General features: G+C 44.5%; 3 protein-coding genes across 4 annotated transcripts; 1 reads left to right on the top strand and 2 right to left on the bottom strand.

The window, feature by feature from the left end:
- Positions 1-25287: 25287 nt before the first annotated feature.
- Positions 25288-76064, top strand: XDH (xanthine dehydrogenase). The gene is made up of 37 exons (XM_054195113.1): positions 25288-25544; positions 32370-32427; positions 34874-34970; positions 36193-36301; positions 37399-37525; positions 38336-38397; positions 40659-40727; positions 41542-41610; positions 42054-42140; positions 43448-43589; positions 44373-44465; positions 45232-45383; positions 46338-46431; positions 47269-47378; positions 50709-50893; positions 51419-51593; positions 52045-52134; positions 52782-52951; positions 55473-55596; positions 56017-56136; positions 57701-57797; positions 59762-59886; positions 60613-60746; positions 62203-62290; positions 62922-63008; positions 64444-64635; positions 65126-65271; positions 65842-65923; positions 66521-66616; positions 67334-67462; positions 68471-68545; positions 69401-69453; positions 70605-70719; positions 71379-71444; positions 73196-73384; positions 74660-74827; positions 75802-76064. Exons 1-37 carry the CDS (start codon positions 25491-25493, stop codon positions 75850-75852), a joined length of 4080 nt encoding a protein of 1359 aa, XP_054051088.1. The 5' UTR covers positions 25288-25490; the 3' UTR covers positions 75853-76064.
- A 3128-nt stretch (positions 76065-79192) lies between these two features.
- On the bottom strand, positions 79193-83349 carry LOC128906949 (carbohydrate sulfotransferase 8-like). 2 transcript variants are annotated; one of them, XR_008465376.1, is made up of 3 exons: positions 82894-83349; positions 80062-81385; positions 79193-79692 (listed from the first exon to the last, which is right to left on the bottom strand). XR_008465376.1 is itself a non-coding variant. In XM_054195115.1 (2 exons), the coding sequence occupies exons 1-2, from the start codon at positions 82991-82993 to the stop codon at positions 80577-80579; spliced, it is 909 nt and encodes a 302-aa protein (XP_054051090.1). In that variant the 5' UTR covers positions 82994-83349; the 3' UTR covers positions 79875-80576. The 2 variants fall into 2 exon arrangements, 1 of the variants encoding a protein (XP_054051090.1); XM_054195115.1 differs by lacking the exon at positions 79193-79692 and having other exon boundaries at positions 79875-81385.
- A 25097-nt stretch (positions 83350-108446) lies between these two features.
- On the bottom strand, positions 108447-138909 carry EHD3 (EH domain containing 3). Its single transcript, XM_054195637.1, has 6 exons — positions 138263-138909; positions 131136-131312; positions 126001-126098; positions 113110-113522; positions 111929-112093; positions 108447-110397 (listed from the first exon to the last, which is right to left on the bottom strand). Exons 1-6 carry the CDS (start codon positions 138487-138489, stop codon positions 109870-109872), a joined length of 1608 nt encoding a protein of 535 aa, XP_054051612.1. The 5' UTR covers positions 138490-138909; the 3' UTR covers positions 108447-109869.
- Positions 138910-142391: the final 3482 nt, after the last annotated feature.

The raw sequence follows: 142391 nt of genomic DNA, 5'->3' as shown, positions 1-142391 counted from the left end.
ATGGGCACAGATATATGCAGAACTCTTTCCTGTCACCTCATGGTAAGCAGTGTCTCATCTTTTTGCTTCCGTTAGGAAAAGCTGCCAATGTGACATATTAAGCTGTTGCAGCTTTGCAGAAATATGGGCAGAGGAAATTTGAGCCTGAAATGTTTGCCTATTATAAGGAAGACCTGTGAGTATGTTGATGATATTGAATCTTTAGAGTATAGATGCTAAAGGGCGAGTTGCCTTCAAATGGTTAGTATTTTTCTGTCCACTCTTGAACAAGAACTAGTTATGAGCTTAATGACTTAATTTTCCTTACGTGTTTGTAACATACATGCTTTTATGGACAATTTGATATTAAATACATAGTTCATATTAGTGAGAGGCTTCGAAATGAAATGCACGCTCTAAGAGAGAACAAAGAGTTCTGATTTTGACTGTTATTGATTAAAATAAATGTCCTCTCACTTTCTTGGTTAGTTAGAAAATATCAAGGCTATTTCCTAAATGAATATGAAATATATAAGGCTTGTTGAGAAAGGCAGCTAAGTGAAAGAAGGGAATTTAATCTGTCAAGATCCCCTCACATGTTAATTAAACAGTCTGTATGTGTATAAGGAAAATATTCACAATAGTTCAGATGTGATGAGGGAAAGGTGTTTTGAGAATTTAACCTCGGTGCAAATACATTATACTTTTTTTCCTTTAATTTCTTCACCTGTATCTTTTGTAAGTATTTGTCTCTATATTGTCTTTTTTGTATGTTATAAATATATCTGTTTGCAGTTTACATTAACCTGATTTGAATCTCAAGGTGGCTGTCTGGTGGCAGAACATTTCCTTATCCCAGAGTACGGTAAAGCTATAAATTAGGTACTGAGGCCTAAGCATTAACAAACACCTTCTGTCCCCAAAGAGGCTGTGTGAGCTGGCTTGTGAGCTGCTGTCCTCGGGATCAGAGAAGATGCCTGAATTCCATGAAACTCTGAAATTTTCATGAGTTTGATGTGCAGAAATTTCTGTCTTACTCAAATGGGCCTATCCAGTGATGTTATTTGATAACTAGGAAAAAAATAGACAGATTATGATTTTTTTTGACAAGAATGTTTCTGACACGTGAGCTTTGTAGCATCATTGTTGAGTGCAGCCACACTGAAGAAAGTAACATTGGATACTCTCCAATCTGAACCATATCTGACAATCAGACATATACATTGCTTAACTTCTTGGTAGTGTTTTTAGGACTGGAGAATAATACATTAATAAACACTGTCACTGTCTGTATCTCTGATTCATAAAGAGTGTTTAAAGATTACCCCAAGGCTGGACAGGACACAGTCATTTTCCATTTTATAGCTCATTCTGCTATTACAGTCTAGAGAACAAACTCCTAAGAGTAAAAGGTTTCAAAAGTAGTAGGTCTGGGAAACTCTGACATTACTTACTCTGGACTTTACAGGCTTTTTAAGGAGACTTTTTTTGTGTGGTGGCAGTTGAGGAGACATCTGTGATGCAGCGCCATTGCCCTTAATTCATCCAGCTCCCAGTACAGTGTGTATCGCAGGCCTGTAAAAACAATTCAGAAACACCAGGTGGAGAACACGACAAGGCAAAGCAGGGAAGACAAGAGACGCACATCATTATTAAAATGGGCAAATATAACAACATAACAGCTCCTAGGGCTGTGACGTATAGGCAGTGTCTGCCAAATGTGGCATGGGCCAGGAGCTAAACCTCAGAAATGAAGTAACATTGAGGAGGAGGAAGACAGGAGGCAAAAACCATTTCATTTGTATTGACTGGAAGATGAGGGAATGAGGCTTCTGTGGTTAATGACTAGATGCAGACTCAGGTTTTGTACTTCAGCTTGCCACAGACCTCTTGAGTGACCTTGGGAATATAATTTAATTTGTAATACCTCATTTCCACACTCTTTGTCTGTTTTACCTACTTAGATTTCAGGCATCTAGGGCTGGGGCTATGTACTTACAGAATGGAGAAGCTTACGGCTTTATTGGAACTTACTGATGCCACCGTGATATGAATAATGCGTTGCAATGATGCACTGTTCTAATGACAGTTTACATAGGTTCCCTTCCTTCTGCAGGGAAGGGTTAATAACCTCTGTGTCAGTGGTGGCTCTTTTCGATTGCCATACTTTGCCTAAAGCTGCTCACCCAGTCTATGACAGCAGTGCGGTGTCCGTCCAGCAGCTTGTCGGGTCAGATGGGTGCTTCCCAATTTAACCGAGCTGTCAGGGGGAGAGGAGCAAATAACTTGCTGGAAGCATGTGTGTTTAAATGCGAGGCACAGCAATGCGATTCTTCACAGGGGAAAACAGAGGGCTGATAAATTTCTGCTGTAGGAGATGTTTTTGATCATGACTCCCATCAGAATTCAGTGCCTCTTGGGGACTTAGGGGGTAGTTGGGGTTTAATGTCTGCCCTTTCCCTGCCTCCCCATCCAGCGTGCACGGCGACTCTCTTCCCAAGTCTTAGCAGGAACGTTTATTTCCTTCAATCCAAGGCGAAGGTAAGAAAGAATCAGAGATCCCTTTGCTGATCCTTTGACAGGCTGAGTAACAAGGACAGTGCAGCATAACGAAGCAAACTGCTAGAATCACAGACAAAATACTCATGTTGATAATAAAAAAAACCCCAAATCAGAAGAGAATTACAGGGGAAGGGGAAGCTAAATAAGGCCTTTTACCTTCAGCTGTACTCTGGGGCCCTGCCGCGGGTGGGCGGTGTTAGTAACTAAGTGCACCTGTATATAGTTAATAAAAACGGAGGAAAGTAAGAGGGCTGGTTGGGGGTTTCTGTGGTGCTTCAGCGTTGTGGCGGGAAAAGCTGTGGCCCCGCTGAGGGAGAGAGGGGCTGGCTGGGGGGAACCGCCAAGTTACCAGAGCTGCGATGGCCCCCGCTGGCGGCCTGATAGCCCTGAGCTGGGGCTGTGCTCCGGAGTTTGCCTTCTGGCAACCTCTGAAGCTCCTGGGCTGCCTGAGCGCTGCGGGCCACCGTACAGCCTGGGCGTGCGCCGGGCAGTCTCCTCCTGCTGGCGGGTGAGCGAAATGGCCGCCTGCTCCTGGCTGCCTGGAGTCTCCTCCCTACTGTGGGGAAGCTTTTGATGCCTGAGTGTGTCTGTGCACGATTGGGATTTTGCCTGTCCTTTCTCATTTAAAAACAAGCAGAATGGTGCAGTATGTTTTGGGTGGTGCAGCAGTAGATCAGTCCTGACTCCTGCCTTGGCCTAGCTCCCTGTGTTTGGGGTGCAGGTAGGCCACTCTGCTGCACTCTGGGCAACATGCCTCCTCTACATGCAAGGCTGTAATCTGTGGCTGCCTGTGCTGGGAGGAGAGTGAGGGTGACATCCCTCCAGTCAAGGTGTGTGTCACCTGGAGCTCTGCAGCCCTCCAGAGCTGCCTGTGAGCATGGTGCCAGAGGAACCAGTCCAGTGATTCCTACTGGCTCTCTCCCTGTGTGAGCTACCTCCCTGATGCTGGGATGAGGTGTGTCCATGGGCTCCTCCTTGGGAGTCCTCCTAGCTTGGGCTTCTGCTAGTGGTTAGGGGCTGGCCCTGTCAGTGGGGTCTGTGTGTTCCCCCTGCCTGGAGCAGCCCCCTGTAAGGACCTCCTTACGTCCCTGCCTTTTGGAGGCATGGGGCAGAGGGCTGTGAGATGGGATGTGCCCTCCCGGTACTCAGGGTGCAGGTCCTGATGGATTTCTGTCCTGCTGGCAGCCTGCTTGGTGCAGCCTCACCATAAGTGGTGGTCAGGTTCAAGTGCTCAAGTCTATGCAGAGAGGGATGAGGCGGATGAGGGGAGACAAATGTGTTCTGTGACTCCAAGGCTGGCTGCTGCCCCACTGTCCCTCAGAAAGCAGGCCTGGGCTGCTGCGCTTGTGGCTTGAGCCCTGTGTAAGCAGGAGCAAAGCCCCTTCCTCTGCATCTGGTCATGCTGCATCACGCTCCCTGGATGCCTGGAGTACCTACCACAGTTAGAAATTTGGCATCCCTGGCTTTGGTCAAGTCTGCAGGCCCCCTACTGCCTGGTGGGCAAGCAACTCTGTAGCAGCTGCTAGTGAGTGCAGGAAGTTTGAAAGAACAGACATGCTGGACCACAAAGATACTGACCTAGTCTAGCATATCAGGAGAAATTTGGTACTGCAAGTTGAGTGTTGCTGTCTGCAAAAGGCACTTCTGATTTCATTGACTTAATCTGCCTGTGGTGTAACTTTTCCTTTCTTATTCAGCATATGCTTTTTACTGGTATCAAAGGACAGTTAGAAGGTAGGTGCCTTATTTAGGACCTGAGTATAATAGGCTATTAGTTTTCCTTTGAGGAACAGAACAACTGCAGTTGTATTATCTGAATAGCAAAGTTTCCCTGAAAGATAAAAGCCCAGTGTGCAACCTATAAAGATAATTATTAAAGTTTTTCTTGATTTCTGTGGGAATAGAAGAGTGTCTGGTGGAATTAGCAGTATTGTAAAGAAGCAGATTGCTCAGTCAGTGAAGAGGAACCCTTGCAGCTATGCTCCTTGTAATGGTAGATGAAAAACTTTTTTAAACTTTACTTGCTAAGTTCAGCTGAGGGAAACCTGCCTGATATATTGCACCAGTGTAACTTTTGTGCATGCTCCACAAAGCTTGGTGTTGTTCATTAAAATCTGAGATAGTGACTTTAATGTTGTCGTAGTCCAGCTGCCTATAGAAATGCAGTTATAGGATATGCTTTTATGATAGGCTGGTGCAAGTAATGCAGTGCAAACTGATCCACAAGGTTCAACATGTGTGCGGCTAGAGCAAAGTGGTTAGAAAATTAAACAGAGAAGTTATAAAAGTCTCCTATGCTTAATTGCTTCAGACTACGTCCTACTGATGGGCTGGTCATGGAGGAAGTTAATTAGATCTTTTGGCAATTTGCTCAATTTAATTCTTTTTCTACATCCTTCTAAGCCAAAGTATCCAGCTACTATTGCTACTAATTGTCTTCTAAAAATGCTGGCATGTCTGAGGAGCTGCATGTCATGAGTGGTTTATACCTTCACTGCAGGTGTGTTTTACCTGATCACATTTTATGGTTAGAGATGCAGCTGGACTTACCTGCTTGGAAAAGTAGCGAGTGGGCTGACCTAATGTTGGGAAATACAAAGAACAATCTTTCTTGACTGCCTTACTTAGGAAAAAAAAAAAAAAAAAAAAACAAACAACCCAAAACCCAAAAAAAACCCCAAAACAAAAAACCCGAACAAACTCATAGTAACCCCCAAATCAGCAACAAACCCACAACGTTGCTAATGGTTCTGTTGTCTGACTTGCCTGAGCTCCTTAAACTGTGGGGAAAAGAGGTGACTGCAACAGCAGAGTATCCTGGAACTTCAGTTCTTTGATCTAAGTTCTTTGATTTAAGGGGCAAAAGTACTACATTAACAAGTTGGAAGGGTGACTTTTTATGGCAAGTGGAGGGTGCAATCTGTATGCTCTACGTACACATTCTTTGGGACAGCTAGTAAGAGTAGCTGAAAGAAGCGTGACCAGTGTAGTGTAAATCCAAGATATGAGCTTGTTTTTGTGATACAGTCTGAAGTCTAGCTGTTGTGTAATCAAGATACCCGGTGCTGTGCTCTTACTTTGAATAAAAATTTCCCACTAGCCTTGGTGAACTGGCTAGCATGATGAAAGGCCTGCCCTGCTGGATGTATTTGGTGTGTGGGCTACTCTGTGTCCCAGCCTCACAGAGGTGCCAGAATGAAACAGGAAGGAGACCTTTCTCTTTTTCAAGATTCTTATTTCCAGCAGCAGAACTTTTGGAGAACAGGTCCCAGTGTCCAAAGAGGGCACACTAGCTCCCTCTCCCTTTATTCTCCTGATGCAGCTACACCTGGGGTAAAAAAACAAGTCTCCTGTTAGCTTCACACAGAAGTTTTGTCAGTAAAGTCTTTCATGGATGTGATCTGCTGATTCCCCCTGGCTAAAAAGCATTAGCGCTGCCACTGCAGTGGATACAGGTTAGGGAAGTTTACTGTATTGTGTTGATAAGCATCAGTGAGAGATGTCTTTGCCTTGGGCTTAGCTAAATGCTTAGCTTATGGGAAAAGTAACTTGGAATTCAGGACAACTTGGATTTGAAAGGGAACTGGGGGGGTATTGCAAGTAGTTGTCTTTGCAGAGAAGAGCAACCTGCGTAATCAACACAGATGGGTGACAGACTGCAGGGAAGTGCTTTCCGGATGTGCAGTGGTTGGGAAAGCTGTGGCGTCTAGATGCCTTGGAGACAAAAATCTGTAATGTTGCAAGGGTGAAGATATGCTTGCGTGTGTTTTGATGTTGCAAAAATAATAAAAGGAGAAGCAAAGAGTAGGACAAAATTTACATAAATAGCTTTTAAAAGGTAGTATGGTTGCCTTTGGAGACAGGAGATTAAACAGCTCAAGTTAATGCAGTGTTTCACCATGGTACTCACACATACTTCTTCACACCACTTCTATGCTGTGACAGATAGTGTCTTTAGAAGGATATGACAAACTATTTTTCAGGGTTTGCCTATCTCAACAACAGATTAGCATGTCCAGGAAACTCTAGTTCTGACACTTGAACTTGCAAGAAGGTGTAACTATAAGATTGGAAAAGCCCTGCATAGTTGAATATACTTTCTTCATGAGACAGCCAAAGGCAACTTGGACTAAGAAAATATTCAATATCAGTTTCATCCTCTTGAAAGGCGTTGTGTGGCTCTTTCCCGCCCTGTTCCCCTCATCACTGACATGAGAAACGTATATAATGTTTTTGCAACGCCTTTGCAAAAAAAGAGAGTATGTGCATATTTCCCCAGATGTGGTCAAATTGAGTGTTGTAAAGAATAGTAAGCTAGGGAGGGGACAGATGATAGCATGGTTCCTAACAAACTCTTCCCTGAAGGTATAAGATAGGACAACTGTCACTTTGCTGTAACTGTAGGTAAGGTTGCTGTATTTCATCAGACTATGCTTTATAGGCTCGCACTGAACGTAGACAAAATATTGACCTTTGGGAGCACTCTTAAAAAGCTATAGTTCTGGCATCTTCTATTTCTACTGTTTGCGGAGAGGATTAATGACATGGGTGTTCCTGCCATGAATAATCCTTAAGGCAGTTGTGTGCTGTGGGAGCAGTAAAATACTTGGTGAATGTTCCAAAGTGCATTGGCTCTGCTTGGGGTTACGCCATTCACCCTAAGTGGGGAACAGCGTGGAAAGGGTGTTGCAAGCTGCAACTGATAGGTCATCTAGACATTTGCCACACAAGGATGGATCAAGGTCATGATAATTCTTCGCATACTCATCTCAAAACAACAGGTTACTTAAATCAGTCAATGTTTGCTCTTTTGTGATTGTGGTAGGAAAGCATACACACATCTGTAAAAATGACATCCTAATAGTGACGTTAGGCTTTCTGAGGTGTGTCAGTCAATTGGAGGCGATGGGAGTAATTTGCTTCTACTGTGGTTAAGCACAAGCGGAAGCTAGTCAGGTAGTAATGAGCGCTTTATGTGACTTATTAAAGTATTATCATCAATTATTCATTGCAAATGATAGATTTGTAATCTAAAAAGATATCATCATAATGGACATTGCATGACATTCTTTATTGTGGGGGGGAACAGAACTAGTTTGAATTGCTTCAGTTTACCATGGTCTTACCAAGTGGTTGTAAACATATCTTTGTAGGATATTTCATTATCTGAGCTGGAAATAGAATGGACACCATTACCTGTAAAATCATCATTACTGGCCTGATGCTACTTGTAATTGTCTTTGTTATAACTAGGGAATCAAATGTTATCTGTAGACTGCACTTCAGGCACAAAATCTCATGGTACTAGTTCTAGAATAAACACAAGAGTCTTATTGATTATATCATTACCAGGATTAGTGAACTTTGGGATGTCTAACTTGTTACAAACATATGGAGAATGAATTTTTGCTAAGACGGAAATTGTATTAATTGTCCAACTCAGCAGCATAAAGCTTTATGTAGAACTTCTGAATGTTAAAATTTAATCAAAATCTTGGGTAGTATCTTGCTAATTGCATAATCTTGCTGATTTTATCAGCATTGAACTGAATACAGGGGAAAGCTTCACTGGTAACCATGGATGTTACTCTAGAAGGAGTGTTCAGAATAAGTACACATCTCTTTCAGACAGTAGCAAACCTTTTCAGATTTGTAATTGGTGTAAATCAATGAAGATCACTTAGGGTTGGGTATGTTCCCTATTTAAAAGGAACAAACTTCAAGAGGCAGAATTGCTAAAGATTGGAGAAATAAAAGGTAAAATTTAACTGCAGTAGAGCCAGTGTGACTGTTGGTAAGGGCTCTGGTTACCTTAGAGAAATTAGTGAAATACCAACTAGGAAATAATTACCTAAATTTAAGGGAAACATTAGCAGTTTAGTTAAGCACAAGATACTGATTTTTACAAATGCTTTAGTTTTCTCTTTATTCTATGTTTTGGCTTTGAACCAGAGGCAAGTTAGTACTGGCCCATCAAACTGCAGGAGAAATTTAATCAGCTCCACTTTCCAACTATTATGCAAACAAATTGGCAAGATAAAATGACAAATAAGATCCTACAAACCTTGTGCAATTGATAGTCTCTGGAGCAGTCTGCATGACTGCTTGGTTTCATGGCCCTTGGTGAAGGACACCAAGCTTTTGCAATTTTTTGACTGAATGGACTTTTAGTAGTTCAAAATTAAACCTTCAAAAGAGGTGTAAACACATTTGGAAGTGATCCTTACACATGATGGGAGTGTTTGAACTGATACGTGGACTGGATTTGTCTCTGCAGGGCAACTCTTCCTGGATGGCCATGTTTATTTCAGGAGAGTGTTCATTGTGTCTTGAAAGCATGTGGGGTAGGGTGAGACTTGGACTCACTTTTCCCTGAGTTTGGGTGTGCCAGATGCTCCTCTGAGGAGGGCTCTGAAGTTGATAGCTGATGTTCTGCTTTAAAAATGCTAGAGCAAATGGACTTACTGATATGTGAGAAGGTAGAGCTGTAACCAAAAGTAATAGATGATCTTGGATAACATCTGGACAATGTAATTATTGGGAAAGGGGAGGAATTTGCATGCAAAAGGAGAGTGAAGAGCTCTAGCTATAATCAGTGATTTCTCCTGTGGTTGGTTGCTGGATGAGTTGAGAAAGTGTGGTGGAAATTTCTGGATATGTAGACCTGGAAAAATCTTCTTCCCTGCTCTCTGCCACAGAAGCAGGTGGCAGCTGGAAGTGAAATCATGGGAACTTATCTTAATTTAGCTCTGCTAAATTCTAATTTCTAAATTAGTTGCTGCTTTCTAATAATTTAAGAAGGAACCTTGTTTTTTCTTATAAGAATCTAGAGTAAATAAAAATTAAACCCATCACTGTTGGGTGAAAGCTGTAATATCAAATTCAACAAATTAATTTGAAGCAATATTTTGAAGTAGTAGAATTAGTTGCATTGTTTACTCACTTAAAAAGGGCCTAGCCCAGACACTGTAGAAATGGGAGTGTGGATTTATTGTCTCTATTCCCATGCCACTGCTGATTCACTATATGATCTAAGAGTTCCTGTTAGTGTCTCAGCTTTTCCTGTCTGTAGAATTGCAAGTAACAACATTAGTGTTGTGCAAATGTTAATTAACGTTCATTAGATTATTTTAGCTCTTGGTAAAACAGCAACATGAAGTTATTACATGGAAAAATAATAGTATATGGTCCAGTACTAGCAATGTCCAAAAATTAATGAATGTACTTGTTAAAGCTTTTAAAGCTGTCCTGGTTTGAGGATCCAAACAAATCAACCTTAAACATTGAGTAAAGTAGACTTAAAGGAATTCTGGTATTTCCTACAGGCTCTTTTCAAACTGTTAATAAGCACATTGAAGATGTGAAGTTTTGTATTTGAATTATAACTTTAATTCCAAGCCTCTAATAATTGACTTTGGGAGCTTAATTGAAAAAGATATGGGATACATAGGGTCAAGTTTGTAATTCTCCTGGGGATGTATACCCTACAAAAACCCAAATGAAAATAACACTTGATGGTTTGTAGAAAAGTTTTTGTATGAAGGGTTTTAGGATTTTTTTAGTAAGCACTCCAGTTGACCAAAGCTACCCTTTATAGGGCTCTGATAAGATGCTTCCTCTGTGATGATACCATTCCACAACTTTGTACAAGTATAGCTTTGAAGTCACTGCTGTAAATTGGCTTATGTGCATCAGCAACATCTTGAGTGTAACACTATGAATAAATACACAGAAACACTTTAATTCTCTGTTGTTTTGCAATTCTTTTTGGTAACTTTTGTGGCCTATAATTTTTTTCTTGCAGTGTTTTCTTTGGCAGGATGTCAGTATTTTTGTATGTGCTCTTTCATCTGTAAGGTGTAATTTTTGGGATGTTCCTGATAGGTAAATTGAGTTCCAGTCAGATGGTTTTAATTTTACTGTTCCTATTCTGTTAATTTCAGAGCCACACTGGGAGGATACAACAGGATTATGTTGTGAATGGGACATCTCCTTTGATTTGCCAATTTATGAACAGTTCCTGGGTAATTATAAACACTTGTATAAACTTTCCAGAATGACATCATTGACAGTGTACCATTAAGTCATTTGAGGCATCCTATAATATGAATGAATCAGAGCAGAAATCTTGTTTGCTGTGTTTCTGGTGTACTCTTTGAAGAATCAGTCTGTGGCATGTGTAGTATCACACATGTGACTTCACAGTTCCTCTGCCATGTCTGTTTCCCAGATAGGTTTTGTTATTGTGGGATTGCATAACTTAGAAGAGGAATGTGCTATTTCCGAATGTTAACTTCTCCTTGCATCTCCAGTTAGGCTATGGAGCATTTCTCACTCCATTCCAGTGATGATGATGTGACACCTCAGTCCCCTGCTTTCCAGCAGCAAGGTAGCTAGCTTGGTTCATTGAGACTCTAGGTCTCCATCAGTATTGGAGTTGGGCCATCCTAGCAATCCACATACCTCACACACTTGTTACAGCAAGGTGTAGTTGGCTGTGGAGGGTTTGCCATGAGTCAAGCATAGCTTTTATTTCAGGATTCAGGCAATACTAGTATTTGCTTGACTAGCAAATAGTTAGCTGGACATTCTTTAATGTGCCTGAAGATTTTGTAATATTGATAACTGATCCTTATGGAGGTACTACTAATCAAGCAATGGGGCAGGTCCTGCACTATGCTATTGTTCTGGCATCACTTAAATGGTTTAAACAAGATCTGCGCCTTCCTGTAAGTGCTGCCTTAGTCCTCAACAGGATGGGGCCCTTGTTTGAAGGAGCTGGAAATAGGTGTGGCAGACTACATGATCCCCAAGTAGAGAGACGCGGAAGGAAGATGTCCAGGAATTCTATCAAGAAGAGATCGCTATGCTCTTCGGACTGCCATTACACTGATTTAACTGAGGCATCATGTGATATGGGCTGGGACAGAAGGGGAAGCTGTAACTGGCAAAGGAGTTCTTTACTAGAAGGAATTGTCTGGGGCTAGAGAAATCGCAACTAGGTCAAAATTCCTCCTCTCCAAGAATTGCACATGTATTTGAAAAGTTACAGAGGCTGGGCAAAGCAGGTATGGATGCTTCGTTTCAGGGTTTCCTGGTCTAGCAGAGCAGGGACCTCAGCTATGGAGTTTATGAAGCCAAACCTGTGTGAAAAGGAGAAAGCTTATTTAGGGTCGGCTGCTGTTGTATGCCTGAAAAGCTTGCTGTCATCAAGCTGTTTACTTCTAACAAATAGAGAAATAGTAAACTATGTTGCACTGCAGGCTTTTTTTTTTTCTTCTTTAGGCTACTAAGAGGGTCTAGGGTGGCAAGGAAACCAAAGTTGGCCGTTGTTTGCTTGGCAGAGACCATCTGACTTCCTCAGGATAGCAGGTGCCTATTTTCTACCTCTCAAGGGGGAAACTAAGGCACTCTACTGTCTCTATTGCTGTTTCTGCGTCTGTGTTTTTCGCTGGAGCTCTCCACCTTGGTTCTGGTCCTGACTTGTTGGGAATGTCGTTCTGATACTTTTCTTAAAGGATTCCAGATAAGAGGTACCACCCAAGGTGAAACATCTCAGTTGCCAGATGAGGTACAACAGCTGCTGTAGGTGGTGACTGAATTGCAAAAGTAGGAGTACATGGTTTTCATTTGCAGGACACTCAGGCTGGAGGAAACCAGCTGCCTTGATCCTGGAATGCAGCAACACTACTGCGAGGAGGAGAACCCGCTGCTCCACACAAAGGAGCCAGACACTGACCATCCCACTTAGCAGACGGTGATCTCTTCTGCAACCAAGTCTCCTCCTCACTGAGATCAGAGATAAGAAGGGAGATGCAGAAGAGCACTACATAGCCAAGGATGGAGGTCCACTGCCTTCACCCTCAAGGAAGCCAAGGGTGGTAGTGATTCAAGACTTTGTCCTAATGGGACCTGGGGTGTTAGTCTGACAGATGGACATACCTGTGGATACTTCATCCTGATGATGTGTTCTTAGCCAGTTTCCTGGATTCCTAGGCTGCTTAGGAAATACTACAGGGCTCAGAAAATTAGGCTAGAAGCGTTCAGGTAAATCTTTCAAGCTGAGCATAGAAGTCTAGCTGGGGAATGCTTAGTTGTGTCAGAAGCTGACTGGGGGCTCTTAACTTGTTAGGTTTTGGGAAGAAGTACTGTGAGGGTGGCAACAGAAAAACTTTAACTGTTTGGGGAGAAAAGCACAGTAGACACAAAGTGGGGGCTTGAAGCAGCTTTTCTGCATGTTGAAGATGAAGAACCATAGGAGGAAAACAGTAAACTCATCAGAGGAGTGGGGGAAATGGGGAAGTGGTGAATAGATAACACAGTCCAGTTCTGCTTTGCACCTAATGGAAGTGGCTGATCATGGTTTCTTGGAACTAGAAGTTATTGGAACTGAAGTTACTAGCTAGAGAAAACAGTGTAGAGTCTGGACAAAATCATCCTGGATGTGGTACAAGCACTTTTGTTTCAAAAGGGGGTGAAACTCTTATGGAGTATGTACTTAGGTTTGATTTCCTCCATGGAGGAGGAACCAGCTGACAATAAAAGAATGGAAGGTAATTCTGGTGAACGTAGTCATGAGACATTGACCAGAGAGCTCAGTGTCGTAGGAGGAAGAGGGAAGGAAAACAGAATCAGATGTCTGGATAAGATATTAAATGTATATATGTGATTACTCAGATATTGATACTCAGGTTTCTAAGTATTTGTTATTTAAATGTGCTGATCAAAGAGCTGCTTCTGCAGTCAGTCCCTTTTTTAGAACAATGTACACTTCCTATCTGTCCACAACAGACATGAATGTCTGAGATACGCTTGCTTGCAATGTTTTTAGCTTATTTGAGCAGGCTGTAGCTTCATTTAAAGTACCTTAAGGAAGTATGGAAAAATGAGATGCATCAGCAAGAAAACCCCACCACACCTCAGTGAGCAAAAGTTTTGAAGAAGTCAAATAGAAGACATTGGTTTTTTTTAACATGGTCCTTAGCCAAGGAGGAGGAAATGAAATGAAGAACATTGAAACAGTGTGTCAGGAAGGCTGTATGGAGGGAGCAGTAAGCCAGCCTTGAGTCAGTAAGCTGCAGAGCAGAAATAGGCAGCTGAGTATGGGAAAAATGTAAGAAAGGGAAATATGTCACCTTTCCAGACAAACGATCTGGTTAAGAAAGGTGATCAATGTTCTTCTGATAGCATGCTTGGAACTTGAGGCAGCAGTGATCTGAGAGGAGTGTGATTCTGCAGGCTAGCAAGTGGCAGATTCAGTTGGGAGAGACTGAACCACATGTCATTGTCCTGAATCAACCTGGATTTTCAGGATTTCATTGTAATCAGTGGAGATCCACAAGATTTAGGGATAGACATTGTAATGGGATCCATTTAAGAAACTTCTCTAGGGGAATCACTGTCAAAGCATGTTTATGATTATTCTGTTTGGAAACTTTGAAGGAACTTTTGAAGTCACAGTTCTTGATGAATCAAAGATAAAGTAGATTCTGAGTAAAAACTCTCAACTGAAAGAGGCAAGAGTCATGGTCTTAAGACTGTGATTATGGAGGATTAAGACTGAAAGCTGAAGGAAATGAGGAATGATAAGGAAAAATTGAGATCTATCTGTTCCAGCCTTCCCTTTCTTGCACACGAGTTCTGTAGATCTGGTTGGGAAACTCAAAATACTTAGTTATAATCATAAATGAGATATCTAACTGTGTGAACACTGTGACCCCTGCTGGACTTGGTCTGTGGGTGTATTTGTACAGACGGTCTCCTGTTGAACTTGGATTCATTCAGCTCAGTGGAGTGAATGACTGTCTGGCTCCGAGAGCCCTGTAAGATCAGTTTCCCTCTTGTGGAACTGCTCAGCCCAGGCTGAATGCCATGCTACCTAAGAGCTGGCAGAAGATTCTTGGAAAAAAATGACATCAGATAAGTGTTCTCTTGCCTCTCAGTGGAACAAAGCTCTAGACCTCATTTTGCATTGTCACTCACTTAGTACCTCTTCATCAGAGCATTGTCATATTTTCTGAGACTGTTGCCTGCCTGTGCTTTTCCAGCTATGGATTCTGCCCTGTTAAATATGGTGTCATCTGGACTGATTTCTCCTTTCCCTTGAGGAAAGGGAGTTCCAGTGTATTGCCATAACTTGTCCACCAGCTCTTTGTTCTGATGACTCTTGCTCTTGTAGCTCAAAGATGCTTATTTAAAATAGTGTGTGAGATATGGGAAAAAGATCATCAGTTTAATAATTCTGGAGTGTGCGGTGATCTTGAGACATTCATATGGAAAGACTAGAACAAAAATGCTGAATTTGGTCTTGATATTTTTTTTTTATTGGGAGTCAGTGAAGAAGGTTGTAAAGTCTCACCAAGCAATAGTGACAAGGAAACCAATACTGTCAATTGTGTGATGATATTTAAATGGTTGAATAGTATACATAATTGTAGTTAGTCAGTCACAATTAGTTGGAAACTTTTGCATTGTGGAAAACACTTGTAGAAGCTTGCATTATCAATACATCTGGAATGACTTGTGAAGACTTTTTAAAAATGAAAACTGTTGTCATCTTGCCAAAAAATAAATTGAAAGGGGGAAGGAAAAAAGTTACATGGATTATTTACCCTGCTTTAGCTTGACTTGACAGATTTCACATCCCTTTCAGCTTTTACAATGGAATAAATAGAATAAACAACTATTTTTATGTTGGCTTTTTGTTGAAGTTCAGCATTAGTAGTGTTATATGACAATCTCAATCAGTATTTTTAAAAATGTTTTTCTGTTCTTCCAGCCTAGGAGGTCCGTATGTTAAATCAGATTTAGCATATGCTATGTGTGTATTTCTCAATGTTTTACACCTTATGTATAAAAACTAGAAAAGGAAAATCAGCTCACTGAGGTGTATTCTGGGTGTCCCAATGTAATACGTCTCAATTGCATAAATGGATTTTGTAATCTTTTGCTCTGTTGCTTGCACAATTTGGATTAAGTTAATTATTTATAGCTTGTCAGGGCGGCTGTTGAAGTGTCCTATGCAATGCAGGAAAAGTTGAATCTGATAGGAAGCCACCCTACTGTGCCTCGTCTGTTTGGGTAGAGCCAGAAGACTTTTTAACTGATAGATGAAATGATATAGAGATCTTTTTTTTTCAGAGAAACAAATGTATTGTATTTGTCCTGTCAAATAATTTTCCTGTGCTCATAATTTCTTAAAATTGCTTTAAAAGTGTCTCTGTTCTTCCCTTCCTCTAGCTTTTTCAGCTTTTGGTGGTTACATTATCAAGATGTCTATCTTATGGCCCTTCTAGAAATAGCAGGTGCTCCCTGGCTGCTCAGTTGAGACCGTCTCAAGTTGTAAGCAATAGCCACTAGATGGCATGCCACAGGCTGAGGTAAGGGCAGGGAGATCCACTGAGGCTCAATACAGTGTATATACTTGCTCACCATTACCATTGATATAAGTAGTGGGATGTCTGATTATTTTTTTTTTTTTTTGCAGGTCCTCTTTCTTCTTTTAATGCCTCCTTGGAAGAGGCTTCACTGCATTTAAGCTGATGTCCACAAAGTCTTAGCCTGGAGGAGCTGCTGTCAGTAGACAGTAAGCCGTATCCTACCGCTGGGGTCCTGCTGAGGGCTGTGGAGCGACCGGAGCAGGGCAGGCAAAAGAATTACCCTGCTGGTGCCCTGCTGGCCATCCCTGCCTGCCCCTGCTGGGCACAGGGCCTAGGCACTGCCTGCCAGGCCCTTGACCTTCCCTGCAGTCCCACTGCTGACCTCTCCGACTGACCAGCTCGGGGATCCGCTCCCTCTCCTCGCCCAATAGGGGCCTGCTTTTTACTAAGTCGCTGCTGAGTCAGGCTTTCACAGATCAGCAGACCCTGACCATGAAAGTTCTTAAATTTTTTTTTACTTTAGTTTATCCTGAACATCGTGTTATCTTTCTGCATCCAAACTTCCTCTGACGTCAGTGTAGGTAAGGGATCAGGGACGATTATGTTTTTTCTTACAAGAAATGCTGACGTGAACACTGGTCAGGTGAGAAGACCTGAGAAACTTGAATCGTGGGAAAATAGTCTCATAAAATCAGAGATGTCATCAATGGTGCCCCAAAACTGGTGGGTACTCAGTTTTATCTATTTTTATTAGTGGTTTTAATGTAAAAAGCATTTATTCTGCTAAAGAGATTTTCCTGAGGTACAAGGAAGAGATGTGAATAACTATAAATTAAACCATTCAGTTTATATCTTAGGAGACTGCAACATTACTTGAGTTGAGTGGCTGTACTCACTACAAATCTTTATCCAAATAAGATATAATGGATGTCTAGGAGTTGTGATAACAGAATATGCTTTGAACTCTCTAAACTCTCCTGCTCTTGGAAATTCACTGGGCTGTGCATTGTGGAATAAGCTACTTTATAATTGTTCCTTATTCCAGAAAACAAAACAAAACCCTTCCAGGAAAACTGGTAGTACTTGTGTTGTGCTTCAAGCTTATGTTGCTTTCATGCCTTTCAGGTCAGTGTGGGAAAACAGTCTAGTGTGTTTACTTTTGCTTTAATTGATCTTACTTTGACTTTGCATCCTTTTGCTGGGGCATCAGTGATGGGAACTGTAAACAAAGTGAAGGTATGTACATGTTTCAGTCAACAGGGTCTAGGTTCTGGCTTCAGATTCTAGTTCCAGCAAAAACAGCGGGTGTTTTCTCACTAGGTGGAATTATTCAGAAAGCATTGGGTGTTTATTTAACTTTTCTCCCACTGAGTGTAGTGAGACAGGAGATCAGCACTGAGTACTCTTGAAAATGTCACCCTTGGTGTCATCACTGTTTGTCCTGCTGTTTGGTCAGGTCGTCTAACGTTTTTGTGCTGCAATAATTTCTTCTGTTAAATGAGAAACTCAAACTAAAATTTTTTAACCACGTAGAAATGAGAAGCTGGTTTTCTGTGAATGTTCCTTTTAAAGGGATGGGTTTGTACACTTTAAATAATAAAAATTAGGTATAAAATAACTGAATGTCTTTTTTTTTTTTGTCCAAATACTGGTTCTACTCATAGAAAAGTAGAGTTCACCATCACAGTAAAAGTGGCTGACAATAATAAACTTCCGGACTAGGGTGATTAAATGTAAAATCTCTGAACACATGCAAATACTAGCTGACCAGTGCAACAGATAAATTTACTAAAATAAAGATCTGATAAAAAACTGCTTCTGCTATGCACAGCTGTGATATGGGATGATGTGATTAGGTTAATTCAGATGACCATTGAAGTTCCTTAGCATCTGCCTATTTGATATAAATGGCTTGGTGTTGATGATGCTAGAATCCTGACAGTTTTTTTCATGTGTTATTTCAGCTCTCAGTCTAGGTTATTGTTTTTATTTGTGCTTAATATTCTGTAAGACATGGAATATGGAGCAGGCTGCATATTACAAGCTTCACACTACTTCCTCCAAAAAGCTATTATCTGCTGCAGTAATCACCATCATGAAAATAATAAGAAAAGATCTTGGTCTTTCCTCTGGGTGCTCTCAACCTATTTTTCTTTTTCTTCAGAGGCTTTTGTTTTACACTGCATGCTTTGTGGTGCAGAAACTGAAATCTCTGTCTTCTTGGAAGTAGTATGTTGTGGTAATAAACCAAATAATATTATAGGACTGCTGCTGCAACTCTCCTGGGACAAAAATGTCAGAGCTTTTATATATGGAATCCAATTTAGGACTGGAACATCATAGTCTTCAAAGGGAGATGGATTTGAAATTCTGGATTCAACTCTGTGTTTTTAATTATATAGAATAGCTTATACTTTGTTCAAGGGAAGAAAAGCCTTTTATGTTGTCTTTATTAAAGTGAATAATGTTGGCTACTGACCACTTAACTTGAGATGCTTTGTCTAGATCTGATTTATCTCCTGGAAGGATCACTGAAAAAACTCATTGCAAATAAACTGCTGGTTTACTCAGCAGAAACCAGACAGAGGTGTGATTGCACATTGCTGTATTGCTAGTAATAGAGATAACAGACTGCTAGTTGTTTTCCGCTTTGTTATCAGTTTCTACAGTCTCAATCTTGTTAACCATGAGAGCACACTTACCTTGTCCTGGGAAAAGCAGCTTTGAGAATTCCTATATACACACATCTTTACACCTTATCTTACTCTTTCATCATTTTTCTCAAGTATTTTTCTAAGCTGTTTGGTTAAAGCCCATCTTATCGTCTTAATTTAACAAGGTGGTTAATCATGTTTACATCAAGATAAATCAGCAGCATTCTCCTGAAAGTACAGGTATATGTGTACTCTAGTTAGGTGTCTGCATTAGTCATGCTGGATATTTTATTGCAGCAGCCCTGTAATTCATGTGTTGGTAAATATCTCAACCTCACTTTGCATGCTTGAATGCTGCAAAGTAACCTCCTGCCAACCCATGAAAACTATCAGCTCTACCTTGTGTATCCAGACACAAAGTAATGCAGGATACAAAATAATAGTGGAGGAGGCAAAAGCGTTTTATAAAAAGAGGAAGCCACCCCAATTCAAAAGGGAGACGAAAACAGTTGTTGCATTTGTCATCAAGTGGTAGAAAGAGCAGTTGAGGTGTATGTATATATTTGGGATCTGTAAGTTCCTCATGCAAAGATAGGAAGAAGTGTAATGGAGTGAATACACTAATCTCTATTTTAACTGGTTTCCAAGTGAATTCTTGAAAGTGGAGGTAACTTTTTATTCATGAATTGGAAAGCTTCAGGAATGATTCAGGTGTAAGATTTCTGTTCAGTGCCTTTAAATGTCCATACATGCGCATAAAGTCTGTCGCTGAAAGCAGTGAGTCTGACTGAGGTTCTTATGTTTGAAAATAATCCAGGTAATTAAGAATGTATGTTTTGAGTAGTCAGGGATTCTTACACATTTTTAATACCTACATTATTCCAGGGTTTCTATAGTCAGCTTTCTTCCATGTCCAATCTTAAAATAACTTTGGGAGTATGAAGGCTTTTTTATTTCAGGTTGAGACTGTAGGATATCAGGAACATGATTTAAGAAAAATCTGTCCTTTGGACATGAGGTAGGATTAGAGTCCTGAACACAGGACTTGAAGTAATTTAAGCTTCAATTTCTGTAACATATGCATAACATATTATGCAGTTTGTAGGGTGTTCAAGGCTCATTTTGAAAGCAGTTAATCTTTCCTTCATGCACCGCTTCTCTTGGAAGGGAGTTCTTCAATGTTACTGCTATAATGTTTATGGCTTTCCTAATTTTCACCTTAAATGATTCATGTTGTGTTTATAGCAATTGCTCTTGAGCCAACACTGTCCATAATTTTCCAGTGGGACTTTTTTTTTCCTGTGTGATGTTTATTGTCTGTTACTATTACTCTGTGGCAAACTATTCAGAATTAGTTTGTTCTGAAGAGAAATCAAGATAGTCTGGGGGATACAAGCTGACCATGATGGCTGTAACTTGAGACAACTGGCCTGTTTCAGTGGTGCTGGTGGCATCTGATCTCCTGCATTATACTGATAACAAAGCTCTTCTGAAATTCTCTGGGGCGCTGACTTGCCATACTTGTCCAGTCTAGAAAAGTCTACTTTTGACAACTGTCAGTCATCTTAACGGTAGAAGCTAGTTGGGAGGTAGAAGGAAATCATAGTACAAGGTACTAAGATGTGCAGGTCTCTGTTTAGGTAGGGTCTGTGATGAGGCAGTCTTTTTCTCAGGTGAACTTTAATAGTTGGGAAATGCTCACAAGCTTTTGGCATACAAATCCTTCCTAAACAAAACAGTCGAATGTTAGGTTGATTGAGGAAGCCTTTTTTGGTTAGCAGAAGTAGCTGTGGAGGATTTCTTGTCTTTTGAACAAACTGTCCACCAAAATACTGCATTCTTAAATGAGAGAGTGATTAGCAGTGAGATACACAGGGCAGCCAGAGGACTTGTGCAGATGCCCAGACAGGTTTAGGACAGTATATTAAATAGAAATTTACATCATATAGCTGGTATCAGAGTTTTGACAAGGAGCCATATGCTAGGCTGCATCTCGTGTAGAGACAAGAGAAAACTAGATTTAATGATATCCTGAGCAAAATTCATCCATACCTTCACAGGGGCAGAAGAAAACAAGCAAGGCAGACTTTTGTGTAGGGACTGTCTCCTGTGAAGAAAAACAGTGGAAAATTAGCCCTGTGTTATGCAATATAGGTATGGGAACTAGCTTTTACTTATTTAGACTGTCCCAGAAGCTCCTGCTTCCCTGCTCAGGGATCTTGGAATATCAGGGATGCCAGGTGGAGGTGCTTTAGCAGGTGTTCAGAAGAATGAAGAGCTCTACATGGTTGTTGCAGCTGCCCCTTTCCTCCTTGAAACACCCGCTGGAGACAATGTTTCTACCTGTGACAAAGACAGCAGCCAGTCTCTGCAAGGGGACTCTGCTTCCTTCTGGTGCATCCTGGGGTAGAGGTATGATGAGTAAATACAAAAGATACTCTTAGAATGTCAGCAGATGAAGAGAAAGAAAGGCCAAGAAGAAAGATTAAAAGACCTTACTGATTTTATAGAGTTGGATTATCAGGACAGGTGTCTGAAGTTTGTCTCTCATGATGCCCTGGAAGCAAGTAAAAGACAGCTGATAGGTGTCAAGTTAGCTGCTGATGAAGACAAGGAACGCATATTAAAAAGCCTGCTTGAGAAGAAGCTGCTTTTCAGGTCAGATATCTGAAACATTCTTTGTTTGGTCCACTAGAACTAGGTAATGAAAGATAAACTGCAAAGGAATTGAAACGAAAGTCTTGCTTTGCTAATTGTTCTGAAAACTAGTGACAACCAGTACTTCTCATCAAAAGGCTGAATTTCTTTTTGCTGTCAGAGGAAGCTAGGTGGTAGGACTAGGAAAAGAACTATAATTAAACTCCACCCATCTTCAAATGCAGGTGAAGAGATAATAATTCACAAAATGAATCCATACAATTAGACAATATTCATACAATTATAAGCTGAACACTGAGTGATTAGTGACTCATGGATAACGAGCTAGTATCCACTCACAAACCTCAATGAGGAGATCCAATTTATATTTGCTTTGTGACCATGATGTTTTTCAAACCTGTATCTGTAACCAGAAAGGAATTTAGACATCTCATAAGAAAGTGCTTGAAACTTTTGATTTTATTTTTTTTTTAATCTGAGAAATGCCTTTGGAAAAATAAGCAAGACCTTATTTCATACTCATATGGAGCTTTATGTTGGTTGGGTTTTTTTTGTTATTGTAAGGTAATAAGTTTACTGCCTGTATTAGGATCCTGAAAAGGTCCCATTTTTTTGAGATCTTTTGGGAGACTTTGCCAATAAAGTATGAATGTCCCTATCTAATCAAATAAAAAGTCCAGTTATTTCAGGAGCCTGTTGGCAACAGGTGATGCCAAGGAGAAACACAGACTTTCTCAGGCAACACTCTCTGCCTTCACATTCACAGTTTGTAATCAATACTGTGTGATTATTATTTTAATTTATACAGAGAACACTCACAACAAAGCAACACAACCACTAATAGTTTGCTCTGAAGAGGAATCTTTAAGAAGGTAGGGTGTGTAAAGCCCTAACTAATTTGGTATGCTCTTATAGCTGACCCTGATTTCAGCGAGTGGAGACCTCTTGAGATCCCTGAAAAGAGTGCCTGTGTGTTCCCAGAAAGAATATCTGTGCCAACCAAAGAGAATTCTCCAGATCTGAAGCAAACAAATTGTTTCAGCTGAAAGATGCTGTCTGCATGTTTTAGCAATAGTGGATCCTTCATAAATTTGTAGTAGTCCAGCTATTAGAGAGGGGCAGCAGGCACAGAGAGTTAATGTGAAAACACTGGAAGCTTCATACAGGGGTACTGCATTAAAGCGCTGACTTGGGACTTTTTCTTTACTATTTGCTTTACCAAACTGCTCCTCATAAATCCCTCCACAGAATCCTCTTCAGAGCTTTCTTTCCTCCCATTTCCCATGAGACTAAAGCAACAAACCTTACCTTTCTTTGTTTTAAGCCTTTTCCTTTATTACCTTCAGTATTGGATTGTTGTTGTACTTTCATGCATTTATCAAATTCTGGAGATAAACTCCTTAGGCAGGAATGATGTTTCCATAAATTTCACTCTATTTATTGAGTTACGTGTATGATCATCTGCAGAACAGATTATCGTTATGATTGCAACAGCCAGGTCTGCAGGATTAACCAGTCAGAATAAGAAAAGCCAGCTGCTTTTTTTTTTTTTTTATTCTTGACTAATATCAACTGCTTTCTGAGCTCTTCAATAAGCGAGTGAGACTGCATGGAATTTTGAACTTCTAAAACATATCCATTTCTGAGTTATGAATAGGCAAAGGGATGATTTCCAAAATGGGAAACCTGCTAGACTTTAACTGTTGGGTAAGTCATAATACTTTGTCTCATAAGTAACTTGTGTTTGATTGACAGAAGTTTTTAATTTTAGCTCACTGAAGGGAGTTCTATGCTAGTGGAGAGATCTGTATGTTATAGAAGTTTACTGAAATTTGGGTTTGTGTTTGGTTTTTTTTTTTGCCCCCCCCACTTTCTCTGTAATTTCTGGTAGTCCTGTGTTCTGTTTGGGGTGGGATTTCCAAAAATGGCTGAGAGACTTCAATAGCACAAGCTCTCATGCTCCAGAGTCATTTAGAGGATTTGGAAAATTCCTGTTATAGGTATCTTGGTTCTCTGCCTGTGAAATGGGTATAGTAATAGACTATTCTGTTAGGGTCACGAGGGAATGAATGAATTTGGTATTGTGTGATCAGTGACCCTGTTGAGACAACAGGGTATGAAGTTTTATATTACTGCGTAATCTACTTGTAGAGGTCACTATCATGGATATATTGATCTTTATTTTTATATCACGTGTATAGTAGGTTGATGGGTCAAAAATAAACATTATTATATTCTATCATAAAATGCTGTTTACTGATCTAGCAGAAAGGGATAGTTTAGCTATAAGGTTATCACCAAGGCTAGGCAAAAATTTGCACATGGGATTCCTTAAAATAGAGATGACGTGATTACAAGTCTTCTTTAAACTTAAAAAGAACATCGTGCATTATGGTAAACACAGATTAGGAAACTAAGTATGTTTGATTTTGGTGTTAATGCTGTAATGGCTAGTTGCTTTAAGGTTGCTGTAACATGTTACTTGTGGTTATGAGTAATAATTGTTATTTAAAATATTACAAAACTATTTACAAGTACTAAGCTTGTGTACACTAATTTTGGGATTGATGCTTGCTATGTGAGGATAGGCCTTGTGTAAATTTGCACATACATATAAAGCAACAGAGCTAAAGATTTCTTGGAGAAAAGCGTAATTTTTGTAATACTCTCCTATTACAAAGTGGGAGGTGCCAGACAATAGGTGTCAGCACTGGTTCGGCTATGAACAGCTTCACTCTAAGTGTAGATGAAGGCAGGTGGCGTTAAGCACAAGTTTGCTATGAACTATACTTTCAGCAAACTGAATGCCTGTAGAGAAGTACTGAGACAACGTTTGATACTTGTTATAAAATAGCCTTTCTAGGGGATAGATTGGGCAATAGAATAAAGCTGGTAAAAATAATGTGTGTATTGTATTCACTCTGACGTATTTCTAAAATACTGAAGGAAAGACTGTTTCTGAAAATGGTAATTTAATTAGGTTTTTTTTGCTTTGTGAATTGTTCAGAGAGGTTCCTGGGAGGGAGACTTTGATGTAGTGCTTTCCCAGGGATTTTAAGAAAACAAAAAAAATAATTGAAACTAATAACCCTGGTATGCTGAAGAAGGAAAGCAAAGTCACAAAAATCATAAAGAAGCGTAAGTACAGTGCTAGGAAACTTCCATGAGACTTTGGAATTGTGCTGTTTTGTGGAGGAATTTTAAGCTGTAACTAGGCGTTTGGGTATCTTGTTCATGAAACCAGTGCTTGTCATGTCTAGGTGTCCATGGATAATTCTGTGACAAAACGAGGAAGACTTAAACAATGCAAAATGTACGATCGTATAATGGAGAAACCAGAAGAAACCACCACCAAGGAAATGGAAGACAAAAAATGCTTCAAAGAATGCTCTTTCCTCTGTGTTTCGCTGGCAACATGCACCTAAGATCCAGGATGTGAGGATTAAGCCAAAAAAGGTAAGCCTAAATGTTTTAAGAGCCCAGTGAAAACATTATGGTCTTAGCCCAGCACCTCTTTTGAGGTGCTGGATCAGAGTGTCAGTTCTCCAGAATGGCTTTTATTGGGACAAATACGTATCTGTTTAAATTATGTCCTTGCAGGTGGAGGGTACTGTAGCTTTAAAACTGTAAGGGAAAATAGTGAAATAGTCTTGCAGTACAACTAGCTGATGTGCACATATCGAGGAATTTTTAAATAAGCAGGTGCTTTCATTAGAGACCTCTGTGTGGTGAATGCCAGGTGGATGGCTATGCGCAGAGCAAGGGAAACAGAGCTTTTTCTTGTCAATATTCGGTGAGGGATAGTTTGGAGAACGCCCCCCTCTCCACCACCCCCCCCCGCCCCCCCCCCCCCCCCCGGAGTTTGCGTTGTATTGCAAAATACTGTGAATTCCTGGCAGCCATTGCAGTGGCACACTCTGAGTGCCCCAAGCCTGGCAGTATAATCTAAAGGGAATGCAGTTGAATTGTGTGATCTATTGCTATATAAAAGGGGGCGGGTCACTCTGCTCGTTCCAGCTCCTTTTCTGTCATTACTGCTGCAGAAGCACCAGCCAAACGCAGCTGGCACGCCTCTTCATTGGCTCTTATATAATATGGGGTTTCACAGGGCACCGATGTAGAAATAAAGTCAAACATTCTTGAGGCAGACTCATATTACTTGTCGTATCACTGGTGCTCACTTCGCTGTGGGGTGTAGGGCTGCTCTCGGAAGGGTGATCTGTGGCCCTGTCTGAGTGAATTTTGAAAGGTGTGCAGGATGGCTCCAAACGAGATGAGGGATGAACTTGTTTTCTTTGTGAATGGTAAAAAGGTAAGGAAGATTCCAGCTTTCTGTCCGGCTTGCTCCTGGATTGCGGCTTGATTATTTATTTGTTCTAGTAATCTTTTTCCTCCTCTGAAGTTTTCTAGCACCAGCACAATTGTGATGACTTTTGAATATTAAATTATGAAGGCTATTTATTGCTTTGCTAAGTGGCTAATTCTCTTCTTTGACTTTACCTTGTGAATTATTAAAAGATATAATATATAATGTTCCTTTTACATTTTAGATTTGTTGGCAATAATTTACTGCAATTCTGAGGTAACAACTTTTACATAAAGATGCACTGACTTAATGCAGGCATTTCTACTAGAAATAATTTCAGTAATTACAGATCTGGAAAATGTAACTCAAATGTAAGCATCCATATATAATTCATATGTTCAGTAAGTAATTCTGACATTTGATTTTTTTAAAAGGGATTTAAGTGAAGTGTTCATTCTGTTTCCGTTTGAGAAGATAGAAAACTCTAAAATCAAAGCGCATTAACTGATACTGTTTCCTAGATCAACTGCTGACAATTACCTGAGAAGTGACAGTGTTTCACAGGAGGGTGGGGTGGTTCTTGCACTTGCTGGACACCTTTGAACAGTTTGTCCCAGAGCCTCCTTTCTCAGTTTGGACTTCCCCTGACTGGCATTGCAGCCTTGACTCTTCAAAAGCTTGTAACAAGTCAAGGCTGCCTCTTTTTTGAACTACGAGTACCGAGTTAGTTCTGTTGCTGAGCTCAGCTCGATGCTAGTTTTGCCCCACTACCTTCCCCTTGTCTAGATACGTGAGGAGGGAAACGTGCCAAAGCAGTTTCCAGCTGGGAACCTTGGGGAGGGGAGAGGGTTGCATGTCCACTGTGTACTGTGGAGCCAAGAGTTTGTGGACCTTCCCTGTGCACTGCTTAGGGGTAAATCACATGCAGCACTAAGTTTGGGCTAGAGAATGAATTTTTAATCCCTTGAGGGGTAGCACAATATTCTTAGTTGGTTACAAAGCTCTGTGCCCTGCCCTACAGACTGGCATAGGATTACTATCAGTTTTGCATTTGTTGATCTTTCGTGCTAATTTAATCAAGTGTAAACGTGGAAAAGATTGTTGCTACAATTAGGGTGTTCTACTTATGAATTTGGATCCTTAACTGGAATGGAATTTGAACTTTCCAAGGTACTAGAGTGTTTGATATCAAAGTTTTGTTTTATCTAAGTGTCAATAGTTAGGCGAAGAATTAAGTTTATTATGGATTATAAGTTAGTCAAAGAGCTCTTGAATGTAATGTTTATGTAGAACCCAGCCCTGGTTCTGGCATTTTATAACAGATGACAACTGAAGCTTTGCTCACACAGATCAGTAATGGTTCATATGTCAACATTAATTGACATATCAGTCGTTCATTGTTTCTAGAGGGAGGTGAAAACTTGAAGCTCCAAGTTAATCATGACTAGCTAATTGAGTCTGGTAATCGAGATTTTGAAGCAATGGCACAGGATGATCTGTGAATTTCATCTGATGAATTTTCTGCTATTATGGGCACAGGTGGTATACCATTAACTTGTCTTCTCGCTCTGTGAAGGTTTTAGAATTCAGATCCCTCCTCTGAACCCCGGTTTTTAGAGGGTGAACCGGGAGCTTTTTGAGTCTTGCAGTAGCAGGTTGCCACAAACAAGTCGGGCAATCCAGACCCTGATACAGGCCAAGTGTACTGTCATGTTTTCTTTTTGTGGTATGTGCTAATGAAAGAGAATTGTATTTCTGGTGCCAGACCAGATAAGGTTCAAAACCAACATGCCACTCATGGTAGGCCTGAAGAGTTTATAAACAAATTCCTATATATGTTTACAGCTGGTGCTTCAGCATTGGTTGGTGCTCAGGTGTTATAGGAGCATTGCTCTGTGTACATCAGTAGAAAAGCCCTTCTTCAGGGAGGAGGCTCTTGGCTAACATATGAAAATGTGTATAAGTCAAAGCAAAGGAGAAGAGACTGAGCTGCACACAGCTGGTTCTGTGGGACTCTCTTTTATGGATGTGGGGTGAGGCAGAGGAGGGGAGAAAGAGCAGCCTAGACCCTGAAGGCTAGCAGCAGAAGACAACCAGTTCCTTTTGTATCTGCTGTCTCTTCGTGCAATGTCCTGAAGCTAATGAACATGCTGTGAATAGCATTGCCCTTCACAGGGGCATTTCAGCAATTTTTATGGAACTGCAGTTCCTGTTTACAAAAGCTACATCTCAGAGCTGACCTTGTGCATGTGTAAAGGGGTTTATCACAGTGTGATCTTGGCAGTTGTTGCTAAAAATACCCCACCAGGGAACAATTAATACTACCAGCGGTACCAACTCATTCCACATATCAAGGCTATCTCAGCATTTTTCCCTGGTGGCTCATGGAACCAGGAGTGCTAGCAAAAGAGCAGGTTCCACTTGATTAGAGAGGAGAGGGCTTCCTGGGTTGTGCTCTACCCAGAGCATCCAGTGACACCCTTTTTTCTGTTCCCTTTTTTGAGTGTGCTGCCAAAGTGGCTTTAGTTACACCCCCACCAAATGCAGGTTTAAGAGAGAGAACTGGACTCATGGGCGAATCCGATCTGTGGCAGCAAATGTGGAGTTTATTGGGACATTTCTGCACATGAGAGGTTATGTGGTAGAAGAGGTGGTGGGAAGTGCCTGGGCTGAAACAGCAGGTAGCAAGTTAGGATATGGCTCCATCCATCTGGAATCCTGAATAAATATTCCAGCTGATTTCTTGCAAAGAATGTGATGGCATCGCCAGTGGGAAAGGTTACTGCTGTGTGAATTTGTGACAACTTGACATTGCTAATGGGCTGCTGATACTCTGTCATAGTACAAAACTGCATGATAAGAGGTGGTTGATAAGATAGGGACTTGCATGGCAGCAAATCCTTCTCCCTTGCATTAGCCCAGTTTGCAATGTTGTCAAGAAAAAGTCTCCTGAGAACAGCTGAGCATACTTCACATTCAGGATCGTTTATTTTAAGCACCTGTTTACTTCACTGGGCATAACGCTTGTCACATAACTAACACAGTTATCTTGGTAGTCTACCTAGACTAGAATGGAAAACAACACACGCAATTTAAAGCTAATAGTGGCAATTTTGTTTTCCTCAGCTGACAAGTCTGTCTCATGCATATGTAGCATGTAATTTTAGTTCAAACACGTGGAGTCAATATTTCTGTTTTCTATCCTGAATGTTAAGAAGGGGTCTATACTGGAAGCCACATTAGACCTCTTCCAAACCCTGTGGATGTTTGATTGCAGATGGGACCAGCCAAAATACAGGATTTTTTTGAGCTTTGGGACCCTCTGGGTCCTACATAAACAGTGAATTACAAGTTTTCAGTGTGCTGGTTTAAAGCAGAACAAAATGTTCTCATGACCAATAGCAGATTTACATTGTGTGGTTATATTCAGTTTGTTCATCTGTGTTCTAATCCTTTTCCCTAGTAAATGAATTTAAAATCTCTCATTGACTTCAGGAATACACATTCACAGATTTTAAGTTCCTAGGGGACCTTTACCTTTGACTAGTCTGACTTGCTGTGTGGCAGTCTAGTTAAAACCTTTCACCTTTTCTTCTTGCAACTAATTGGGTGACTAAAGGCTAGTGATTGAATGGGAGTTGTTGTTCAGAAAAGCATCTGTTTCTTATTTAAAGACCCTAGCAGATGGAGAGCTTAGCATGTTGTTTGGTAAACTAGAAAAGTTTCTGTTTTCCTTTTTGTTCCTTTATTTACCTTGCTCAACTACTGTTCTTTTAAATTGAAAAATGCTTTTTTTTAACCTTCTGCGAATACTAATTTAAATATGATGCCTTATGTGGTAAAGGCAAAGTTATCTGAGTTAGTGAAAGGCAGGTAGAGAAGACAGCAAACAAAATATTTATTGAGATCCAAGTTTTGAACAGGAAATCATGGGGAAGTGAGTTCAACACCTCTCTGGACCGGCCCACGGGCTCTAAGCACATAGACTTTTGCTTAGGAACTTGTTCCATGTGGTACTTAAAGCTTGAAGAACTGTAGGGCCAGGCTGGGCTCCCTGCTGAGGCAATCTGAGTATTTAAGATTCCTAGAATCAGTAGACAAATAGATGTGTAGTACAAACTGAGCGTGTATAGCAAATTTGTTGGGAATCGTTTGACTGTCAGTGCCATCCTAACATTTCCAACAAAGTTTCTTTCTGCATTTGATTAATATTTAAGTTACCCCATGCAGTAAAATCCACAGTTTTGAGTCTGTCAAAACGTAGCTATCAATCTGTTGTATCTGGGAATATGACATTTGTTTTAAAAAAAGAACAAAAAAACCAAGAAGTAACTGAGCAAAAAGGAAATATTTCTTTAATTACAATATCTACATGGGCTGATCCTACTCCCCCTGAAAGCAGTGGATATAATTCAGTTTCCCTTCTGTACAAGGACAAGGTGAGCAAGAATTGTTTTGATGGGTAAAATATTAAGCTGTGAATCATATTGTTCTGGGCATCAGACAAGAGAAGATGTTATCCCACCCACAGGGTTTTAAAATATTTTAAGAACAAATCACAGCAGGTGATTGTAACAAACCACTGGAGGAATGATATGTTGGAGGACAAAACCAGCATCAATGACAATGAACAATAAGCAGTAACAGTAAAATGTTCTTACTCTGTGGCCAGCAAGAGAGACTCATAAACAAGCATCCCCTCACCGGGAATGTGAGTGCAAAGAAATTGCTCCTTGCTCTCTGACGTGTGATATTTTGTTTAATCCAGAATGTCCTCCAAACTCTTACCCCTTATCTCCATCTGATCCCAAGTCTCTGCCAGCATTGCAGATATACAGCTATGGTGGAGCAGTTTGAAGTGGCTGAAGTAGGAATCCTGGGCTATTGGTTTGAATAGGGTAAGAAAGTGGATTGTTCAGGACGTGTTCTACTGCATAGTGGGAGCCACTTTCTGATAAAGTTGAGCAAAGGTTTGACTTTAAAATTTAAAACATGCTTAAGTACTTCACTGAAATTGTGTGGAGCTGAGTGGCTAAATGCTTTGCTGAATGAAGGATTAGGCCCGTGTTTTATTTCTTACTTAAATTCCTGAAAAGGAGCTATTGGGCCGAACTTTAAATTGCTTGGTGAGAATACCTAATGGAGTTCTTCTTGGATTATTTCAAGAAAACTTCTTGAGACATTTCTTTGATCTAAGCATAGAATAATCTCGATAGTCTTTAACCGTCTGGAAAACTATTCTGAAGCTTTTTCTCTGTGCTTAGCTATCTTGGAAGCTGCTTTGGAAGGGTTTGCAATGGCCATTGGCACAGCCCTGAGGAAGAAACTCAGCTTGACAGTAAGAGCGTGAGTTGCTGGGGAAGGGTCTTGGCCTATGAAATGGCTGTGAAAGGCCTTTTGTCCATGGGACACCCCTAGTCACAGGCATTTTTGGAATTATCTGCTCACATCTATCTGTTTACCAAACTACTGCAGAGGGATGTATGTGCTTACTCTGAACCAACTGGTCGTGAGAGAGCCAATGTATGCTCTTGTTTCTATGCATCCAGAAGGTGAGGGAACAGGAGCACTCTGCTCTGAAAGCAGCAGTATGGGTGCTGCATGATTTACAGCAAGACATCCCCAAGCTAGATGAATGAACTCTGTTTTCTTGTAGATTATCCCTAGTGCAGGAATGAGATGTGCAAGAAATGACCAGTTGTGTTTTGTAGCAGCAGCTTTATCAGATAGTTCTAAAAACATGGGCTCAAATAGGAAGTATGAACCTTGTCTCTTTAGAATAACACTGTCACGTGTCAAAGGCATAAAATTGAAGCAGTACAGAGGTTGTGAAGGTTTCTTATCAGTAAGAAAAAAGGCTTACACAAATGACCTCTGTTTCAATTTACCCTTCAAACTGGGAGTGATTAATTTAAATAAACTGTAACTATTGTACTTAGGACTTGCACAATGTAAGAGCCAAGAACACATGATTACATTTTGGCACACAGTGAATTTGGAAAAGTTTCTTGATACTATTAATAACAGAAAAAGGGGAAGACAAGCTCTGCAGCAGAACTTTGGTTTCTGACCATTGGGCAGAGGTTGAAGTAAAATCTAATTTTATGTCTAATAGATAACTGCTAATAGCGTTGTTCACTAATAGGATGGAGCTGACTCAAAATGTGCAGAGAAAATTTCTCCTTGGTTGGAATTTCAGGTTTAGCATGGCTACTAATGTAACACTGATTGATTTAACATTAACAGGGAAGAAAGAGAAACTTGAAGATGATTGGTACTTGCTATCTGTCCAGCCGTACCTGCATTGGTCATGTTAGGGTTTCCTCTGCTGTTTTTTCTCGCTGCAAAGTCTGTTACTGATGTTATTTCTGTCATTCTGTTTATCTTCTTGTTTTCTCTTTCTCTGTCTCTTCTAATAGTAAGAAAGAGAAGGGATATGGGTCCGAGATGCATCGCCAATAAAGATGAGATGCAATTTGGGGAGGTGTCAGAAATTCAAAACTCGAGTACAAAACACAGTTCTTCCTCTGCTCACTACTAAGTCTGTTTGCTATTTTTGATGAAGAGTTTTTTAAGGTTTGCCTCAGTGTGCCATGACTGAAAAAACTCTGATGTATTTAATGCGTATACTTTTCTCTGTCACAATAAATTCAAGGAAATGTTTTGTCTGGATACATGACCAACATTGCTGAACCTAGTTGGGGGAGTTAATCAGTGGTTCTGCTCCTGCTTTGGAAAAGAAGTTGCAAAAAGTCCAAACTTTCTCCTTCCAACTAACATACCTGTGTTGTAAAGTGTTCTGTGTGTAACAGTACCTTTCCCTTCTTGCAGGTGGTGGAAAAAGATGTGGACCCAGAAACAACTCTGCTAACCTATCTACGAAGAAAATGTATCCAGTGTCAGAAGAAACTGCAGAAGGCTTTAAATGCCTATGGCATTTCATAATTGTTTACTGTTCTGCCTGTCACTTGAGTGCTAGACAGAACTTGTGCACAGAGTATAAGAAGGAGTGCTCTTCATGGTCTGGTATTTCTTGCTGGCAAAAATTACAGCTGGTATTCCAAGCTTAGAAAATAGCAAATTTTAAATAATATACTTTAAATAAACTTCAAATAATTTATTAATACTTTAAAAGCAAAAGTCAGAATTGTTAGGAATTAGAATATGCTGGAACGAAAGCAATATTGAGATGATAATAAAATGGAAGGAAATTTAGGTTTATTCCACATAAATCATAGAGAATTTTCTGGCTAAAACTTTACAACCACTTGAGCTGCTTACATCCAATAATTTGGATATTACTGGATAGTTAATATCCAATAACTTGATTATCCTGTGGCCTGTTCATCAGATGATCCAGGGATGCAAACTCAGAGGCAGGGGTTCCCACCGCATACTGTGGGCCTGTTTACGTGAGCGGATGCAAGCAGTCACGTTTCACTCCTGTTTGAAACTGGTCAACACATGAGTCAGATTAGCTTCAGGAGCTGGGTAGCTATTACTGTGATGACCAGGCTGGCTATACTAGGTCTGGTTCAGTAGGTAGTGTCATTCCATGTTTTCTGAGGTTTTGTCTGACCAGCTGGGAGTGTACGTATGCCAAACTGTTCACATCTGTGTTGGTGTATTCCTTAAAAAGAATCATGCATACTTATTTCACTATGTTGCCATGTTCTATTTGTCTGGGATCTGAAAGAAGTATGAGGATATAAATCACGCTCCTCTTTTGGGTTTCCAACAGAACTATCAACAGCCCTATTTTGTCTGACTGTACCTTGGGTGGATAAAGTTCAGGAGATAAAATAAGTGGCATGACTCTTGTGCCTGTGTGCACTTCTTACTGCTAGACATTTTATGTCTAATCTTCTTAATATCTAATGCAAATAGCTTTTATTAATAGCTCTGATTATCTTTATAACCTTCTGATCTTCTACATGAACATTCTGGTGACCTTATTTTGTAGATGTCTTGTTAGGGTCAGGCAAATACTTTGAGAAAGATGTTTCATTGAGGCAGATTATCACTGTTGTCAAGAGAAACATTGGATGGCATAGGAAAGCTATATTTCTGCTGAAGCAGATGCATGATTGCATGAAAAGTGGACATGGTGCTGAGGGACCATGGTGGACTTTCAGTGGTGGACTTGGCAGTGTTAGGTTTATGGTTGGACTCAATGATCTTAAAGGTCTTTTCCAGCCTAGATAATGTGGTGATTGCTATGAAATTAGTCAGTTCCAGAGTCTTTGCAGTGAAGGCAAAGATGATTTCAGTTCCCTACATCATGATGCCTGTTGCTTTTCTCAGGCCTAAGTTGGTTATCTCAGCAATGTGTCCATTGCCAATGAAAGCAGCTGTTCTTTTCCCACCAAAAGTCTCTCAGCATTGGTCAGTCCTCTTCACAATAAATAACAGCGTGTAATTACCTTCTAATGAGTGAAGGAACCCAAAGAGGAAGTGACTCAAGGAATTCTCTCCTGAAATCCCTTTGCGGAACGCTTGATGTAATGTTTGAGTGTAAAGTACAGACGTGTGCTCTGCAGCCTGTCGAGGAATCTGCTTAGGCCAGTCCATACACTTTGTGAATTCCCAAGTGTCTGTGCAGTGGTTCTGTGCATCTCTGCTAGTTCTGGCTCTCAGTGTCTCCCTCCTGTGGTTTTATGGCAACCAGGCTACTGGGGAGTGTGCTTGGCTGGTTTTGTCCCCAGCGATGGGGAAGTAATTGTAAATGTGGCCTAGAGAGAAGCTAGGGTGGCCAGACCACGACTCTTGAGATGCAGGTAATTTGTGAGCAGTTCAAGTACAGCTCCCATGTCAGTGCTAAACTGTGTGACTTGTGTCACTGACTGCTCTGCCTGGGTGCCTTCTGGGTGGTGGGAATCGCCAAGCGTAGGAAGAAGTCAACCACCATTGATGAGAGATTCTGAAGGAGATTCTGAGAGATTCTGTCGCCATGTGTCTCAGGGATGAGGCTGCATGCCTGAACAGCTCCTGCTCAGGAGCAAAACACTGCTCAAAACACTCCTACTGAGTGCTTTGTCTCCCTTATGTCATTTCCTTCTCTGAGTCTAATGGAAGGTGGGAACTGTTGAAGTTAAGAAATTTTGTTTATTCTGAATCTATTGGAATGCAGATTGCCTCCTTATTAGGGCTTTGGGTGTTGATCTCAAAGCTCACATGCTAGCATTTGAATCTTTGCTTATGTTAAATTAAGTTATTAAGCAGGAAAAAATGAGTGCTTGGTTTCCAGCAAGAACTTGTTGCTAAGGCTTGATTGACAACTGTTTGAGCAGGCTTCTGCCAACACTCTGTGTTTTCCTTGATTCCTGTTCTCTCAGTGGGCCTATGTGGAACCAAACTAGGCTGTGGAGAAGGTGGATGTGGTGCTTGCACTGTTATGATATCCAAGTATGATCCCTTTCGGAAGAAAATCCTGTATCCTTTGCAATCTGAACTCGTCAACTGAGAAATGAAATGGGGACAGATCCAGGTTCTTGACATTCCAGAAGTGGTACTATTTTAAAAAAAGGTTATATAATGTATGTTTTTGCCAAAACATAATTTTTCACTTTCAGAACATAAACTCAGAAGGCTAAGGCAAGAAAGTATTTTTTCCTGCAGCATTGCACAGTGCTGATAGGGAACTATTTCATTGTGCCCTGAAATATCTGCACTGACTTTAGCACGCAGGCTATCTGCCATTTCACAACTCAGAAAACCTTTCTTGCAATGTAATATAACTTTTTGCTGTGATGACCCAAATGATGGTTACTGTAATAAAATAAAATCTTTATTGCTATTGTATTACTACAATTATCTGGTTTCTGTATGCCAGCAGATATTAACTTCTTCTTTACTTCTATTGTAACCTTCAGAATAACTCTTCTTTCCTGAGATATAAACTTTTTCCTTCTGTTCTCTCTTTAATTAATTGAAGAGTGAAGCAGTGGAATCAAACAAAAAGGGGAATGTAGAGAGAGGATGAGGCACAGGGACAGACTCCAGTTTATTTTTACTGTGGGTAATGGAAAGCACTGAAATCTTGCATATATTTGGAATAATGCTGGGACATACTTTAACTTGGGATCATCTAACTTAGCGGTTCTGCTTAGTAACGTAGCCTTGAATACGACATATTTAGGGTCATTATTCTGTCTTGATAGAAATGCATTAAAGTAGCTAGTTCCTATAAGAAATTTCTCAACATTATTCTATTTTACCTTCAGCCTTGACTTTTTCCCCATGTCTACCATCTAGAAATGGTTTCCTAGGTAAAAAGCCAATAGCTCCGTGCTCTTATTTAACTTTGCGAGTGGGCTAGGCCAGCTGTGTAACATCTTGATATTTGTAGTCTGCCTCTGTAAATTACTTACCTGGGTTCTGTAGGTTAACATGGAACAAGGATGTTTAAAGTTGTTATTTCTAGATCAAATCCTATGGTGCATACTCACTTTAAACTTCAAGTGAAGTTGATGAGAACTTTGGCTGAGTAGGTGCTGTAGGATTTGGCTTGTAACTAATACCTGTATCACATCTATTTAAGTCCTCCTGTTGTGTCCACTGCTACAGTTTCTGAGTAACTCTTCAGTCCTCCTGTTCCATTTTTCCTTTGTTGAGCAGCACTGTCAAATGAAATGCCCTTAATATATTATTTTAGCCACCATACTGCCAATGCTTGCCTCTTCCCTGTCTGTGCCCTCCATCATGTAGCTGTAACTACTGTTGAAGGCATAGGAAACACAAAATCCAGGCTGCACCCAGCCCAGGTAAGCTATTAATACTGGTAACTTTAAAACCCTCTATCCATGTTTTCTTCTTACATTAGTTAATCCTGTTCCAGGGTGTTGGGACGTCCATCATAATGTTAAAGCCAGGAGTTTGACTTTCCACGAGTAGTCTTTACTTGCAGGAATGACTAAGTGATGGAATCAAAACTCCCAGGTCGATGCCGTAGCTCTGTTATGCCCTAACAATTTAACTGTTGCTATCCTGGCTGAACTGCTAATGCTTTTGTGCTAGGGCTATGTGGTGGCTGTATTTGGTCCACATCCTGGGTCAAATCCCAGGATCTGGGAACGCTGATCTTGTGGTGAAAGCCTATGTAATGACCTGGAGCCAGGAAACCTCAGTTAGGTTTTCGCTCTCCTATGGCCTTCCTGAATGACCTTGGTTTCTCATCCTGCATAGTTAGGAACGTTCCCTGCAGTAGTGCAGTAAGGATTGGTTCAGTGATGTTTCTGGAGTCCCAAAATACTCTTTGTGGAGAGGAGTGACAGAAATGTGAAGCCTTGCTCTTTTAACAAGGTGTTATAATGCACTTTTTATGAAAGCAGACTTGCCTTGGGTTTGTCAGAGATACTGCTCCTTTAAGGGAAACTGTGATTCATCTCAGTTTGTACAGTGGGTAGGACTTGTGCCAATATCTATCTAAGACCATAAACAACAAAGTGAAAAGTAAGTTAGACACGCGTGAAAGGATGACCTTTGTTTTCTTGACTTCTTTTCCTTACCTTTCCTGACAATCCTGATAGCTAAGCTTTGAAATTCAAACTCAGGTCTATTCAGGTAGCCCCAACCATTCTGGCCTGGTAAATCTGAAGAACTCTTGATCTCACTGGACGCTTCTAGTTGCCTTCGGTTGCATTGGGAGTTCAAAGCCTAGATGCAAAGTTTTCAGGGTGTTCTCTTCTTTGAAGTCTGCTTCACAGATTAATTGACCATCTCATAAGAGAACATCTGGTGATAGTCTTAGCACCTCTGGTGAGATTGTTTGGTTTTTTTTAACAGAGATGTTACAGAAACAAGCACAACAACGAACTCACCTTGATATTATGAGCTGATGGTTGTTGTTACTTTTTCTCAGGAGAGAATAGCAAAAAGTCATGGGTCCCAATGTGGCTTTTGCACTCCAGGCATTGTCATGTCCATGTATACGTTGCTTCGAAACAATCCTGAGCCCAAAATGGAGGACATAGAAGATGCTTTCCAAGGTAATACTCATAGTCCTGCAGAGATGCAACCTGTTCTACTTTCATTACATCTGCTTTACCAACTGGGATGGAGGTGCACCTTTGTTTAATGTATTTCATTAAAGATAGCTGATTGTTATGAGGTTAGGAACTAGCTTTTCCACTAGGAGACTGGCCGGGGGCCAGTGAACAAAAGTGAATAAAAATCGCCTGTGGAAAATTTCATAGAAGCTCATTGTTTGTCCTGAAGCAGGGGCAAGTGGCATCAAGTCTTGGATAGGTGGCCTGTCCCTGGAGGGCTTATAAGAGCCTCCACATCTCCTTGTTTATTCATTGCTGTCATAAGAGCCTGCAGAGGTGACAGCGTCTGGGCCAGCCAGCCTCAAGTAAAGGACCAAGAAAGCAGTATACATGATGGAGTGGGGCAGAATTCAACTGTGTGAATCATCTGAGAGGCTGCTGTTATTGCTGGGGTTAGAGATGTTACCATACTTCCTGCAGTGACCCGAGAGGAAATCAGATGCAGGAGAAAACAACCTCTTTGTAATTCAGGAGACTGGATAGTTGGTATACTGATTAGACTCTCACACTTGAGATAAACGAATACTTCATAAGGCAGATTGATTTTTGTTTGGTTTTTTTTATTTAATTAATTTTAATTTAAAATTTCAACAAAAAGAGATGGTAGTATTGTTGCAAGATGAACTTTTTCTCCTCCTAGGTTTTTCATTAGCTTTATCTAGATTGACAAGCTTTTCAAGAAACAATAAAATGTTCTAAAAGAAAAGCCAAGTGACACTAAATCTTTACCCTTTTGCTCTGGCAATGCAGGGAACTTGTGTCGATGTACAGGGTACAGACCCATTCTGGAAGGATACAGGACATTTGCTAAAGTAAGTGGCTTCAGATAATGTTTAAAAAAATCTGAAAGGCTGTCTTTCTCTCTGTTACTAAAATACACCGTGAGCTGAACTGGAGAAGAAGGAAATGTACGTGATACAATGCAGCTCCAACTCTTGACCCCTTTGTATGTGCTTCCTGCATTAATAATGCAGGAAGACGAACTCCTTTACTCACTCTGGTTCTTGTAAGTGTAGCACTTTAATAAGATCCACCTGATGGTCCCTTTTGGGATCACAGGTAATCAGACTGTAATTCTTTTCTGTAAGTCACTGAAAAACCCAGCATTTCTGCATAATACTGCTGCGGATAATCCCTGACGTGAAAAAGTGTAATGGTATGGTGTGCATATAGGGACATACTGTGGGAGAATCTGATGAGAAAGTTGCTTTCTTGAAAGATGAGCTGCAGAGCTGAAGTAGCTCTGGAAAGAAGTTGAAGTCACTGCTGTATAGTTCTTGCCCAGAACTCATCTGCTGGTATGGGTGAGGTACAAAGCTTTGCCGTAAGTTTTGTCTAGTCCCTTTGTTCCTGAAAAACTGCTGTAGGCTGTGAAGAAAAGTAGATCATTAGGTACTTCAGTGATTACTAGCCACTTACGTGGCTACACTGGTACTAAATATCAAAAGTAAAGAATTTAGAATGCTGCCCATTAATTTCATTTTATTATCCAGAATTATGATGAACAAAAGAGAATACAAGCAGGAGTGAAGGTCCATTACAAATGGTTGATAAACCCAGTCAATATAGTCTACTTGGATTTCCAACAAGCTTTCAACAGTGTCTCACCAAAGGCTTTTAAAGACAATAAGCAGCCATGGGATAAGAGGGAAGATCTCTGTATGGATGAAAGATTGGTTAAAAGGCAGAAAATGGCAGGTAGGAGAACATGATGCATTTTGCAATGGAGAGAGGTCACTGGTGCAGTTCTGCTGAGACCTGTGGTGGAAGGAAGGCTGTTCAAGATATCCCTAAACAAGGTGGAAAAGAGAGTGAGCTGTAATATAAGGAAATAAGTTAACTAATATCAAGTTACTCTGGGTCGTTAAGACAGGAACAGACTTTGAGGAATTTCAGAAGGACTTTATGAACCTGAGAGACTGAAGAATAGAATGGGAGACAAAACTCAGGGCAAATAAATGAAAAGCAATTTACAGAGTGAAAGTCAGTCCTCATTTCACATATAAAATGATAGGCTGTGAGCAGACACAAGATCATCTTCCTGCATGCAGGAAGATGATCTTGGGGGTGTGGTGGACAGTTCCACAGAAGAATCAACTCAGTGCTCACTGTCAATCAAAACAACACTTCAAAGGATAGAGAACAAAAAAGAAAACACTGCTATGCTACTGTGTACATCATGACTCTTCGTACAGTGGAGTACTCTGTGCGGTTCTGGTCCTCTCATCTCTAACACAGTATAGTGGAATAGGACAAGATTCAGAGAAGTGGAATAAGGATCCACATCTGTGGTAGTCTGGCTTCTGTACAAGGAAGCATTGAGTAGGCTGAGATGCTTCAGCCTGGGAAAAAAAAGTCAGGGAGAGGCAGGGGCTCTACATAGCCCATATACTGATTTGTGTTGACCTCTGATAGAGATCTACGAAATTGTGACTGACAGGTAGAATGCGGACAGGTATTTGCTGTTTGCTACCTCTTCCAATACAAGAGCAAGGTGTCAAGAAATGAAACTAGTAGGAGTCAGATTGAAAAAAAAAAAAAAAAAAAAAAAAAAAAAAGGGGGCAGATGGTCTGCCAAGTGCCAGGTAGCTGACCTGCAGAACTCACCAAAGGGTGTTGTGGGCACCAAAAACTCACACAGGCTCCAGGGGAGACTGAGCAGGTACTTGGAGTTACTAAAGAGACAGAAACCACACTGGGCTAAGGTAGTCCCCTGAGCTGAATGAGATTGGATGCTGGTACTAGGTGTTGTATTGTATGTGTTTGTCCCTTTTACTCTTCTCTGGGTATCTCCTCACAGTTCCAGGTGGACCACAGGTACTGGCTGAATGGTGAGAGTAGTTCTAAACCAGAACAAGGGGTCTGCCAGTAGACTGGACCTGACCTAGCCATCACATTGCGGGACATGGCCTTCTATTCGCAGGGGAAACACCTACTTGCTTGGCACCTTCCATCTCCCATTTCTGCTTTGGATATAATAAATGTGGGATCAATTTCTCTCAAAAGGGAATCAAGTCTACTTCATTTCTTTGGAATCTGCACGTTTTTCTCAGAACAGTTTTTGTCCCTGCAGGACTGGAATTGCTGTGGTAGAGTAGCCAATGGCACTGGATGCTGTCGTAGTGAGAGGGAAAATAGCATGGTAAGCTGAATTTTAAAAGCCATAACCTCAATTTGGAATATAGTATTAGAGTTTTGATGTATTAGTCACCTCTCTGGCTCTACTGTGGTGCAGATGTTCAGAGCTGCGTGAGCTGGTTTGAATGTCTGTCTCTTGGGAAACGCTGTGACTGCATATGTCCTGGTTAGCCATCATGACACAGGTTTTACAACAGTGAGCTAGATATGTTCCTTTTGAACCTGTGAGGTGTGACACATTTGTGAAATACCATGGTGACAACTGTAAGCAATGTGTTACCAGCTTCTAGTATATTGAAGCACTCCACCTTTCAGTGAAAACAGATCTAAAATCCAGTTAATTCCCCAGTATGATCTTTCCCAAACTTTGCAGTCCAATGACAAACGAAGTTATTTAATCGCCATTCCAATAAATTGTACAATTGGAACCTTTTGGAATATCTGGAAGAAAAAAGTTAGTTACGTTTTATGTACCAGTTGAGCTACAAACAACGGAGGGATGAAAACAAGGAATTAGAGCATAAGGTACTGTGAGTATAAAATGAATTTAGGAAAGAGAGAATATAATCAAATTCTTTACCAGCATAAATCCCAGTGAATTCCTGTGTATTCATTGTTAGGAGGCATCCAGTGTTGCGTGGAATACTCCAGCAATTAAGACTGTGTGGAGGTCTTTCATCAAAATAGTTTATTAATAAAAAAAATGACTGCAAATTTCTGCAATCAGGGATTGATAAAAGAGGAGGAATACATCCTGTAAAAGTTGGAATGTTCTGGTTTTGTGTAGAAAAGCTGAAGCGGGCTTATTTCTTCTACAGAATGGGGGGTGCTGTGGAGGAAAAGCCAATGGTCCGGGCTGCTGCATGAATGGAAAAGAAGACAGTGTGGTAAGGTGCCTCTCAACTATTAGTTTTTTCTGTTTCTGATGTTTTGAAGTCTTAGCTCTGTCTTGTTTTGTGCCAAAGACCAATGCTTTTAATTTAGCTGTATTTATGCAAATTAGTTTAGACTAATTTATATTTTTTGCTGGTCTTACCTTAGAAAAGGTACCTTTGATGTAACTTTACATGCCAATGTGAAAGTGATGTCACTTTTGATAGGCAAAAACTTGTTAGTGTGTTCAGGTTTCTGACCAGACATGCACTGTGATCAGAAAAATATGTCTGAAGAACCTGAAATGCTGGATCAGGTGGCATCTTTTCACTGTGTTTGCCATTCTTTGCTCTATGAAATAGTAATAGGGATTTAACTGGAAAGACGAATGAGTTAGGGTTGTATGTGGATAGCTTTCTCCTCTGCCGCCCAGCCATTTGCATTTTCTCTCTCATAGACAATGATGTCCTCCAGCCTGTTCAATTCTTCTGAGTTCCAGCCATTGGACCCTACACAGGAGCCAATCTTCCCACCAGAGTTAATGGTAAGTTCTTCAAGAAGAAATAGTATGTGGTTTGTTGGTTTTGTTGTTCTGCACAGGATTTGAGCATCCACAGCGTCTCTGCTGTGAGGAAATGGCAGTGCAAAAGATCGCTGCTGATAAAAGAAGATGCATGGGCATAGGCTCTTCCCTGTTTTATAAAAGGGAAGACTTTTAAGCCAGGGTGGCTTAAAAGATATGCAGGCCAAGTGCCTGCCCCAGCTGGCTGACTTTCCTCTCTGTTTTTCACCATGCATGTCTGCTCTTGGGTTGCCTTCCTTCCAGTCGCCGCTTATTCAGGGGTGGAACAGTTGCTGACATTTAGATTTCAATTTACTAGGTCAGATGTGAACTTCTACATTAAGTACAGCCATATCTTAGCCAATTGCCCAGTGCTCCCTTTATAGTGTAGAAAGAGAAGTAGGAGCTATGGGATGTAGCTGAATATATGTTTCAACTAGATGACTTCCCGAAAGCACCAACTTCTTCCAGTCAGTGTAGCAGAAGTTGTCTGGCTCACACTGGCATAAAAAGTTAGGTGGGATTAGTTTCTCTCCATGTTCAGTCCTGTCTTTTTTGGGGTAGTTTTCCCCTAAGCAAATGTGTCCCAGCCAGAAGTCGAGTCTAGCACATGGCATGTTTACAGCTTCCTTCACATTTAACAAACAACTGAAATTCAATCGTTAGTTCTGCTGCTGCACCAAGCCTAAATGTGTCCTGAGATAGAGCATGACTAGGTTCTCATAGACCATAGCACGATATATATTTAGATTGAGATAGGTCCCCTCTGTTTCTTTTCTAAGACATTCTCCTGCCTAAGGGTTGATCTGATGTTGCTGTGAGACAGCCATGTTAGTTTGTTTTCTTCTGTCATTGGATGAAGGAGTTAAAAAGGGAATTAGAATCTGGCCTTACAGCTGGTAACTCAAGTTCAGCAGTGCTGAAGACTGACATTTTCGCAGTGAGATGAGAATGGAAAACCCATTACTTCTAAGATGTTTGAAGCCACAGGCATCTGCCACAACTTTGGTCAGATGGAGCTTGCTGGCCGAGGTCTTGCTAGGGACATGTGGCAGCAGGATGCACCTGGCAATATCAGGAAGGGAAAAGTTTTGTCAGCATGAGAAGGACTGTCGTCACTGCTAGCAGAAGGATGGGGAATGTCTAACTGCCAACAACAGCGTGGATATCACAGCCACCTGTCAGTAACTTGACTGAGATGGAGCCTGGTTGATAGACATGGGCGGCATGTGAGCAGGGATTCTTGGCTTCGTGTAGGGTTTGAGCACTCTCTGAATTCACTTTTGCAGACTCAGAGTAACAAACAGCAGAAACAGCTGTGTTTCAAAGGTGAGCGTGTGATGTGGGTCCAGCCTACGACTCTCAAGGAACTGGTGGCTCTCAAATCCCAGTACCCCAATGCCAAGCTCGTTGTGGGGAACACGGAAGTGGGTAAGAGCTGATGCTCATTATGAGCAGTTGGAAAACTTTGCATAGAGTATGTTATGAGAACAGTGCAAATGTAAACTTCCTTCGTGCCATTGCTGTTAAATAGTTGTTTAATCTTCAGGTTGTATGTAGGAATAAATTTTCTTCTCAGGGAGATTAATCTCACAGTGAATGTTTTTGCTTGTTATTTGCTGCATCAGGTGAAAAAAAAATATGCTTATCTAGACCTCTGAGCTTTTGTGCTAGTTTTGTGAAATTTTGAGAAGAGGGGAGTGTAAAATGTCCTCATAATCAAATGAATTCAGTTATGAAATCTGTGTTCTGAAAGATAAAACTCTCAAGACTTGAAATCTTACTGGTTTTTTTCCCCCAAAGTATATACTTCTGCAAACATAAGTGCTGAGGAGGAGAGTTCAGATGTATTTAGTAATTCTGTTATCCCGAGCAATTGATTCAGAAGGTAATCCCCACACTTTGTATGGTTCGTTTTATTAATTCTTCTTTCCTGAAGGATTATGTACAGCAATAGCCAGGTTACACAAGTACTAAACAGTGTATTTAAAGTTTTTGCAAGCCCAGAAAAGAGTCTCTAGAACTTCCCTATGAGAATTCTGGTATCAGTGGAAAGCAGCTTTTGGTTTGGTATCTCTGTGACCTTATATAACCTGTGTAACAGGTGATCAATGAACTAACTCTTTATAGGCCTGCTGCCATTTCACTGGGAAAGAGTTAATTTAGGCTCTCTGTCACCTGTGTGTAACTGAAGGAGTCTTACTTTTCCTTAAGGTATTGAGATGAGGTTAAAGAACATGTTGTATCCAGTGATAATAGCACCAGCATGGATCTCTGAAATGAACGCTGTTCAGCACACTGAAACAGGTGAGCAAAAAAGAGGCAGAATGCCTGTGAAGTGAGTGGGGATATGAAGGAAAATCCCCAGATTAAAAATGGCTTTCTGTATGTGTTAATACCTCTCCCATGCAGGGGATCAAGTGAGTGATATGTAAAAGTAGTTTGAGAATCAAAGAGGGCTTTGATTAGAAGGTATATTAGACATTTTATTTGTTTGATGCGTGGTGTTTTACATATATTAACTGGGTTAATAATGGGTTTCAATGGGCGATCATTTTATTTAGAAAGCCTTTAAAATTAGTAACTGGGGGAAAGATGCTGAATTCGACAGTCTAAGTGACTAAGTGAAATATTGCATTTATTTTCATGGTGGAAACAGGTAACCTTACAAATAGTCAGAAGTAATTAGGACAACATAATGCACGTGGCCAGTTGTTTCATAGCATGTTTAAGGTGTGGAAGCTGGAGAAGAGTTGGAGTTCACTTCTCAAAGGACAAACTAATACCTAGAGGAGGGCAATATTGTTTACAATACACTGAGGCAAAAGGGTGGTGGGTTACTGTCATGTGAGAGGCAGTACCGACCGCCATGAGTTGTGATTTGAAGGTGCATTTTGCTCTGAGAATGTGATGTTTACATGCCTAGTATAGGCCTAGTGTGACTGGATGTCTTCTCTAAACCCTGCTGTCTAAATAAACTTAGTGGCATCTAAGCTTTGTAGACAGTTATAACCATCCTCCTGTACCTTGGCATTTGGGAGACCAATGGTTCTTTTCATTTGTTTGTTTCCAGGGGTAACCTTTGGCGCTGCCTGTACCCTGAGCTCAGTAGAGGAGGTGCTGAGAAAAGCGGTGGCAGAGCTTCCTCCTTACAAAACAGAGGTCTTCCAGGCTGTCCTTGAACAGCTGCGGTGGTTTGCAGGGCCACAGATCAGGAATGTTGCCGTAAGTGACTCAGGAGCATCAGGGACTGGAATTGAAAGCTCAGTCTGAGGAGCTGGCCTGCCTCCTCATGCGCTGTTGGTGTGCCTTGTGCTTCTCACACGAGAACATTTGCAAACCTAGGCAAAGAAGCTAGTACACGTAAACCAACCCCAGGAACTGATAGCAACATGGGTCTCAGCTGGTGTCTGTGCTACGCTAATATGACAGATCTAGCAAGCAAGGGAAACGTGGCAGTTGTCCAGGTCTTCCATTGCTGTTATCAGGATAAGTGGGAGAAACTGTAGTGAGATTTGACTAATTTAACAAAAATGTATTTAGAGTGCTGGACGAACTTCAGAGAAGCAGCTGTGTAGATTTTTGCCGGCATAGCTATGGTAGTCATAGCGTTAACACATCAGATCTGGCAAATTTTCCTCTGGCTTTAAACGGGAAGACGAGGTGTGTTTGGTGTGTTCGAACTCTGTATACTAAAAGAAGAAATACCAAGCAAGCAGATGAACCAACCTACCAAACACAAAATTTTGTTACACAAGATACTGTGCTCTACACTTGTATTGCAGCCAAAAAACTTGGGTTCCTGAATGTTACTGAACAGATGCTATATACGTTCATGGATGTTCTCTTAATTGCAGCTACAGTAATTGAATTTTGGCATTGTTGGGCACAAATGGTTTGAGAATAAGGTAGTTTTGATGCATTACCCAAAGACTGTTCCTAAAACTGTTTCAGGCAAATGTTAGTATTGACTGGGACAGCAACTGTTTTCATGGGGTTTGTTTTCCCACTTCATTAAAGGTTTAAAATTGCTGAGTGAGCAAAAAGAATTTATCAAAGCAAACTCAAGCAGAGCTAACCTGTGGTGCACTGTGTATGGAGTAATACAGGATTACAAGATGCTATGGCTGCATCTTCAAATTTTTTAATATTTATCTGATGCATATATTATCACTCTAGGCTCTTGGTGGGAACATAATGACAGCAAGCCCGATTTCTGACTTAAATCCTGTGTTAATGGCAAGTGGAAGCAAACTGACTCTGGTATCAAATGGTAAGTTACTTACCGTTCCTTGTGGTGCTAAGGGGAGTGGGATAGTCAACAGTCCCCTGACATGGATTGTTAGGTCAGATCAGAACTTGAAAGTGGAAGTTAACATTACATAAAATAGGCTTAGTCTGAGTCTTCAGGGGTTTTGTCCTTTTTGAGGCTGAAGTCCTAAGACTTGCCCTAAGGTTGGCTTCCTAAATAATTTTAAACTTCTGTGCCAGAATGAATCTCTGGTACTGTGTATGTACTTACAGCCACATCCTTGCGCAGAGCTGGTTGAAGATGTCTGTTCATGAGAAACAATAGGCATGAAATTGCTTCTGTCACTATTATACTTTGATCCTTGTGGATTTTTCAGATTTAAACTTGTTTTGTTATTTTTCTATGAAGAAAGCCAAATGTCTCAATTTGTATTTGCTCTTAGGCAGAATTTTTTTTAAATAGGATCCTTGAAGTAAGCAGACTGTCTGATCAGCAACTTTCTCTTGTACTGGTTTGTGTGCGCGTTAAGGAAAGGGGAAAGAGGGAATTACATTGGGATGTTGGAAACTGGTTCACCTGGAGGCTCAGCTTTAATTAGGTAAAGAAGAAGGGAGGTCTCTTTGATCAGTTCCTGTGCAAATAAAACTTTGTACACAGGCAGAAGCAGTCGTAGATTCCATAAGGACCAAAGTGAATCTGAGAAAATCTTTCCTGATTTGGTGAAAGAGGGTGGAAAAATGAAAACTGATATCATAGCAAGAGTTATTTCTGTAGGTTGAAGGCTCTTTCACATATACTATTGCCATTCTTCATCTGAGTTATTCATTCTTCCGCCATTGGTCTCTCCTTGCTCTACAGAGGGCAAAAGGATTATCACGATGGATGAGAAGTTTTTCACGGGATACAGAAAGACAATAGTTAAGCCTGAAGAAATACTGCTCTCTGTTGAAATACCCTACAGCAAGAAGGTAAGCTTGTAGGAAAAGGCTTCAGTGTCTGTGAAGCTAAAATGCTGTTATTTGAATGTTATTTTCAATGTTAGGCACTTTTGTCCTTGGAGACTGACCTCCAAATGCTTATGTAGTTGCAAATGGACCAGGAAGCAAATAAATTATTTGGTGAAAATCTAGCAATGTACTCTTTTTGACAAGCAAGGGGAGCTGGGCTCTGTGACGAAGATGTCCAATTGCAATAGGACAAGGGGTACTGCTTTTAAATTAAAAGAGGGTAAGTAAACAAGTTTAGAATGCAAGGATTCACAGTGTAGTTCCACATTTTCCTTATAAATGGAAAACACTGATTTACTTGAAATGCCATCATGTTATGGGATAGAACCAATAAATCCTTTGTCTATCCTCTCTAATTTTTGTATCTACTACTAAGGGAACACAACTATTTTATTTATGGTGGTTTTCCATCTATTTCTGAGTGATTCTTCTTTGATCTTGTGATAATTGCAGGAAGCATTGGTTTTTGCCAAAATGAGAAACACGATTGAGAGGTGGTCAATGGAAAACACCATATTGCTCCATCCATATAACAGTCACATGGCAATTTCACAAAACAAACGTTTACCAGCAGGGCAATGGCTTCATACCTACATTATATGCAGCTCATTGATCTGAAAAACTAAAACAACTTTTGAACTCTCTACTTTGTGGTTTCTTGGCTGATCTTTGCTCGCAAACATGAAGTCAAAGAGACTAAAGTTCTTTGGGCATGTCTGAAGGTGCTGGCATGTGGCAGGCAGAGTCTTCTGCAACTGTGATTTCCTTACAACTGGAAGCAGGACTGTGTCAGCACACAGCTAGATTGAATTTTTTGGTTTCCATTTGTTTAAAACCGATGTTGCCTCTTGCATTGATGTGATTTGTCACACCAAGGGTAAGACTGGCCATACAACATAAAGAATTAGACTAAAGAAGTTTAGCAGTTCATATGATTCAGTGTTATGGTAGGGAGACTGAGCTTAGTGTAGGCTTTATCACAGAGACGCTATTAAGGGAGAGGAGGTAACACCTTTTCCTCCTGCTAGTTTGTGTGTCAAATTTTAAGATATTCAGGGAATAAAGATTTTTGAGTTTATGCTTGTAAGGGGATTGCAGCTGAGCAAAGACAGTATTTAGAAAAGGAAACAGCTCACTGGATTAAAGTTAAAATGTAAACAGATTCCAGAAAAGAAAACTGCTTAGCTTTTTGTATATAAAAAGTCATTCCTAGAAAAGGACATATCCTTTATTTAACAACCCGCTTTCTCTTCTGGACTATAAAACCATACCTTTTCTTCCAGATAACATTCATAAATGTTATGCACCACTTGCGTTATTACTCACTTAGTGACCATCAGTTTTTCATGTCCCTTCCTGTACATATATATTTATCACATTTATCACTGTTACTTAATTTTTATGATAATAGTATCCTGTGTCATATAGACATTTACTGAATTTCAAATAGAAAAAGCCTGACATCACATTGCCTATATATTTCCATCTTTGGAAAACAATCTTAACCTACTGTTTGCTTGGTATTGCCGTCATAGACTCAGAGTACCACAATTTTTGCTGAAGGACAGAAAAGCGGTCGTGAAGTCTTACTTCATCCTTTAAATTAGTATCCTCCAATCTTCATCCATTATTGATCTCTATAATCCAAGGTGGGACTGACAAAAAATGACATGGAAACAATGTTTTTGCAATTGTGAATATTGCCTATGAATCTTTTAGACCCTGTGGATTCCTTAGTGTGCTCCTAGCTGGTGTTGCATCTTGTCCAGAAGGGGAGGGGGGAGAATAATCTAGGTCCCTAATATGCCGCCCTTAAGAGTAAGGGTCACTTGTTTTTCCTTGGAGAATAACTAAACCTAAAAACTTCCACTGCAATAGTTTAGAGATGACATGCTCTGTTGTTTTGCCAAGCTGTCGAGCAGACATGGGCAGCTGATCTGATAGTTACCTTACCTACACTCCCAGTGAGGAAAAATAGCTTTTCTCCCAGAGGACTCCGTACCGAGAAAACTTAGGTGTCTTGCAAGGCGTGAAGGCAAATATTGCTGTCCTGTTGCAGTCATGTTACTGGAAATCTTCTCTAAAGTGTGCAGTAAGAGAAGTGGCTGCTTTTTTTCCTCTTTGAAAACTAATTGGTTTAACAAGCAGAGTGGCAGAATGTCCTCATTGGGAGGATGCTATTGATGCTCCTTTGCTATTATCTGCTGGCTGCCCACTAATTACTTGAATTCAGGAATTGAAACTCACCCTTCAGTTATATCTCCAGTAACAAGTTCTCGATGCGCAAAAGGGGCGTCTTGTGAAACTGTTCTCGTTGCCAACAACAGAGGAATTGTTTTTTACAATAATGAAAGAATTGCTGTCCACTTCTGATTGGAAATAATTAATGGAACAGACTGCTGTGCTGTGCAGAGTCACTTGTCTAAGCTATTAGAGAAGAAACTTGGCAGAAAACTCTCCAGAAGGGCCGTGCAAAGACATCAGATCTGATTCCTCTCTTAGTCTGCAGGATGCCTGAACAGCAATTTGTCATAATCTGCAGGACAGGCAAGGGGAAAAAACTGACTGTACTGTGACTCCGGACTGACACCATCACTTGGTGTGTACTGGTAGAGTGTTAATCTCATATTTACTGCCACTCTTCATAGGAGAGCTGCTGAGTTTTGTGAGTTGTAGTTGCTGGTGCATTTAAAAGAATTTCCTCACTCTGTGAGGACCAGCAGAGGATTCAGGATAGTTACTGAGAATTGTATTTGCAGTAACATATTAAAAATTGTCTTATATTCATTAGTCTGTTCTGTTCTAGAACTGAGAGACATTTGTGATTATTGATTTAAATTCTTGCAGAGTTCAAAGACTTCCAAAGGAAAGGGGTTTAAGATATGAGTTTTACTGATTAGCCTTTCAGCTTTGCAGCCTGTGAGAAAGAAAAAATTGCTGAGGAACTGTAAGCTTGTTTATGTACAAAAAATCAGTCCTGGTTCTTCCTCTCAAGATATGGAAAAAAATGTGACAGGTACGAGCAGATCTCTGTCAAAGCTGATTTTCCCCACACAGTCCTAGGTTGGCTAATAACCACTGATCTAACACATTAGAACTAGTTGTTGAATCATTTGAAAATATACAGCATTACCTGAACAAACATGTCCTGCTTGGGCCTGCAAGATGAATCAACCAGAAACAGGTACCTGGAATAGCTCGTCCTTGTAGAGATGGGTTAACAGCTTGTCCATACTTATACTCCAAAGCATGCCAAGGTAGAGAATAAATAAATATTTTACTGTCTTCTAGGGTGAATACTTCTCAGCTTTCAAGCAGGCTTCCCGTCGGGAGGATGACATTGCTATTGTGACCTGTGGGATGAGAGTCCTGTTCCAAGATGGCACTAGCCGAGTGGAGGAGATAAAACTAAGCTATGGAGGAATGGCTCCTACAACTGTCCTGGCGCTAAAAACTTGCCAGGAGCTCACTGGCAGGTAAGAATTCTTCTGTGATAGAAAGGCTGCCTAATGGAACAGTGCTGATTTTTACAGGAGCAGTTCAAATACCCTAAATTCTCTCTGATAGTTCACAGAAGGACAAAGGGAAAGAAGTGTAACTACACTTCTGCAGCAGTCTGCGTTTTGTGTGATGCCTTGCTTCCTCCAGTACTCTTTACCCTTAAAGATCCATGTCAGTCTCATTCAGAGAGCCATTTCCTTGCTAAATTCATCCATCTGTTGAAGTGGGCAGAAGCTAGATGTGGGCATGACCTACAAAACTGATTTTCATCTAGACTGAGAAATCTGCACTCTTATAATTTAATAGAAAAGATGACATGTCTTTAGAAAAGATGACATGAGCCCAAGATGAGAGCAAAGCTGACACATATACTATAAACAGAGATAGAACAGGTGGCTATTGCTTGAGAGCTTGTGGGGCTGCCCTGTCAGAAGAGTCAGTCTGCCCCAGTGATATTTAGGGCTGAGCAAGGGCTCTGTGTCACCTTTGTTCCCTTGCAGAGACTGGAATGAGAAGCTGCTGCAGGATGCCTGCCGCTTACTGGCGAGTGAGATGGATCTGTCTCCTTCTGCGCCTGGTGGGATGGTGGATTTCCGACGCACGCTCACACTCAGCTTCTTCTTCAAGTTCTACCTGACAGTCCTTCAGAAACTGAGCAAGAACCACAATGGCATTGTGAGTGCTGCTAGGGAAGGCAGATTTGGGGAAGCAGGACTTGTATGTGCTGTCTTGGTGGGGAAGGCACAGGGAGGGTTCAGATTCAAGCAGAGTTGTACCTGATAACAAACTGGGTGTTGCAATAGCTGCCAGAGCTACTCTACTCCTTACCTGCATGACAGTGACTAGTGTATCTTCTCACTTGCTTCCTCCTGCCATCCCCACCTTCCTGTGGAGGGATGGTGATCTGTGAGTTCACAGGAGGATTCCTGGACTTCCCCCCTTCGTTGCATTGCAACTGCTGTTGTGGGTCTGTGGCTATTCTTTGCACAGAGCCTGAGCCCTGTTTGCCTTTCACCCAGTAAAATTATATTCAGTGGAGAATGGAGAATATCCTGGGCTACTGAGGAACCAACGTGAGAAAGGGACTGACAGGGAAGGTGATTGTTTTTTCATGTGTCTCTGACAGAACAATCTGTGTGAACCTGTCCCCTCGAACTACATCAGTGCCACAGAGCTGTTTCACAAAGATCCCATTGCAAATGCCCAGCTCTTCCAAGTAAGTAGCAGTACCTGCATGACATAGACCCAGGCTTTTCTGTAGATCAAATTGTGCTTCTTATCTTGTTGTCTCCCTCAGTATGGGCAATACGTGAACCTATATAATGCGATTCCTGAGGCTTGTATTTGGGTCTCAGTCCCTTCCTTGCTTTAGGATACAATGTTCTTTCCTGTCATTGACCAAGACTGTTGCTGATGCGTACAGCTTCATAAAAATGGCTGTGGGTGGCACTTTTGTCCTGCAGCCAGCTCGATATCCAAACTGAAATTGCCCTTCTACTTTCCCCAGTTACAGCCTGCCTTTCTTTCCATCTCTCAGGCTTCATATTCAGGATATATCTTCTTCCTTTATTTCTCTGTTAATGACCCGTTCTCTTCATCTTTGAGAGCAGAAGCTAGCTTCAGAACTCAGACCTCAAGCTGTCACATCAAAGCATTCTCTTCCATAGCAATTTCAAAAACCCAATCCATAGCCCCTTCTGTATTATAGCCACTCCATTTTGCTTACCTTCCGTTCCCACAGGACTGAGCCCCCATCCCATTCCACATTTCAGTAGAATGTCTCACGGTGCCTTTTGCTCTCCCATCAATGCTTCTGTCCCCTGCAATATAAGCGGTAGCAGTCAGTCATGTGTTTTATTCCAGGAAGTGCCCAAGGGGCAGGCAGTTGAAGATATGGTGGGACGGCCTTTGATGCACGTTTCAGCAACTAAACAAGCAAGTGGAGAAGCTGTTTACTGCGATGACATCCCTTACTATGAGAAGGAGCTGTATCTAACGCTGGTGACCAGCACCAAAGCCCATGCTAAGATCCTGTAAGTGTTGCTTCTGAGTTTCAGATGTTGAAAGCATACATTGCCTGGTGGCTTAGAAAACATTGACCTGTCAAGTTGTGGGTGAGAGAAGGGTTTTTTCATCAATGCGAGCTCCAGTTCATTGCACATTGTTATATGGAGGTGAGCTGTATGTGTTGCAGCTGCCTTGCAAGTCTGCGTTAGTGGGAATATGAGGGAATCAACACCAAACTCAGAGCTTTGCTGAAGCACAAAGCCCTCAGCCCTAGGCAGCCTTCTTGCCTGTCCCATCTCTTGCACTCAAGCATGCAGGCTTAAAAAGGAGCAGGGTAGGAGAGCACCACAATGTCTGAGGAAAATGCCATTTTAATCCCTAACCAGAGCATGCAGCTTGAACATGCTCTCTCCTATCTGCCTAAAAATTTAGGTTGTAACATGCAGTTCCACCACAGCACTCCTGCTGGTGAGTCAGCTGTCTGCGTACTGTCTTCTGGTTTTTGCCTTGCGCAGTGCTTGCTTGCGCTGGCTATGGTCAAGGCCTCCGCATAACAGTCCTATGGGAGTTAGCTTCAGCTATTAGATGTAGACCTGTTTGTGCTTGGCTACAGCAAGGTGGATGTGTCAGTGTTTGGAAGTGCAGTGGTCTCTGAACACATCTTGTCCATGCAGGGCATGACTCATGCATAATTTATAACAATAGTGACTAACCAACTCTAGAATGCCTATCCTGGCAGGTAATGCCATCTACGTTCTCATGTGAGTTTTAATGCTGTTATGTTGCTGGACCGACTGCCCCCCCCCGCCATTCCTAATTGTGCTTACATTGCGGTGGCTCTGCAGGCTCTCAGCTGTCCTCAAGTGCTTTGATGTGGAATACTCTGTGTTACATTGCCTCCTGTCATCCTCAATAACCTTGCAAAGTACTGTTCGTTCCGTAGGCAATACTTCCTGCTTATTTAGGCATCCTGGCCAGAGGTTTCCCACAGTGGTCTAACAAGGAATGTTAGCATGGTGGACGTGGATGCACAGATGTAGTAGTTGACTCCCAGGTTATGAAAGAAATTGCTCTGTCATTATAGTTAAGTCTCAGGTGTTGCAACGTGGTCACTGAGTGCTGCAAATGCATAAACATGATTACTGCTACCAGTGCAGATGGGGCAATAGAAAAAGCATCAGATCCATGCCTGTGACCACAATGTTCAGTATTTTCTAAAGGTTGCTGTACACATTCTCTTGCATTTGCGTTGCGCATTCATGTTTCAAGCCATGAGCCTGTATTGTTCTGTAGAGGAAGTAGGAGAATATTTCATCAGGTGACAGAAGTATCTCAGCCTATGATTTTGTCCGTCAAAATATTGGCTCGCAAAACTTCCACTTCACCTGAGTCAGATTTTGACCATCAAGGGTAAATTAGAAATCATCTGCCTCTGTATTTCTTACTGAGGGAAACTCAGGGGATTGTTTCTGAGGCATTACTGCAGAAGCACAAGAAAATCAACTTTCCAAAGAAAAATAGCCTTGTCTTCAGTTCCTACTGTCTAAAAGTTTGTGTGGGAAAGATCATTCATACATTTAATGTCTTTTTAGAAAAGTTTATGGGATGCATAAACAGCTACTTTCAAGCACAGTTTGTATCGGAGTTTCAGGAATCTAAACAAGCACGTTGAAAAAATTGCAGCAATTTACAGAAGACAATAAATCATTCAGTTAGCAAAAACAAAGCCACAGCTTTTCTATTTGCAACAGTTCCCGTGTAAAGCAAGCCAATTAGATGGCCAATGTGCAAAATATTGCAATAAAAGCTTGAAAATCTTTTGTAATACATTTTTTTATGATGTGTTCCATATAAAATTAAATTATATTGTACTTCTCTAGTTACTTTCTGTCCTGCTTGTCCCTTAGTTTTAAAATCTGTATATGATTCAAGCAGACAAATATTTTGGTTAGATACCTCTTTTGCTGATTACCAAAGAAAGCCTTTCATGAAGCTTTTTGTCTTTTGGAGCGTCATTTCTTTTGTATCCTTTTGAATACCTTGCAGCTTCCTCGTAATTGATACTCAACAACTTCTGCTTGACTCACAGGCATGTTTTTCTCTAGAGGTGAACTCATGGTAGATGATATGTGTCTGCAGTAAAATTTCATGTTTATCAATAGGCAGGAAGGAATCTTGCCTTCACAGAGGCATGGCAGCTAAGTCTTTGGTAAAGGGTGTCAAGGGATCTTTAGTACATGTGGTGATTGAATCAAGTTCAGTTATGCCTTAGGGAAAAGCTGTATGATACAGTATAGTCCAAAGCAGCAGACTGGTGGTCAGACTCACAGTCAGGATTCAGATTATCATATAAATCCCAAATGATTTTAGTCTAATATGTTGCCTTTTCTGTCTTGGTTTCACATCATATTCATGTCACAAACTCCTCCTCTTTTGTATAGCCAGACTTCAGGGAATCAGGCCTGAAAATGTATTGGTATCTCATAAGCCCTGACAAAAAGAAAAATGAGAAATAACAACGCTGCCTCTCCTCCTTTCTTTCTTTAGTTCTATAGATGCATCTGAAGCCCAGAGTGTTCCTGGGTTTGTTTGTTTTGTCTCCGCCAAGGATGTTCCTGGCAGTAACGTCACTGGCATCGCTAATGATGAGACTGTCTTTGCTGAAGATGTGGTATGTGGTTAAAAATAGACTTTTTCAATCGTACTGCTTAGGAGATAAGATTTCTCATATTGATAAGATATTCTCATTGAAGTCTATGTTATACAGAGGTAAATCCTAATTGCACTGTAGTCAATATAAATCTTGGTGCCAAATTCAATAAGGCCTCAGTCCCTTTGCCCTGTGCCCCTCTTCTCTGTGTTACCTACAGTATTCTTCTCCAAGCTGCAGGGCACTGGGACTGGCTCGCTCAGTCAGTTACTGTTCAAAGTTGTTTGTGATCATTTTCCCTTGGCTGGTTTTCAATAGACCAATCTGAAAAAACAGATGGAAAAACTGAACAAAAGGAATAGATAAAGAGAATTATCACAAGCCTCTCAGTTACTGCAGATATACACATCAAATGATGGTGGGTCCTAATATTGCTTGTAGGTCACTTGTGTTGGTCATGTCATCGGTGCAGTTCTTGCAGACACACAAGAACATTCCAGAAGAGCGGCTAAAGCTGTGAAGATTAAGTATGAAGAGCTAAAACCTATTGTCACAATTCAGGTAAGGTGGCTCAGATCTACTGCAGTTAGCTTGGGACTCCCTGATGTCTGGTTAACTTCTGTTCTCACACATGGTTATTTAGCCACGTATTTTGTTAGTCTTTGTGGGTGCAGCAGGATATGGTTAGAAGGAATAATTTGTATATTTAAATATAAAAAGGACACACCTTTGAAGGTGCACTGATTGGGAGTACCTTAACTTGTTCTGTGTTAGTTAAACCTAAAAGAAATAAACCAAACTCTGGTAAATATGTTGTGCTCAGCACAAATTTGGTTAAATTAGCAAGGTTACCGTCAGTTCCATTCTTACCCACAGATGCTTGCTTTCAGTATTCTCCAGTATGACCCTGCTGGCTTCATGGGTTCATTCATTCTTCATTCTATGATTTATAACACTCAATAGTGGGGTATGAAAGTGTCTCTTCTAGCTCTGCCACTGCACAGCTTCTCTGAGGTTTCTGCAGACTACTTGTCTAGTTTCTAAGCTGATGAAATTATTCTTCAGGAGTTCACTCTCCACTGCAAACATTTCCACTGACTGTACGGACACAGCCCTTACGTGGCATTTCTCAAAGCTGAAGAAGTTAACGTCAACAATTTGTGATCATTTCGTGCTTTTTCTTTTTTAACTAGAAGGCTTGTTGACAAGTTTTTCTTATGTGATTGTAAAAGCAAATGATAATATCTAATACAGCATTCGCATCTAGAAATATGAAAAAATGTGTGAAGCCATTGTTATTAGGGAGAAATTAGAACCATGGGATTCTAATTAATTTTTTTAATGGTCAGTATTTCATACCATGTGTTTTGTAATGTGAATTGTATTCATGCAAATACAAAGAGTCTGTGCATTGTCTAGTACAGACATTGGTACTGTCATCTTTGGACAGAGGTTTTCGTTTGGTTGTATGACTTGTTGGGTTCACAAACAACATGTGAGAACTTTTCCTTTTCTGAGGCTTCTAGTTTTTTAGTCAGCCACAGAACATGAGTGGAGCCAAAAATGTGCTGGGTTTTTTTGTTGTTGTTTGATCGTTCTGTGTGGGTTTTTTTTTTATTATTATTGAAAGCTTCAGTTTTGGCAAAAGTGAAATACGTTTGTAAAACTTCCCCAAGAAAAATTATTGTATATTAGCTCAGAAGTGAACTGTTTCTGCCGAAGTTCTCATACCATCTGAGAGATTTAGTTTTCTCCTTCTGTCTCTTTTCTTTTTCTTTTTTTTTCTCCTTTTTCTTTTCCCCCCTTCTGGGCCAAGGACTATAGCTAACATAAGTTGTAAGACATAGCTCTGGTGGCTACAGACCTTGAGGTTCTGGGTCTGTGATGTAAAATGGATCACAAGGAGCAATCTAAGATTGTCCAATTATGGTGTTTATTGTGAAACTGCTGTGTTGCCAAAACTTTTGTGCTGCTTTAAGTCAAGTCACTTGGCTGTTACCATATTTAGTGTCTGATAATTTCATGTGCTTTTTATCTTGGATATTTCTTCTTCAGTCAGAGGAAGCTTTGTTTTCATTTGGTTTCCACCAAGTGAAAAAAAAATTCATTGTGTCATGTTTCTTAGGAAGCAATTGAGAAACAATCCTTTCTTAAGTCTATAAAGAGGATTAATAAGGGAGACGTGAAGAAAGGATTTGAAGAATCTGATCACATTTTGGAAGGTGAGAATAAGCATTAATACTTCTTTTAAAGTAGGATAGTTTGTGACAAAAGACATCAATCAAGCTATTAGCCTCCTTTTTATGCATATGATTCTGAACACGTGAAAGTAAGGCTTGCAGGGCTAAATTAATTTCCTATTAAGTTTCAACTACTGTTTATGTACAAGTAGCTTGTGAAAGATTTAATTTTAGTTTCAAACAGATTTGGATGCTCACAGCTGTGCCCCTGTAAACAGTCTCTTCCAATGTAAGGACACATTTTTCTGCAAATACTCTACAAAGTGATTTTTTTTTCCCTGAAACGTATCTATATAGGAACTTTTCACTGTCCAGACATAGTCTGGTCTGAATCTTAAAGACAGTCAATTTCCCTTGACCTGGTATGCAACTGTATCTTATGAAAATGGGACATACATGCGTCTGAAAACCTGATCCGCCAACATTGCTGGCTGTAGGTATCATAAAGAACGTGGCACTGCCCTGTAACACTTTGTCAACATTGATTGTTGGTCTGGCTTTGAGGAGTGGTTTTTTTTTGGTGTGCTGCTTGGTTTCAGTCAGTTGGAGTCTGCGAAGTAGGTTGTAGAGACAGCAATTATCAACAGCTGTTTCAAACCTCGGTGAGTTAGGAGGGGAGAGTGCCAGAGCTGAGAACTGGAATAGTCTGTGAGACCCACGTCATTGCTTGGTGTATGTATCGTCAATCAATTGCTCCTGAGAGGAAGAGTCTCAAACATCAGACCTTTGGAGAACTCTATATTTATTGATAAGAGGGTTTTGTATCCTTCTTACAGATCTTAAAGGAAAGTTAAATCAGTTACAGACACAAAACCTGGTGTGAAGGCATTATTCTCAAAGATCAGAAAAGCATGTCTCCCCCCCTTAACTCCCTACAGGGGAAAGGGGGAGTTGTTTAACTGAAACACTTATTTTCAGGTCTGTAATTTGTTGTATTTTGGTATGCATTGCTGAGACCTTCCTCTGCAGTTAATTAATGGTTGTCGCTGGCACTTCAAAGGTGTTAAAAGCTGTTGCTAACTGTTTCTTATAGTGTGCTATACTATACAAAATGAAAACACTGTGCCAGGCAAGGCAGAAATTGTTCTGAGCTAGAACAATAGGTTATTTAAAAGGCTGCAATACTGTGTGAATGCCAGGCCAACCCCCTTGAGGAGACAAGAGAAAGGCCCCTGCTACGTACCAGAGTAGGCATTGTCTCATGCAAATGTGCATTTCTCTCTGATGCACCTAATGAAGGCAGCTATTTTGTTGTTGCTGAATTGAATAAAAGGAAGAGAGGAACAGGATTGTGAGAACTGCTCTGAATCTTATGTTTCATGGGAGCTGAATAGACCAGGGCCAAGACTGAGAAAGGAGGTTGATTCTGACATTTAATAGTGTGTAGTGTGACTAGAAATTGTACCCTCACCGCTGCCAGGTAAGATGTCCTGGGAAGGAGCCACATGCAGTGACAGAGACTTGATTCCAAGTTAGATCATCTTAAGGCATTTTGGGTTTCTATTTTTGTTCCTCTGTTTCAAAGTCTGTAACCTTGTATTTGATCTGCTCGGCTACACCATTCTTGATTTATTTTTATCCTTCATCTCAGTGGTATTATCAGGGCAGTCTGAAGGGCACCAAACATTGCATCTTAAGGGATCCTGGGTGAATGGCATGGTATGCAGTCTTATTTTTGAAATGCTAGCCACTTGGGTTTTGGACTGAAGATTTCTAGAAAGTGGAGGGATGGGGTGTGTCTGGGTTTTTTTGGGTGTGTTTTTTTTTTTTTAATGTTGAACTAGGAGTGTCAATTTTAGAGCTAGGGATATCCAGTGCTGGGCAGCGCAAAGAGTTGTCATTTAACACATGTCAAAAGGGCAGTAGCTTGCAGGCAGCATATGATGGGAGACACCTTGTAACACCAGGAACACCCTATCTTTGGGGCATTTCTTTCAATTTTCTAGGAGAGATGTACCTTGGTGGGCAGGAGCATTTCTATCTGGAAACTCACTGCACGTTGGCTGTGCCAAAGGGGGAAGATGGTGAGATGGAGCTCTTTGTGTCGACGCAAAACCCAATGAAGACACAGGTACTGTCTTATTGACCTGCTACATAAAAGGCATTTGTTTCTCAATTTCAGACTAGATAAATGATTGGTTTACAGTTGGTCCTATCTTATCTTGAATAAAAAAAATACCACAAAAGCTTAGAGTTGGGTATGGGATCTAAAGTCTGTATCCATCCTACTGGTGTCCTGAATCCGCTTCCAGGTGACAGAGATGTTTCTGTTGGCAGCGCATCTTTGTCACCAGGGATTACACAATTAACCCTTTCTGGAGAAGGTGCCAACTGGTCAGTAAGCATGGCTGTTGAATGGCATGTCAGAAAGAGAGGTGGTGTAAACACTGACTGCCATCTTGTGAGGCAGGCTACTGGCACTGTGGGTTGTCTTTGGCCTGGTTACTGACTCCAAGACTGTCCAAAGGTCTCATAATAGAGTGAGGAGAACGGACAGAGTGGTACGGACGTCCACTGTGCTAAATGAGACCTATGTCTTGGTTACTTCATCTCATGTCAGTCTGTTCCTGAATCTGGTGCTGTCTGCTGAAGCACTGTGTGCCTTGCCTCCTCAGAGATTAAATACTAGGCTTATTGGTTCCAATTACATCAAATCCAATTGCAGGACCAGTAGGACCTTGCAACGTAATAAAGTATTTGCACTGTTGCAATGGCTGCAGAAAGACAGTGTGTTGGTATGTCGTTCTTAACACCAGCTCAGCTCTGTACATGTTCTGCTGTTCTGTTTTTTCTTTAGGAGTTTGCCGCTAATGCATTGGGAGTCCCATCAAATCGGGTTGTGGTTCGAGTGAAAAGAATGGGAGGAGGATTTGGAGGAAAAGAGACTAGGAATACTATTTTGACAACTGCAGTGGCTGTCGCAGCCTTCAAGTAAGTTTGGGTGTGGGGAACAGGGCTTTTTCCTTTTACACTATTCTAGCCTGCCTCTTTCTGGAGCTCCATTGGCACTAGAGCACTTTCAATACTCTTAATGTCTTATTACTCTACAGCTTATAGCAAGCCTTAGGTTTCCTAAAGGAGGTGTCTAATGGCCTCCTAGCTAGTAGGAGGAATTAAACCTGCTCAGAGGGGCTAAGCTTATGCAGTAAGGGCAGCTTTTAATAGGAAAGGGGGGAAAACTCCTTTACTCTCCTGTTCCTTTGGTACTCTCTGAAAACTCTTCTATCTCAAATTATCTGCCTCTTCATTTCACCCCAAACCCTTTCAAAATCCAGCACTAGCCATGCTTGCTGTTTTGTATAATAGAGGTATGAGAGTCTCTTCCTTGCTCAAAACTCTACATACACCAGCCTTGAGCCACTGATTCTCTGCTCTTCTGCAAAGTCTCTCTTTGGATTTTTCCCTAGGAAGGGTGGCAGGCCACTGAACAGAAACCCACTCTTTTCAAACTCTTAAAAGCTCAGGGAATGAACCTGGACTGTAACATTTGTGAAGCGTAGATTGGAATTGTGATTCTGGGTTCTGGAGTTTTGATATGGGCTCATCTTTAACTGTGAAAATTTCTGTGGTTGTGAGTGAACGTGGCCCCTGAGATGACATTTTTGTGCTGTGCGTAATACTGCCCTGATAGCTGAGGATGCACCCTGCTGACAATGCTAGATGTATGTTGCAACACAGCAGCGATTTGATAAAATACCTTTGGAAGAGAACAGCCAAAATTGAGCTCTTGTACTTAAAACAGCTTTATTTTTTCTTGTTCTGAGCAAACCACCTGCTTTCTCTAATTAATCAGTAATACAGGTACATTTTTTTCCTTTATCTCTGCCGTCCAAACCACTGTTTTTATATGCCAGAGGTTGTGAAATAACATCTATGGCATTCCCTAGATATTTTTACAACCTGAAGAGAGCACTGGGATGGCAGAATTGTTAGAAAATGAAAAAGAGCTTCTCCTCTCCTCCTTGGATAATAAATAAGCAAATAAACAAGGTCAAATTGAAGGCTACTTAGTACTTTACTTAGCATTATTATATAATTCATTTGGCATCCTCTCTTGCAAAGCCACGAGGGGGTCTTGAGAAACAGTCTAGAAAGCAATGATTGCTGAGTTATTAACACCTGTCTCTGTAAGCAACTATTCTTCTTTTTAATGTAAGAGTCTCTGCAAAGAGTTTTCATAAACAGGCCCCAGCCTCTAAGGTCTTAATTATTTTTTTAGTCAATCTTGCTATTTTCTTAAGAGGAAGATATATAAACTAAGCAGTTTACCCCTAAGTCCCCATTGCCACTTTGGAAAGACAGTCCTCACCGAAAAGAGAAGAGTCTTGGCCTGTAGGAACTGTACTGTGTGTTCCAGGCTTTGCCTGATAATTGTATTCTTTAACAGAACTGGACGCCCAGTAAGGTGCATGCTGGATCGAGATGAGGACATGCTGATAAGTGGTGGGAGACATCCGTTCCTGGGGAGGTACAAGGTATGCACACATACAAAATGAATGCATGTTGTCTCAGTGTTTTCACCTGAAACATCAGAGAGTAGTAAGACACTGTGAAAAAATTGCTGCTCTGGTTGTTTCACTGCTGATCTCCCCTGCTGCAAATGGATCAGGTCAGCTGGGTTATACCATTTTTCCTGTTAAAGTCCTGCAGAAGTTCTTTTGTCTCAGATGGTTCCATTGTTGTGACCTCGGCATAAGTACTTCCCTCTTCCTTGCAACCAAGACTTTACCCTTGTTGACAATCACATTGCTCTTAGGTGCCCTCCCATTTGTTTACAGTATTGTACTACTGTTTGTTTTGTTAATTTCTGTTCCTCTTCAATCCTCATCTAACTGCTCCTGCTTTTCAAAACACAAACCTGTTAAGGAAGGTGTGGCTGTGACAAGTGCCCAGCACTTACTTTAGAAGAGTTCTATGGAGCAAGATTAAGATGCAAACATGGACCCTTTACTAGGAGGCTTCCTTAGTTGCAGCCTGTGCTTGTCCTGTGCTACAGCAGAGGATAGTCAGTCTTTTTGCCTGTATGAGTTCCATTTGGTTTTTGGAGGGAAGCACGAAACAGAACATTTTGTAGAAAATGGATTACTGAGGAGACTCTCTTGACAGGTTGGTTTCATGAAGAATGGGAAAGTCAAGAGTCTGGAGGTGTCATACTACAGCAATGGGGGCAACTCTGTAGACCTCTCTTATGGTGTAAGTAAAATTTTCTGATGGCTAATAAGGCATAAGATGTTTCCCTGTGCAACCTTTTGCTCTGACTTCAGAGAGTTGTTGTCTACAGCATTGCTTGCACATCCTGCTCTCTGACACGACTGAAAATAGAGCTTGAGGAGTTTTTGGAGCTTATACAGCTGCTCTCTGAGCCAACTGACCTGCCTGGGCACATGCCACATAATTCTTATTGATGCCGTAATAACTTGGATTAAGCAAAAAGGTCAAGAAAGTTTGCTTTGCATTGCAGAGGGCTGTGATGGGAAACTTGTTGCACAATGCAAGATGACTGACAGTTCCCCAGCTTTAGTGAAAGCTAGTTCCTTGGAATAAGAAACATCCCAGTCATAGGCTGATCAGGGCAGAGTGCCTAAATCAACAAGCTAGTTAACGACTGGCTAAAGCTAACATTGGGTTTGGAAGCACTAAGGGCAAGAAGGGGCCCAAGTTCTGAGTTTGTCTCCAAGAACTTTTGCACCGATGAGTAAAATACTCTTCTGTCATGTGAGTGACCAACCCAATAGCCTAGTGTCAGTCACGTTTATTTTAGTTCCTTTCTCTAGTTCACTGAGTCTTTGATAATTTTCTGCAAAACTGAATCCATTTCAGCGGGAAAGAACTGCAAGAGTGCTCTACCGGAGTCACATTTGATGCTAGCAATGTGGTCGGTGCTGCGCAGAGCCGAATGGTAGGCAAGTGTGTTTGCATAAACTGAAGGCCTGGTTGAGAGCGCATCTATGCAAATTGTCTTTTTGACTGTGTCTGAATCAGGGGACTGGAAAGAGCTCCATGTTGAAATAAAGTTGGGATGTGTAAAGTCTACTCTCTGTGCTGCTGCTGGAAGTCTGGGAACACAAGCCAGAAAAAAGTTCTAACCCTGTCCCAATCTGGACAATTAGTGGACAAACATTTAAAATCTTGCCGTTTAGATATAGCTATTGAAAATCTTTATTTCATAGTGTTGCCCTTACTGCCATAGCCCAGCTGCTGAGTCACTTGATATCAGGAAGACTTCTTTTCCAGTAACAGATTACTCAGTATAATTAAAAGAAGATTCTGGTTCTTCCAGGTGAGTAATGGCATTTAGTAGCAGTTTGGCTCGGCATGAACGCAGGGTCAACAAAGGACTTCGAAGCTTAGTCTGTCCCAGGGTCGTAAGTGTCAACAGAGAAGTGTGTTTGTTGTCCTGTCCTTCAGGAGGATACTACTTGAGCACTCCACTGCAAATGGGAGGGAGTACTGGCTGCACCTCGGTGCTCATCCAGTGGTGTTGACTGCAGACCTGCAGAGTGCAAGAGAAAGTACTTGTTGGTGTAAATTAGCTTCAGAGCTTTCCAGCCTGGCTTTGGCAGCTAGTGGGAAGTCTGACATGTGATTCATGTAAAATGTGTCCCTCTCCATTCATTCTCTTCACCAGGTTATGGACAGAGCCCTATTACATTTGGATAACTCCTACAACATCCCCAATGTCAGCAGTGTGGGTATTGTTTGCAAGACCAACTTGCCTTCCAACACAGCCTTCCGTGGCTTTGGAGGGCCCCAAGGAATGATGATTGCTGAGTGCTGGATGAGCGACCTCGCTTGGAAGTGTGGCCTGCCACCTGAGGAGGTACAGATCACTGACACATTTCAGGGTGGTGCTGCCTTTGAACAAGCTCTGAGAACTGGACACAACCACAGAAAATAATTAAACATATGAACTTCTGCTTCATTTTTGCTAAGCCCTTAGCAGGATCTCAGACTTTCTGTATGTCAGCCACATTATAGCATGGATTGTTTTCTGCTTCATTAAATTCCCTTAGTAGCCTCAGTTGTGTAACACCTGCTTTAAGGATATATATTCAAACAAAGTCCAAAGGCACTAGGTATCTTAATCTTACTAACAACATACTTAAGTCCCATTCTCTCTTGAAAATTCCCAGCCTTAATGCCTTAGTCCCCCTTTTTCCACAAACAGATAGATGTCTGTTAATTCCATTGTTCTGTAGATTGAGCAGAGGAGTAAAACTAGGAACCAATATGCTTTTGATGCCGTCCGTTAAAAAGACCTAGTCTGAAGTATTAAACTTCGCATCTCCTTTATATTTCTCTTTGGGAAGGTGCGGAAGCTCAATCTCTATAATGAAGGAGACCTGACTCATTTTAACCAAAAACTGGAGGGATTTACTCTACAACGATGCTGGGATGAATGTTTGTCAAGCTGTAGCTATCATGCCAGGAAGAAACTAATTGAAGAATTCAACAAGTAGGTGTTCTGGAGTGGTCTTCTTACTGGGTATACGTGTTGCCTACTAACCTCTGAAGTTCTCTTAGCAACTTGTGCAATGTTAAGTAAGCCCGTATGTTTGCAGAGTGACTTCTAAAAATTTCTCTATTTGAAATTCCTTCAGGCTCACTGTGGAAAGAAACCTCTGTCAGTGACCTAGTAGCTTAGATAAGGGAGGAATAAGACCTAGCATGACATGACTTTGTAAGGGCAGGTGGGTCTGTTGAGTCTAGCTAGACTTTTCAGATGGCTATCAAGGCTTTCCACTGCCTTATAGTCTTTTGTAATTGTCTTGTATATACAACTGAATAGTTAGTAGTCCAGACAATTGCTTCTATAATGCCTGGGGGAGTGTCTTCATTTTGGATCTCTTCTTGTTGGGACCCATAAAAAAAGACAGTCTTTCATAAAAATTACTGATTAACTCAGTCTATATTGCATTTTCAGGTATTTCATTTCTGGTTTTATACCGAAGCTGTCAGAGGGAAGCATAGTATTGAGTTGTGATGAAAGCCATATGAGTATATAAATAATGTTCTTCCCTTGCAGGCAGAATCGTTGGAAGAAGAGAGGGATGTGCATTATTCCTACCAAATTTGGCATCAGCTTCACTGTCCCATTTCTGAACCAGGTTCGTAAGTGTCATTCATCTTTGCAGTAGAGAAGCTAGATTTATGCTTCCTCCCCCAGGTCCTCCTCCATTCGTACCAAACTAGTGCTTTTCAGAGTAGTGGTAAATTGGTTAAGAAAGAGCACACATTTTTCAAACCGAAATGAGCAACACAACAGTTACCAGTTTATACTGTCAAAAAAGTGCTGCAATGCAGATATATTTTCACAGTGTTGTGTTACGTCAGTTTCCCTGCCTGTTTTCTCTTCCTAAAGAGTTGAAACACTGTTCCTATGTTTGACCAGACTTGATGGACTGTCAGTGGTGTTAGCAAGTTCAGGTGAAGGGTGTGTGTCTGTTTCACAGGGCTAGGTTTGGGTTACTTCACCTGCTTTCTGAGCTGGAAATACTGGCTGAGGTTTGACATGTCATTGGAACGTCTAGTGAGTTGATGACACTAAACCAAATTCACCTCAGATGTTAATTAGTGGCTTTAATTACATTGAACAACATTGATCTAATTCCAGATTCATTCTCTTTTTATCTTGCAACTGAAGTCTGCCAAGCACTTCACTAGTTCATTTATGATGACTCTTGGATTAATGTTCCCTTTTATAGGCTGGAGCTCTGGTCCATGTGTATACAGATGGCTCTGTGTTACTTACACATGGTGGGACTGAGATGGGTCAAGGACTTCACACCAAAATGATCCAGGTACTAATGAGTTTGAACTTAACCAAATAAGACATCTTTTCACTCTGTAGAGTTGCCTCAGACACTTCCTCTATGTGCATGCATAGGGTAACAAATCGCGACTAATTCCTTCCTAATGACTTCATTGTTTCAGCAGCAGTCCTAGATTTCCAGAGTGTTATTACAATTAAGTACAAGAATTAGAATCTCCATCATCTTAACTCTTATTATGTAGAGAATGCAGGTTATGGTCTCAATCTAGCTTCTCTGGCAATTTCTTTTCATCCCATAAAACTACAGTTTACATATATTTTTATACAAAAATTAGTCATACTGCAAACAAGTTTATCTCCATGTACTAACGCCTTTATAGTTAAAAAGGCCTAAGGGAGCAACATTGCTTTGGAAGGGAAATGAAAGCAAAATGTAATAGGGCTCTTTATCCTCTGATTCTTGTAATTGTTGAGAGAAGAATTTAGTGTCACAATAGTGAGGTGCATGCCTGTCATTGTGGCAAAAGTGTACATGTATGTGCTTGCACACACTCAGTCTGTGAAGGGCAAATTTAACGATGTTCTGGCAGGCTCTCAGTCACCAAATTAACTGAGTCTTCAAGAAAAATGAAATTCAAGATGGGGGAGGGTAGAGGTTGTGGTGTGGATCCTAGCAGTAAGCAATGAATGATAACGCTTGTATATAAGAAGAGCCGCTTACCAATTGCTTACCTTTGCTCTGCAGGTTGCTAGCAGATCACTGGGAATTCCCACCTCCAAAATTTTCATCAGTGAGACCAGCACGAACACTGTCCCAAATACCTCCCCGACAGCTGCATCTGTCAGCGCGGACATCAATGGAATGGCCGTCCATGTATGGAAGCTGAGTTATTTAAACTAGTGGGTTATAAGCTGGGACTCCAGAACATGAAAAGTGTGTAAATGTATATCTATCTATTGCTTAAGGAAAATGGAATCATCAAAAAAAGCAATTCAAGGCTAAGGATACCTCGTAACTTCTTTATCTGCTATAACTACTGGTGGCGTTAGATGGTGAACAACTGTATTTAAGTTGTTTGAAACTCTCCTTCAGTCCTTTTGTAGTTCTGAAGTGGAGTGCTTGTGATTACTCAAAATGATCATCTATTTAAATAGCTGGCTTCTTAGAAATTTATGTGGCCTTATCTATAACAAATATATTGTGCTGCAAATATTAATAGCAGATGTTTTGTGGGCTGTGCTCCAGAACCAATGCCCTCTAAGTGTAGATGCACTTAGAGAAACATCCTTCTGTAGCAATGGCGTGATCATGACTGTCACTGACATGGTGGAGTTACTGATGCATGTATTTGCAGGGCATGACTTCTCCATTGAAAAGAGGAATTTAGTACCGGTCATTCACAGGTTTAAAGAAAAGGCAAAGTGTAACCTCTGAAGTAAAAACATGAGGCTGTTTATATTTCCTGCACAGCTTGTCTCAGTAGGTTGAATTTTGGCAGGAGTATTTTTTTTTCCAGTGTTATGGGATCATCTTGCTAGATACACGCTTAGGTGTCCTGCTATGACAGGGTACAGTTAAAGTTGCTGTATGAGTGGGTGGACTTCTGATATTTTGTGTCATTGTCTGGAAAGTTCTGTACTGTATTTGGGTTTCCCTTCTGCTATCAGCACAGACAATCTGTTTTAAAATCATTTTCAGTCAATGTTTCTTCCTATATAGCAAGACATCTGTTAGTGAACTTTGTTCCTTTTTATGATATGCCAAAGTCCTAAAGGCAATATTGATTTAAACAAAAGGTTCTTTGAAACTCTTACAGGGCTTTTAATACTATAAGCTAACTTTTCAATTCTTAAAATATTGTTTCTTTTTCTCTGTTTTTAGAACGCGTGTCAGACTATCTTAAAAAGACTTGAGCCGATCAAACAGTCTAATCCTAAAGGATCCTGGGAAGACTGGGTAAGCTGTTTGTAATTGTCGCGAAACAAGTGGGCATTGTCAGAAATTGTTTTAATTGGCAAACCCTGTATGCAGGTATATCCTTCAGGCCTTTTGCATCTCACTAGGAAAGGTTTGAGCAGAGACAGTGAAACAGAAACGTGGCAAGGGAAGTAAACAAAGCTTGCAAGAGGCATCCCCAAAACATCAGTTATGACTTTACTACTGAGATTTCTCCAGATCCTGGGTCTTGCCTATGACAAACGTGACCAAATAAAATTCTTGAGGGGTTACATATATCTTTGTAGTCAGGCTACAGTCCTGGACTGGAAGAAACTTGATTTGTAGTCAAGGGATTCTGTGATGAAGATGACTCTGTTAAACTGCCATCTACCTCATGTAGTGCTCCTTGGCTGCAATATCTCTATACCTTCAATAATAAGAGATCAGTGTGCTGTAAGGCTCTCAGGCCATTTTCACATCCAAGCTCTTCTTTTCATGGGAGAAGCTTTGGCTTTGTGATTTGGAAGTCAGGATAGGATTTCCCCTGGCCTTACTGAAGTCAAGATGACTGTCAGTTTAAACTTTGTCTCTGGGGTTGAAAGTCTAACCTGTAGCTGAGAGCTGAACAAACAAGAGCAAGTCTTATCCCTCTGCCAATGGGCAAATTCTGCCCTTGGTAGCTGCTGCTGGGGCTATTTGGGGAAGCAGCTGCATCATGATGTTTGCCTTGGCACTGGTGGCGCTGAGTAGCGTGACAGCTGTCTGTCACTTAACACCTTCTATTCATACTCTCCTGGAAATGTGTTTGGGGTAGCTATTTTGCAGGGACTGGTTGGACAATTACTGTTTTCAAACTCTTGTTCACTTTGACAGATTAAAGCTGCCTATGAGAGCTGTGTTAGCCTGTCAGCCACGGGGTTTTATAGGTGAGTGAATATTCAAATTGCAGAGGCACAGTTCTTACTTGATTGCATGGATTGCATCCAGGGAAATTCTGGGAGGATTTACAGACCTTATCCCTCTGTCACTGCTCTAACTTAAGGCTGCATGCCCTTTCCTACCTAGAAATGTTAATACTTTCCTGGTTGGGGAGAATCGGTTCCTGATGGAGCACAGCTCTTGGGGTCAGGTTCAGAGCTCATGTAAATCTGAAACGGATCTAACTTCACTCTAGCTGACGCAGGTCTGAGGAGGCATAAATGAAATCGGAGCTTTGCCTGGGGCTCTGCTCTGTGTCAGCCTCGTGACTTAGTGTTGCACTAGAACTGTCATGCAGGGTAAAAAGGGGGCAGGGGTTGTCCTTGAGGACAAAGCTACTTAGGGCAGTTGGATGGAATGGTATCCTGTCTGCTGTGGCATGAAGCTGATACGGTGTTTCAATTTCATTCTCCCACTTTAAACTCTTGCTGGTTTCTGCGCAGTTCTGAAATGAAGCGCTTTTGTTAGTCAGATTTACTGCTGGAAGAAAAGGGAGATCCATCATCTTTGAGGCAGAGGGCTTGACATAAAAAACTAAACACAATGTTGAGAAGAGCCTATTTAGGACTAAAATAAAATATGAGCTCATTTCTGTTGCATCTCTGAAATGTGTTTTTCTCTTAACTAAGCAACTGTCAGTATTTTAATAAACCAGTTTTCAGATAACGTATAAGTAGCCAGATAGAAAGTTTGCCATGAACCGTGCTTAAAATCAATTCTTAGCTTAATCCAGTTCCTGGCTCAACTTGATTATGTTGTGAAATTTAACGACCTCCAAGAAATGTTCAACTGCACTCTAAAAGCAAAAGATTTGCCACTGGATTGATGGGAGTGAGTTCATAATAGTCATCACAAGCCCTGAGATTCATGGGAAAATAAAGATGGCTAAAATAGTCTGATAGTTTCAGTCAGGTTTTGGAATACAGGGCAGCTTTAGCAAATTTCTATTTATAGTTGTTTACACTTTTTGTTTTTGCATGGGCTTGATGGAAGGGATGAAACAAAGGTGAATAAGGATTTCAATAAGTTGCAATGTGTTTATATTCATCTTGACTGCTCGCAGAATGAAATGTCGGTTGTTTTTTTTTTTTGTATCAAGAATTCCTGACCTTGGCTATAACTTTGAAAAGAATGAAGGGAAACCATTCTCCTACTTCAGTTATGGCGTTGCTTGCTCCGAGGTTGAGATAGACTGCCTGACGGGTGACCACAAGGTGAGGGGGTCAGCAGTGAAATAGCCCTGTGTGTTTAGGTGAAGGAAACATTCACAGAGAGTTAGAACAAATACTGGGTGTCAGCCTGTTCCTAGCTCTGTCATTGGTCTGGTGTGACCTTCAGTAAATTTCTTAACTCCTCTGTTCCACGGTGCAACAATCTGTAAAGTATAATAAAACGATAATTATCTACCTTGCGGGCATATTAGGAGGCTTAATGAATGATTGCGAAAGTTATTGGATTTGCTTAAGTAAGAGATAGCAGCACAGTGTTAGCACAAAAGATCAGAAACATACTGGAATTGAGTTAATCATTAAAAATAGCACTCAAGACTTTTAGAAAGAAAGAAAAAAAGAAAGAAAATGTCACCAGAATCTGACCTAGTTGGTTATGCCCAGGTATAGAACCCTGAAGCTAACAGCGTGGAACTAATATAAATTGTGTCCATTGAATCTCTGGGGAAAACAGTGAGTTCCTTTGATTTACTTTGGGGATGAACTCAGATGAAAAGTCAATATGGAGGGGTTGAGCTGAGATAGATTGTTGAAGACTGGCGAAGAGTGGGTAGCAGTTGGATACATTACTTCTCCTCGTACAAGACTACGGTGTACCAGTTCCAATGTTGTGTGCTGATTTATTCTTTATTTCTGCCTTTTAGAACATTCGCACAGACATTGTTATGGATGTTGGTACCAGTCTGAACCCAGCCATAGATATAGGACAGGTAAGTGAAATAGTGTTGCTCTTTCCACCATGTTAAAGTGATCACACTACTCTCGGGTTTTTCTAGATGAGCCATTATCCTTCTCCAGGTTGTGCCTTTGCAAACAGAGCATTTTAAATTTGAGTATCCAGTGAGGCATTTTAGGCTAGCCATGAAAACCAGTCTGACCTACACTTCACTATGCAATGAGTGCAGAATGATGTAGGCAAATATTCTATTGTTTGGGGTTTTTTTGCCTTAGATATTTAGACTACAGGATGTTCTCCAGTTACCACCACACTGAGGTTTTCAGCATCTGCCTTACTTAAGGAATGAATCCAGGTAATACTATATTATTGGATGGAATAACCTCATCCCAGACTTAGTTTCTACAATGTGGTATGTGATACTAAATCCCACACCTGATTTTTATACTCCTATCTGTCAATATCAAGTCCCATTTAATTAAATTAAAATTCTTCTGTGAATAAAGAGTTAGGGTGGTAGCTACTGCTGTGTAGGTATCTCAATAGGAAGTTCAACCAGTCACTCAGCTTGCAAATTGCTTGGATAGGGACAAGCTTACTTCCAGATTTTGTGCAGTAATAATCACAATTATACCTCTCAGCAAATAAAGGTAATAAACACAGGGTTGTTTGATATACCACGAGATGAATTGTTAGCTATTTGCACATGCTCATCTAGCCATCTTAGCTCCCTTGCTAACTCTAGATGTTGTTATAGTGTAACTCCAGTGAAACTGCTGCAGGATTTGAGGTTTACAGGAGAGCACGAATTGCAGAGCTCTGCTATAGTTAAAATAAAACTTCTTTGAAAACAACATTTTTTCTGAAAGAGACTTTGTTTGGAAGTATCCAAGGGGAGAAGGAGCCTTTCTGTCTTCACAGCCTGTCAGTTTGGATCTGCGAGTAAAGAGGTGGGCTATATGCAGCCTGTCAGAGATCTCAATTTCCTGTGTCCTTCCATGAATAGCTGCAGAGGATTTGGGGGCAGAGGAGAGAAAGGATGTTGTATGACTTCAGGAACACAAGTACATAGAATTGGGCTCATGACTGTTTGTGCCAAATCTTTAGACTGGTCCGCCTTTTGGATCTCTCCGTGGGCACAGAGAGCAGACCTTTTTCATGTAGGGTTGTTCAAGGACATCCTCGTCTCATAGTTGCTCCCCTTCTTTCTTTATTTTTTCTTCTAAAATTCACAGTAGAAAAACTATGCAAAGAAGTCTTTAGTACTTGAATGGATATGAACATGTTTTCGCAGGTGTCTGTGGTGGTGACCTGAGAACACGCAGTGCTTAGGAAAGCATTTAGAAATAGAAAGCATAAAATAGTATGTCTTCAGATATGTCGTCTTCAGTTCTTTTAATCTTCTTGTCCTTTGAATTATCAGCAAGTACAACTCATTCAGTGTTAATCTGCCTGTGAAGGAATCGATATTTTAGCATTGATTTTTTTTTTTTTACTTGCTTCATCACAAAATTCCTGTCCTGCGTTTACAGCATATCTGGTTGCGTGTGTTTGTAAATTGCTTCACCTGCCATGGAAATGCAGACACATCTGTATGGGAACACAGGAATTGTGCAAAGGTGCTGAGTTGTACTGAGCAGAAGGGACAAGCGTTTAGAGATGAAAAGTGGGAAATCAGTCAGGAGGGGAGGGCTGAAAACTCCGGTGGAAATCATCGCTGTTTGTTCTTGTGCAGGGAAGAATGACAACAAAAAAAAATGTAACCTTGTTTGGATGTGTTTGTAGATAGAAGGAGCATTTGTCCAAGGCCTTGGGCTCTTCACCATGGAGGAACTGCGCTATTCTCCTGAAGGGAACTTGTACACTCGAGGGCCTGGGATGTACAAAATCCCAGCATTTGGAGATATCCCAACAGAATTCTATGTGTCTCTTCTCCGTGACTGTCCAAACAGCAAGGCGGTGTATTCATCCAAGGTATACCTGTGAGATATGCAGGCCTCTTACTGCTCTATAATTCCGTGAAGCTGAAGCTGAGTGTGATAAAGTAATGATGCATGTGTCTAAATAGCTAATCTTGTTATGCTGGCTTTATTCTGGGGTCAGGATGTTCTCCCATTCCTACCAGAAATACATATAGTATCCTTCATAATTAGGAAGAACTGAAAAAACCTGTAAGTTGCTGCACTGATTGTCCATTAGAGAGAACTGAAGTGGGTTTACTGTGCTGGCTCTGCTCCAACGGAGGCTGCCAGCCTCTCCCTGCATGTCAGCTCCCTGGTTGCCCTTCCCTGGCACCATAGCCACCACTGCAGATAACATTTTCAGCAGTGTCATTTCCCCAGATCTGACATACCAAGATCTTGTGTTTTGCTTGCTTTACTGTTTCACAGTGCTCATGTCACCCTTAAAGGTCCATTATTAATCCACGTGTCCTTCAGCTGTTTCCACTGCACTCAGTGCTGTTCTCTGCAGTTAGTGAGGGCTGCACAGAGCAGGGCTGGATGTACAGCATCAACGAATTTGCTTTACTTATGGTTCAATGGAGCATTTAGAGAGGCCACCCAGCATCCTTACCTGTATGTGCCTGGTGTGGCTACTTACCATTTCCCTTGTCCTCTCCATCCATCCACAGGAACATCTTTATCAATGAGGAGAACTATTTGGGTGATTAGTGCTGATGACAGAAAGAAATAAAAAGGGGCTGGCAGGGATCTCAGTACTAGATAGTACTTGTGTAATCCACGAGGGAGGCATTCCTGCTGCTTTGCAAAGACCTTCAGTGATGGAGCATCATGCTCTCTGCCTAGACAACTCACCACTGCCCTATCTGAATTCCCTTTGCTGCAGTTTAAGCACTATCCAAAAGGTTGTGGGAATGGGTTAGTTCCTTTTTCCTTTATAGCAGCCTTGCTTATGTTTTCCTGCTGTCTTTTCTGTAAACGGATTGGGTTTTTTTTAAGCTCAGCCTTTCCTGGCTAATCACACCTGGCAGAGTGGAGGCTGTTTTAGCTTTGTGTTTCACATCTGGTAGACTGAAGTTCACATCTGGAAGGCAAGGGGCTGTTTTGGCTTGGCCTTCCCTTCCTGATCACATCTGGGAGACTGAGAAGTTGCAAAGAAGGAATGAAAAAAGAGGACTATTCCTGATCGTCAAGTAGGGCTTGCTCATCTTTCTCTTAGCCGCCTTATTCTTTCCAGGGCCAGGACTGTTTTGGGCTGCAGTCTCACTCTTGCTTTTGTTCTGTCTAGGCTGTGGGAGAGCCACCTCTGTTCCTGTCTGCCTCAGTGTTTTATGCCATTAAAGATGCCATCTACTCAGCGAGGAAGGACTCTGGTCTGACTGAACCGTTCAGGTTGGACAGCCCTGCCACCCCAGAGAGGATCCGCAATGCTTGTGTGGACATCTTCACCAAAATGGTAATGGCTTCTGGTTTCATAGTCTGTTCCCTAGCCAGCCTAGCCCACATAGAGTGTGTGTGCTGGTCACAGTGGCCCAGGTCTGGGATTAGGGCAGGATGTTGCCCTACTTAAGCAACTGGTGTTTATTTCATGGTTATTACCCTTCATGTGCCACCAAATGAGAGACAAATCCACAGACCAGCATTGCTAGGGTTGCCGTTGCAGGAAGGGCTGCCATACAGTATCACTGAAGCTGCAGTTCATCCCTCCATCCTCCAGGTGCTCTTTGTAGAACAAAGACACTGACTTCTTGTCCTGATGCTCATCTCTTAGGGGATCACCACCACTAACATAACTTGCAGGCCCACTCTGTGATTTAGTGGTGTCTCTCAAGGAGGGAGGGAGAGGAAAGTGTTACTGAGAGTGCTCAGTTCTGCTGAATGTTATGACCACAGGGGTCCCCTTAGAGGCTGTGGGCATGATCTGAAGGAGTGCAGGATTCAACCCTGTCAGCGTCTCTTCATGGACAACTCATTTGTCACTGTATTGTGGCAGGGCTGCATAGGAGCGGGTCCCTGCACAGGGTCTTGCTGATTCCTGTGACTCAGAAAACACAGCTGTCTGTCCGCATGGGCATCCTCCAGGCTTTTGTCAGCTTGAACCCCATTGTGGTTAACAACAAAACCTGGATATCTTAGTCCTTCTAACCTAATGCTTTCATCCCTCTCTGGGGAGAAGAACACAGAAATGGCTTTGAGAACTTGCACAAACTGTTGACCATCAGGCCTTCACCCAGAGCCAGGCACAGCCTCTAATAGAAGTGCCATGAGACAGACATCTCTGAGTTTTGAAAGACTGGGATATGAGCTCAGATCTTCAACAGGACAAAGTCACCTACCTCAAAGGGAGCATGGTGGGGCATGCCAAACCCAGGCTAGGACCCTTTTTTGATGCTGCTGTTGCTAACTTTTTTTTTTTCCTCCTCTTTACAGTGCCCTTCTGCTGAGCCAGGGACCTTTAAGCCATGGTCTGTGCGTGTGTAAAAGGGAAGTTTGAGGAGCAAACTCTCCTCATGAAACTGAGCTTACAACAGAGGGACCACAAGGCAGTAGGACTTCAATGGAAAAAAAAAAATCGGTGTTCGTGCGGCTCATCCACTGATTCATGGAGCTTTCACATTTAATTGTCCAATCATTGTTTTCTCTAGGAGAAGGAATTGCTGCTGGATCATAGCTGTGATATAAATTCAAATGAAGAGTAAGCGGAAGGTGATGTTATCCAGGTGTAATTGAAAAATCTTACAGGTTTCATTTAAAATTGCTGTAAGGATGGGTGACATGCTTATTACCTGACAATATGAAATGGCAGAGTGGTGGTTTTGTTTGGGTTTTTTTCCTACTACGGGGAAAAGGTGGATCACCTTGCGATGCTATGCCAAGAAGGACTTAAATGCATTGAACCCAGACAAACAGTCCTCTAGCTGAGATGGGGGAAGGCATGAGAGGCACTGAGGGCTGGACCCTGTTGTGTCCCCTCTGCACACAAAGACAGATATACACTAGAGGAAGATGAAGAGGCATTTTGATGTGAGCTAACGAATGATGGTCTTACCAATGTAACAAAAGCTATTCAGAGGAAAACCCTAAAATGTGACCAATAGCTGATTTATCCTAGCTTAAACGAGGATTGCTTTGTCTATACCAGGACTTTAGTGAATTTTTAGTTCCCATGTTACCTTGTCTTCTCTGATTAAAGACAAAATCTAGAGATACCAAGAGGACTTCCAGCAAGATGCTGATTCATTTGACACACTCAGCCTCTTTCCCCCTGTACCTCCACATCTTTCCTCCATCTTTTAAATAGGAGAGGACACCTTGGAGTAATGGAGAAAGTTACTCATCATTGTTCCCAAGGCAATTTATACCAGCCCAGGCAAGGGGCAGGTCTGGGACGGACACAGCTGGGGGTTAGTTGACTCTGGGTGCCCTCTAGGGTGCGTCCCTTGCTGTCATGCTATGGCCTTAGCCGCCTTTTCAAGACAACTCTAAATTTTGCTGAATGTAAGAGAATGGGTATGTTTTGCTACAGGGACTGCTTGTTTGAAAAATGTGCTGACTACGTGATGACCTCACGCCTTTTGGGTTGAATGCATTTTTCGCGTTGGATTTAATGCTGGGCATCCTTCTTCTCAGGTTTTGTCACCGTCAGTTTTAACACTGTAGCATCATGTTATCTCTAGATGATGGCAGCCATGTACTGTACCTGCTCATCATGTGCAAATGTTTATCTGTTCCTCTGGCCCACAGCTTTATGAAAATGTCCTTTTTCTATTTTTGCACTCCTAGGGCCATCAAAAAATATGGTGCAAGAGGATGTAACTCCATTGCCTTATATAAAATTTTGCTCACATACATCCTGCTTAAAATTGGCCTCCATCTTAGGACTTAACAATGTATGCACAGTTTGAAATATTTTTTGAAGCACTCCAGGGCATATAGTTTGGAAAAGTGTAGATTTATTTCTCAGCTTAAAATATTATAGTTCTACCATCTGGAAAAAGGGCATTTGTATATGTGAGTTGCAGAAAGTATTTTGTGCCTGCTGGGCTTGCTATGTAATTGTTTTATTAATTGAAATATGATATTGGTGTTTCTTAAGCTCTGAGGTACTGGCAAGAACGCATTTTTGTTTCCTCCTGAAAGTTGGCGATATGTAAAAAACCTCTTAGAGAAGAAAACGTGGTTATTTGTGTGCAAGAACAGCTATTGGATGCTGTGTATTCCCCTTCTTGAACGCCCAGGAAGGGATGCAAAATACAAATTTTGTAAGGTAGATTGGTATCGGCACTGTTCCTGCGACATTCAACCTCGTGGGATCACCGGACACGCTCGTTCAAACCAGGCCAAGAAGTACAAAGGGAACATAATGTGTGTTAATATGCAACACGGGGAGCTGCAGGCAGAGTGTGATATCGAAGAGCTTCCAGCATCGTCTCAGAGGAAAGCTGCCAGCGATCCTGAGAGGCCCGCTCCCTGTGAGAGCCCTGGGACAGGACGGGATGTCGCTAAGAGGATGAGTAAGGGCTCTTTATCCCCCACAGTTCTGGGAGCACCTTTTTCATCGTTTCAGAATGGGTTTGTGGTCTCTCATATAGCAGTGGTGACTGCCTGGTCAGGTGAAATGTTTTTAAACTAAATTTATCAAGTGTCTCTTTCATTATTCACTTTGTACATTAATTTGATATGTATTTGCCAAATTATGTGTATACGCAAAGGCCAGAGTGGGCTTGTTCAGTGCAGACCTTGGCCTGCGGAGCCATTTTTGCTGCAGCATCACTGTTTCCCAGGCACCCGTCCTTGCCCTCAAGCCCACCCCAGCTCAGGGCCCTCTTATTACCCTTCCACAGCCACTGGCTGATGGGAGGAGGAAACATCTTCCTTTAGGGATGCACTGGAATTGAATGTAGCTGATATCAAACAGCCGGGGGCAGGGGGGAGGGCAATGATATAAAATTAGGGTTACAAAGTAATTACAGAAACTGGTTTTGAGGGTTTAGGGAAAGGGCTAACAGGAATTTACAGATATCCCAACATAATACCTGGCTGGGCTGTGGGTGGGACAGGGAGCCTAAGGAACACAAAGCTGTGGTTTTCATTTCACCTCTCAGCACCTTAACATTTCATACATTGCTTTCCCATGGAGCTAAGTGCTGGATACCCTGGGGAAGGACTGAGACCCACTGCGGAGGGCTGGGAGGAGGCGATAATGCTGCTAGAGTATAGCCTGACTTAAAACGTGGCCTGTGCTACAAAGCTGTCCGAGAACAGCTCTCCTGCGGTGTGGGCACAGCACTGTGCCCTGCGAGATGCTGCATCGGATCTCTTCACGCACAGCTTGCTGCCTGGGATTTCAGGAATTGTGATTGCTGAAGAAGGGAAAGCCACTTAGGAAGAGAAAAACGTTCTTTTCCTAATAATTTTCAGTGAAATACAGCATGGATGCATGACTAATGTTGCCTATAATTGGAGATTTGCTGCTTTTCTCCTTCCAGAAGTGTTTTGTTGGAAGTGGAACTACGCCATCTTGCTAGACTGTAAAGTATTACGCACAATAATGGCACTTGAGTAATAATTGCTGTAGCTGGATATTTTGTGAGAGGGTGAAAGGAGGCCATCTGATCTGGTGTCTTAACGCTATTAATTACATGTCCCTTGATGAGAGAGGGAGGAGGCCAAGTTTTCAGTAATAGTTTTCGGTCAGTTCTAATCAACATCTTTCACTATCGTTCTTTAATGAGCATTGTCAAATCGGCGTCTTTGTCACATGAATGTATGCAGAATTCTCTGTGAATGTCACAACATTGCAAAATAAAGCTAAAAAATATTCTGGAAACTAATATGTTTTGGTAAAAGTCTGTCACGATTTGAAAGCTGGACAACTCCAGCTCATCCGTGGTGTTTGGCGAGGACGGACCCTTCCCAGAGGCTGCGAGGCAGACCAGCTCAGTGGCCAAGGCTGGGGGAGGGCGGGTGGTTGCTCCAGGCTACCCAGCTGGACACAGCTGGAGGACCTGGGCCTCCGCCTGGCCACACTGGCAGCCAAGTCCGAAAGAAAGCAAAGTCCCTGGCAGCTCTCTGCCAGGAGGAGCTTACAGTAGCTGCGTTGTGTTTTCCATAGCAGCACAGTGATGCGTCCTGATGCTTCTAGCCACCTCCACTGGGCCCACCTGCTGCTGAGACAAGGTGGAAGTCTGGCTGGCTGCATGATGTGGCTGGTACATCGTGGAGACTGCCATATCCTCGACTCAGGGCTCACGAGTACAGGTGAAATCTAGGCTTGGCCCATTTGAGTCAGCCTCTAAAGGGGGGAACCTCACTCCAAACCTGCAAAACCTCAAAAACCAGGGAGGTTGTGGAGTCCCCTTCTCTGGAGATTTTCAAGACCCGCCTGGATGCAGCCCTGAGGGATGTGCTTTAGGCAATCCTGCTCTAGCAGGGGAGTTGGACTAGATGATCTCTAGAGGTCCCTTCCAACACTGAAGATTCCGTGATTCCATGATAATGGAGCAAGCATCATGTCACGTCCCTGTGTCCCTCTTTAGCCTAAATGTTGCAGGAGATGCAGGGTCATAAAACAGGAACAGTTAACACAGAACAGATATGACTAAAAGATGGGCCTTCCTGGAGCACAAAGAATGGGGAACATCACCAGTGGTTCCCTATGAGGCTGTGCCACCCTGTGTCATACCTCACCTACTTGTGCCGAGTAGACAGACATCAGATGACATGCTTCTTTGGGAGGGCTTCTTGTATCTGCATGGGGAGGTTTGTCATGAAGAAGCCATTGCTGAACCTCTTGGCTCAAAAGGCAGCCCACAACATGAAACAGCAGCGCAGGCAGCACATGTGAGGATGCTGGTGTGATTTGCAGCAGATCCAACCCAACCTACCCCAAAACACTAGGTTTGCCGAGAGCCATTTACCCCACCACAGTTCAGTTCATGCAGTTTTCCGAGCCCCAGTGCCATGTGTTTCTCTAGTGCCTGCTCCTGCAGCATTTAAAGGCACTTCAGCCACGTGAAGAGCCTGGATACCCTGTCCCTGGCAGGTGTCTGTCTTGGCTCTCTGATGCGCCTTTTGGAGCTGTGACAAGGACAAGAGCAATGTGCAGCTGTGGAACAAGGGCCTGTGACCCAGCTGGTATCTTGAAGCACTTGGGTTTGGATTAATACTCTCGAAAACTGTCCCTCCAAGCTGGGTTATTTCTCCTAGGTCTCTGTGGCGTTGAGGAGGCCTGTCAGCAAACTGCTAGAAAACGGGAAAGCAGAAAGGTCCCAGCGGTAGAAACGAGACAGTTGCTTCTTCTGGTGGAGGGACAGCTCGCTGAACATCTGCTCTGATAACCAGCTGTAGGTCCACCGCACCTGGGTGTCGGTGAACTTGGGGAGGAGGATGCCTGCTGGCAGCCCGGCTTGCCGCAGCAGGTGACCCAGCTCCTGCCTGAGGAAGCCAAACACCACCACGTAGTCATACTGGACGAGACAGGGCCGGCAGAGGCTGACAAGCGGTTTCCAAGTCACGCTGGCGTTGTGCTGTCCACCATCTAAAACGTCCTGCACGAAGCTGCTGAAGGAAGGGCTGCTTCCCATGCCCTGCATGAAGGCGGAGATCAGCCTCTGGAAAGGGTCCCTGACAAACAGCACTTTGGTGTAGGAGCCCAACATGGCCTCGATCTCCGTCAGGTTGAACTCACCCAGCTGCATCTCCAGAGCACGCCGCTGAGGGTAGGGAAGCAGCACCGGGAGCGTCATGTTTTCCTTCTCCTCTAGCTTCTTCAAAAGCTGCTGCCATTCCTCGATCCCTGTCGATGGCGCTTGGCAGTAGAGGAGGTCCAGCTTGGTGCTCACCCTCAAACTGGAGAGCAGGCGGGTTCTCTCCTCCCGGCTCCTTGGCAGCGTGGTGACTTTGCCTGATCGTCCGCAGAAAGCTCTCAGTCTCTTCTTCCTGAGCTGCTGAACATGCAGGAAGGTGTCCAGCGTCAAAGTGAAGCCCTCCTCTGCCTTGGGGACCAGGTCACCTGCAAAACACCATTTGAAGATGGGGGTAAGAAGAGCCCATAGTGGGCCTCTGCCCTGAGCCGGCACCCCAGTGCAGGATGCTGTGGCAGGCTTTTTTCCGGTTATTCCAGTGTGGAAAGGACAGAGCGTGAGCGAAGGAGAGGGGGAGGAGAGGTGAGACCAGCCCTGCCTGGCAAAGAGCTCGGATTTGCCGGGAAATGGGTTTCTGTCCCTGTGAGCGTGTGGGCTCATGGACACCCAGACCTTGCTTTCCCCAAACCGCCGTGTCTGAGCACTGACCTTGACCGTAGCTTTGTGCCACGGACCCTGTTCTCCACTAAATCCTAATTTTTGCTTTAAACGCCTTGCTTTCGACTGAGCTTAACTGAGGTGAGTTTGACACAGAGCATCAGAAACAGCCTGAGAGACCGGGGAGCCGTAAATTGGTTTGTAGCTACAAATATGCACCCCCTGCAGACCCCTTTTGCATCTGTTAATTGGTTAACATCAGCTACCAAACATATGCGACAGCAAGAGGTGATTCTCAATGGCTCGGGGCTATGTAGAAATCCAAATGACGTAACTTCTTGCATCACTTCCATAAGTACATTTTTTCGCCTGTAGATAAAAAGGAAAGAGCAAATACAAAGCAAAAAGCAAACAGAAGCGAGAAGACAAGAGAGCAGCTATAAGAGGCGAAAGCAAATAAAAAGGCTGTATGACAGCCGGTTTAATTTCTCAGATCTCAGCTTTCCTTCTTATTTTTATCTCCTTCTTTTTGATGTGAAGGGGCCAGAGTGGGTTTGAATGCAGAGGATGAAGGCCTGCCTTGCTATTTATTTTTTTTTTTTAGCAGCAGCAGCAGCAGCACACGTCTGCCCCGTCTGCTCAGTGCGGGCATTTGGCAGCCCTGGGGAGACACTTTGCTTGACGATTTCTCCCGGGGCCTTGGGAAGTTAAATATTTCCCACTGATTTGGGGAGGCTCAGGGAGGGAGGCTCAACTGCGCAGGGAAGAGAAGCGCAGTTAAAATTAGGGAAAGGACGCCGGGAACACAGGATGAAACGCAGCAGTGCCTGAAGCTACCCTGGGCTCTGCTCTTCCACTCACCCAGCCCCACAACGACAATGTCTGCAAACTCTAGCCATGACTTTGCCCTGGATTGACAAGGACTGGAAAGGAGGAATGCATTTTTTAGGCAAGAGAGGCATTAATCGCTAGTTTCCCTGCCCCTCCTCCTTCCTGCCTCCCCGACAGCGTTTCACCCTTCCCAGCAAAGGTTTTGGGAGTCACCTCCAGCAGTCTGACACCTGGTTTCCCCGCCACACCTGGGGCCAATGATCCCACTAAGGACATAAAAGACAGCTCCACCCCAGCTTTCTCCACAGTTTTTGCTGCCCCCAGGGCTGTGCAAATGGTATTTTCTGTGCTGTAGGTGTTTGCCCACGAAGAACCTCAAAAAAAAAAAAAAGCCACAGAAATGCTGCCAGCCGTGCAGGACTGCTGCGGTGCCCAGGTGTTATGTTACCTCCTTGGCCAGTGGCCAGGCTCCGGAGAAGCAGCCTCCAGCTGAGGAAGGCGGCGATGCCCAGGGCAGCCGAGATGCCGAGGCAGGGAAGGAAACGCATTTCCCGGGAGCTGCTGCGGCGCTGGGAGCCCAATGCCGTGCCGGAGAGCAGGTGGGGACCTGCAGGAAAGGTGTTGGGGAACCTCCTGTGTTTACTTAAGAGGAAACACACCCAGAGCTGGGTTGAAGCACTGGTTGGGCAGCAGCTCGGCCAGGGGCAGGGAAATGGCCTGAGGCACAAAAGGTGCCTCCTGCCCCATGTTTACAATGTGAGGTTTTGAGGCAGAATCTGCCTTTTAATCGATGTCCCCTCGGCTCTTGGCCACACCAGATGACTGCGGTCCCTGTGAGAAACGAGCCCTGCACCCACAGCCCCACACAGGGCCCTACAGAGCCAGGTGGGGTGGGATGTCCCCGCTCCGGGACTGGGGCCGAACAAGCGAGTGCTGGGATGTGGGTCCCACCTCCCTGGTGCTGGTGGGTCTTGTAAGGTAGAAGCTGGGGCAGGGGAGGTGACGCGATGGGGCGCACCCCCGTGTCATGTGGCAGCTCCGTGACTAACCAGGGACTGGAAGCACTGCGCCGCTGCCTGTGCCCTTTTTGCTGAGGGCCGCTTCAAATTTGTGACTGCCGCTTGCTTTGTGAGAGCAGTTGGAGAGCCCAGGCAGAGCAGAAGCACTGTTATTCTGAAAAGTGGGTGCACACGCTGCTCCTCCCCTTCCCCAAGGAGCCACAGCCTCACTGGCGAGTGTGACAACTGTGAAGGCCAAGGCAACGGGGACTGTGGCAGTCTGGGGAGTGTGACCCGTTCCTGTCCGGCCCTGTGGTTATCATGGCTACAAAGACTTCAAAATCAGGGAGTGATTATTTACAAATTGCCTTTTTACGGTGAGAGTTGCTGCCAGCAGCACCCTGGCAGCCAGGCCACCAGCTGGCATGTGGCAGGGATGTGGTCCGGCTGAAAGACCCTGTACCCACGGGGGGCTGTAAGTGGCTGAAGGAGAAGGGATCGCTCCCTTGAAGCTCAGGGAGAGCGAGCGGGCACGCTGGGCACACAGACCAGGGCAGGCAGTGCGCAGGGGCACAAGGGCTGTGTTGCATGGGGGCACAGTGAAGCAGCTCTGTGGGGTGGCAACCCACCTCCCAGGAGGTCTTGACGGAGCCTGGTCTTCTGCCACGGGTGGATTTGCTCTCGTTTGGACAACTGTGATTTTTCCCACCAGAGGGTGCTCTGCGCCTGAGGAACCCCTGACCGTCTGGGAGCCAGGTGATGGAGACAGGCCGTACACAACGCTTCCCGGCTGCAGTTTGAAGAACCAATTTCACAGCCTTCGTGGCCGCGCTTGCAACTTTTAAAGTGTGCTGCGTCCCCTTCGAGAAGGGAAATCTTTTTCCTTGGGAAAGCTGCTGGGAGTCTGGGAAAGGCTGTGAAATTCTTCCCATCTCTCAGCAGGGGGGAATGCGTTTCCTTTAGGTGATGGAGTCCCCATGTTGGGAGGTCAGGTCTTGCGGATGGACCCCGCTGCATGTCTCCCTACAACCTGTCCCCCCAAATCCCGGAGAAGCAGGGCACAGCCTGAGGTTGGGGTGTGGGGGGGTGAATGGCCACCTTTTGCTTCCCATCCCAGCAGAAGACACGCGTTTCACTTGGAGCTGCAGTGCCATGCTTACTCCTCCCAGCCCCATGGGTCTTAGGGCAGGAGGGTGCCTGAGTGCAAGAAAATAAGTGTTTCTTATGCACAAGGGATGCAGGAGCATGGGGAAATGACCGTGGTGCAGGGCTCTGTATGAGGCAGCATACTCTGCTTTTTCCCCAGTGCAGGTTAACTGGTGCCGGGCGCCTTCCCTCTTCCATCTGAGCAAACCGGTGCTCAGCATCACTTCTCCTCTGCAGCTCCCACAGCTGCTCTTTGGCAGCTGGGCAGCAGCATCCATGGCCTGGCCGCACGCCTGAGCAGCAGAACCCCGCAGGGGCTGCCGCAGGAGCCCGTCTTGCCACCAGCGGACCCGGCTTGAGCACGAAGAGGTTCTTTTTATTAACGGTCTGCAGTAAGGTTAAAAATTAAAAGCACAGAAGGAACTCTGCAAGTTCTCTTAGTTACGCAGGTGGCAGCAGCACGTGCCTTCCTGCATTAAAACACAACATTTCAGCTGGGACTGTCCCAACCGCAGCCCTGGCGAGAAAAAGTGCGGCTGAAATCGCTGGGGAGAAACACAATTTATTTTTATTTTACAGTCATGAGGTGAAAGCAAAGAGATGTCGCCTGTCTGCGGGGCAGAAAAAAAAAGTGTAAAAAAAAAAAAGCCCCTTTGCTTTGCATTGCAAGGAAACAGCACTTACAAAGCTTTGTCAGTGTGGGTCTCTTCAGAGGGGCGTGAGATACAGCGTCTGCTCTGCCTTCGCGACCCACGGACGGGAGGAAACTGCTCCTGAGCTGCTTGGGGCTGGTTTTGGGCAGCAGCTGCTTTGCTTGGGGCTGCGCCAGCTAAGCTCCCCCCCACCCCCCCCGGGGGCTTCTGCCCCAAATGCAGATTTCCCTTCGTTAACAGAGCATAACTAGTTAATTTCATTAATGGGAGGTCAAACTCCCTCTCGTTGGCAGGCAGTGCCGGCGCTGTGCTGAGCCCTGCTGGTCAGTGACGCCCCATGGGGCCTCGTGGGTGTTAGCATCCAAACATCGCTCAGACGCCCCCGTGAAACCCGCGTGGTCGTCTCCATCTTCCTCCTAATCAACAGCAGCCAAATATGCCCAAGACTGCTGTGGAGGCAGGTGTGGGGAAGAGAGAAGCAGGGAAACTTTCCTTTCTCCAACTAACTTATATCTACCATTTAAATGGTCAACGCAGTGATGTTTTTCCCCACATTTTCTTTCTTGTTGTGGTTTGTTTTTTTTTTTTTTTTTGGTGCTGAAAAGTTTTCTCGAGTGTCTCTAGACACCCTTTAAATTTAAACTTACTGCTGGGCTTTCCCTGCTCGTCTTCCATGGATGCTTAGAAGTGGCCAACAAGGCTGAGACTGCAGTTCTTGAAGAGAAAGGCTTCCTGCTCTCTGCTGCAGAGAGCAGAGGCCGAGCCGGGTGTGGAAACGCACTCACATCCTACTGTTTAATGCAATTGTACAAGGGAATTAATTAGGGAATTCATTTGAAGCTTCATCTTATTTAGGAAAACTCTTATGACCATGTGAGAAAAAGCTATTCCCTTTTTCCTTAAACCAGCAATAGGATCGCCTGAATAAGGATTTCCAGATTTAGCCCCACCGATGGCTCGAGCTGGTTTGCCTCAGGCTCCCTTTTTTTTTTTTTTTTCTCATAGGACGCAAACCCTTTGGAGATATTCTTATACGTTAATAAACATCCTCATCTTCAGCCTTCCCGCGTTCCTCCCACACTTCCAAATTTTGCAAAGTATTGTCTTGTGTGACCGTGACCCGCAGGCGCTGGGGTGCTGCTGTCCCCCCCCTCCCTTGTTCCTTGTTCCTCCTTGCACCCGCCTACGCTTGTGGGAATGTGAACTTTGCGAAGTGATGGCAAACGCCGCCTCATTCGGCAAGGGATGTTTTTACATTGCGAGTAAAGGAAGAGTGGATAGGAAACCTCCTTCTTCTCCTGCTTCTTGTTTGGAAACTCACATACGACATCTACTTTTTGCATGCCAAGTTGGGCCCGTCGCTCATCAGAAACACGGGAGCAGCCAGAGGAGGAACGAGCTGCCCTGCTCCCGGAGCATCGTTTAATATGGAAAGAGTCTCTTGCCTTCGGGAAGGACGATCCTGAGAGCAGGGCTGCCGGGCTGCTGGCTGGGGATGCCTTGCACCGAGTGGAGGGGGATTCCTCGAAATCAAACCAAGAAGTTGAGGGGAGGAGTGGGTATTTGTGGATAAACCGGGGGTGTTGCGAGCTGAGTGGGTGGCCTCTGCTCCATCGCATCTCCTCGTTCCCCGAGCTCCTCTCCGTGTGCCGGTGGAGAAGTTTGGCTGCCCAGCTTGCTTAACACTGGGGCACAGGCTCACCCCATTGCCCACCCACAGGACTGTCTTAGTCTTGGGGGCTGCTCAGGATGAGGTTTAGCACTTTTAATTCATGAACTGGAGCACATCTGTAAACATCTTTTAGTCTTGTGGTCATTTCAAGAGATTTGGCCAAAAGCGTCCATTCTTGACTGCTTCCTGGTGGGGAGGAGCTGGGATTTTCTTCCATCTAGCTCCTGCCAGATGTGGGCAGCTGTGGGGTGAGCCAGTCTGCCCAGCACCCTGGGCCCATCTCCGTCTCCTCCAGCGCTTGCATTCAGCGCTGCCGCCGCGCTGCCAGAGTTAGGGGTGGGTCAGAAAGGTGGACGTCTGTCCTTCTGAGTTGGACAGAGAACACCAGCCTGGCTTCAGGCAGGTGGGGAGAAGCCAGAGGCCGGGGGGACTGTCCCCTGCAGCAGCATCCCGGGACTGGCCAGAGCTGGACCAGAAATAGTTACGCAAGGCAGAAAGGAAAGGAGAGCGAGTTCACATCGCGCCCAAGGAGCGGAGCAGGTAGGACAATGTTCGGAGTGGTTGTACAACTCCGGCGCTTCCTGTTTTCCCGCGGGCAGGAGCTGTGATTGTCACTTCTTATTCAGCTCCTCATCCTGGGAGGAAGACGGTATCGGGCTGTCCGGGGGCAGCAGGATGTTTATGTGGTAGGCTGAGTCAAGGTGCTGCTTTTAATACTCCCTGGAGCAGAGTCATTGGGGGAAATGTACATTTTAGATTTTTATTTTTATTTAAAAGAAGGCTCATCGACATCCAAAAGCGCTTCGCAATCGCCATGCGGGCTGTGTGGCTTATCGCCAGCGCCGAGTGTCATTTTTTTCTGAGGCTATTACACAAGGATTTTACAAGGTGCCATGAACTATTGGTGATTTAGGGAGGATTCGTGTAATTAGAGATGCTATATTGAGAGGCTTTGCTTAATTTCTATGTAAGCTGTTAAACTTCACATTCACTCAGCCGGGCCCTCGTCAACATGAACACCTAACCATGGCGGAGAGAAGCTGAGGCAGCCGCACCACCTCTGCTGCATTCTTGCCTGGAGGACCCCTCTCTCCCTGCTTTATTAGGGACAAGGGCATTTTCCTGGGAGTGGGGGACTCAGTGAAGCTGAGCTTCTTAAAAACTAAGGGGCTTACAGCCATCACCTCTCTGCAGTAGCAGATGGAAATCTCATGGGGGGGAAAAAATAGCATGTGTTTGGATCCAGGCATGCAGGGGAAGGATGCTCATGGGACTAGCGCCCATCCCCTCCATCCCATCCCCTGCCACGGGACTAGCAGCCATCCATCCCATCCCTTGCCACAGGACTAGCAGCTATCACCTCCATCCCAGCAGCTCCTCACGCAGCTTCACGGTACGGCCCAAACAGCACAAGACCTTTTACCACCAAGCATTTCTCTAACCACGTCCCAGTCTTGCTTTGCATCCCAAGCGCTTCCCAGCTCCTCCTGGCCTTCCTCGCTCTTTCTCTGACTTTTAAGCTGCAGGAGCACCACAGGGGCCTGGGAGAAACCTGAAGCACACACAGGCAAACCAGGCAGGACATATGTGTATGTGGTAATTTGGAAAATCTAGTCCTTCACCTTTTGTTTCTCATTTATTTTTAATATGAAGCAAGTCTTGTCCTGGCTGTTACGTTCCTTAACAACACGTACTTTACGGTGCGACTCTCAGCTGCCCTTTGCATTTTAGGCCCTGACTAAGCAAATTGCATGGGCAAATCCTTATCTATTCAATCCAGATACTTCTCCTCCTTGAACTGCTGTTCCTTTTGGGATCAGAGTAAGAGGGGGATCCACAAAGCACCCTTGGAAGCCACTTCTCCACCCCACTAACGTGTGGGCAAAGCCTGTGCTTGATCCCCATCTTCATGGAGATTGCCCTTTTATTTTGTTCTCTTGGATGGCCGCAGCAGCACTGATGGGGGCTGCGCAGAGGAAACGTGGGTCTGAAATGTCTCAGGACCTCCTGGAAAAGAGGTGGTGGTGGTGAAAAATGTTGGGATGGTGGGAAGGAAGCCTCGGGTGTAAAACATCACTCACTGGATCCAGACTTTGATCTCCCTCCAGTGGTCCCTGAAGGGAGGGTGAGGTATGAGCTGGGGGGAGATGGGCAAAGCAAGATGGGATGTCATGGGATTTGGGCTTGTGTCTCCCATGGCTCCTCTTTTCCTGACCCTCGGCTCCCTCACTGCAAAACAGGGACGCCTTCTCCAGGCTTCACACCCTGCACCTTCCCCGTTTTTTTGGAGGAAGTACTTTTGCTTTACATTTACGGTGTTTTCCTCTTTTTGCCTCATGTTTTTGTGCTGCTGCCTGGCCGGGCAAGGAAGCCTTTCTCGGGGGGATGGTTTCTCAGGCAGCTTTTGGCCCAGGGACTGGCTTTTGCTGGTGGTCCCTGAAAGCTGAACTTGTTTGAGGGCATGGCCAGACATCTGCCCATCGCCCTGGGCCTCTCCCAAGGGTGCGCTGCCACGTTACGCTGCTGGCTATCAAATTTTCTTGGTCACTGGTTGTTTCTATTACTCATGTAGCAACCGTTCAGCTCTTCAGAGATCCCTGGCTTTTTCTGAGCCACTTTCAGAGGCGACGGCAGCACGGCTCACTTGGGCCACCTCCACACCTGGCTTTGCGGGATGTTATTTCTGATGAGCGAGGTTTACGGGAACTCTGGAGCCTCTGGTCCCAACTGTTTTACTGTACCAGAAGTGGCAGGGGGAAAAGGGTTTAAGGTCTGTTTGTTTTACTTTTTGGTCCAGACAATAAGCCAGCAAATACTCCCAGGTTGTTTATATTTGGATAAGGCTGCTCCGCGTCCTGTGAAAGGAAAATGACACATCTGCTTCTCCTGGGGAGAGATGGTGTGGGACAGATGGACCTTGCTACAGGCAGGCGCAGCTGCCAGAAGCCTCTTGATGCCACTTGTGTGATGCACAGGGTGGCCTGGGCTCTTCGGTCCAGCCAGGGAGGGCACGGCAGGGGCACAACTACCTGGTTTGTTCCCTGTTGGTGGCATTAAGGTTGGGAGCAGATGCACAGGAAAGACAGAGCTTGGCCCTCAGTGCCAGCCCCACGCTGATGCTGCCGCCTCCTCCTCTCCCACAGGCTCCTGCGGGAAGCAGGGCTGTGGACACCGTGAGGTGGCCTCATCAGTCTTCCCATCCAACAAATTGTTTTTGGAGTCTTTTGGGATGTGAACCACAAACCAAAATTCTGTTTTCCTGCATTTTTCCCAAAAGCATGGCACCTCCCAGTGTGATGCCGTGACGGGAAAGGGCAGGAGGCATCACGGGGGGTTCAGCTGCAGGGCTTTGGGCTGGTTCTTCTTGGCTCCTCACTGGGTACCGTCCACCTGACCCCACTGGAGGACACCCAGCTCGTCGCACCTGCATGTCTCCATCCCTCACCGGCCCTGAGCCTCACGTCTTCTCACAACTAACGGGATTTAGCTGCGGCAAAGCCAGGATTGAGCCAGTGAGCACTTGGGCCACAACAACCCCATGCATAGCTACAGGCTTGGGGAAGTGTGGCTGGAGAGCTGCCTGGCAGAAAAGGACCTGGGGGTTCTAATTGACAAGCGACTGAACATGAGCCAGCAGCGTGCCCAGGTGGCCAAGAAAGCCGATGGCATCCTGGCTTGTATTAGAAATAGTGTGACCAGCAGAAGGAGGGAGGTGATTGTCCCCCTGTACTCAACACTGGTGAGGCCACACCTTGAGTATTGTGTTCGGTTCTGGGCACCTCAATACGAGAGAGACATCGAGGTGCTGGAGCGAGTGCAGAGGAGGGCAACGAAGCTGGTGAAGGGCCTGGAGAATAAATCTCATGAGGAGCGATTGAAGGAGCTGGGACTGTTCAGTTTGAGGAAGAGGAGGCTGAGGGGAGACCTCATCACTCTCTACAACTACTTGAAAGGCCATTGTAGAGAGGTTGGTGCTGGTCTCTTCCCACAGGTAATTAGCGATAGAACAAGAGGGAATGGCTTCAAGCTGCAGCAGGGTAGGTTTAGGCTGGACATTAGGAAAAAATTCTTCACAGGAAGAGTGGTCAGACACTGGAATAGGCTGCCCAGGGAGGTGGTGGAGTCACCATCCCTGGATGTGTTTCAGAGTCATTTAGATGTGGTGTTAGGGGATATGGTGTAGGGGAGAACTTTGTAGAGTGGAGTTGATGGTTGGACAAGACGATCCCAAGGGTCTTTTCCAACCTAAATGATTCTAGAAATGCCTGGCCCCGTCCAGCCGGCTGGTGGAGCCCCTTGCCTCGACACGAGTCTTATCTGAGCCTGGGCAACTGCAGGATTCATTCGGGGGGTACAACACGTACAGCATCCCCCTCGGTGATACCTTCCCAAGGCTGGGTCTCGTGGGTGTGGGAGCATCTCGCCCATGGCCAGCTGCAGAGGGACGCTCCATCCTCCTCTCCTCTATGCTGACAGGCTCCTGCAAACCAAACACGTACCCGAGATCTTTTCACGGGAGCTGGGCAGCCCTTCGTGGCTAGGCAGAAGCAGGAAGGTTATAAAAGCAATCCAAAAACTTTTTTCTTTTTTTAATTTATTTTTTAAATTACTCACTAGCTGCTTGCCCGACAGGGAAATGTCGGGCAGAAAGTCATGATCCTGAGGCCCTGCAGCGCCGCTGGCACTGAGACACGTCAGGGGAGAGGAATTTTCTTGGCCCGGGGGGATCGAGTGCCTGTTTTACCACTGTGGGGCCTCGGCAGCTCCCAGGATAGCTCTGCCGGCTTCACCCTGGGACAGGAGCTTTGAGAAACCTCCAGGAGCTCACAGCTCTGCTAGAGTCTGTAACTCCAACTGGGTCCCACATCCTCCTTCTTGATCTCAAAATTGGTCAGAATTTTTTTTTTTTTTTTAAATTTCCTCAGGGTTATTTTTACCTAAAAGTGAAGAAAAGAGAAACTTCTCTTCATATTGTTTTTTCCCCAGAGTTTTTGGAAGGAGGAAGAGGGGAAATGACTTTCCTCCCTCATTCAAAGCTGGCAAACACAGCCAAAAACTGCCTCCTCCTCCCTTTTTTTTACTTTTATTAGTAAACCTCACCTAACTGTCTGTAAATTGGGTGTTCCTGTGGATATTTTCATTCTGTGAAAAAACCCACTCCCCCACCTCTCCTCTCTGAGGAGCCTACACAGCAGATACAGGTCGAGGGATCTGCTCTCCATGAGCTCAGGGCTTTGATGGACCCTGCTGGGGGTATGTGGGGAGACAGGAATATAAGAGCCTCGCAGTTCTGTCACTTCTGTTTATCCATGTCTTCATCTTGGTTGACAAGAAAATCGTGGCAAAATCTTCCATCACCCTGCTATCTACCACACTCCTAGCCACCTCCACCACTTTGTGAAGGACATTGGTTTTGGTGACCAGCCTTTGGTCACAAGGCCTTGGTGACATGGCCCTCCTCCTCGGTGCTGCCCCTTCCATTTTGGGGTGCAGTGATTGCAGCATGGCAACATAATGTATTAAATTACACTGATTTAAATATAGGTTTTTTTTTTCCCCCCTTCAAACGGTTGTTCTCAAACAGTTGTGACAATATTATTCAGTGTGATCTCATTTGTCTCCCTGCAGGTGCTGAGGTGCGTTTGGTTTAAACCTTTCCAAAAAGGCTGGAGACAAGGGAAGCGGCTTCTCGTCACCTGCAGCATCACGTTTCCGCAGAAATAAAACTGTGATGTTATGAAGGAAAGGGCCTGGAAACGCTGAAAAGTCACTTGAGAAGAAAAATGATGCAAATGAGCAAATCGCCATCCTTTCACCTGCAGCCGCGATTAAAGCAGCAGCAGCAGATCCCGGAGCTGGGGCAGTTTCGGTCTGAAAAAGCCCGAAGGATTTCAGCTGTGCTTCCTTGTGCAGGGCATAAAATGCAGCAGCTGTTAAAAGCCACGCTCTGGTGCTCCACCTGCCCCCTGTGCTGAATTCAAACGCGGGCAATGAAACTCTTAACAGGGCAAGACAGGCGCAAAAGGGAGGACCAGAGACCTCTGTGCCTGAAGGAAAGGTCCAGGAGCTGCCTGGTTCTACGACATTTCGTCTTCCCTTACACCTATTTCCACTGACTGTGCCGCATGGGAAAATATACCATTTGGGAGCTCTTTGGAAGCAGTGATTCCAGATGTGCCATTGCTAACTCTTACCTAAGGCCTTGTGGCAGGTTTTGCCTCTGGGAGCTCGTGACCCCAGCTGGTGGCTGTGCCCTGGTTGAGCACCCTCAGCTGATTCTCCTGGTGAAGCTGAAGAAGGAGGCAAAGAAGATGGGCGATGGAGAGATGGGTCCCTTGGGAAAGACACCCACAAGCAGGCATCTATCACTCGCTTCAGCCTTGGAGGGAGGACAAGTCGTCAGGGAAGGGGTGGGAAGATGCTGTAGACCCCATGCCAAAAGCAATGCTTTCAGCAGCTCCCGAGTGGTGGGAGCTGGCATCGCTGCTGGGATCGATGTGAGAGCGCTGCCCCAGCCCTTGGGGTTTAGCGGGAGGGGAGCACTGAAATTCCCCTGAGAATCTGGGTCCTCCTGGGGCTTTTTAAGACCCTTGGCTGGTGGTTTGGTGTTGCTCCAGCACATTCCCACTCCCTTACTCCTTCTCCGTCAGGCCCTTTGAGGAAGACCGTGCTGGTGTCCCGGGAGACCTGCCAGTGCCAGCTGCCTCTATAAATACTCCTGCTATAAATTCTGAGAGCTCGGTCCCTGGCAGGCACATCCCTGCCTCCCATCACCATGTTGTAGGGTGCCGGGCTGGAAACTCCCAGGCTCTGAGCACTGCCACAAGAGAAACAGCAATTAATTCCTTGTTAGGAGGCTTACATTTCAATTTTCAATTGATTAATAAAAGCGATGCAGTGGTGGCTCTCTGGTACTGCAGCATTTCCTTTCCCTTGGTCTTATTTAAGTCAAATATTTTAATTTTTGCACCGGGATGAACTGGTGTTAGAAAGAACACATGGACACGCGTGCCCGCAGAAGCACTGCAGGCTCCGTGGCGGTGAGCCTGGGAGCTGGGGTGAGATGTCGGTGTGTTGGGATCAGACCTGTGGGTTTTTGTTTCGTTGTTTCGTGGAGGAATCAGCACGGAGCTCCCTACCGTTGTGGGATACCTCCTCCCATTTGGAAGGCTCGAGCTTCCCCAGTGGGCTGAAGGCAGCTCTTGCCGCTCTCACTCCCCCAGCCCGTGGAATAGCAGCAGGGGTACTTCTCAGGCTGACCTAAATGGGACACTTTTTTATGCCGTCCTTGCCCAGATTGACTCTCCGAGCCTTTCCATGTGGTGAGGCCGAGTCCCTGGGAATGGCCCGTGCGAGGAGGAGGAGGAAAACCTCGCCTGCCTGCATGTCTCTGACAGCCCCCCGCGGTATTAAAGGATGCCTCAGGGACGGGCTGCAGCCGGAGCTGCTTTCAGTCCCCAGTGCCCCATCATCTGCATCCACACCTCCAGCACGAGAATCGAGATGGATTCTCAAAAGGGAAAAAAAAAAAGGGCACTTTTCCTCCTCAGGGAAAACTCTCACTTCCTTTTACTGGCTTGCCAGGAGGAACGGCTTGCTGGGGGCTGAGGAAAGTTTCTGCTCGAGACCTGGGAAATGCGTGAATTCCTCTTCACATCCCTCTTGGCACATCTCCTTTTGGCACTTGAGGATTTCTTCCCTGGTGGCAGAGAAAAGCCGGCAAGAGGAGAGTAGGAGCTGGTGGGCGGCAGAGCCCTCGCCAGTGTTCTCCCTTAATATAAACAATGCTGGTGACCTCGGTGGCTTTGGGATAAGGTTTCGGTGTGTGAGCACCTGCCCAGGGCAGACATAGCTGAGGAGAGCGATGCTTTTGCATTACAGGAGGCTGAGCATCACAGAATGGTAGGGGTTGGAAGGGACCTCTGGAGATCATCTAGTCCAACCCCCCTGCCAGAGCAGGGTTGCCTAGAGCAGGTTCAGGCTCGAAACAGCCTGTCCTGAAATTATGTGTCCCACAGAGGTGTGGAGCGACCCCCCCGAGGCAGGCCTGTATGTACCGCCCTCCCCCCAGCCCGGGAGCTGCGTCGGGGAGCACCAGTACGGGAGCGTGTCACGGGGCAGTGGGAAGGGTGGGAGGAATGACTGTTCTCCCGTGCTTATATTTATCTCCCGGTTGATGACCAGGCTCAAAAGGCAGGATACGCCTCCCTGGAGCCCAACAAACTCACAAACATCTACCTGGGGAAGGATGCAAACCCGAACCCCGCTACTAAAAATATTCAGGCAAACAGAGATTTTCCAAAACAGAGTTCCGGAAATGCTAAATTTGGTGGCGATTCATTGAGGGAGGGGAGGCACAACCACTTTATTCTTTTTTCCCCTAAGGCAAGCAGGAACAATGTGAATCCCGAACGCCATTCCTCCTGCCCCCTCAGCTGGGCTGCCGTGCTTTGAAGCGCCCATCAATAACCCCGTGGGCACCGGCTTCCCAAGAAGGCAGACCTGCCACAAAAACAGGAATCCCTTATCGGGCGGCAGGAAATTCTATTTTTACGTTGAAGTTCAGATTAAAAATAAAAGGGAAAGATATCCATGGCGGGTGCGGGCTAAAATTAAACCCTGAGCTGCTTCTCCCCTCATGGCTGGCTCCTGCTGCTCGCCTGATGGAGAAACCGATGGTGAAGGAGTGTTGAAGGAGCCCGCTGTCACTGGGTGCTCTCGGTGGGATTTGCTCTGCTGTGGTGCTTTTCTCCTCCCAGTGAACTTTATGAGCGTGGCTTAAACTAACCCCCTTGGACCACTGCTGTGGCCAAGGCCTGTGTTCTGGGCAGGTGGGGAGAGGCTCTTTTGCATCTTCATCATGTGGCTCCTTGATGTATTTCTGAGACAAAGGCTTCAGTTTCTTACTGCCCCTTGAGCTGCCCTGACATACATCCAGCCCAAGCCTTTCTCTGACCAAAATTCCTGCATCCAGGTGTCCAACATGATATACGGATGCATCATGAGGGTTTGTCTTGCCCAAGTGACTCCACCGTTGCCAGCTTTGCGTCTGCTCCTCTGCAAGGGATGGACCGGCACATCTGGTCTGGATTTTGAGCATCGCCTTAAAAAGTTCTTTGGGATCTGTAGTAATGAAACAAGCCCTGAGCCACAAGCCCCAAATCTCTTCCTTTCCTGCTCTCCAACACTGAAAAGCGACTGCCAAAACAGCGCTGTGGCTGTGTATTTTCATTGCCGCTGTGATTTGTACAACAAATACAGCCCATTTGCAGCTATGCTTTTGTTCTTCGGCATCTTGGGGCTCCGCCAGCTAAAGCCGCGCTCGGGGCTTTCCTCTGAGCTGCACCAGCTTTTCCCAGCTCTGCGGGCAGGGTGCCACCGGGGCAAGTCCCCCAGGGACCATCGGTCATGAAGGTGGCCCTGATGGCACCTCGTCAGCAGTTCTATCAGGGCACCTCGTTTCAGGCTTATCTGTATTGGACCTTGGACCAAGAGGCTTTCTGCTTGGCTTGCAAAAAGCATTTAAAATCTACCCAGAAAAGTCACTTGGTAGAACAAATGCACAAGATGCATGTCTCCTGACTGACCACACTGATGTTTTTTATGTGTGTGTATATATACGTGTATATTTAGGAGGAGGGGTAACAGTTTCAAACTGAAAGAGGGTAGATTTATATTGGATATTAGGAAGAAACTCCTTACTGTGGGGGTGGTGAGGCACTGGAATAAATTGCCCAGGGAAGCTGTGGATGCCCCATCCCTGGAGGTGTTCAAGGCCAGGCTGGATGGGGCTTTGAGCAGCCTGGTCTGGTGGGAGGTGTCCCTGCCCAGGGCCGGGGGGCTGGAACTAACTCATCTTTAAGGTCCCCTCCAACCCGAACCATTCGGTGATTCTATATATTTATAGGTATAGGTACAACCTATTTCCTGTCTGGGAAAAGTCCCTCTCAAATGTCCATGGAAAGCAGGAAGGCTTTCGTGCTCAGGTGGGGGCTCTTTGCACCATGACAGGGTTTCCAGCTGGGTGAGAGATGCCCAAACCCCATGGAGGGCTATAACCAGCTCCCTGGGGGTTACAGAGGCAGCAGGATGCTCGCAGCTTGCTTTATCGGTGCATGGCCAGGGACAGCTGCTTTAGGGCCTGGAGGACAAGCGGAGTGGGAGCACAGCCTTGCCAACCTTGACACAGCCCAGAAAAGCAGCAAGAGGAATATAAATGGCAGTCAGAGATGATAAACTGCATGTGAAAATTGAATGTTTCAAAGCTCAACAGCAGCAATGGAGCAAATGTGCTGAGCCTGGGGGGAGCCTCAGCCCCCGCTTGCCCTGGGGGTACCACCACCAGCTCTGCCCAGGCCGGCCCTACACAGACTTTACCCAGTAACTCCTCTGATTTGCTAATTCTGAGAGGGGATAAAGAAAAAATCTGTGTGATGACCTTTTTCTGCAGCAAACCTTCACCCTGAGCCTTTGGCTGCAGAACGTACCCCGAAAGGTGGTTTGCTTGGAAGAAGCACTTCAGGGCATTCGCAGCCTCCATCGGGAGAGGGAAGCCCGGAAAAATCAAGTGGGGCAGCCTGAGGTAGCCAGACCCTGGCAAGTGCTTAGTGGAGGTTTGTCTTGCCAGGTGAACAGGAGTTCGAGAGCAGAATTTCTTTCACCTGAGCTGGTGTCCTCCTAATTAATGCAATTATAGGCAGGTTTGAAAGGCTGGGGAGAGAACAGCAGTGTGGGGTTGCTGCTGAGAGCCAGGCTGGGTGGAGGGAACAGCCTTTGGAGAACAGGTAGGGGATGGATGGGAAACCATTTGGTGCTGGTTTTGGATACTCTTGAATGCTTAGGACTGGAGGGAGCTGCCGGGGTTGTTGGTTCAGTCATAGTGTCATTTTTAGAAGGTGGCCTTTTGATTTTTGGGAGGTGGTAGGGTTGCAGCACGTACCACCGCTCCTGTTTGTGGCTGGTCTAGTCAGGTGCATGTATTGAGATTTAATGTTATGGTATTGTTTGCTCTGCCTGTCGTCTTGTGAACTGAAGCGGGTACGCAGGAAGAGCCACTCTCAGCCTTTCTAGCTAACAGGGGCAAGAAATTAAATTGCGCTGGGCAGCCCTGTGTGTGAGTGACCGTGTGTGGCTCATGTGCAGCGGAAAATGAATGTCTGAAAGCCCACAAAAATGCAAGCCTGTGATCTCCACTATGTTGTGTAAGTACTTCTCGCTTCTGTTGCTTACTGTAAGATGAAGTGGTGAAATTTGGCTTAAAGGAAAAGTGATGTGAAACAGTGCCTAGTCTGATTTGGACAAAACACTGATTAGAGGGCTGCTCTTCCTCCGTGTGGTGTAATCTATTTTGAACTTCACCCTGTAAAATTATTTTGCTTATGAATAGAAGGTTTTGCTTTGCAAAACATCACTTTGCTGTTTTGCACCCTGGAAATCATTGTCACGACTGCCCAGACTGCTCTTGTGCTGGAGAACCTGGGGGGCTCTGCCCCTGCCTTCGTCCTTCCCAGGGGCAGAGGCTACAAACCAGAGGACAAACAGAGCATTTAAAGTTATTTCTTACTTCACTTTCTGGCACGGACTGAATTCCTAGCTGGCTATTCCTCTTTTAATGAGAGATGGTTTGGGGGATTAAACGTTAAAATCCCGTTTGGGAATCTGGTGTTCCCGGGGGGGACATTGCGTGTCCATATTTGATGTTGAATGAAATGCGTGCAATGATTTTCCTTTGCTCTCTGAAAACAAGAGCCTTGCGGGGCCGGTGAAAACAGAGGTGCGTGTGAACGCCTTTGGGCTGGGACTTGGAGGGGGGCGAATCCTTCACCAAAAGCCCCTTGGGCAGGGTGGCGCTTGCAGGGAAGGGGCAAATGAGAGGTACGCCTTTCTCTGATATAGCCTGTTTGGCCCAGGTATAGGACCTGTGGTCTGGCCCTAGTAATCGGGAACAGTGGGTCCAGGAGGTGCGTGGATGGAAAGGAGAGGGCTTCCCGTGGAGGCCATGGGGACCCCTGAGCTGCTGTGAGCACAGGGCAATCCGCTGGTGGCTTTGGGGCTTCAGATGGAAACCCGGGTCTGAGATCCGCCCCTCCCCCCGGCCATGAACATAGGGCAAGGTGGGCAGTAAGCAGAAATAGCCGCCCATCTGGTGGCTCTCCTCAAGCATTCACACACACCCAGATGTGACGGAGGTCACACCACCTCCAGTAAGACAGGTAAATGCAGAGCTCGTATCCCTGGAGACTTCAGCCTCTTTTGCCTGCGCTAGAAACCGCAAGTGTTGGCAGCGGCAGTGCAAAATGCAGAATGTGAGAGGAGAGAGCGCAGGGCAGGAGCAAAGGTGGGCGCTGAAGGTGATCCATCATCTCGAAGTGGTGATGGACTCCACATGCTCCGCTCGCCCGCTGCCCCAGCTGCTCGGGTTTCTTGGACCTGGTCCCCATTTCACGTTCAGCAAAACAGAACATGGTTTGCCGCACAATGTGTTTGGGGGAGGAAAAATAAAATATCTGTTGGTCCTTCCTTTCTGAGATGTTTGAGAGAGTCAATTTTTATCGGGGGGAGGGGGGGAACCAAACCAACCCAAACCTCAAAACAGGAAGCTCTTATCAGCTTGCCAGGAAGCTCTATTGCTTTGTGGAAGTGTTACCCTACGGTCATTGCTACTTTCAGTAGCTGTTTGTGAGTAATTTATGGCTTTAAGATGGGCGCCAATCTTCCATGCAAGCAGAGGAGAGGCCGTAAAGCTGGAAAGGGTAGTGGTAGGAGCGGAGGGTGGAGGGGAAATACCAAAGAACAGGATTCGTATTATCTCACTACATATATTTACAACGATAAGGCTTTCATTGTCTTCTATGGTAAATTATGATCCTGTTTTTGTTCCGTATTCGGATCAGGAAACAACAAACCTGTGGCTTCAGAAAAGGCGCAAGCTTAGCCTTCAGTGACTGTTAGTCAGCAGAAGTAATCGAGGGGCTCGGGATGACATGGAACTTCTTGGTGGGGGAATTTCTAAATTATTGCCTTATGAAGTTCCGTGTGCTTGCACTCCAAATGTGTGCAGGTGTTTTTGTAAGACTATACATAACAGTTGCATATATAATATTAATAGCATATATACGTATATAAAAGCTATAAAAACTTGTCACAGGGGGCTCGCTGGTTCTTTTTCACGCCCCAGCTTTGGTGTGCCCATCTCCTACCTAGAGGGCTTGCTCCTGTCCAGAAGCAATTTCTTTAAAAATAGCGTTCCTCCAAAGTGTCTTTGGATTAAAAAAAGGTGGTATGCAATATAATAAAATGTAAACTTAGAGCGTGTGCGCTTTATGTAAAGGGCTCAGGAGCTTACAGTTCAAATCTGCCACCAGGCAGCTGTGTTGAACAGCTCCGGCTCCTTGCCTGGTATTTCCTTTTATTTTGCCCTTTCCTTTTTTTTTTTTTTTTTTTTTTTTGTCCCCTGGTGCATCTGTTTGAGTGCTTTGTGGATCGCTGTCACCCCCGCAGCCACCTGACGTTACAGCAGTCTTTACAACACAGCTATTCGGTGTCCCGCCAGCCATATGGGGCAGGCACCGCGCGGAGAAGGAAGCCCAGTGCCGCTGCCGGGTTATCGTGTTTGTCGTGTCAACTGCTGACTAAAGTGCTTGGTTATCTTTTAATTTGTGCTGGCAAATCTCTTTTGTTTAAAAATAAGAACTGAACTTTAGTCTGGAAAGCTGAGCTTTTTTGAAAGAAAAAGAGAATGTCTGAGCGCGTAACTCGTGACCAGCTCTCTTACAGGAATTTTGGCAGCGGGGCCACGTGGAGGAGCTGGGATGATGTCCTTGGTTAAGGCACCTTAACCAAGATGTGCAGAGCACATCTCCGTGGGCTCCTGGGCTCTGGCCTGGCACTTAGAAATACACCATGGCACGACCAGGCTTTGGGAGTACAGAGAGCGATGCTTTTTAGGGAGCAATGTTTTTCTCAGCGTGGCTTGGGATCCCTCTTGGCTTGGAGGAGTTCCTGTGGAACCAACAGCAGAGAGGTTAAAGGTCTCCATCCTGCCATCTCTTAATAGATAAGAAGTGCACTTTGAAGCCTGGCTGTGCTTATTGGCTTCTGGTCTGATACCCCTCTCTGAAACAGATCAACGTTTCTTTTTTTCACCCCACCGTTTTTAAATGATGGTGTTAAACCCAGAGCAGCCTGTGCAAAGATGGGAGCGCACCGGTGTTCGGCACTTCTGGGAAACAGGGTCGCTTCGTGATTCCTTGAAGCCTTTAGCGCAGCGTCGTTGATACGCAGAGGTACAGCACAGTAACTGCATTCCTGTGTGAACCCATTTTTCTCTTTTAATATGCACTTGCCTTTCTAGTAGGGCATTTGAAGACATTTGTCTGAAGCCCAATAAACAGTGGCCTTTTTTTCTCCTTGGACTACATTCAGCGTTTGCACTTGCACTTTGTTCGGAAGTAAATAGCTTTTTGCCGGGGCTGTGAAAATCACTCTTCCTCTCCTTGTACCTTATCTCATCTTCCTGGGCAGAAGTCAAGAGCCTCTTTCTTTCCCCCATCCCCCCCACCCCTTCCCTCTTGGATATACAATGGAATACAAATGATCCAAGGGGTGTAATATGCCAGGTATTTTGCACACTCATCTCTGGGGAGCTGATAACAGCCGGCCTCTCTTGGAACAGCCTCTTGGCCTGCGCTCTCTTGCTGGAGTCAGCAGTTGCTCGTGGGGCTGGGAGGTGCTCGCTTCCCTCGCCCCTCCGGTGAAGGACTTTGGGGCAGGCGATGAGGTTGCATCCGATGCTTTGGGGTGCCTCAAGAATAATTAACGCTGTAAGCTCATTGGCAGGTCTGGTGGTTTAATCGCAAACCTCCAGCCAGGGTGGTGGGGTCCTTGAAAGGCGTTTTCTTGGCTAGAGGGGAAAAATGGGCTGTGACTGGGTCTGGCCAGCCCTGGAGATGGTGGGAAGCCAGGTCTGAGCATCCTCTTTCCCCAGGGGTCTCCAAGTGGCTAAGGTGAGCCTGCCAGCCCAGTGTCATCCTGACTTTGGCAGCCTTTCCATGTAAATCACAGCTCCGACGTTTACATCTGCAGTGAGAAGCTGGACGAGTGAGCACCCTCTGGGGAAGGGCTGTGGCTGGCGTGTGCCTCTCGGGCTGTGACGGTGGCCCGTGGCTCTTGGCAGGACCACGCCAGCTTTTGTTCGTAACTGTCCTCCTGAAAGGAGGCGATGAAAGGCTGCCAGTCCGCCTTTATTTCTGTGAAACGAAGTGAAATGAGTGAGGCGACCCATAGGAAGCAGATCGTTAGAAATATTTGTGACCTTATGTGATCCCTGCAGGGCTGGGATAGAGGCAGCTGGAAAGGGCAATGTGTCCTCGCTTGTCACGTTAGCAGTTTGTCATCTCCTGCTCTGCAGAGCTTATTTCTCTCCCTGCGAAAGAGACATCCATGTTTCCTGCTGGGTGGAGAATAGCTGTTTCGGGATGGCTGGACAGACCCTCCATGGAGGCATGATCTCCTTTCAGTATGCTCTAAGTGCACCAGCCTGCCCCAATTGCATGGACATGGCATCTTGGCCAACTTCCAGCAGCTTCCCTCCTGTCTTCTGGTCCCACCTCCGAGACCCTGAGGCTCCCTTTGTGCCTTTGGCAGCTTCTCCCGAGGCCTGGGCTGGAAAGCCACCTCTGCTGTGTTCTTCTGGGACCTAGCATGGACTGGCTTTCTCCAGGGTGCTACAGGACAAGGGCCATCACTCTTCCCTCTCTCAGAAGGTCTTTGGGGTGTCAGGATAAGCACTTTTCTTTCTCCCTCCCACTGCACAGGTTGGATGGAGGTCTGTACTTCCCCAAAGCCCTAGTGGGAGGGGAGGAAGGACAGAGAGTAGCCTTAAGAGGGATTGCTGTGAAAAACCACAAACAAAACCCATAACTGCTCTTTCCAGGTTCTCACGGGAGATGTGAAATGCTGACCTTGGGTCTGTACTGAAATGCTGCCGTGGCTGAGATGGCGTGGTGCTTCTGGGGTTTGACTGAGCTGTCTAGAGGATGGAGGGGGAGGGACAAGCTGTTGAAGCCTAGAGTTTGCCACTTGACAGGCAGCACGTGGTCTCTCTTCTGCGCTGTTCTGCCAAAGTGCTGTGCTGAGGCCTGTCGGGTCCTCCTTTGCAGCATTCTCTCCCCTTGTAGACACAGGGAACAGCTTGTAAGGCTGGGAAAGTACTGCAGGCAAAGGGCTGGAGCAGTTGACTCAGCAGAGCTTAGAGGAAAGTACTGCAGCCAAACCTCAATGCCTTGTCAGTCACCATTCCTGCAAAGTGTTTACTGGAAAGAAACAAAGCCACTAAAACCCCCCACCGCCATAAAGGTCACATCGGTTGCACAGACAACTTTGAGACCGCCAGTGGTCCATTGACTATGGCTTGGTTACGCTGGGTCTGGATGTTTATGAGGCGTTGAACCACTTCTCTTGCATAGCATTGCTATACTTGATGCCTGCAGCTGGCGAGGCAAGGTCCGTGTGTAGCTCTGTCAGGAACTAATTGCTGGTTATAGCACGTACCGCCTGCCTTGGGCTGAAGCAGGTTTGAACCAGAGCTTAAAAAAAACCAGATCCCAATGTATCCCCAGTACTTGACCCATAGTGTTTATTTTGATTAAGGCTCCCTGTGAGACCTGGGGTTGGCATTCCCTGCTTGCGTAACTCTTGTTCTGTAAATATTTCTGTCCACTCCTGTGCCTGTGAGACATCTCTGGGCAGTAAAACTACTTCTTTTCTCAATCACTCTTCCAGTTGCTGGTTTATCTATTGCCCCTGAGCAGCCTACGAAGCTCCAGACCAGCATTAAATAGCAACCGCTAGATCATCTCCTTCAGCCTTTCAAGGCTGCTCCATTTCAGAAGGAAGAGTCAGGTCTTGCATGGCTCAGAAGGAAGAAGGGATTTAGGTGTGCTCTGCTAATCTATGTTGGTGACTGCTGGTGGGACCCTTAGCAAGCATGCCACCATTTCTTTTTATGATTTGGTTTGTGAGCTGTGGTTTCTTGGCAGAGAGGATGGCCATCAGTCTGCTTTTACCCTTTGGCAGGGTCAGTTGTCAAATACGATGCTATTAATTAGAGAACTAATCTTCCTTGTGGCAAATGGTGTGAGTTCCCTAGTCCGCCAAAGCTTTGCTCCATGCTAGAACTGGATTGATGGGCGCTAGTTACTATTATGGATGCTTAAGGTGCTTATGACCTTTCTGTGTATATAATTAAAACTCCTGACTGGCACATGAAGGAACTCTTTACTGATGGATTGGCCCTTTCCACTCTAATTGGGGAGCAACTTCGCTTTGGAGAATTTAACAAACCTGGGGCTGCAGTTATGGTACAAACTGCAGACACCTGTGCTGTGTGACATGTAAACTTTAAAGATGGTTGGATGCAGGTAATTCCCCCTTGTCCTCTTTGTGTATGGCTTAAACACAGTAGGCAGACAGGCAGTGAGCTCTTATTTTGATTCCTTTCCACTGTCTTTTTTTTTTTTTTTTAAAAAAAAAAAAAAGCTGCTGAAATCCTGCCTAGAAAGCTGTTGGTTGAAGGAGGCAGGAGAACTGGCCAGGGAGCTTTCCCTGGAGCTGCGCTTCCTTCAGGCCCCTGTGCTGCCATCGCCTTATAAGGACCTTCTGTGATTCTCCTCTTGGCGATAACTGCGTAGGGTGATGGACTGAGTGATGGGTAAAAGCTATTTAGGGAGAGTTTTTAGTTGGCGTTTGCTTGCAGTGATCTTGTGAGGTGTAAGGAGAGGAATTCTACACGCCCGCCCTTTGTTTGTCTACGCAATGGCACAGGCGAGGAGGACAATATAATCCCGGGTCTATAAATATCTCCCACGTTCATGTCTTCAGAAGACATTAATGGAGCCCTTGCTGACGCTTGTTTACACGACGTGTAACTCGCTGGAGAAGAGCCCATGTTAAACCCTAGCAACTCGTACAGTGTTTGACGTGGTCCTGACCAGCGAAGGGATCAGGGGAACGGGCATGCTGCAGAGGACGTGCGCTGTACCCAGCGATTTCTCTCCCTTCGGGCAGAGAGGAATTGTTTCAAAGTGTGTCCATCCCGCTTCAAATACTGGCTTTGCTCTATCTGCACTGCCCGAAGGAGCTGGAAAGCTACATGGTGATTGACTTGCCTGCACCAGCCTTGAGCTTCTTAGCATGTCAAGTTTCCAAACTAAGCCTTGTTTTCCCCCACCCTTGCGCAGACTTGGGAAGAGGAGGGAAAAGGCTCATAAGCATAAGGAAGGAAAGGGAAAGACCAGAAAATAATAGATGTTGTATTGCGAAAATGCCACAAAAATAACTTGGATGTTATAGTCAAGCTGCTCCTCTGGAATAACTCAATGCTGTTCTCCGTGAGTGTTTCCAAACGCCCACCTGTCAATCTTTGAAGGACTCGAGGACTTCTGAGCCTAGGAAGGGGTTAAATAGTCTATCGTGTCCCTTGGTTTGCCAGACCCTGAACGTGGAGTCACCTAATCCCTCTTCCCACAGCTTGTCCCTATAATAAGAGAAACATTGAAATAAACAATAGCAAAGGAGGAAGCTGTCAATGATGCAAGAGGTGTAGCATGTTCTGAGGTGAAGTCTGGAGAAGCTTGTCCCTGGTTCCTGCTGGGCTTGTGGGAACACTGTCACTCTATGTAAGGTCAAATCACCCGTAACTCTGTGTTCCCCAACCAGAGGTTGCCATCATAAGGACAAAACATTAAGGCGTAATAAGAAGAGCCAGTTGAAAGAACAGTTTCCAGACCTAAATCTGAATTTCCTTATTGTATGAAGTTTATGTTGGAACTTAAGATGATGGAAAATCTGATTCTAATCTTTTCTGTTTAATTAAAAATCCCTCTGAACTCCAGCACGCTGGATAAATTCCAGCTCCCAGAAGTAATTGCCTTTCGCTAAACTACACACCTCATGTGAAATCTTATTCGGGGAACTTGGTGTAATTACTATCCTTCCCTTCAAATAAATGGTTGTATAGTGCTGTTGGTCCAATCTGCCTGTCATGTTCCACAGTAGAGAGAACTTCATTTTCAAGAAGCCCATACATTAGCGCATATAGCACGTAGGTACAGATTCTTCTTCTCTAAATCTTTCCCAGAAAAGAACAGAAAGAGAGAAGACCAAATGCGGTTCCTATTTAGAGATAAGGCCTTTTTGTTCTTCTGACCTCGTGGAAGCTCTTCTGTCTGAGGATGGGTAGAGAAGGGCATGAGAAGGATCAGAGTGAGTGATATTGGTATGTTCATGTGATATAACCCCACCCCCCACCCCAGACATGAGCAAATGAATGGGTTCCTCTATGGAACTTCCTGGGGAAACCTTGTTCAGTAATTGAGAACTGTTCTTGGAAAAAGGAAGCCCTGTTGGACACAGATAATCGCCTTTGGCATCATGGCTCCGTGAACAGGCACAGCCCGAGGGCCTGTTGGGCCGGGGAAATCACATCCTTGCCACAGATGTGGGACACGATACAAGTGCCCGGGATTGCCCAAATAGTCATAACTCTGGAGGGAGGGGGGTGTGTGTGTCTGTGTGTGTGCGGCTGCTGTGGGAAGGGGATGGAGAAACATATGTGTCTTTTCATGGCCATACCGGAGCGGCAGGATTGCATGTATTTTTGTATAGGGAACCTCAGGTTGCTTGAGGTTTAGTATGGTGGGTTTTTTTTTTTCCTTTATTAAATTTCCTGAAGAGCTTAGCAAGAGTGAAACATGCTGGATAAACTTATCCAAATATGGAGGACTACTTGTAAACTGCCTCTCTGGAAACACAGCCTCTCGGGTTGCTGCCCTGCTGCCTCTCTGCAACAGGGTTGCCTCGTCTTATTGTTCATCATCATCATCACATCGCGCTCGTTCAGCCCTGCTGCCGAAACACAGTGCAATCCCGTTCAGTAACCACCTGTTTGTCACTAAAAGGCTTGTCTTGGTTTCTCCCCTCCGACACAGCTGGGGAAGTTGCGCTCTGACAGCTCAAGTGGTTTCTGAGCCAGTGTTGAAAGAAAACCCCCGAACTGCTGTTTGCTGCACTTGAGCTCTGCTGGCAGAGCTCGCTGTCCCGCTGCCCCTTCCCAGGGAATCCTGCTGAAACATCCCGCAGAGGCCGGCACGGGGATGCAAAGGAGCCTCTGAGCGACGCGGGGAGCGGAGGCAGGAGCGGTGGCATGTGCTGTAGTGGTGGCATGCCCGAGCCGTGGTGTGGGGGGTGACCGCTGCTACCCAGCGACACAGAAAATCTCTTGCAGTTTCCCGTTTGACAGCAAAGCCTTTGTTTTGAGATGGCTAAAGCAAAACCACAGCCAATGCAATGAAAACTAAGCTACCGTACATATTTTAACAACAGGCTAGAGGTTTGGCTTGTGAACTTGTATGCCCCAACAGTCAAGCACAAAAGTCTTTGTGCCCTGAAAGCCTTGCTGTATAGCGGAAACAGACTAATAGACCTCACCTTCTCCCACCCCCTTGGAGAGAATCAGTAATCTTCTGCTTTTTAAGAAAGTGTTAAATTTCAGCGTGACACGATTGGCACAAGCGATGTGGCCATCAGAAAATGGTGCCTGCAGAGGCAGGGCTGATTCAGGGTGCTCTGTTCAGCCTCAACCTTGTCCCTCAACCCGGAGTCGGGTGGGTGCAAATTCCACAGAAGGACCCGGACAGCACTAGCAGATGCACATGCTGCAGTGGCGGTTAAACTGGGGGTTACTGGGTAGTTGAACTGGAGTGACATAGTCTGCTGACTACTCTCTAAATTTGCATTTATTGCTTCTTGCTCTCCACCCTGATTTCCTCCCCCTGCTCTCTCTCATCCTGTGCAGATGCTACATGGAAACTCTGCCAACCATTACTGCTCACGCCCTCTCTCCCTGTGCTTCCCCAGCACTATCCTTATCCCCTGCGTCTCACTGCCCCCTGGTTCTGCGGATAACAATTGCTGTAATGAACATGTAAAGAAAGGGCAAGGCAGACAGACGAAAAATTAGAGCCAGCAAGATTTAAGACTAAGGTTTTCTTGTGTGTTCTTTCCAGATCTTGATAAATCTGTAGCGTTCTCATCTGTGACTGGCAGGAGGAAACTCTTTCACTATACTCCTTTTCCTAATGAACTATTTATTTGGTTGTTACCTCTTCCCTACGTTGAACAAGGTGAATCGTGGGTACGTGATTTCACTTGCTTCAGCAAGCATTGAGGCTGTGATTAGACTGCCAGAAGAGAAAGGAGAGAGTGCAGATGTTAACCAGTCATCCAGCAGCGCACACCCGAGTCCGGCAGGGCTGATCCGTACATACACATTTGGGAATACGCTAAGAATAATTTCCTCATTCTGTTGCATGTAGAAACAACCTTTTTTTCTGTTCAGCTGCATTTGTTTTTTCTATGTAAATAAATAGACAGATCTGGCCTTTCTTTTTTAATAATGTTTCATGACCAGGGTACAAAAAAGGTTAATGCATTAATTTTTAAGACAAGTGATAAATGTACTGCAATAAGCACATCCTACATACACAGAATATATTTCTCTATATAATATGAACACAGAGATATAAAATAAGTTATACTTGTCTTGGTTTTTCATCACAGTAGGAGCTCAGCTTATATAAAGTGACAACAGGAATTGGAACAACACGCTGCTCCAAAGCAACAACAAAACCCAGAAGAGTGCGTGTGTCTGTGTGTGTGTTGGGGAAACAAAATAGGAAACCAAGGGATTTCTGCCAAAATTGGGTTTTACAAACAAAAATTTCATAGACCGTGGAATAGGGGGGAAGGTCTCTTAGCTTAGGGTAGAGGTTCTGGAGGGGATCAAGTGTTACTGTGTGGTGAGGAGGAGGGTGGGTGAAGGCTGTCAACATCTTGGCTGTGTTTGTGGGGGTGCAGGCAGCAGAGCAAGCTCTGCCCGCTGCCCCCCACTGTGTTCTCTGCTCTTACCACAGACCATCTACCCGACACTGCGGGGTTCTGGTCTTTACAGTGCGAACGTAGCTTTCACTGTGCATGATGAGAGTAAACGTTATCACTTCACAGGAATGATAAACACCACCATTGTTCAAAGAGAAAACACTATGCACTGGTTGTGAAATGCTCAGTGAGCCTGGGGGCGGTTGCTCCCTTCCAACCCACCTGAAGTCTGCCTCTAGTGCCCCCTCCTTCCGTTTCCCTTGGTGGGGTGGTTCTCTTGGCCATGCCCGCAGAACAAATGTCCCCCAGGGACTGAATGGGAGGTAGAGGTGATTGGGAATTCTTAGTGCCTGTCCCACAGTGAACAATGAGGAACTCCAGCTGCCCAGTTCAGAGCCATTTCAGATTTTATTTATTTTTTTTTTTCTTTAAGGACAGGGAAATGCTTGTAAAACTTGCACCTAACAGTAAATCAAGGTTCCTAAAATTCTTAACTTCAGGGTTTAGTATCTAGTATTTTAGTGTGGGCTATGTTAATTAGGAAGTGCTCTTTAGTTTGGCCAACAGCTTGAACATCTTGTGGTTTCCTTTTCACTATCTACATCTCAAGTCTCCTGAAGTTTGCGAGACCCATTAAACAGCAGAAGGTGCAGCCAAAGCTCAGGAGTGATGCTGGCAGTTAGCAGATTTCTATTAGTGCCTATACCACTCTCAAAACGCAGCCCGTTTCAGTTTTTCTTCTACTCTTGCTTATCAGATTCCCCTGGTCTCAACATCCTTTCTTTACCTTTGTGTTTACAGACTACGCGTTAGAAAGCAGGGACGTTACACTGGAAGAGTTAATTGCATGTTATCATGAAGAAGGATTGGACTTTTTTGTTCTGCTTTAGGTTTTTTTTCTTCATACAGCAAAATAGGTATAAATCCAAAGGTGATCTCACATCTAAACGTATAACTTAAGTAAACATGTTTTTCTAGATCTTCCCCCCCTCCCTTCCCTGTCCCCTGTAACCTTCCTTTCACTCTGTTATTTTCCTTTTGGATGGAGGGAGGAGATGGGAAGGCAGCTCATTTGGCAGCTCATGACCCTCCAACTTGACTTTAATGAGATGATTCGCCAAGGCAAACTCCTCATCATCCAGCATGCCATCTTTGTCAATGTCAGCCAGTTTCCATATCTTGCCCAGCACCGTGTTGGGCAGCTTAGACCTTACCATCTCCTTCTTTGCATTGGCACCAGTTATTTTACCATCGACAGGCGACAGTGTGTAGAAGATCTCATCATACATGGGCTTGTCCCTGGCCACCACCCACTCGGCATCATCGATCCCTTCACCGGCACCTTCGCCATAGCCATGGCCGAATGGACCATGCAAGGTGCCCTCGAAGGCTCCTCCCTTCACCATCTGGGTTGGCCTCTGTGACTCTTCCTGGCGTACGAGCACCATGAGCTGAGCGATGTCATTGGCCAGCATGTCTTCCACGGTCTCCAGCAGCTTGCTCTTCAGAGGCTGGAACTTGCTAAAATCCTGGGCTTGCAACTGATCCTTAAAGTGGGACAAAATAGCAAGAGGTGAGCGTCGTGGCCGTGCACAGTACAGTAACAGTGTAGAGTGGGATGCCTGTCTGCTGTTTGGCTCAAAAACCTGCTATTTCAGAGGAGGAGTGGGGAGCTTGATATTTTCTCCCCTGATAGCCCTGCTCCTCAGCATGTGATGGGGTCTACCTGGCTGGCCTTGTTCTTACTTAAGTGCTCTTTAAGCCCTACAGAAAATAATGACCTTCTCAGCTTACAAAGGGCGACTGACATGGTACAGAGAGGGGAACTGGTTTACTCAAAGGCACAGATGATGGCCACGTGCAAATAAGACTCCTCCTTTCCAAGCCACATAGCAGCAACCTCCTTGAAGACCAGATTGTTCAAGGCAAACTGGTTGTGCAGCTCTTGCTACATCCTCCAGCCAGTGCTCTGCATTCCCTCCCCCTCTGCGCTCCGGGAAGGAGGTGCCACTCTGGCAAAAGCCTATTTTACTCATCATCATGCGGTGCATCTTTCAGACGCCATAAAGACAGAAGCATGTCTGTAAAGAGGTGACATGTCTTTACAGCATGGCTCAGTTCCTGTAATTTTCACAGCTAAGCAAAAGCACCTTGAGCTGGGTCTGCAGATAACACTCTTCTTAAAAACTGCAAAGTGACCTACAGCTTTGTCCTTCACCCTCTATTCGTTAAATCCACACTATTCACTCCTACTGGATTGGTATAGTTATTTTTAAACACATTTTAACAAGCAGTAAATGGGATCTTCTATTGGATACGCTCCATAGATCTCATTCCCAAGAACTTATGGAAAATATACTTTAAAAAAAAAAAAAAGGCAGATGCTGTGTTTTCCATAGGGAGCTAGTAATGACTTCAACAGCTAGCAACTCAGAACAGGTTTCTGCTTGGACTGAAGCCACACAGCAATGTAGCTGTGTCCAGCATTGTTTGAATATACAATACAAGGCTCTGATCCAAGGTCCTTTGAAGTCTTTGACTTGCATGAACACCAGGTCAGGTCTCAGCTCTGCAGAACAGAAAACCTGCTTCTCTGCTCAAAATAGAAATGGGGCTTTAAGCTTTCACAGCCTCCTTTCTCTCTTTCTAGAAACAGAGTGAAGTAGAAGACAAAAAAAGAAATACAGCTCTTGAGGAGAGGGGCATATGTAGGCTTTTCAGGATATAGCTTTCCTTTTAATATAAATTAGCTGTATTCTTATACCTGAAAAATCTGCAAATGGAACGCAGAATTAAAAGTAAAGAAAACCAGAAGAAATAATTTGCTGTAAAGTGCTACTCAGGCAAAGATTTGAGAAATGAGGACAGCTGTAGCTTCACGTATGCTCTATGTGCAAAAGTGTTCATGCCCAAATACAGCCTGCACATATTTCAAGGCCCATTTCAACATTACAACAGGCCTTTCGCACAAGCAACAACAACAGTCAATGTCTGCGTGGCTTCTGTTGTATTCCCAGTGGTTACTCTTATGCCCCTTCCTTGGATGTTTGGTGCTCTGGCCAAGATGTCACTGCTTACCTGCATCTTTCTCAGATTAGGGAAGTCTCCTGGTGAGATCTGATGCTCCCGTTCAATCCGGGCATAAATCTCTCCCAAGTTGTTAACAAGCTCTTTCTTTTTATTGTCTTTCCCAAACATTGAAGGCATTTCCTTCTTTAGAGAACTGATGATGTATGCATGGACCTGAAGGGCATTAAATGATATGGAATGAAGAAAACTGTTAAAGAGCACATCAGAAAATTCTTCCCAGCAGAGAGTACCTGTGCCTAGGCCTCAACCCCATCTTGTATCGCCCTGAAGAGCAAGCTCAGCCCCTCAGCTTGCCTGTACCTACTGATTATTGCTCCAGTGCTGCTTAGCTGTGTGCTCTGGCTGCACTGAGACAAGGTGAACACAGTACTGGGCACTCATATGCGCTTCCTGGAGGGAGTGGTGTGGTGTTTGTGGGTTTTTTTGTTTTTCTTCCACTGGGCATGGCCTTCCAGGGAATAGTCCTTTTCCAGACCAAACCAAACACACAGGTTTTGAAGCTCTACAGATTTGTTTAATGCTTTAGTATGAATACCAGGCCTTAACTTATGAGACGTTCTGGCTCTTTTTTTTTAATGGTGGACTGAGTGTTTTTTCTTGAAAATGAAGAATCTTGCACAGAAAGGCTTTTTAGTGATCTTTTGATCTCTTTTGTCAAGTGATAGGGGGTTCTTCCCTGTATTCTAAGGGGCTTCATTCAGCTCATTTCAAATATTCAGAGATATGGCAAGCTTATTTGCCGTTCTTGTGAGTCTCCATCTCCTCTGCATCCATCTAAGCTGGGTATCTCTCTTGGCTGAGAAAGTTTAAGGCAAAAGACCTAGAACTTACCAATTCCCTTCATGTGTGATTCTGACATACTGAATTGGTCCTAATTCTCAAGCTGCTACCACAGAGCGACTGCTGTCCAGATCCCTTCAAGTGCTACCTGCTTTGATCTGTGGCTATCTTCCTCACCCTGGCCTGTCATGATTGATGCACCAAGCAATGGAGGTGCTTTCTTCCTTGAAGTGCATAGGGCTAATATGCTGTGCCTGAGTGAAATGGGATGGAAAAAGAGTAGGATCCACCAGCTCTGCAAGCCGAACTGGCCAAAACCACTTCCCTAGAGCCTGCGTACTGCGGACAGTCCAAACCGAATGCTTGGGTTCTTCTATGCCAACACCCACCTTGGCTAGCCGTGCTCGCTTGATGAGATCATTCAGCTTCCTCAGGGCTGCATTGCGGGGCAGGCTCTGGATATCCCTGAACAGGTCTTGCTCCTCTGCCTCAAACAACTTGCGGTTGTCGGGGATGAGCAACGGATGGGACCAGAAGGAGCCAATATAGACCCTGATGACCTCAGGAGTGTTGACGATCTTTCCCAGGGACCACATGAGGGCACCGTATACCCGCATCAGCTGTTGAGTCTCTATCTGGTCAGCCTTGTTGAGAACAACTCTCATTTTGTCCTCATGGTTCTTCAGGGCCTTGATGACCTCAGAGAATTCATCAGAGATGTCCAGCTTGTGCGCATCAAAAAGGAGAATAATGCGGTCAACCCGCTCTGCAAACCACTCCAGTACAGCGGCAAAGTCATAACCTGCAAGGGGTGGAGGAAAAGCAGAGATGCACATGCATGGGAGTAGAGAAGCCTGCTCGCTGTACCTGAACTATGCCATCTGAGGGTAAATTTGCAAAGAGGAAGCTTCCCCAGTAGATCAGATAGCTTCATAAAGGAAACATGAAACATCATTCCTTGTCCCAGAGAAGGTGGAGATGAGGCACTGTCCTCCACTCCGAAATGCCCAAGGTGTGCAGAGTTAAGGATAGCTCTCATCCTCTCCACATTAAGATATCACCCAAAGAAGTACTGAACTTCTGCTATAGATGCTTCATTTAAATACATATCATGGGGAAAATGCTATATTTAAACAGCTACCACAAAAGTCTTGCGTGTGGCAACAAGAGAAGCCTGGTTTCTGAATTACTAGCCATCAGCATAGCCTACAAAGGCTGTAGAAAGCTGGATAATTGCAGTACTTGCACCTAGACTGGTTTGAGATGCGTATCTCTACTGTTTAATAACTCTCATGTCTTGTCTAGTTGTGCGAGACCAACTTTGTTCCATCCAATTCAAAACCCAGGATGCAAATAACCTGCATTACCTGAGTAATCATCCTGTCATACCTGCTGCATGCGCACAACGCAAAATGATTTGTGTTTACTTTGCTAAGTACTTGATGCTTAGAAGACAGCATTGCTGTGAACACCAGAGGTGAACCAAAACACAGTGGGTTCAAATTTCACATGCCTCAGAACTAAGGATAATGGATGCACAGTATTAGACTTGGGTCCACCTCTAGGCAGTACAGGGCATGATAAATCTTGTGTGTGGAGATTTTTCAGAACAACAGCCATGACAGCAACAAAATGACCTTCTTTCCTAGCTCTGTGGTGTTTTTTCACCTTCTTTAAAGCCTCACTGAGAGACTTGTGCTCTCCCTCTGCTCTGTCAGGCTCTCTTATGCTGTGCAACATTTGCGGTTATCTGTGTTGCCAGTGCTGCACTCTGTTAGCAGAGATCAGGACCCAGCATATGCTATTTGCATTCAAATCCTTTAACATACTATTTTAATCTTGGCTTTCATGAATAAATGTATGATAATTAGTTCAGTGATTTCCCCTACCCCCCACTCCCTTTTTCTTTTTTTTTTTTCTTTTTTATTTCTGTCTTCTCTAAAACCTAGAGGGCAACCAGTGCACCCTAGTCTTTAGATCAGGACTACAGAAGGGAGGACTGCTGAGCTCTGATCTTGATTTTTGCCACTGGCCTTTTCTCCCTTGTGACTAAGCAAACTGGGACGAAATCCTGGCTCTCAAGTCAGGAGTAAACTGGCATTAACTGTTTGTCACTGAGAACTTTTATACAATTGCAAAGTATTATTACTGGGTGGTGTTTTGCTTTGGTCAATTACAGTTTGCTCCTTACAAGAAAAAGCGGGGGGAGGTGGAAGTGCTCTTGGATGTGGATGGCTTACCCTGGTCTCTTCCATGGGATCGACAGCAATCCCAGGTGGGGAAGGTGTTTGTGGCTTTCTCAGGACACCGGTGCTGCCTCTAGCAGCAGCAAATGATGCTGGGCCCTGGTACTTTGCTCAGCTATGTTTGATGCTGAGAACTTCAGAGAATTCAGAATTAGTATTATCTTTGACAGAGACCTGCTGAGCATTCAATATATTATACTGATATACGTGTACCTTGCCCAGTCCATGTGTCTGACCTCAGTCACAATCATGAGTCAGACCCTCTTATAATTGAAATAAACTTGGGCCTGTTTGCTTTCAGATATTTAACAACCTCTTAACCTTACATGTTGTCACTGCAGGGAGCTCACCTCCATGGGTCTAATTGCATACCTGCTGGAAAGCTATGCATGCTGGCTCCTTCCCACATTGCACTAGGAGGCAATGGCAGCAGGACAGAGTCAATGCCAATACCTCATTTCACCCATACTGTGTTCAGGCTGTAAGCTGTCCCTCCACAAGTAGATCAATGAATTTGCAAATGGAGCACTCCCCCAGGCCCTGAGACTTTGCTAAACGTGCACACCTGCACCTGATGTTCAGTTCTGCCTGGGCTGTACTGGAAGCCATCTAGCATGGCAGGATAGCTTATTCTTCATAGGCAGAGCTACGCAGCTTGCTTTTTCACCATGGAAGCAATGAGTCAGGGTGACTTTGTTTGGAGATGTTTGTGCATTTAATCTTGTCAAATCTCACTGACTGGGATGCTTTCTTGTCAAGCTGGCACGTGTTTGAATTGCACCACAACTATTTCTTCCAGCTGTTTTCTTGTGAGCATCGAGGGGGAAAGTCATACTCTCTAGGGGACTTTGTAATGCGACAGTGATGCCTGTTACGCAGTGTGTGGATGGCTTCCCTCTGGTAGTAGAGTAATAGCCCCTGTTAAGCTCTCTGTCGTGTTCATAGGAGCTGGGGTGAGGTGGGGAAAGTGTCTGCACCTGACACTCAGACCACCTTTTAGTGATTCAGTAAGTGGGGACTAATTGTTTTTATTTATTTACTTTTTAAAAAGTGTTATTGTAGTTTTGGTATCAGCTGAGGACTTGTGAGACTGACTTTAGCCCTTTGCTCTGCCTGGGTCTCAGGGTTTGTCCAAAAGTATCTTCAGTTGTTTAACTCTGTTGATTTTATCATGCATCAAGCCTGGAACCACAGTAGCGCTTAGAGGGTATCTGCTCTGTGAGCCTCTCTTTCCTATTCACAAACAAAAATGTTGCTCTACCCAACAAGAAAAGGGATTTAATATCTGCACAGACCTTTTGTATGTTCCCAGCTGCTACAATAATATACAGTGACTCTTGAATGTCCCTACGGACTTCATTAAATGTCTAGATTGATTAGCAGACTTTCCTTCCCAGCTTCTTTGCTTGTTCTGAGATATTCTCCTGACAGCTGTCCCGCATATCTCCATTAAAGAGAAAACAGCCCTGGGGAGTAACACTTGGTGGTGTTTCAAAGCAGTCACAACAAGATGGATTCATGCGCATCCCATGCTGGGACAAAAGCCCAATCCACGTGTTCCTCTTGTATGTCCTGCTTGCTTTGGCACTTAAGGGAGTATGTGAGACCTCTCTTGTTGGTGCTTAGCTAAGCAAGAAACCTCCCCCTGCGTGTGCAGCTCTTAACAAGTGCTAATCACATGTGCATCCTCCTGTATGGAGGTAATTAGCAGGAAAACCAAGGTGTATGTAACTTGTTCTGAAGTGACAGAATATTTTAGAGGAGGAAAGAGAGGAAAATTATCCCGAGTGTTCTATTGCTGCTTAACGCATAGCATGACACGTGGAAAGGGCAGGCGGGACAGATCTCTCTTTACAACTATCTACTTGGAGTCACTGACTGTGATGGTGTTTTCTCCCACAGACAGGTGCCTAGAGAATTGTCACACAGGTGATTTATAGGGTTGACCTTTTAGTTTTGTTTTTAGCATATATGAGAGTAGATAGCTACTAAAGCATTTGGATACTAGGGTGATGGTGTAAAACTCTAAGGACAAGCTATTAATAAAGACATTTAAAAATAAGCTCTTAAACTTGTATTTCAATGTATAGTTCAGAGCTTTCATTTTCAGAAGACCTTCCAACAGCATTGAGACATTTTGCCTGATTCCAGCTATAGGTGGAGGTGTTCAACACCTGAAAACACATAAAACTCATTCTGTACCTAAATCTAAGCATTATAGCCTCACTGTAATTCCTCTTCTGCCCCTCTTTTATTTCACAGATGCACAGGGCCTGACTCTACCTTATTCTGTCAGTTTATTACAGTGTGAGCGTAGACCAAGAACTGATCTTCATCTACGGTCAAATTAGGAGTTTTCAAAGTGCCCCCTTGCTCATTCCACTGCAAACGCGTGATGTCTCTTTACACCCTCCCTTAGTGTTGTAGAGTGTTGCTAAGGCCTCTCTCAAAAGCAGCCAGTTTACTATCTCTGAATTGGCAGCGTTTCAGCGATGGGCGAAGCTATCCACATAAAGCACAGTTTTATTGTGAAGTTTCAGAGAACTTGGGAAGCCATCTGCTTGCCAAAGCTGCATAAATGCAAAACCATTATTACAGGGATATTCAAACAGAAATGTAAAGGCGAGAATTTTCTGTTCAGTAATTCCTGGCTATTTGTGATTGCACTTGCATTTCCGTTGAAAAATATGATGCGTATTTAAACATTCTCTAATATCACTGATGCAGTTTCTTTTGCAACCTCCAGATATGGTGAACACAGGTAGAAAATTAATCCCAGCCACATGGTACTAGGGGGGCAAGATGAACACGATAATAATTTTCTTCTATCAGATGTTTTTTCTTGGGACAGATTTCCTTCTGACACTGTGAAAAGGACTCAACAGATTTAATGCAAAGCTGACAAGTCAGCAGGACTGTCAGTGGATTCAGCCTACAGAGAAAAAATGATCTTCTTGCAGACACCCTGCCATCTAGACTCCATAAGGCAGACTGACTTAATGAATGCTTGCCTGTGCCCTATTGGAATATCTGGCAGCCTGCGTTTCGTGAAGATCTGGCAGGATTATGCAATTACCTTTCTGTCAAGTCAGACCAGGCATGATACAGGCTTTATGCTGACTGTGGGTAGATGGATCATACCTGACCCAGCATAAAATCTGCCTGGCCGTAACATTTTTAAGCCAATTTAAACCAGCAATGAGTCTGCATATATTGGTTCAGCACTTCTCAACACGTAGCTACAGCAGTTGTTTTTTGTTTGGTTGTTGTTTTGTGTCTGATAGTAAGCTCACTACCGGATTTCCTGTCTTGTGGAACTGTGGCTACAGCCCCTGTGGTGGTGGAGTTCAGGTGGGATGGAAGGGGCATAGTAAGATCAAGAAACGATGAAAAAAACCCAAGCTGCTGCTTTGCACCAGGATATCTCACAGCTTGCTGACAGTACTGCTTTAAACTATGCTGCTGCTTTTAGGAATTTACCTCTTTCTTCCTGAATTTTACTCACCAGGAGCTCTCTTCTCCTCCTTTTAAAGCTGGTATTATCCAGAGACTTGAAAATTCACTAGATTGTAGCCCCCTATAGGGCAGAGTTTTACGGCTATGTCTCTATTTGTCAACTGATAGATTGGCTCCGTGTGTCTGAGGACAGCATCAGAAGAAGATGGGATAGCTGGCGTAGCGAACACTGACTACCTAGAGAGGGAGCAGCTCTTGGAGATGAAATGAGTGCCTGTTCAGGGAGCTAATGACTTGATCTGAATTTTTAAATTGAATAAGAGGGTTTGAAGGCTTAGTCTAACTGCTCACAGTGATGTCCTGCCTGAAAGCCCTTCAAAATCCATGCAAAAAGACTGTTACGGCAAAACAAGCAGGCAGCCCACACCAGAGGGGGAGAATGTGCCAGCAGGGGCAGGTGTTACCTGTGTGTGACAGATGGCTGTAAGCAAAGGAGAAGGAAGGTGACATGCTGGTCAGGGGAAGAAAATGAGAGGAGGAAGGGAGGGGAAGTGACACATCCCTTTGAGGACACACAGTGAGCAGGAAGCAGGGTGGGTGGCTTTTGTGAGACCCAGGGAGAGATGGCGCAGTGGAGAGAAGAGGGTGCTGGGGAAGAGTATGAGACATGAAACAGCTGGGACTGGGTGGAAGAACAGTGATTTGGGAAAGTTTCTCTCAAAGTGAGGAGCTGGTAGTGCCAGCAAGGAGAGGACAGAAGGGAAGATGAAAAGCAAGGGATGAGTATTGGATATACCTCACTACAGTTCATCCTAAACTATCTGTGTAAAAACCTGCCATACTCTTCTCTGGAAGTGGTTGCCTTCCGAGGGGATATAAAGAGATTCCTGTAACGTATATCTGTGGCTGCGTTGGGAAGTAGACAGCGGTCCTTCAGGATGAAAAGATTTCTATGAATGTTACATGTTATAATTTCTAGAGCAGGTCTCGGCTTGCCAATCACTTCTGCCTTTGCCTATACTTAAAAGAAATAATCTGTCCTGGAGCTGGTGATTCACAGCACTAAGAGCTACATCTTTCAGCCAGTGCTCTGCATTTCTTTCCCCTTGCTACCACAGAACTAATGGAAACATGACACACGTTTTGGAGACTTAAAGGTTTCCACAGCAAAGGCAAAAGGACTCAATAAAGCACAGTAAATCTGCCTATGTTCTCTGCTAGGAAAGATGGGCTGGTGTCAGATTTCTAATGCTAACATTTACATTAACCAGTACCTGGAGTGGCAGACTGCTGGCCCTTTGCTTTCATGTTGTTTATTACAAGGGTTTCAGGGATGGGAAGAGACTCAGAGTCTGACAGGGCTTTTGCTTTATGTCAGTGGAAATTGAGTGAAACCTCACTAGACATGTTCAAGTCGGGTGGAGTAAAACTGATTGATGAGAACATTGTTCAGGCAAAGTTTCCTTACGACAGCCTATTTAGCTTCTATGTGCGCACAGCAAAACTTGTCCCCTCTACCCTTTACACATTTATATCTTTGTCATTTGTGACAGATGGACTGAGTGTTTCCTGGTACTTGGGCCAATCCTCAAAACAGTTCCCAGCCAGATTTTGAGACCTCAGAAGGCATCTGAATATAGGTCAAGTTTTCCAGAGAGGTCAGTGCAGAGCAACGCTGACGCATAGCTTGAATTCCAAGGAAGCTTTTTTACTATAGCTTCCAAACACAAACTGAACTCTCCCAGTACAAATAGTTTAAATGTGGGGAGGAATCATGTTTGAAAATGTGGCCCAAAATGGTCATCAGTAACTGATAGCTGCTACCAGTGCCCAGGAAACACAGTCCTCCTCTGTTGTTACTCAGGATGCTGAAAGAATACATGATGGGCATAAATAATGCAAGCTGATACGCTAATGGGCATGACTACCTTTCCTTGATGAAATGGATACTTAGGATATTTCTGGAGCACACAGCGGACAATAAAATGGACAAACTGAACAGTCGATCTAAAAGTTAAACTTGTTAGATCAACTGTTCAAAATCAGACAAAAATTAAGTACTTGCTATATATAAACAGGAGTGTAAAAAGGAAAAAAAAAAAAAGAGGCAGCCCTCTTTATCCATGCAACTATTTAATTTCAGTTCTTTTGCATTATTTTTTTCAGTTATGTAAGTGCAAGCAATATTTCCAACCTAAATCATGAGGACAGCACCTCACCCCTCTACTTTCCTCACCCTGAACAAAATCATGGTTTGGTCTTCCCAAAACCCAAATATAATCTTGAGTTTTTGTTTGCATCCTGCTTTCAGGTCAGAAGAGTTAGGCTTGTGTCTTCACATATTTCTATGAATAAAAAAAGGACAGAACTGTGCAGATTTCATGCTCGCATTTGTGTTGCTCATAGAGGAAGTGCAGAGCTGCATGACTGTAGGAACTGAGCATTTCAGTGGAACAGTATATGTTTGTGAGACTGACAAAATCAGGCAAGTTGGCAGAGAGACTACTGCACTGCAGTAATGGAGGTAAACTGGAAAGTCAAAACTAATCAGTGCACTTTCACCCTCCCAGGCAGAGTGAAATACAAGATATAAGCAAACATCACCAGTAGGGAGTATTATAGCAAATATTTGAAATGCCTTCCTTTTAGAGACTTTCAGGGTGGATGCTTTCAGTTGCGTATCGTGCTGTTGCTAGCACATGTGACACAACTCTTTGGAAAAAATATTTTCTTGTTGCCATTGTACCCTAAACAACGTTGCATGAGGTGGAAGAACATCAGTTCCCTTGGTGTCTGCCTTTCCCTTCCAAGCATAGCTATTTGAGGCACAGTCAGCCTGAAAGCTCTGCATTGCTTAAGACTGTCGTCCATTAGCGTTTTTCTTCTCAATGTCAGGCTGGTAAGTGACTAAATATCCCTGGTGCTGAAGCTGCTGGTCATTGGGAATCCTTCCTTCCCAGGAGAGACAGCAAGGCTACTGTGTGGTTTCCCTGGCTATGGGAAGCCTGGGTTGCACCGCAGCCAGCAGAATGGAATTGAGTGGAAGGCTGGAAAAAGGCTGGAATAGTGCGTACTGGAAAGAAAGTCGATGGGGAATGATGCTGTCAGTCCTTACCTTCTGGCTAGGACGCTGTGCTCACTGCTAATGCAGGAAAGGGAGGGGGGGTGACATATGTAGTGTGAAGATGAAGTAAGCGTTCAGGATATATTCAGGAAGTACTACCCTGAAACAGGGATCAAATACAACTTGGCCAGGGCATCACTGAACTTGGCAGACTTGGATCTGCATAGCTCAGGGCATGTATAGGTCGAGACTGATGGTTAGCAGAGAGCGTAAGGCTCAGCCCCCCAGGGATGGCCCTGCTACTGAAGAGCATGAGTTGCTGTTACCAGGTGGCTCAATTAGCATGGCAGACTGCTCAAGATGATGAATTATAAGGAAGTCCTAACTCCTGCCCTCGCTCCGCTGTACTGCATGGCCTGACCTGTGGTCCTCCCCTTCGTCCTCATTTATTTCAGTACAGTCGTCCCTTTCTCATCTTCCCTCCCAGCAAGACGGCCTGAGCTCGTTATGTGACTCCAGAACAGTGTTTTGCAAATGGATAGCATCCATATTATTGTGAAATTGTCAAAGCAGCCAACACTTTTGCTGCTTTGGTACAAATACCTCCCCCTGTGGGCATCTCTGCAGTCTGCTGTTGCCTCATGCTCAGTTTGAAACAATGAAAGAAAGGAGACAAATACAGAGTCAGGGACAAGGCAGTGCAATGATTAGTTGTTTACATGTGGACATAGATACATGCCCTAGTATGTGAAAAAGACCAGAAGAGAAATGGCTGATCTCCAGGCAAGGATAATACAGAAGCAGCGAAGGGCAGGATGCTTTGGGCCATGACATCCTAGGAATGCTTCCCCACCAGGCCTTTAAATGAAACCTGTATATCCTAGGGAGGGTCTAGCTACCACACCTGTGACACCATGGGCGCCCACCACATAGCCGCAGATGAGTCACAGGAGCTCGGTAAGACAACTCACTGCAGGCAGCTCCTTGGCTACGCTTCTTACCAGAGCCTGAGAGCAGCAGCTGCTCTTTCAGTGCTGGTGATCTCATTGCATGCCGAGGGGATGTGGACTTCGGCTATGACAGACTGCATCACCCCCAGCTCCCGACAGGCCTAAACCTGCAGGTCTGCTACTGGGGTCTCCTACACAGGCTGCTCTGTGGGGGGAAGGTGGCTCTTATGATCATGTAGCGCTGTCCTGGAAGACAGCCAGCGCGGAGCTCTCTTTCTCAGGATTATACAGCATTCCTTAGAGGAAAGCTTGCTATGCATTTGCAAAGCCCTGCTGCTGGCACTAACGCTGGCGCACTGGTGCTTCTGCATGCTGTCTGTCCGTCAGGGAAGGGATTGCATTATCTTTCCAACAGCAATGAGGCAGTGAATTTAATTAAGAGTTGAGTTCAAACAGGTGAAAAGCTTCAGAACCTGGTCTTGGCCCCTGAATCATTCCTTTAAACCCAGTTTCCTCACTCCTACTCCTTGAAACATGGATGCAGTAACAGGAAGAGCTATTGCCTTAAAATTCAGGGGCATAAAGTGGCCCTGGTGGATTGCTAAACTTTGATACCATGGTATTCTGCTAAGATGGCACTGTATAGATTAGCTAATGCTCTTGACATCTAATGGGAAATGGGAGAGGCTTGTGATGTTCCCAGTGAGAGGAATTTTCTATTTTTAGAAATGCTGCTGGTTCTCATGGGATGGGCAGGCTGGGAAAGTCTGCCACATTTTTTTTGCATCTTTACTTTTCCCCTCAAATTTATGACAGCTGCTTTACTATGCACTCCCTCCCCCGACCTTGCATCACAGGTTCCCCAGTCTGAGCGTCTTAAAATCTACTACTAGCAAACAATGGGGGTAAGAAGTGCTCTTCTGTTCCCCAGCAGTTAAGAAACTTCAATGTGTCTCTTGGGGAAACCTCTGTAAGACTTGCTTAGATCCTGCTTCATTCTGAAGTGAAATCTGAGCAGGCTGGGAAGGTGTAGAAGGGCAGGAGCATTCTGTTGTGTCAGCAGTTTTTACCACTGTCTTGTTTTCTGCCTAGAAACCACATTATTTCTCTACCTGCCTCCAAAACCAACTTGCTAATGAGGGCAGCTGGTTTGTAAGCCTGGTGGCAAAGGCGCCAGCCTCACCACTTTTTCCTATTCCCCTTCCATGGGAGCCAGGAGGTAGCACTCCCTTTCAAACACCGGCTTCCTTGAGATAAGTTCAAGCCAATGCCTGGCAGCAGCCCTTCCTAAACATAAGCACCTCAGCACTCTCTTGACTCTTTTTGCTGCCTGGGCTGGATCCCCTGCAGACAGAAATTGCTGGAGTTCTGCCAGCTTCAACAAAGCTATGTTGATTTAAACCAGACGAGGATCTCGTCCTGTAGCTATTGAAAGGCTATCTGATGTGGCACACGTGAGCAGTTTCAGGCTATCCTGGATAGAAACGGTGACGTAGAGAGATCCCACCTACCCTGTACATTTTAACTGTTGTGATTAGGTCAGTTGACAGTCAGGTTGCGACAGTCCCCTTGTCCGGTTGGAGGTGTAGCAGAGCAAATTCCTTGGATGGTAGGATGAGCAGGAGATGGCTGTTCTCCATCTAGAGTTCACTCCATCTAGAGTTCTTACCTCCTGGCAAAAGGGTGGAGTGACCACGCACTGTAGTCACAGGGCCAATGCACGAGCACTTAATCGCACTAAGGCCAGAAAAGTAGTCAAGGAAGAACTTGCCCCACGTGCTGAGACAGGCCTCCAGTCCTACAACTAGGTACAGCATGCAAAAGTTTACAGAACTGGGACTCCCTTTTAGCCTTCTCTGCGTATGAGGAACGTTCCCCCAGCTGTTCCCAGATGTTTGGAGAGGCATTATTGGCTCAGGTCAAAGTGCACCAGTGACTTTCCCAACAGTGCACAGCTGGCATTTACTAGAGTAGCTGCAGGAATAGGACACCAAGGCCCACTTGGAGGCTGATAGAGAAATTTTGCAAAAGGAGAAGCAAGAAGTGCCAGTACATTTTGTAGGAGGGTATTTTTAGTACTGGAAATATCTGGAAAATAGGAACAATCTTGCAATATATGTCAGGATTTGAACTGGAGAGGAGATTGGGAAAGGGCGCTATGGAAACTTTTTGGGGGACTTGAAATGGGTCTATTCTGACTCGTATATAATGTCTTTTTTTTTTTTCCTTTAAGAACAAAAATATTTCCTCCTAAGCAAGTTTTCTTCACAGTGATAGCTCCATAAGAAAACTGGTTGCTTTCAGTGGCACTTTTTGACTGAAAAATGTTTACACCATGTAATATAAATTTTTGTTTATATCCACTTTTAAACACTTTCTGCTGAAGGGAGGAATGCTTGCACAGCATGTTTTTCAACCTTCTGATGAAGGCTTGCGCATCTTGCTACCTTTTGTAGACTGCCTGGAAGGAATTTATGATCTCCTAGCAGTGCACGGACCCATGTTGGAAAAGCTTAATGTGAGTTTTCAACTAACTCTAGCTGTCCTTTACAGCTTTACCGACATTTCTTTAGCTATGTCCCTGTGGTGGAAGATCCCTGTAAAACAAACAAGACCTGGCTCTGTGCAAGGTGGCTGCCCAATTAAAAAGAGAAAAGGAAGTTTCCATGAACAATTTCAATGCAAAGGAGCATTATAAAAGTGGGAAAGGCACAAGTCATCAGAAATCTTATGGTACAGAACACTGAAATATGGGAAAAGCCTAAGCAATCTGGGCAGAGCCTGTGCTGCTGAAACTTAATTGTGCATTGTTAATATGTGGTGTGAATAAGAACTGATCTTCTCAAACCTGAACGCTGCGATTACTACTCTTAGCTTTCTTCAAATGAAATGATGCATAGCTACCAGCTTTGTCTAAGGAACCTACAGGAAATGCGAGCTATGCCACCACCACCTTACAGAGTAAGAAAACGCCCACAGATGTTAGGTTTAAAGTATCAAGATGTTGCCCACTTCAGAGGATCAGCCTGAGACACTCAGAAGCTCACTAAGAGATTTTGTGCTATTCATCAGATCTATTTAGTGTCCCCAGGATTTCCAGATTTGCCATTGCAATGAGGAACCTGGGTGCCAATCCCTCTTAAACCCAATCCAGTGCTGCGCTAGATTTAGGAAGCCTGGACAGAGCAAGAAACCTGCTAGGTCACCTGGAAAGAAACCAGGTTGATTACCATGGGAGCCTTGTCTATGGCTCATCAATAAGTCACTGAAAGCAAGTGTTTCTGCAAAGCAGATAGGTATTAATTGACTCTTTCTAATGGAAATCTGTTCCACTGGGAGATACTGGACTGTGACACAGGTACTGCTCGCTTTGTCAGCAACCTTTCCTGAAAGCATTTAAATTCTCTGTAGCAAATTGCAAATCAAGTCCAAAGGGACATTAGTAAAGTCATGCTGTATCTCTGAGAGGCTCCTACTAGCGTTTCTGTGTACAGCTTGTACAGCTTGAGGTGAAACTCATATAGAACCCCTTTGGTTTTCACTACTGTCATTCGGAAGACTTACCTCTGCTAATTCTCTGTTTTTCTCCAGAAAGGATTCCTGGCGTATCAATGACACTGATGCTCTCTAACACGGGATTAGGTAGCTGGGCACAAACGAACCTGTGTGAAAATGAATGTGTTTAAAACAAAAGCAAAAGGTATTTATGATGTACCAAACATCACAGGCAGTATGGGACAAGCCAGGCTCTGATCTCACAAGCTGTCAGTTGGAGTTTGGAGTTACTCTTGATTTAAAGAGATGAGAAAGCAGCCAAAACTGAGCTCTTTCTCTGACTATTTTGCTGCTTCTGGAACATGGGTCTCAGTCACAACCTATGACAGTTTTTTTGTTTGTTTGTTTTTTTTATGTGGCCCCCAAATTGTGAATTATTAATGAAAATGTGGAAATCTAAATTTTTTCATTTGCTGTTTAGATTTTAGCAAGAAGTGGTATTTGTTTTTCTTCACTTAAGCTGAACTCAGTAACTTGTTTAAAAAAACCCATAAAAATCTGCAATGTAGTTGGACTTTTGTTCTCTTTTAAATCTGGTCTTAAACAGACAGAAAGTGTGCTATTCTTGCAGCATGAGATCTTAAGAGGCTGCTTAGTCTATCCTCCTGCCTCAAGGCAGGATCGATCAGATGTTTGTCTAAAGTGTTCTTAGAATCCGTAATAATGCAGACTCACCAACACTTGCTGGGAGTCTGCTCCATTACTTAATTTATCCCTACAGCAAAACCTCTTTTTCTTAACATCTAATCTAAATCTCCCATGCTACAACGCCTGTCAGTCTCAAACACAGAAGATGTGAAAAACCGTTTATTTTTCCCTTCTTGTCACAACGTATACTGTTGTCATCCTGTCTCCCCCTGGTCTTTCCTCTAAAGAAAACAATTTGGTATGTTTTTGGTTTTTTTTTGGTTTTTTTTGTTTTTTTGTTTTTTTTTTTCCTATCCCCTCCCTTTCAGTTCTCTTTAGCTGTCTTTCCAGCTCATTTCTAAATCCCTGGAGACCCTTGCAGCTTTCCTTTGGGTCCTCTCAAACTGCTCCACATATTTCTTCAGGCATGATGCCCCAACCTGATGTGGTACTCCAGCTGTGACCTTACCACTGGTGAACGGAGTAGATGGAATGCTCCTTATCTCTTACATATGACTGGTCCTGTTTACATATCTCAGTAAGATGTTTGCTTTTTTTAACAGCAGTATGACACTGTTGACTTACATTCAGTTTGTAATTCACTCCCCCCACCCCCTGCAGCTCCATTTCTGTGTAACTGTTCTTTAGCTAGTTGTTCCCCACCTCGTATCTATGCAAATTACTGCCTAAGAAGAGTAACTTGTGCTTGTTTTTAGTGGGTTGCAGCTCATCTATTTCAGTCGCTGGTAACAGCAAAGGACGGTAAACCCCTATCCACTTACGTGGCTCCTGGTAGCATTTCATGGATAGCCTTTTTGTGATGGCATTCCAGGCAGCTATAAATATGTGTGTGTATATGTACATATGTGTATTAATAGGGTGGTGTGACGTCCAGGTATAAAAAACATGTTACTGTGGGGGGAAGTAGAAGCACATAAAGGATGGGGGTTGGTGCGAGGGCCACTACATGCGGTAAGGCAGACAGAGCCTTGCAGCGCTCTGGTGAGTGGCTGGTTCTGCTGAAGTCCCTGCAGCTATGAACTCCTCCAGGCTATGCTACAACCTCACCTCAATTTTTCTACTTTTATGACTCCAGGAAGGTTCTGACAAGAGTGAATCCTCATGAGTTAGATGAGAGCTGACAGCTTAGGAGAGAAAGCAATTTCAGACCACATATTACAGCCTCTCTCCCACATCCACAGCTTGGCAGGTGGTAACAGGGAGCATTTCTGAATGCGTAACACTTCATGCAGAAGAGGGGGACTGGCTTGATTCCCCTGTTGAGTTCCAGCTACAGCAGAGAACAAAAGGCTCAGGAAGTCATGTTATTCCCCTGTCCTGCCATCCCAGGTTTGCTCTCCATTGTCATAGCCCTATGCATTCCTTGTGGTCTAATATTAAATGTCTCAGGCAAGGGGATTTTCCACCAGTTCCTCTAGGGAAAGTACTCTACAGGAGACTTCAGATACAAGGTCAGAGGCCAGCATGAGTGAGTGCATTCTGGCTCTGTTGGCAAGGTTGTTAAGGCTGCTGCCTTCCTGCTGTCCCAGCAGAACTGCAGGACCTCAGGGAACATGACCTAATTCTGTCCAGGGCCATATGAAGGCAAGAATGTGGTGCCAGGCTACACTTTCACTACCTTTACAGGCAGAGCATGGGCGTGAAGGAAGAACCTGTTATCCACGATGTCTCCTGTCGCTGACAATACAAAAGTGGGACTGACTCCACCTTAGGTTTCCCAAGACAGACTTTGGGGGTGGGAGGAATCTTGCAACCAAGCCAACGTGATATGAAAGTAATGGCTGAGATTCCTGATTTTGCTCCAGGCCCTTGGTGCCAAAACAAGTCCTCCTGATAATGAGGTGCAACCTGTAATCTCTCTGCTGGGATCCCTCCAGAGCTGAGGTACTGCCAGCAGAGTTGGAGTGAAGAAAACAAGCCTTTCTCTCAGGTTCTCAGGAACCATCTGGGGCAAGAAGAGGAGAACAAGAGACAGGGTCAGAGCACGGTACTGCAGAGCTGCAATCCCTTCAGCCCTGGGCAGCTTGTCAGCCCCATCCTCTGCCCTTAGCCAGGAAGGTATGGGCAGGCGCTCTGTCTCCTGAGAATGAAGGGAGGGAGGAGACAGGCTCTGAGCAGCACAATTAGCTGCTGTCTCCCAGCCAAATTCTGACTGTACCACTCTTCCCCTGCTTCCTGGAAGGCAGCAGATCAGTCTCTGCTGGGAAGGGAGTACCAGCTGAGGCTGGATGCTCACTCCTTCTGTTCCTCCACTTAGCTTCTGTGGAGCAGCAGGCTCTGCATCCCACAGGACACAGTGCCATGGGCTGCCACCTCCCAGCTGACCCCACCTTGGTCTTTGTGAATGCTACTGCCTTGTGCTACTCTGCTCCTTTCCACCAGTGCATATAGCCAGCTGATATCTTTAAACACCCAAGGGTCAAGCGGACTGGCCGTGGTCACTGTTTTATCTTAGTTCAGAAGGGTTGTTCCTGGAGATTACCTCCCTTCTTTAAATTTCCTGCTTACGGCCTCCTAGTTGAGGTTAGTGCCTTAGTAAACACATAACGGCAACAAGGTATGTGCAAGGCAGAGACAGCTCTGTATTGCCTCTTGCCAAGAAGCCAGGCCCACAACAGGGGTAAGCGTGGGTGGCTTGATTCAGTCCAGTGGGCGCACCCTGACTTACATCTGCTAAATTTCTGACCCTCTGAGTCAATTTTTGCATGTGCTTAATTTCCTAATTAGCTGGGTATTACCATCTGCATTTTCAGCACTGTGAAGCTCACACTGCTGAGTTAGTCCCCCTTAGCATGTCTTCCTCTGACAGCTTAGAAATCATTACCCCCTTTTTTTTTTTTAAGCTGTCAGCAGAAAAAGGGTTAATTAGGTGTTGTGGCTACTCCCTGCACTGCTAGTAGGGCTGCACTTCTGCTGCTGCTGAATCACTGCTGTGCCTCTCTGTCCTGCTGTCCTCACAGGCACATACTTGACTCCTTCCTCACAGGAGAAGGAAGAGTAGCTGAAGTGTAACAAGAACACAGCATGATACAGTGAACTAGGCTAATGGATGCAGAGATCCCTTGTTGTATTAGGAGCAAACTGCATTCAGGACACATAAATCAGTCCAGTTCAGGAGCGTTTGCTTTTTTGCCCTCCATGCCTGGCCTCCTTACTCCTGACACTGCTTCTCTGCAATGAACTGTCTGCCAGCTGTGGCTGTTCTTGGCTATCAGCAGAGCTGCTCTGAATGATGTTCTCTTCATCTACTATCTCTGCACTCCAGGCGAGAGGCCTGTTATTTTCTTGTGGCAAACCACCTTCCTCCCCTGGTGTAGGGAGCGGGCAGTCACCTGACCTAACTGTGGGCCAGGCGCAGATGTTCTGGGTCCTATAAAATATGGAAAACCTCTCAAAGTCTCTCTGGGTGCAGGACCACGTTGATGTATTTGAATGATGAGCCTGTGTAGTGATCAGATATTGCTTCCAGAGTCACCCTGAGGTACTGTGAGGTTCACTGCATAGTAGCAACTCTAGCTAGGTCCCTGTTCTCTCATCAAGCTTCTCCCCAGGTCCCTTTCCTGTCTCACTGCAGCCTACACGAGCACTGCTGTGGTCAGCACTGGTAGAAGATGCTGCGCGCTCTGGGTAGACACTCTTTAAGCTCGGAAGTTAATGGGGGAACCAAAGCCCAGCTTTCCTGGTTATTTGGCTAAGCAGCTGCCATGTTTGTAATGTCTGCCACACTGTGTTAGCAAGGAAGGCGCCGATGATGGGTGTAGTCAGACAGTTTGTTCCCATCTGCCTGCTGTAGCACAGTTTGTGCTCATCTAGGATATGGGTGTGTGCTGCTGGCTTCCTGCAAGGCCTAGATCCAAAATTCAGTATGGTTCGGCTAGGTCTAGAGGATGGAAAGGTTACATTCCTCATGTCACAAAGCTACCGTCCAAGCCCCTGCTACAGTTTGTTTTTTTTTTTTTTTACAGGAAAGACATTAGAGTGTCATCAGTTTGCACCTGAGGTTATATGTATAAGGCATCAGAATGGAGAGAGCTTGGTTTTATTACAAGGGGGGCACTCAAGCAATGTTTAAAAATGCAAGAAACCGAAGGCATGCATATTGTGCCAGTTCTATTTCTTTAATGACTTCAGTGGCTATGTCTGGTTGGAGTATTTAATTTCAGGGAACTGAACTGATGGCAGAACAGAAAAAGCTAGGGATATAAAAGCAAGGGAGAGGAAAGTGTAATAAAGAGATTTACCTCTAGACTCCTACCGGATGAGTCTGACAGGCTGTGCTGTGTTTTTTGTTTTGTTTGTTCAAGTAAAATGAAGGTTTGTCCTATGTTTGACTGATGTGCACCCGGTAGGACTGGAATGAATGGCTTTGCATCAGCCATGTGGATGGGGAAAAAAAAATAAAATAGTGTAATGCCTTATCCCTCTAAATTGCTAGCTATACTGCTCATTAGGTTCTAGCTTTATTCTCCAGAGCAACCAAGTTCTTGAGTACTGACCTGTTCAAAAAGGCATTGCCAAAGGCATTGAGCTTCCTGAACGGTTTTTTGGGATCCACCACCAATGCGTTTCCAGGAACGATTCCTTCCACATCTCCTTGCATAACTGCTATAAAGGAGTCAGTTGTAGGCTCTGGTCCAATCCTCATCCCTGGGAAATCCTGCTCCAGCAGGTACCTGTAGGCAAAAAAACAGGGTGTGGGCATGAGACGCGAGCTGTCTAAGTCCGAAATGAGTTGCACTGAAGACTGCAGTGTAATTATGAAGCTCAAGAGTATGGATCCTTCTGAGGCTATTTTTAGCACTGTCACTGAATCACTTGATAAATGTCGTGGTAGCTTTTCTACTCAGGATCTCCACATTTAAAGCTTTCTTATTTCAGGTGGATTAAGAATTTGAGAAGATTATAGCCACTGGGAAGAGATTCTCATCATGTTTGATCATTTTGTGTATTTTAATCCTCAAGACATTTGGAAGGGACTTAACATAGCAAAGTAAAAACAGCAGTTCACTGCAATTTACAGAGTTAATCCTGAAACCTTACTGGCCTTTGGTGCCAATATCAATTACTTCACTGCTGCTCATTTCAGCAGACTCATCTAACTAATGTGCTTAGCCCCCAGTCCAAATCAGTCGCTCATATGCCAGCTTCTCCTGTACTTGACTGTTGAAGTCTCAAGTCTCTCTTCTTGTGGGCTTCTGCAATGCAGCTACAGGTCTGCATTACAAACTGCTCAAGCATATTGAGCACTAAGCATGTGGGTGGCACAGTATATCCCAGTATCAAGCTAAATAGCACAGTAAGCACAGCATCCCTTATTATTTCCTAAGCCTCTGGCACTCTCTCTGAAGCTACAGCTTAGCAAATTTCAGGGAAAGATAGTCACCCATGGGGCTGTAGAACTTTGAATAGGACCCTGGCAGCACATCCTGACTTAACCCTGCCAAATTCAGCGTGGGTCCGTGGTGTGTATGGGACAGTTACCTTTAGCTCATGAAGGAGCCAAATGCCATCACTAAAGCCAGGTCTGTGTTTATGTGTGTGGGTGCAGAAAACATCCCACCTGCTGATCCTGTGCTGAAAACTGAGACCATTATGTCCACATGGCTTGCAAACGGGAGCTAGCACTGGTCTGGCCCTGAGTATGGGAAGCTGTTGGACTACCTGACCTGGTGATAAGCTCTGGATTGTTACATAAGGAACATAACCACTGCCAGGTTATGGAAGTTAGTACAATACTGTGTTGCTTGTTGCTAGCAGGTGGCTGGCACTTCCTCTTTCTTTGCTTTGACCTAATCTTTAGTAGGTAGAAAGTAGAAAGATAAATATAAAATCGCTGTGATGTTAAAAGTAGATTCAGGGGATGGGGGAAAAAAGGAAATTGGGAGAAGGGCTGAAGATTTTTCATGATTGAGACCAGTGTGTTTAACAACCAGCATTATTGGCTCACTCGGGCAAGTCTTATCAGAGAGGGTAAGTTCCTATATGAGGGACTACAGGACCACTGGCATGAAGGCTTGTGATAACTTTTTTTGTGTTCCTCCTTTCACCATCCTTTTGACAGAGGTAATCACCATCCAGTGCTTTAGGAACAACAAAAAAATAAATGTGTTTGTTCAGCAGGGCTGTTTACCGACACCATGTCAGCAAACGCATTTTCTGTTGCCAATGGGCAAGGCCAAATCAGCTGGATCTAAAGGTAAAAAAAGCAAGTACCTGGCCAGGATATACTGCAAATCATTGCTATTTATCTGTCTTTGTATGCATTAACGAGGAGAATGGCTGCAGCAGAAACTCTGACAATGACATCCAGAATTCCCTTAAGAACTGACCACCTCCCGTGTTGGTATTTTATCATGTATTTTCTTGTATCTTTCATCCAAAGTGATTTCCAAGTCCTGTGTTCACCAGACTGTCCCCAGAAGTGACTTCTGTTAATGTGAGCAACTCTTTGAGATTAAACAGCAGCTGTTTAACTGTTCCCAAAAAAATTGAAACAATCCAGGAAGCGAACAGCCCTCTGACCTCATGTATTAGTGTGGATATATCCTACCTATCTAAAACATATGCAGAGGTTCCTCAAACTTTCCTACAAAAGTGGGTCATTGCTTAACAGAACCAGACTGCAGCTAATGCTGGTGTGTGCCACCTCCCTGGATGGTGATCACAATACACCTTCCTGGCAGCTACAGTAACATCTCTCTAGGCTGAAGCAGCTGAGAACAAGGCAGGAGCTACTTTTCTCCCACCAAGGGCTCTGTAGACTATGATATGAATGTTCTTGGCTCTCTTCCCTGGAAAGCTCTTTACACTGAAACAACTAACACAAGGTTAGAAGCCACTTGGCTGGACTTGGGAAACTAGGCTCAGAACTCCTGAATGGCAATGCAAAAAATGTTAGGCCCTGATGGATATCACTGCAGTGGCTAGTCACTGCTATCAGCTTCCCTCTGCTCCCACTCTGCACTTTGCTTTTGGTCCGACATAGTGTTTTTAAGAGTGATATGCAGATGAGTATTCACTGACTTGATAGAAAGAAGTCTTTGAGTCCTCCCCTTGAAAACACTAGGGAGAAAAGAAACAGGTAGTGGTAACAATTGCCAAATGCAAAAAGTGAAGTGCTTTTGAGAAACACCCCTTATTGCCAATGCCAGGTTGCAGCCCTGCCATAACAATAACTTGCTTGTTTTTAATGGGTTGAGATACACATGTAATACAATAGCTTTTGAGCAACAGGAGAAAAAGCGCCTGGGGGGGGTTGGTTTGTCATTTATAGACAAAGCTCCCAAGAAAGTCTAAGCAAAAGTCCTGCAGAAAATAGCAACACTCCTCCTCCAGCCAGGCTGCTCAAAAGAATTTTATCACAGCTCCATTCAGCTAATGTTTCAAAGCATTTCTATGTTTATTTCTTGTATAAGACTTAAAAGAAAACAAACCCAACAAATGCACTCCCATACAGAAGTAGCTACAAGAGCATGTTAATTGACTTAACGTGCAACAAGTGATATGAAATCAGAGAGATGAAAACTTGCACTGCCTAGTATTGTAGCATCTATTTTAAGTAAGTCTTCCCTGGGAGATTTGGGTACATTGTGCAGCAGGGTGTCTGCAGCACAAGAATCTCATTGTACACAGGACAAATACAAGGGTATTTATTGACACTGTCTGATGGAGGGAAGGCACTTCTGCTAGGCAGCGACACAGGCTGCCTCTGCTAACAGAAGCAAGCTAGAGAACACACGCGATTGTCACATTGTGGGGTCTTCTGGGAGGGAAGAGCAAACAATAGCTGTGGAAAACACCAACTGACAGCAAGCAATTCTTCCTGCCAGTGCAGCATGCCTTATTCTGAGCTGCTGAACACCTTCAGGAGGCTGGGGGAGTGACCTCCAGCCAGGTTGGGGGAGAGTGCCAGCCAAGAGGTAAATTTTTTTTTTTTATGGCCAATCTGCTTTTAGAAGTGTCTGGAATTGATACCTGACTGCAAACATCAAGCTGTTTGTGCCATTTCAAGCCTGTTGCTGCTTCTGGTGAGGGGGGAGGTGAGGGACAAGAGCAGGAAAGCAGCATTAGTGCCAGCCTGGCTTGGAGGCGTAGCCTTTCCCAGGCAGGTTTGAGGCAGCATAGGAGCTAGGCAAGGAGATCCCAGGCTCTCTGGGCAGGAATGCTGCAGGATGTGGGGGCAGGGGCCGTTTGCTTGTGATGAGTCATGCAGGAGCCCTGCAGGATGCTGCTGTGTGTGGCAGCAGAGGTGATGCAGAGCAGGAAAGGGAAGAAGGGCAGAGAGGGAGGAAATGGTGACAACTGCCTGGTGCAGGCAGAGATGAAAGGTTCAGGGCCACACAGGGAGGTCACACCAGAGCTCTGCATGTAGCCTGTGACAAACAGTCTGGAGAGGCCAGGACATGTAAATGATTAGCTGTAGGAGGAAGGGGTGGCTACACCAGAAAAGCAAGCCATGTTGACAGTTAGTAGAGCTCTGTCAGGCTTGTTTATTTTATTAGCAGGGTAGCTGGACAGAAGCCAGGATTATTTTTAGAAAAGACCACAGAATCTAAGTTAATTAGGAGAGTAATGTTCTGTCCTGCACTCCCACCCTCTTACAGGAAACATAAAAAGCAATAACGTTGCAGAGGCAGGCTCCGGTGGCATCCTGCTGTGGCTGTCAGATATTTCCAGGTAGACGTGTTGCCTCTCCCTTGCCATCAGAGCCTTTCAGACCCCAGCCTGTGGAAACATTCTCAGCCAAATGTATCCTCAGCTGAGGAGAGAAATGGGAGTGAGCGAGAAGAGAGGACGAAGTAGGAATGGAAAAGCTGCAGTTAGCAACACTACATCTTTCACATAGCAAAATATGGCTCGGTTCTCTGCATCCCTGAAAGCAGGGGAAAGAACAGCCTGGTTCCACTGAAAACATGCCAGTACTCTGGTCTCGCTACACTAGTTTTGACCCACACAACTTGCCTCCCGCCTCAGCCTCTAGGAATGTTCCTCACTGCTGACCTTGACTGCCTTCTTTCTGCCACCAGCTCCTGACAATGGAGCAGCTTCATAGCAAGATGCTGCAGCTTAGGTGCTTCAGAGCCTTGTGTTTCATCTCAGATTCCCCAAGAACAAGGAAAGATGTTTGGGAGACAAACCCACCTCAGGTAGGTGACTGAAGTCCTCTGTCTTTTTTTTTAATGGTGTAATGGGATCCAGGTGAACTGGGACTGAGTTCATTCCACATTAGCATTTAGGGGCACTAAGTCATCTCCCTAAATTACATGGCAGTACAAGCAGGATACAGTGTTAACAGTGGAGTGGATATACAGGGATAACACTAATTATCCCCCATCATGACAAGATCATGGAAGAGATTTCTAGAGGCTGTTTCTTGCTTTACCTCTAATACCAAGACATAATGGTTCTTTCCCCTCCCACTTCCTCCCCCAGTCCCCTCTAACTCCTCCCTGTTCTCAATTTTAGGTCCCAGTCGCTTTCCCACAATAACTCTGGATGCTAATCTGGTGCTTATCCCAGCTCTCTAATGACCAGTGCCTGCAAACTCACACTGGAAGCCTATCAATCACAAGCAACACTTGGTTTTCTGGCACCTTTGTTTGGTTGGGATCACACTGGAGTACCAGACCCTCACACTCCTCTTACTATAAGAGGCCCTGGGTTCTCCAACAGTTCTCAACTTTCACCTTCTTATGCACTACTTTGTGTAAACACAAAGAAAACTGTGTCTTCCTGAAAGGCCTTCTCAGGTCTGTTTTTCACTCCTGTGAAGCCGAAGCTCCTGGTCACTTCTTCTTAACCATAATCCTTAGGTAGGTTCCTCCCAGCCCTGTGCACAGAGAAAGCTGGGAGATGAGGACACAAGCATGAATGAAATGCACTGGTTGAAGAGGCTCAGATCAGCTTGCTGACAGCAGAGCAAAGGAGCTGCTGCCATCCCATAGAAGCAAAGACTCAATCTTTTCCTTTTGCCTGGAAAATGCTTTAGACACCCAAACTTCTTGCAGAAGGAGTTCAGGCTTGCAGAAAGAGGACTTTACTGAACAGAGAGAGGCAAGACAGGAAGTCTCTGCTAACAACAGAATGCAGGGGAGACTGCAGGGAAAAGCTGATGCTGGCAATCCGGAGAGAAGCATTAAAAAGAGATGCTCTAGTTACACGGCCAGCAACATCAGGAAAGGATATTCAGCAACCTCCTTGTGTTGAGGGGAAGTTCTGCTCTGAGATGTCAGCAACCCAGAGGGCAGAAAAAGCCTTTCAAATAGGTCTGGTACCAAGTTACAGAACACAGATCTGGGGTGGAACCAGACAACTATGTTATCCAAGCTAGTCTCTCTGATTTTTCAGAAGAGCAAATGCCTTTATGTGTCAAATTCTTCTTAGGGTCATTCATGCCCCTTCACCATCTACTTGACCTGCTCACATGAGAAAAGCCTTCTCATTTAAACTTTGTTTGCCAGGTGCATGACAAGGTAGCAAAAATGCACTCTGTTCTTGGCTCCTGGCCAGGGCATTAAGTAGCAGGAATATTACAGGACACAAAAAAAATTCCTGCATTTCTCAAGGTCACTCCTGAAGAAGTACAGTCAATTTGATTCACCTCTCTACTCTCCACAGCTCCCTCCTCCTCCAAGAAATACTGGTAGAACAAAGGTCTGGCTGCTTGTGGCTTGTGTCCAGTTTTACACTGGGGTAATTCCACAGATTTCAACACAGCCACACCAGAAAAAGGCTGGAATTTAACACTAAGCTTATGAATCACATAGGAAACACAGACAGCACAGCTTCAGCGACAATCCCAAGAGAAAGGCTGCTACAAGTTGAACTAGCAGTGTGGCTGAACAGAGATCCCTGCAATCAAGTCCATCTGGAAAAGTTTAACCCTCTCTTTGACAGTTTCACATTAAACCTGGTGCTGGCAGCTGCCCTTTCTTTACAGTTTGGAACAAACTTGCTGCTCCCAGCATCTCAGAACAGTTAGATCAGGGCTTACTTTTGAGCCCTGATGATGGACAGGTCTCTCTTGTGGGCACACACACAGCTGAGCACACACACTTCTCAAACTAGGCTGTGAGCATTGGTGCTAGGCACAGTGCAGAGAAAGACAGGCTCAAGAGTGAAACACAGATCATTACAAACCCAAGTACCCACTTGAAGATTCCCTAGGCTATAGGTTGCCCCACCACCCAAAAACTACATCAAGTTGCTAAGAATGGCTGTTGGAGGGGCTTCCCTGACCTGAGCAGTCATGGGAAAACCCTGCGCAAGGCTTCCATCAGCCTTTGCACTTTGAGCAGACAAGGGGCCCTTGAGTGACTCACGTCTCCATGCTCATGCCCTGCCTGCACTCCTCAGCCCTGCCCTGGGCTACTTTTTGCCACGTCGGTGCTTCATGGGACATCTCACTTGCCCTCTCCTCACAAAGGGACACTCTCAGAGTTTGAGTGGAGGTGGCTTTTCAATTGAAAGCTGCTGATAGGCGTCAGGGGCGCAGAACGGGGAACAGAAGAGAGACCGAGGGGCAGCACGGGTAGCAGAGACCCCCCTCTGCCCCAACACGGCCCACGGGCATCAAGAGTGCGGGCACACCCGAGAAGGAGGAAGGCAGGCAGCCGGGTTTTACCTGATGAAAGTGGTCTTCCCAGTGGAGTACTGCCCCACGAGCAGCACCATGGGCTTATTGTCGAAGTCGGCATCCTCCAGCGCCGGCGAGTGGAACTCGTGGAACTTGTAGTGCTCTTCCAGGGGGAGCAGCTTGGTTTTGTAGAGCTTTTTCAGGCCCTCGCTGACCGTCTGGAACACCTCGGGGTCCTTCCTGCGGCGGTCGTCGGTGCCCAGCCAGCTGAACATCTTGGGGCCGCCTGAAGCCAGCTCCGCAGCGACCACCGAGGCTGGGCGAGGGACGGCGGCAGGGGAGGAGCCGCTGGCTGGCTAGCTGGCTGCCGGGGCGGGCTACCCCCGCATGCCCCCTCAGGCCGGGCCCCGGGGGACAGCCTGGCAGGCCTCGCTCCCCTCCAACGCCCACCCGCGAGGGCCGCCGCCTTATTTCGCGACCCGCAACCGGCGGTTTCAGTCAGAAAAACGGTCCCCGCGAGAGGCTAAAAAAAAAAAAAAAAAAAAAAAAAAAAGCCGCTTTTCTCCTCGCAGCCTCGGCGCCGGTGGACGCCGCCTCCCTTCACGCCGCCGGCTCCCGGCGTGGGCATGCCGCGGAGGCAGGGCGGGAGGGGCGGGCGGTGGCGGCAGCGCCCTCCGAGCGCGGCGGGCGGTGTTTAAGGGCGGCCCTCCAGGAAATGGGCCGGCGGCGGAAGTCGGCGGCTCCTGGCAGGCGCCGCCCGTTCTCCCCGGCGGGTGAAGCCGCGCCGGGCGGCGCCATGTTGAGGCGGGGCGGGAGGGGCGCGACGCCGGACGGCACAGCGCCCCCGGGGGGCCGCGGGGGGGACTTGCATCCCGGACGCCATTTTATTCCCCTTCTCACCTGGCTTTAAAACAAAACCCCTGCGTGCGCAAAGCTGACAGGGAGTTGGCTGTTTCTGAACACTGCCACCCCCAGCTATGTCCCCAGCCCTTCCCTAGGCCGATGATCTGCTGCACCGCTGCCGTCCCTCACTGCTTGGGGGGCTTGCAGAGACGAGGCTGGCTGTGCCCAGAAGAGTTCCCCATTTAAGCAGATTAGCTGCTGCCTCCACACCTTTATTCCTCCAGCGATTAGGGCTGACAGCAGGAAAGGCTGCACTGGTTTTCCAGCAGTGGCCTGTGGCTCAGTGTGTCCCCAGGGACGGCCATCGGCCGTAGTGCCCCGCTGCTGGGCTAGCCTCATCCGCGCTGAGCAGCTGGGACACAGCAGGGAATTTTTCCTAAAATACCTCCAAATGTCTTTTTCATTTGAGTTAATCCAGTGGGCCCGAGAGGTGTGGCAAGAGGCGGTTTTGGAGGCAGTCCCGCCATGTGGCAGGCTCCTGCTCTGTCCCAGCCATTTGCGGGTGGGAAGAGCCCAGGCCTTGCATTAAGGGGTGGTGGTGGTGCATTAAAAATGGTTATTTTTCATGGAGGAGACAGGACACCCAGAGACCCCTGTGGCCCTGTGTGCCCGGACAATGATCCAGGTCCCTTTCCATGCATCCTGCAGCCATTTTCCTGGCTGTTCCCGTTGTGTGATCCCACCGCGCTTGTGCGCTCTGCGGCACGGCCTGACTCGCGAGGTGCAAGCCATGACTCCAGGGACCGTTTTTTTCTTTTTTCTGGAAGAAAATAGCAAGCTGACTGTATTTTCTGAAGGTCAGGCTTCTCTGCTTTGCTGCCAATGCCTAAAGCAAGTCTGAAAGTGGAATTAATGTTTTGAAACCTCCTTAAAACTAATTTCCCTCATTTCTTTAGTTTTATAAATAGAGACTCTTGGCTTTAAGAACGACTCCTCTCCAGTGAAAACTCCTGAAAATGAAAGGCCCCGTAGAAATCAACACGTTTTGGCAAGAATTCCTCATTTTGTAGGAAAAAATCGCTTTCATCTTCTAGATAGTTCTGCCATTTAAGGGCTGTGCTGCTCCGATGCCGTTCTGGTAATTCTACAGCTATATATGGAGTCTCTTTGGTGCTTACTTGTGATATCCTCAGAGCTGAGTAAAGGTCAGGCCAGGAAGCCTTTGATTGTAAATCTCCCCAGGCCACCTTGATGTCCTTCCTGAAAGCAGTGAATGGGGGAGGAAGGCAAGGTTTCTGTTGTGCAAGCTGCGGGAGCTGACTGCTACAGGTACGGCAGAGGCACGCTTGTCCCACGTTTACAAGAAGAGGATAGGTATTAATCATTAAGCTGCGCTAATCGTGAATATGTATACCCGATAGCCAAATGGACAAAAAAAATGTTTCCTTGTCTTCTCTGAGGAGAGTCCCTTTCCTTTGGATGCTTTATCACCTGGGCAGATCACAACCACAGTTGACAGTTTCTGTAGACTTTCTTTAGGTGACTCACAAACATTGCATGATTTTATTTATTTTTCAGCCTGTTTTCTTAGGCATTTTTCTCTGGAAGGCCGACTTCCTCAAGGTCTCTCTTTACCTTGAAGTATAGAGCTTGTCAAAAACAAAGGGAAGTAAAATTAGGAAAGGAAGTTTAGAGTATAATTAGGCTTTTCTTTTTGACAAACTGAAAATTTTACTCTGTGTTCATTGTTTATTCCTTTTCACTTCATAAACAGGGATGTTTTAATGGATCGTTTTTTCTGTTGGACAGATTGGTCTCATGGTGCAATCTTTAGGCAATTTAAAAAAAATAAATTTTTTAAATTTTGAAAGCAGAAAAAGAGCAAAAACAATTAATTTTTTTTTCAATCAATGATTTTTCATTTAAAATGTCACTGCTGGAAGAAAGACTTTTTTTCTTGACAGTTTCCGAGTTGTTCAAATGCAAAAGCACTGTCTTGAATGCCGTGCACAGAAACTACTGTACTGCAGTGCTCAGGACATAACTGTATCTGATACTGATGGCGGTCTGCTATTGTCCTCTACTATAGAATTTGCCTTTTTCTCTCAAGCCGTGACAAATTAAAACATGTAGCTCTGTAGCTTCTCGGTTGTGTCCCTGCTGCTGGTAACAAGGCAGGCAGTCACTGAGCTGGATGCTGGCCTTGGCTGGGAGAGAGAGGCTTTGCCAGAGAAGATTCGCTTCCACTTTGCTGAAAGTGAATGGGGATGGACTAAGTCACGTAGTATTTGCATTCAAAATGAAACCTAATTTTTGGGGCCGAAACACAACCTTGTATATCTGAAACTAATTTCATGTGAAATCAAGTCACGCTGACGTGTATGTTTGCTTATCTGCTGCCTTAGGTTGCACGGGTTTACTTCCTACGAGAGATCGTATGAGGATGGGGACATTGGCAAGTCACCGAGTTTGAAAAGAGGTGGTGACTCAGTTGGTATCGTAACACTTTGACAGTTTGAAAAAGCTTGTGGGAGCAGTGTAGTTCAGTAAAATTCACTTCCTGCCAGTGCAGTTACTGTCACTCTTTGTTCATTACCAAGTAAGAAACCCAAATAGACAGTGTCAAAAGTTCGAGTAGCGATGGGTTCAACAGGGAGTAGCAGGGTTTGTGGGAAAGGGATAAGGGGAGAGGAAGGCACAGCAGGCCCCCAGAGTTAAACCAAATACACTAATTTGATAAGTAAGGGAAGGAGCGTTTCCTCTGGTTCAGCTAGATCAAACTTCTTGACCGCCTGCTGAGGAATAAAATCATCTACAGCGTAGTCTGTCCCTTTCCTCACTCATTGCTTTGCCTTTACAACTCAGAAAGCTGCTGCCTTCTTCTCCTGCCCTCACTGCTCCTTCATATTCCTGTGAAATCTTTCCCATTGTGTTTCCCCTGCCATTGTTCTCAGCGCATACCGCTTGGTATGCGCACGCTGTCCTTTTCCCTTCCCTCTCCATGCTGCTCTTACCCCCTCACTGCCTGGGGAGGAACAAGGTTCTGGTACCCAGAAGTGCCACCAGAAATGGAGAATGTAGGGTTGGATAATGTGTATACAGTGAGTGGGAAGCATGCTTGCCTCCAGAGAGTTCACTCCTAAAAATTGTACGGCAAAGAAAGCATGTTGTATTGCACATAGGGGACCTGACCCGCCTGATATCTGTAATGGTGCTGGAAAGAAAAATCCTCTGAGCCCTTAACCATGCTTGCAGTGCAGAAACTGGGAGGTTTCTCCTGTAACTTCTGGATGGCTTTGTCTGTCTCCGTCATAGGAAGTATACTTCCCTCAGA

This window comes from Rissa tridactyla, chromosome 3 (assembly GCF_028500815.1).
Source record: "Rissa tridactyla isolate bRisTri1 chromosome 3, bRisTri1.patW.cur.20221130, whole genome shotgun sequence".
NCBI lineage: Eukaryota > Metazoa > Chordata > Aves > Charadriiformes > Laridae > Rissa > Rissa tridactyla.
This window is presented reverse-complemented; position numbering and strand designations above follow the sequence as displayed.

What these genes read in the sequence shown, in the direction of transcription:
- LOC128906949 (XM_054195115.1), bottom strand. Translation starts at nt 82,993, where the DNA reads ATGCGTTTCCTTCCCTGCCTCGGCATCTCGGCTGCCCTGGGCATCGCC. An exon ending in CCTGGCCACTGGCCAAGGAG is followed by an intron (nt 81,386 to 82,893) that starts GTAACATAACAC and finishes GGTGTTTTGCAG; the next exon opens with GTGACCTGGTCCCCAAGGCA.
- XDH (XM_054195113.1), top strand. Translation starts at nt 25,491, where the DNA reads ATGGCTCCAAACGAGATGAGGGATGAACTTGTTTTCTTTGTGAATGGT. An exon ending in TCTTCCCACCAGAGTTAATG is followed by an intron (nt 42,141 to 43,447) that starts GTAAGTTCTTCA and finishes TCACTTTTGCAG; the next exon opens with ACTCAGAGTAACAAACAGCA. An exon ending in TCAATGGAATGGCCGTCCAT is followed by an intron (nt 67,463 to 68,470) that starts GTATGGAAGCTG and finishes CTCTGTTTTTAG; the next exon opens with AACGCGTGTCAGACTATCTT.
- EHD3 (XM_054195637.1), bottom strand. Translation starts at nt 138,489, where the DNA reads ATGTTCAGCTGGCTGGGCACCGACGACCGCCGCAGGAAGGACCCCGAG. An exon ending in AGCGAGCACGGCTAGCCAAG is followed by an intron (nt 112,094 to 113,109) that starts GTGGGTGTTGGC and finishes AATGCCCTTCAG; the next exon opens with GTCCATGCATACATCATCAG. An exon ending in CTAATCTGAGAAAGATGCAG is followed by an intron (nt 110,398 to 111,928) that starts GTAAGCAGTGAC and finishes TCCCACTTTAAG; the next exon opens with GATCAGTTGCAAGCCCAGGA.